The following is a 121,771-nucleotide window of genomic DNA, read 5'->3' as shown; positions in this document are numbered from 1 at the left end:
TCTGAATAGAAAAAGTCTTCATTGTCGGTTGATTCTAGGGTTTTGAAATACCAGGGATTCGGTTTCGGCAAACTTCCGATGATTGGAATCGGACGTTCGTGGATCCTAGAGTTTCGCCTCGAAACGATTGTGATATATGGAAAAAGAGAAGTTCTAACATTTCTCTGAAGATTTTTGGAATTAACTTCCATCGTGCCTAAAAGTGAAAATTAGCTATATACTAGGGTTTCTGACCTAGGTTAAGCGTATAACGATCGTGCTATAACTTTTATCGATCATAATGCAATCCTTGAACTTTTCCTGAACTTTCTCCTTCATAAATCTGTTTCATTTAATAAACTTTTGTTCAGGTTTCCCTTCGCATTACATCAACCCTAATCGTGAATAAGAAGTTTATTCACTTAGTATAAGCTTAAAAACTTGGGCCTTACTTTACTACCCTCCAAAAAGAAAGTTTCGACCTCGAAACTTAAGGGTTAGTAAATAGTTCTGGATATTGTTCTTGAATCTTCTCCTTCAGCTACCATGTCGCATCACCAGTGACTTTGTTCCAAATGACCTTCACTAACTCGATCTCTTTCCCTCTCAACTGTTTTATCCTGGTGTCACCAATGCTAATTGGCGGTGTCTCGAAAGACAGATCATCCTTCAACTCAATGTCATCCAGCTCGATAACATGTGTCGGATCCGCAATATACTTCCTCAGTTTTGACACGTGGAATACATCATGAATGTTTGATAGAAATGGAGGTAGTGCAATCTGATAAGCGACTGGTCCAATTCGACGAGTGATCTGATACGGTCCAATAAACTTCGGCGTAAGCTTCTTTGACTTGATTGCTCGACCAACTCCCGTCGTCTGAGTGACTCTCAGAAATACATGATCTCCTTCTTCGAATTCCAGAGTTCTGCGCCTTTGATCTGCATAACTCTTCTGTCTACTCTGAGAAGTCTTCATCTTCTCTCTGATCTGCTTGATCTTCTCAGTTGTCTGTTGCAGAAGTTCCGGTCCTACCAACAGATTTTCTCCGTTTTGGTACCAACACAAAGATGTTCTACACTTGCGGCCATACAAAGCCTCATACGGTGCCATACCTATGCTCGTATGAAAACTGTTGTTGTATGTGAACTCAATCAATGGCAATAAGGTATCCCAACTGCCCTTGTTGTCTAACACGCAAGCTCGTAGCAAATCCTCCAACGACTGGATTGTTCTCTCAGTCTGTCCATCGGTCTGCGGATGATAAGCAGAACTTAGTCTCAGCCTCGTTCCCAAAGCTTCCTGAAGAGCTCCCCAAAAATGTGATGTAAACTTCGGGTCTCGATCGGATACAATACTTGTCGGCACTCCGTGAAGTCGTACAACCTCGGATATGTAAATCTCTGACAGTTTCTCCACGTTGTACGTAGTCCTCACAGGTACGAAATGAGCCGACTTTGTCAGTCGATCCACAATTACCCAAATAGAATCGTATCCCTTCTGAGTTCTTGGCAAAGCCACGACGAAATCCATCGATATGCTATCCCATTTCCATTCTGGCACATCCAAGCTTTGTAGCATACCTGAAGACTTCTGATGCTCCACCTTTGCCTTCTGACATGTCAAACATGCAGCTACATACTCCGCCACTTGTCTTTTCATTCCTGGCCACCAAAAATTCATCTTCAAGTCTTGGTACATCTTTTTCATTCCCGGATGAATGCTTAACTTGCTCTTGTGACCCTCATCCATAATCAATCTTCTCAGTTCAGGGTTGTTAGGTACACAAACCCTATTCTTGCACCGTAGGATATTGTCACTTCCTACCTTGAATTCTGGGTCTTTACCTTGACTTACCAAATTCCTTTTCCCGAGCAGAAACTCATCTTGTAACTGTTGCTCTCGGATTTCTTCCATCAATCCATTGGTAATCCTGATCATTCCAAACTTCAGCTCTCCTTCGGATAATCTCACATTCAAGCTCAAATCTCGGAATTGTTCCAGCAATTGCAACTCCTTCACCATCATCGACGAGATATGCACCTTCCTGCTCAAGGCATCAGCAACAACATTCGCCTTTCCAGGATGATATTGCAGGGTGAACTCGTAATCTTTAAGAAATTCCATCCAGCGTCTTTGTCTCATGTTCAGCTCCTTCTGCTCAAACAAGTACTTCAAGCTCTTATGATCACTGAATATGGTGAAATTGCATCCATATAAGTGATGTCTCCAAATCTTCAGCGCAAATACGATGGCAGCTAGTTCCAAGTCATGAGTTGGATAATTCTTTTCATGCACCTTCAGTTGTCTTGAAGCATAAGCAACCACCTTCCGATGTTGCATCAGCACACATCCCAAACCTTGATGCGAAGCATCACAGTATACCTCATAAGGTTCCTCCGGTTGTGGTAAGACGAGTACAGGTGACGTCGTCAACCGTTCCTTCATCGTCTGAAAGCTAGTTTCGCACGCTTCAGTCCATGCAAAAGGTTGGTCCTTCCTCGTCAGTTGAGTCAAAGGTCCAACAATCTTCGCGAAATTCTCGATGAAACGGCGGTAATATCCCGCCAAACCGACGAAACTCCTGATCTCAGTCACTGTCTTGGGCCGTTCCCATGACAATACGGTCTCTACCTTGGCTGGGTCCACAGCTATTCCCTCCTTAGAGATCACATGGCCTAAGAATTTTACCTCTTCGAGCCAAAATTCGCACTTAGAAGGATTGGCGTACAACTCCTTCTCTCTCAGCACTTGTAAAACTTGACGCAATTGCTCCTCATGGTCTTCAGCATTCTTTGAGTAGATTAGAATATCGTCGATAAACACCACGACGAATCGATCCAAGAATGTATGGAAAGTCATATTCATGTAAGCCATGAATATTGCCGGTGCATTTGTCACCCCAAATGGCATCACTAAGTACTCATAGTGTCCATAACGGGTTCTGAATGCCGTCTTCTGGATATCCTCGGTCTTGACTCTGATTTGATGATAACTCGACTTCAGGTCGATCTTCGAGAATATGGCAGCTCCTCGCAGTTGATCCATCAAATCATCTATTCTAAGCAACGGATACCTATTCTTGACGGTTACTTTGTTCAGTTGTCGGTAGTCGACACATAATCTTGATTTTCCGTCCTTCTTCTTCACTAGTAAGACTGGCGCTCCCCAAGGTGAAACACTTGGTCGAATAAATCCCTTCGACAAAAGATCTTCCAGTTAGGACTTCAATTCCACTAGCTCCGCAGGTGCCATACGATATGGTGCAATCGAAATCGGCCCTGTTCCCGGTACGATGTCAATAGAAAACTCAATGTCGCGTACAGGCGGCAATCCAGGTACATCGCCAGGAAAAACATCCGTGAATTCCTTCACCACTGGTATACTGTCAACTTCCGGGTTCCCTTTGCTCTCCAAGCTCAGCAAAACAGAATACTCCTGAGATCCCCCGTTCAAAGCGACGTTGATGTGATTGGCGGATAGATACTCGGAAAGATCCGAATCAGGAAATACCACTCTCTTTCGGTTGCAGTCCAAAAGACAATGATAGCGGGACAACCAATCCATTCCTAGGATAACATCTAGGTTCTTAAGAGTTAGGCATACTAGGTTAGCATGGTACTAGGATAACATCCTATGCTTAGTCAAAGAAACAGTTAGTACTCATCACAAGATAGCATCTAGCATACTATGCAATATGATTAAGCAATAACTTCAATCAATTCTAAGCAAAAAAATCGCTTGCAGACAATCAATTTTCACTCTTTGCAGAGTCACACAACCTAGCACAGAAGACCTATTTCCCAACAACTCCCGAAAGACTCGACCGTGCTCTGATACCACAATGTAACACCCCGATTTCGGTGGCGTCACTTTAGTAACCAAAAGTAAAACTTAATGCGGAAAAACGTGAATATTTTTTTTTGATAATAACTAAGACAAGACTGAATTAAATAAAACCCAAAAGCGAAAAGCAACAGAACTAATGTACAATATATAATACAGCCCCCGCTGTAAGTAACAACCTCGTCACGAGTAACCTCCAGTGACGGAAAGAAAAGTGTAGCGCCCGAAGGCAATATGTACAGACTGAAAGTAAAGGTGAAGTGTCCGCAACACCATCCCTCAAAACTGAGAATAAGCTGGCCCATCGGCCTGAAACAAGACCTCCTAAGTCCAACCAACTCTCTGTGATTCCTGTAAAGAAACCACACAAAAAGCTATAGGTGGGAAACTACACTGTCCCCAAAGAACACAAATGATGTTCAGAGCTAAGACTCTACTCCTACACTAATCCCATCTCGAGGAGCTCACACCAGCACTAAAACCTACATGCTAGCATGATCGTCGTCCGAATCTGAATTCAGAACGACCTAGTCTAAGTACACCATCCGTCCTCCTCTCGCTACCGCGATGCGCTCCTGTTCCAGCATCTCAACTCTAGTTCCCCCCGAAGGGTGAACCATCATGATCTAGTCCGCCGTGGACATCTGACAAAGGGCGTTTGTCCGCCAAAGCACATACAGAAGACGCGAGGGTCAACTCCAAAAAATTATGTAAATAATAACATCGATAGATACAGATAATAGAATAGCCACTTAGGCTTATAGCTAGGGATAACATCCTAGGGTTACATATTCCATAACGAACATAAATGACAATAAAAACACTTAACATGTTCCAAATAGGATTAACAAATAACAATCACATTCGACAACTAAGTCAGTATGCATGTTGCATGAAATGATATGCAGGTTAACCCAGTCAACCAATATGCAATCCGGAACGGATGGACATCAACGGAACAGCCCTAGCACCAGCCACGGTGGGACCATTTCGGCCCGCATGCCTCTTACTCCAACATCAGCGGTAGTCAGATCAGCCGTAACCCGTAGGTCTGCCATTTCGGTCTGCTACAAGAGACGTCTACAAACGCTCTTACACGGAAATCCGGGTCTTATGACCATTTTGGAATCCGACGAGGTCCAGAGTACGTCCTGTGTTAATACCCCATTAATGTTGCATGAATGCAGGATGATTAGTCAAACAACGTCTCCGAATCTCACTCGACACGTCGCCACGTGTTCTAGCTAAATTAAAGTCTCTAAAAGCTTACCCTAAGGTAAAGTCGATTCTGCGACAAAAGACACTTCTTTCCACAACACACATTCTCTCATGATGATCTCCAAATCATCCGACTCATCTCAATCCGGTGGTCACAACTGCTCAACGAGCAAGAGTATCAACATACTCGGGAACTATCAATTCCCCGGACTTATCCCCAGGATAGCCCAACAACATAGCTGCTCCAACAGCACAATAACAAACGCTGCTCCAACAGCACCACAACATCTACATACTCGAAGCCTCTCAACTTTCTCAACACTGGGATCCGACGACACTTCTCGTTTTCCAAAACTAAGATTTGACTTCCACGCCTTCCTTTCGAGTTTATTATCATTAATTAAAGATTTAGAGGTTGTTTAATGTCTTATGAGTTTTCTTTACAAAATACTATCCTTTTAGTCTTATCGCAATTCCTATAAGTTCTCGGGATCTCCAAATCCCCAAATGACTCCAGAGAATGTCTCGATCCATACACATCAGAACAAGGTCCGAATCTCATTCGTCCTATCAAACTTTCTTAGAACTCTCAAAATAAAATCGGCATGACCTGCCCGCTATTCTCACCATTCAGAATCTCAGATCTCATTGCATAAGTATAAATAACTCAGCACAACCAATCAACATGTCATATATCAATATATTAAGCAATAACCACATAGCACTTAGCATATAAGGCATGCACCACACATCCTAAATTACCCAATTAGCACTTAGCATGTAATTCACTCATCAAGAACATTCAGTAGATGCATCATCTACATTGTCAGCCGAAGCCTCAGAAAACATTTTCCAATCACACACAATCCAGTGCATAAACAGTAAACAATGTCGAAAGCATCGACCCTAAGTATTAACTAGAGATTCAGTGAGAAGCCCTCACCTGTAGGTTCTCCAGAGTTATCTCCTAAAGCTCCTTCACAATCAAAGCCTTGCTCCGCTGGAAATTTCTCAAAATCACCTTTAGAGCAAAACCACAGAAATACTATCAGAATCTATCGAAAACTAAGCTATCGATACTTACTAAGGTTACTCGAAGGAATTCTATACTCTAAGGTACGATAATCTAGCGCGAAAGACAAGTTTTCGGAAAAGGAAATTTTCCTCCTCCTCCCCCATAGGCTCGGCCACTTTAGGTAATTAGGAGACTCGATTTTTCTTCGATCAAACTTGGTTCCTATGCTATCATTAGCCGTAACTAAGGGTATTCTGAACTCGGAAAAATTATCGGATCAAAAACTGTCGCAGGGGTATTTTGGTCATGATTTTTAACTTAGGATTTTCAAAACTGAAATCCCAAAAATCAAATTGACAGGGACGTCACCAACGACGTTTATGACAACTAATCCTACTAGCACTAAGCTAAGGCGATAGTTTTCAGCCTAAAGGTTGAAGCTTTACTCCAAAAACTCCAAAAATGGGTATTTAAGGCTAAAATTGATTCCGGCGACATAACGGAAAATCTAACCCGGCAGAAGTGATCTTGGGCACATAAGGAAGAGGTTTAGAATCAGAAATGAAATATTCAGGATAGTTTTGCAAAAACCCATAAACTATCAGCTCAGAAAAGTCTACAAAAAAGCTATGGAAAAAGCGATCAGAGGTAAGGATTAGCGACTATACCTCGAAACCTTGAAGCAGCAACTGATTGATCGACGATCAAGCAAGGATTGAACAAAATCTCTTCCTCCTCCTTCTTCTTCTTGGCCGCGGGTTTGGGTGGGGAAAATGGTGGAAAATTTGTGTTTTTCTTCCTTTCTTGGCTATATATAGAGGTTGGCAAAACGCGGGAAAATGAAAGTTTCGCGAATCTGATTTTTCCGGCGTCATTCTCCATGAATTAATAGATATGATTTGGCAAAAGAATTCCAAAACTATAAAGAGGTCTCCTTGTATTTTTGGCCACTAATGCATAGTCGGTATAAAACTATTTTACCCGATAAGTTGCTTTTTGCATCGAATGTCGGAATAGAAAACTTCCTTCTGAAGAAAGATTGAAATCATCAAGAGAAATGGGTGTACGCGTGTAGAATCTTCATTTGAAGCTCTGAATAGAAAAAGTCTTCATTGTCGGTTGATTCTAGGATTTTGAAATACCAGGGATTCGGTTTCGGCAAACTTCCGATGATTGGAATCGGACGTTCGTGGATCCTAGAGTTTCGCCTCGAAACGATTGTGATATATGGAAAAAGAGAAGTTCTAACATTTCTCTGAAGATTTTTGGAATTAACTTCCATCGTGCCTAAAAGTGACAATTAGCTATATACTAGGGTTTCTGACCTAGGTTAAGCGTATAACGATCGTGCTATAACTTTTATCGATCATAATGCAATCCTTGAACTTTTCCTGAACTTTCTCCTTCATAAATCTGTTTCATTTAATAAACTTTTGTTCAGGTTTCCCTTCGCATTACATCAACCCTAATCGTGAATAAGAAGTTTATTCACTTAGTATAAGCTTAAAAACTTGGGCCTTACAGTTAACACCTGTGAAAAAGCCTCAAAACTTAACATACCAAACTTGCATTTTTTTTATAGAACAAAGCTTGCATTATAGGGAATACAAGGGGGGTAAGAGAAAAGCAAAAACAAGAAACAAGATAATTACATCAAAAGACAGAAAAAAAAAGAAGGCAAAAAAGAATTGTAAAAGCAGCCCCAACACAATGCCCAGCCAAGTCCCAGAATTGTAAAATCAGCCCCAAACTTGTAGTACATAAACAAGAACAAATTGTTAACCACCTCATCAAACGCCCTCCGTACAAATTAAATAGAAGATCAGAGCAACCAGCATCGACCTTAACCCCTTTGTCCATCAACGATAGAAGGTGGTGAAGTGCAGAGTAGCAGGTGGCGGAGATGCAATTTGGTCGAGAACATCGTTGTGGTTCGTGAGCGGTGTGGCGAGCTTGGCGATGAAGGCGAAGTTCTCACGTTCTCTCTCTCTCTCTCTCTCTCTCTCTGGCGGAGGATCGGATCTGGATCTAGGATCCGCTCGTTGTCCTCAACAGAGAATCGGAGTCGCTCTCGACGGGACCAGGACCAGGAACGAAGGCATCAACAAACATAAGAGGGCAACCATTAGTATCAGCACCGCACAGAGAGAGAGAAGAGAAGTGTAACCTGGAAGCCAGAAGATGGAGAAGAAGAGGGGACTAGAGATTGTTAATTTACATCTATACCCTTTAATCATTCACTTAATCCTACCCATTCAATTAAAGTATATTCCTAGATGCTTAAATCCAATGGCATGCAAGTGTGGATCACCGGTGGACCAAAAACAAAAGTGCCCACCCTAGTGGGCACCTCAAAAGTAATCGAAAATAAGTCTTTGAGTATGACGAAGTAGGTCAAAATTTTTGATGGAAAAATGAAAGTATCATAAAAATGGCTTAAGATCTTTTGAGTTTTTTAATTTTTTTATGAAAGCAGCTTAAAGTCTTTTGTTGAAATTGAAAAAAAAAAGATTTGGCTTATATAATGCGAGAGAGTCACTTATTTTCCTCATTTTAAAGGGTTAAGTCATCTACTTTAAAAGTTTTTTTTATCCGCAAATCAAGAAAAACAAAGGAAAGTACAAAAGCTAAAAAAAGAAAATAAACAGAGAAATAGAACAGGCAGGGAGGGTAATACACTTCCACCTCCCACAATCCTCACAACAATAGAGAAGGGACCAGCCTATCTAGGGCCGGTCCCGACATTTTGGAGGCCCTGAGCAAATAATAAAATGGACTCCTAATAAGTTTTTTTAAAGAACATTATCTATTTAAATTGTAAATAGCATCAACAAATTCAAAAATATGTTACACGTATTTAAGAAATTTAGCAGATAATTCGTCGCTACTTTTGTGACGAAAGTTTCCGTCACTAATTCCGTTATATAAATGTTTAAAATATAAAATTTTAAAAACATCATACAAAATGTAGCAAGTCAAATTCGAACTTGGGCACTAAGGGAGGAGAGGTTATAACTAGCCTTAATGTTGCCAACAGTACTGACATCTCTTACTTTAATAATTTAGCGTTTTTTTATTATAAACGTTTCATGAAATTTTTTATTTTGGGGCCCCTTCTTTTTGGAGGCCCTGGGCTGTGGGCCTGCTTGCACAGGCTCAGGGCCGGCCCAGAGCCTATCTAATTCAAAAACTACAATAACGCAAGCCAAGGTGCTGGAGGCAACATGACCCCGTGACCAATTTGCACCAACATGTGGTAAACCAGTGCTTTCTTCCACTAACATGGTGTTCTCCTTTTTTTTTTCTACTTTAAAAGTTAATAAAACAACTCAATAATAGTCGAATCGAAAAATAGAGTGACTACAAAATCATGTGGTAAGGGTTGAGAAGTTTATAACTTTGACTACAAGAATTCTTGCCAATTTCTGATGGAGTCTTGGTCATCATAAAATGGAAGGATTACCAATGTCTTAGTCATCAGTAGTTCTATGACGACCCTCAGAACATTTTTCTATTTATAAAAAATAAAGTAAGGGTTGGCGCTAAAGTAGTGAGAAATTTAAGAAATTCAACCGTATTTGAGAATAAATTTAATATATCTAACTAAACTAAATAATTTTCTCAAAGAGAAAAAACTAAATAGTTAATTCTTATATCAAGAAAGGAGGGAGTACTAAAAATACTAAACTTTACCCATCGATCATGATCATCGTATACCTTTTATGAATGTTTAATTTCTTAGAATGAAGCAACACTAGTTAACCAAGCAAATAGCATACGGCTAGCCGCTAGGTGAGCCATTTGATGTGGATAATGATTCATAGTTTACCAAATAGCGTAACACCTCATGACAGATTTTTTTTTTTTCCAATTACATATAAATATATCAATTTATCACTTTTCTCTCCTTTCTACATAACTCACATATACGACACATAACATATAATTTTTTATTAAAAGAAAAGAAAGGTAAAAGCAGAATAGTAGTAAGTAGTAGTTTTTTCTCCAATAGATACTACTAGTAGTTAGAACTTAGAACCAGCACGAAACAACTCTGAACCAAACCATGAAATTGCAAACCAAACCATGTCCCCACCTGTGTTGTATTGTAGCACATTATTATATTCATATCAAATACCTTTTGCTTTGACATTGCTTTCGTATTCTTTTGACGAGCAAACAAATCCCAAAGAACCTTTTCCTTCCTCTAGAACAAAAACGATAGCAATCGAATATTCATTCATTTTCATCCAATTTGGCCAATCCTTCATATAAATACAACACGTAAACCACCACGACTCAACTCAATTCAACAACCTACTTTCTCTCTCTTCAACAATAATGGCGCCACAAGTTGATTTAGAAACGCTGGTTTCAGCCTGCGCCGGCGGCTCCACCGACCGGAAAATCGCCTGCGAGCCTCTCACCGACGAACCTGAGCCGCCTCATCATATAGACTCGCCGCCAGCATCGTTCTGGCTCTCCGGCGATGCGGAGTACGACTGGTGGGACCGCAACGCCGTCGTCTACGAGCGGAACGAATCCACCAGGGGAAACTCCTCCATCACTTCAACGAATCCTGGATCCAACTCCAACTCTCAGCGATTCTCTAAGAATTTGAAGCATCATCCTAAAGCCGCCATCATCGGCCTTCCTAAATCTCAGAAAGCTTCCTTCAACGACGTCAGAAACCGCCGCAACCACCACCACCCGTGTAACGCGAGGCTGTTCCCGAAGCGGAGCGCGTCGGTTAGAAGCAAATCCGACACCGTCGTGATTGAGCCTCTGTCACCAAAAGTCTCCTGCATAGGGAGAGTTAGGTCCAAGCGTGATCGGAATCGCCGGTTGAGGACACGTCAGCGATCGATCTCCTCCACCACATCCGTCTCCGCCGCCGCAGCAACAACCTTCGTGAGGCAAAAATCGAACCGGAGCCAGAAAAAGAAATCCGGTTTTTTCGCGAGCGTTTGTGCTATTTTCCGGTCTGGTGGGAGAGGGAAACCGGTTCAGAAACCTGAACCATGTTCCGGGGATTCGTTAACGAAGAAGAAGAGGAGCAATAGCAGGAAAGCGCGGGGTGGAAGCACGGTGAGCCGGACCGACACGTCGTTTGAGGAGTCGGTTAGGACTGAACCGGCCGGTTTGGGTTCTATGAACCGGTTCGCGTCTGGGAGGCGGTCTGAGTCGTGGGGAGTAGGTGAATGTGAAATCCAGTTGTCTCATTAGAATTCGGTGGCTGCGACGAGTGGGCCCTACTGATAGGTAATTTGGTGGGGCCAGTATTTTGAATAGTCGTTGGAGTGGTGACGTGGCGCGTTGAATAACGGTTTGTAACTATTCCTCACTAGTGTTAGGTAGAAGATACATGTAGCTTTGGTTTCAGTGTGCGTGATTGAATTTTGTGCTTCTGGTTTGGCGTTAACGACGTCGTTTGTATATATGATTTGCTTACCTTTCGTAAGTGCAGCTGGTAATTTTTTATCAGCACTTTTTCAATAATGAATCACACATTTCACACTAGTGTTTTTTTTTTTTTGCAAATATTTCAATTTTTTATTTTAAATACTACTATTGATGTTTAGTAAATTACATGGATTTCTCACTGGTAATGTCTATGTCTTTTAATATGTCTTTTTTTAAAAAAAAAAAACTAACATGCTATATGTCATCCAATAAATAAAAATTATGATATGTAATCTTATGTTTTCATGCCCTTTTAAATGTTTAGTTTTAAAAAGTGACGCATATTAGTTCATTAGTTTAAAAATAAAAAATGCCGTACAATATATGTGATATTGTCTGGTTATGTCAATGATATGAACTGCTTACCAAACAGGGTACATTTAAATTATTAATACGTAAGAATTTTATGACAAGGAGTTTAATTGTAATCAATTCGCCAAACACATCTGAATTTGAAACTTTTCAATTTTTCATCATGTGATATATGTAATAGTATTTTTGGTTAGAGGAAAATTAACGACAACAAAAAGCTAACTAATAGCATTTTAGAACAGTGATGCATAAACAAATAAGGGCGGGTTCCTCCACACTTGAACTGGCGATCCATTCCTGCAGGCTTCCCTTGCTAGACAATCTGTCGTGTTATTCCTAGTTCTATCAATCTGAACCAGTTGGGCACCCTGAAACTTAGTCATTAGCTCACGCACACGCTTAATAGCTTCTCAATCTCAGAAATTCGCAACATCCCTCCCTGATTGAATGGCAATCACAACTTGAGCACAATCTGTCAAGCATTCGAATGACCTGTATCCATTATCCATTGCGTGTAGAAGGCCAAGTTCCATCGCCAAGAGCTCAGCCAAGAAAGCGCTGCCATGGTCAAAACTCCGTAAAATCGTCGTTAACCAACGACCAGTGTGTTCTCTAATCACAGCTGCACACTCCATGCGACCTGTCCGGGGATCCCAGCTGCCATCCACAGTAAGAAGAACCACCATTTGTGTGCCACTATCCACTACGGAAACGCTAGCAGCAGGCTGGTGCAACCGTTGCTGTAAGGAATGACGCCAAAGTGACTCATCCCTAAGCACACACTTCAACACCTGGTTTAGAGACATTATATTCATTTTTTTATAAATTTTTAAATAGTCTCAAATGATGCCAGTTGGAACATTATCATTCATAATAATGCATGCTGCATGAAAAAAAATGCACAATTCAAATTGCATCAAACTTCAGATCATTATGAAAGATGAATTCTTATTTTACTTGCCTTTGCCTAGTCTCAAAAGTATTATGCAGAGTATGCATGGGTTCACCATCGACAAAACGATTATAAAAAAAAATTGCAAATAATGTCAACTCGCAGGTAGAAAGTACAAGATTAGTTTAGGAGGTAATTGCAGTTCAAAATATCTTCCCTTTTCTCAATCTGAACCAAGTAGTCAAATTTTACAAATATAAATATTAATGTTTGGAAAATCTGTACTACACAGATCTGTAATTTGAATTGCATATTTTAAAACCTTAACTTTTGACTTGTAGTATATGTAGTGTACTCAGTTCTTGCTATATATATACAAAATACCAAAGCAAACATAGCCTAGCTAGCTACAGTTTCTTTCAAAGATCAACATATTGACGTGTAATGTGTAGCGTGTGTAGGAGAGAATATTAGATTATCCACGCTACTAATTATTAATTCGGGTATAAGTAAATCAATGGCGTCTAAAATTCCACTTTAATTTAGTCTCTGGATTGATATTAAATCACGAGACTCCGGAAAGTTGCGCTAAGAAGTTGACCTCAAAGCTTACGTACCACCAATTCCATGTCGTGGGTTGAATGTTTTACATGTTGGAATGACACATCATGAAATGGATATATCATATATCAATACATGAGGGTTAGGCAGGCGGCTAAACATGCTGAGGTCGGTGCCATCATGCATCGATAAGACTATGCGTCATCCACCTATCAACTTTCAACGATTACATTTTAATTTATAATAGTTTAGAAATATACAAATAAACCAGTGTTTATACTTTTAGAACTTATTATATTTCCGGATTAATTCTCTTGCTACATGCGTAAAACAAAAATAATTGATAGACATAACCACCATGGTGACACTCAACAAAAAGAAAGTTTTTTTATTGCATGGTAAATTTGTAGTGCGTAATAGACGTTAATAAGTGTTTGTTCACAATTTATTTTTACTTCTACTCCCTCCGGTTCTATTTATAAGCATGAAAGAGAAGAAAAATCTTGGTCCTTTTTATAAAAACCAAATGAAAGTTTGAGCTATATTAATTAATTTTTTCCAATGATGCCCTTATTAATTCTAACTTGTAAAATGTGTCTCATTAATTATTCTCTTTCTTTTCCACTTTCCAACACTAATAACAAAGGGTAATTTTGGAAGTTCATTTTAATTTAAGACAAATTTAATGCATTTTATCTAGTTTAACTACATTTCTTAAACTATGTGAATTTTTTTTTGTTGGTTATAAATAGGACCGGAGGGAGTATCTAAGAGATCAAGTAAAGAAAAAAAGAAAAATAAAATGAGAGATAGGATTTATGATGTGATAGAAAAGAAAGAAACATAGATAAAAAAGAACAAGTGAAAATGAGATTCTTAGAAGTGTGAATAAATTAAAATTCAATATAAACTTTAGTTTCATGCTATTTGTATCCCATTTTTGAAATTGTTAGATGATATATAATGCACTGATGGGGTTCTATTACAGACTAGAGGAAAGAAGGGGACTATCAGAAGCAGGTATGCAGGATAGAAGGGAGATATGATGGAGGACTTCAACTCCTTTATCTATGCCATGGAATTGTCAGATATTCCTATATTGGGTCGTCGCTTCACTTGGTTCCGACCGAATGGTCAAGCTCTGAGTAGGTTGGACAGGTTCTTGGTGACTACAGAGTGGGTGTTGTCCTAGCTAGATTGTGCTCAATTTGTGCCTGAGAGGGAGCTATCAGATCAGTGCCCACTCATCATGAAGTGCTCGGCCCAAGATTGGGCCCCAAGCCTTTTGGAACTTTGAACTGCTGGCATAAATACCCTAGGTTTGCGTGCTTTGTTGAGAAAGAATGGGGTGAGCTCCATGTTCTTGGGTTGGGTCGGGTGCCTTTGCCCTCAAAGAGAAGCTAATAAAGCGCTTGAAAGCTAGGTTGAAGGAGTGGAATATGGATGTTTTCGATGACGTTAACAAGAGTGGAAAGGAGCTATTTGAGGAGATCGTAAGCCTGGACAAGAAGAATGAAGAGAATGGTCTTTATGTGGAGGAGCTAGCCAAGGTCAAGGATATTCTTACTGAATATTGGAGGGTGGCCCGAAATAAAGAGTCATTGTTGTGTCAAAAATCTAGATTCAAATGGATAAAGGAGGGTGACCAAAATACCCGCTTCTTTCATTCTTGTGTCAATTGGCGAAGGCGCACAAACAATCTAATTGGGTTGGAGGTCAACGGAAGATGGGAGACAAGTCCAACTGAGAACAAGAGTATAGTGAAAGCTTTCTTTGAAACTAGGTTTAAAGAAGAGGAGCGGTGCCGACCAAATATTGATGGCATCCCTTTCAAAACTCTATATGTGGCTGATAATGCTCTATTATGTGAAGGATCTTCAAGAGATAAAGGATGCGGTTTGGGACTGCGCGGGGGACGAGATCTCGGGTGTAACGCCCCGATTTCTAGAGCGTCACACAATAATCCAAACGTCACAATTTTCGTAAAGAATTTTCGTCGATTCAATTATTAATCTTTAATTAATGACAAAGGTTCATTTTGCGAAAAACTCTTAAACATTAAATTTTAATAAACCGTACGCGCGTTTAATTTGAAACGTCTAAATACAAAGAATCGAATAACATAAATAATACTTGCATTTAATTAAAGAAACAGTACTCACACCCATGTGTGAAAATTATCAAACCGAGTACAAAAGTGGTTGATCTATTACATCTGAAATAAAATAACAAAGCCATAATGATAGTACGTGTAACCAAAACTGAAATGAAAGAAGTTCAATGCGAATACTCTCAGACCCCCCAAGTGAAAATGCTCTCAGGCTTTATCTTCACTATCCACTAGATAGATCACGTCTTCAAAGGAACCCCCGAGCTTACGACACTTCACTGGAAGAGACTCAAGTGACAGAACCTCAAAATCACCCAATACACAACAAGCCTCATCCTCGCCCCACCAAGTCGGCACTTCAGGCACACGCCCACTCAAACCTGGTTTATCATCGACCTTTGGAACCTCTGCTTGGGTTCACGTCGGAGCTATGATCTTCACAATATGTTGCTGTGACTCGACTGCTGCTTCCTCTGATGGGTCAACCTCTGCTGAAGACACTCGTGAGCCTTCGTCCTTGGGAAAGCAGAACCATGGAGGTGCGTACAGCATCGTGATCACTCCACCCACCATACGTTGCCATTCCACGATGTCTCCATGTAAGCCTCAAGCTGTAAGCTTCGCATCGCCGACATAGATACGTCGAACTCCGGATGTGTCGGCCATCCAAGCCCGATCTTCCTTCTCATTGTACAAGGTCAGCTCCCAAGAATGGGTCACCGTCGATGTCTTCGTCAAAACCATCTACCCCCCCCCCAATAAAAAACAACACAAAACAGACAAGCAAGGATCAGGTTACAAACCAAACATAAATATATAGCAATTCTCAACACATAAAATCTATTTGTTTTAATAGGATTCTAATATAACAGTTAGTCACCTAAGCTTTCGGTTAGACTAACGATCCTCACCATTCACACAACCACCACAACACCTTGGCCAATCTCGATCATTCGTAGATGAACAATCACAAGGGAACACACAGTACAACCCAAGTCACATGGGGACACACAGTACAACCCATAATCTCAAGGAGACCGCAGTCAACCTCATCACGTGGGGACACACAGTACAACCCACAAACACCCTCGCGTGCAAGTAACCGTTTGTCTCTAACGGCACCATCGTTCTCATGGCCCATAGTCACAACTAGACCTATGTACCATTTAGTTCTCATTTTACTTGCAAGCAATTAAGTTCTCAATTCTCTTTGTTCAAGGCTCTAATTAGTCAACCTAGAGTCTTAACAAATTCAACGTCGAATAAAGAAGTATCAACGACATAAACATACACAACACCAGTGGGAATTACAGTTGGATGAGCGACCCTTGTAACAATATCTCAGTTATGCAATATACATGTTACATCAATATTCATAATCACATTCACATGCCTTTCAACATATATTTCATGGCAATTTCATCAAGCAAGACGTTAAGCGAACTTGTGCATGAAACGAAAGAAAGAAACGCACAGAAACCCCAAATATAGAGTTCGGCCGAACCCACTAAAGGGCTCTAGGGTTTGCAATTCTTTTTCCTTTCTTTTGTTTCATCATCACAAGCCTAAGTCCAGCCACCAATAGCAAATAAATTCACCAAAAATACAGATCTGAACATCCACCAATTTTCATGTCAAAACATATGAAAAACAAGCCAAATTTAGCAACAAACATAGGATGGATACATATGATCATAGAGCCATATGAGATACATCAAATAAGGATTACTAAACATGGTTTTCATGGCAAAAAGGTACAGCAACAAACACATCCACAAACCTCATGCAAAAACATGAAAGAACATAACTTTTCCCAAGGATTTTCATGGCAAAAACCCTAAGCAACTACCTTTTTCCTAAACCAGCCCTTACCTTGGGTAATTGGGATGAAAAAGATGATGAAAAGATAAGGTTTTTGATGAAAAATGACTCCAAGAAGCTGCTGTCCAAGTCCCTCTTCTTTCTTTCCCACTCGATCACTCACTCTCTCTCGATATCTCTCTCGCTCTCTCTCGCTTTCTCTCTTTCTCTCTCGGTTTCTCTCTTCCTGTTCTATCCTAAGGTAAGCTTTCGTGAGAAGAGGAATAAAAAGCAAACCCTAGCAGAGCACTAAAGTAGTCAAGATGTAATAAAAAGGGTATATTCTCATTAATTGTCAAAAAGATCTTAGTACAAGGTGATGACCTTCCCTTTTATAGAGGGTATGGTCATGATATGGACTTTTCCTACATTTGGGCCTGACAACTAGGGCCCAAATCCCTATGCACAAAAGACAAATCCAAAAGAATCTTCCAGCTGGCTTGTGGGTCCGCTTAAAGGGGAGGGCGAGAATCCTTGGTGTTCCACCAGTTCCCGCCATGTCTTCCTTCGTCCGGCTGATTGCTTGTTTTGGGCGGGCATGGAGGTCTTTATCCCCCGCCTGGTCCACATGCCCCCAAGACATGAGGCTCAGGTAGGTTGAGTCGAAATGTCTTCAATATGCTATTTTGTCGCCTGCCTTCACTACTCATTGAGTGATTTTTGGTGAAGTTATTTGTGAATGTTAGTTGTTCTACACTGCCCCTTTCACGCTTGTTATTATATCGCCATTCTCCGTACTCGTTGATATGCCGCCACTTTTATGTTTTGTTGTTACGCCGCCACTTTTCATGTTTATAGAGATATGTCGACATTGTCTTAACCGTCAATCACGTCTTTTCCACTGACACACGCAATCCTTGTTTTCCGGGATTCGTCATCATTTACCATGAATGCAGTTTCCATTTGGGTGTCTCGAGGAGTTATGCCTTTTCACTTCGCACCTTTTTTAAAAAAAATTTAAATTTCAAATCCCACGACTCTTCGCTATCTATCCCACTCATTCTCTCTCCTCTTTTTCCCCTATAAAACCTCTTTTAACCTTTCACTTTTTTACTTTCTAAAACTTTCTCTTTTTTACTTTATGAAACTCTCTCATTTTCTCTTCTTTGAACTCCGGCGAATCTTTGCTTACTCCGGCCGTCGTCATTGCGCGGTGTTCTCCTTTAGCCGACGTTTTCCTTACCCGATCTCTCATCTCTTCTTCCGGTGAGTTCTTTACATCCTTTTTTCTCATTTTGTTTTCTTTCTCTTTCTTGAATAGTGTTAGCGTTTCTTCCTTAGAACTTTCGTCACCTTCAACGGAGGGGAAAAATTATGCCCCCTCTATTATTGAAATCCAATCCTCGCCTTCCATTCACGAGGATTCCGGACCAGCCGGTTCTGTTGATTCTGTCCTTTCTTCCAATGGGGATTTATCTTCGCCCGAATGGCGTACAAACGTACATTTGGTTGAAGATAAATGTCTGTGGCGTTCCATCTGGGGTAGTATTGGGTGCATTAATTCGCTTCGGATATCTGCCCAAGGGTTTACAAAGGTAAATCCCGCCACTTCTCATAACAAAGACGTTCAGCTAAATGTTCTTCCATGCGGCGAGGATGATTGTGTTGTTTTACGCAAAGAATCATCAGATGAATCGCCCGACTTCTTCTTCGTTTATGGTTACTTTTTCACTGATTTGAACATTAAACTTCCTTTTTCGCCTTTCATATGTCATGTTCTATCCTTTCTGAATGTGGTGCCTTGCCAACTCCAGCCCAACGTCTGGGGTTTTATCCGTTGCTTCGAAATTCTATGTGACTATTTGAGCTTCACGCCCACCTACCCTTTGTGTTTTCTTTTCTATAAGTCTATTACTAAGAAACCTACTTCCGTGAAGTGGGTCCCTCTTCTAGCCCGTAAGAAAATGAGCCGGTTTACTGCTCTTAAGAGCCATTACAAAGTGTGGCTGAAAAAATACTTTAAAGTTGTTGAGTCGCCTGAAGTAAAGAATTTGTTCCGGGATTCCAACAATTCTCCTCTCTTCCCCTTTTACTGGACGAAAAATCCTCGCCGAAAAATCTCTGTTTCATATGACGCCTTAGATGATTCTGAGCGAGGGGTCGCCGATTTTAGCCTCCAGAGGTAAACCGGTAGAGAAAAAGAAGGGGCATGATAATGTCCCGCCATCCTGGGGAGATCCAAATGTGATGATTAACCGCCCACCAACTCCATTTGGTCATGCTGGCTCTAGTTCAGCCATCGGAGGCGAGGCTCTCCCTTCCTTGCTAAGCTTGTCCGATCCTCACTTCTACGGTTTGGACTTTATGAATCGAACCTTTGACAACAGGCTTCACAAAGACATTTCTGGTCAAGGTCCCCCCAACATTGCTTCCATGGCCATTCACCATGCCCTTTCTGCCGCCAGTACCGTGGCGGGTATGGCTCACTATGTGAAGGATTTGCATGCGGCTAAGAATCGTCTTGAGAAGAAGGCGGCTGACTGGAAGGCTGCGTATGAGCGAGCAAAGGTCGATGCTGAAACCGCCAACAAACATCTGAAGTCTTCCGAGGAAAAATGTGCTAAGTTAACTGAAGACTTGGCGACTTCTGACTTACTCCTTCAAAAGACTAAATCTTTAAAGGAAGCCATTAATGTCAAACACACTGCTGCTCAGGCTAAGTGCCGGAAGATGGAAGAGAAGTATGAACGCCTGAATGCCTCCATTCTAGGGCGTGCATCCATTCAATTTGCTCAAGGCTTTCTCAAGGCTAAAGAGCAAATCAGTGTTGTTGAACCAGGCTTTGACCTTTCCCGTATCGGGTTTTTGAAGGAGATTAAGGATGGGCAGGTAGTCGGCGATAATGATGTTGATATTGACCTCCTTCCTCAATTCAACTCTGAAAGTGAATCTGAGGAAGAAAATGGCGAAGATGGTCAGGGCGAGGACAAGAATGGGGATGAAGGGGAGAAGGACCCAAAAGCTGCCGCAAGCCAAGACAACAACGCCAACAATGAAAACCTGGCTTGATTTCATTTGTTGTTTTATTTTGTTTGAGTCGAGCTTTGTTTTGGGCTTCACCCTTTTGTTTGTTGTTGCTTAAAACATGTATGGGCTACACCCTTTTCTATCTTTAATGAAGTTCTTTTTAGTTTAACTATGTTGTTACCTTGAAGTTGTTATTTACTGAATTTTATTAACGTTTAGGTTTATATACCTTAGCCGATTTTTCGACGAGGCTTGGTTTCTAGTGGCCACTAGAATTGCCAAGGCTTTTGATACTTGATGGCGATACTTTCTTATTCCGAAAGGATTATTCGCGGTATTTTATACCCTGATACGACTTACGCCGCTTAAATTCTTAGTATAAATAAAAAAAATAGACAATCTCTTGAAATGATCTTTTCATTACTTTCCATACATGAGAGTTATTGTCCCTTCATTCTTTACATATGCCGCCTCATTAAAAACCTTTCCAAAGAAAGGGAAAAAGAGTGCGGCTTCATTCATTTTTGTTGTTCCTCTTAACTAAAGTACTGCTTCAAATGTGAGGCGTTCCATGTTCGTGGAATCTTTTGACCATTAAGTTGTTCCAATTTATAAGCTCCACCTCCAACATCACCAATTATCCTGTAAGGCCCGCCCCAATTGGGCGAAAGTTTGTTATGCTTGTCGGGTATAGTCTTCTTTCGAAGCACTAAGTCTCCTACCCTCATAGTTCTTGGGACCACTTTTGTTGCGAACTTCCTTGCAACCTTCACCTTTCCCGCCTCATTCCTTAAGTGTGCCTCCCGTTGTTCCTCAGGCAGCATGATTAGATTCGCTATCAAATTCTCCCCATTGTCGTCCTCATTAAACCGGGTTACTCGCCAACTTTGGTTTTCAACTTCCACCGGGAGCATGGCATCAGTTCCATAAGTTAGACGATATGGGGTTTCCTTCGTGCTTGTCTGTTCAGTTGTGTTATATGCCCATAGGACGCCTGAGAGCTCCTCCGCCCAAAGACCTTTTGCCTCATTCAATTTTTTCTTTAAGCCCTTCAAAATAACTTTGTTGGCTGATTCTGCATGTCCGTTAGTCTGTGGATGTTCTACTGATGCAAATCGCATTTCAATTCCCATATCCGCACAAAATTCTCTGGTGACATTGTTTGTGGATTGAGTCCCATTGTCCATTACCAAAGCCATGGGGACCCCAAACCTGCACACAATTCGTCACCATAGGAAGTTCCTGACTTTGGCGGCTGTAATAATCGCCACTGCTTCCGCTTCTATCCATTTAGTGAAATAATCAACCGCCACAATGATATACTTCATTTGCGCCTTTGCTACTGGGAATGGTCCTAAAATGTCAGTCCCCCATGTAAGATCAAGTTTTGATCTAGTAGTACAACTCTATGTTTTGATGATTACAAGTTAACCTTTTGATATGAACAATTGTGGTACTCTAACGTGTTTTTCTGAGTGTGTTATTTACAGGCTCTGACCTCTATTTCATCTCACACAAATCAGAAGCACTGTGCTTAAAGAGTGACCCAAGCATCACTTTCGCATTCTCCATGTTCAGTCTGAACAGTGGAAAAGCTTCAGAAGATCTTAAGTAAATCAAGCTCTGATAAGGACTCAGCTCACTTGAAGCTCTGATGATCCAGAAGATCTGACAACCAAGAGACTCTGAAGGCTCAGAAGCTCTGATGGTGAAGAAGACTTTGACGATCCAGACTCTGAAGAGTGAAGACTCTGAAGTCCAGAAGCAACTGGCTCTGAAGACCATGTACTGATCCTCTGAAGTGAAGATCAGAAGGTACAACGGTCAGAGGATCCAAGCTTCCCTCTGACTCTGATCAATCAGCTTCACAAGTTCCAACACGAAGCGCTCCTCTGATCAGAAGTCTACGATGTTAAGGTCAAGTCACTATCCAAAGTACAAAAGCAAAGTGTACTATCCTGACGACCTACCTAACATCCTCAGCCACAGCAGAAGCTGGAATTTCCAGAACTGCCCTCCAACGGTAGCATTTCCATGCAACGTTCAACCCTAATCCTTGGAGTATAAATAGAGGCTGAAGATTGAAAGAAGCGGAAAGAAGCATTCACACACGCGCAAGAAATATTCAAATCCTTCTAAGCTTTCTTTCATCTTGAATTTCATTGTGTTTACTATAAGCTTTTTAGAAGCACTTTCTTTGTAAACAAGAACTTCATATACAGTTGTATAGTTTGCCTTTAGGAGATCAAGGTTGATCGGATCCTAGAGAAGACTAAGAGAGTGAATCTTAGTGTGAGCTAAGTCAGTGTATTGTTAGTCACTTGTAGATTTCAAGTGCAGTTGTAACACATACCTGATTAGTGGATTGCCTTCATTCTAAGAAGGAAGAAATCACCTTAACGGGTGGACTGGATTAGCTTGAGTGATTTATCAAGTGAACCAGGATAAAATCCTTGTGTGCTTTTCTATCTCTTATCTTTAGCACATAGTTTGTTTCGAAGGATTTGCCAAAATCTTTAAGGTGGAAGTTTTATCTTGAAAACGTTATTCAAACCCCCCCCTTTCTACCGTTTTTCATACCTTCACCCCACATAGCAAATGGCCAAGGTGCCATCATGGTTGTTAACTCTTCAGGCGGGGCTTTATGTAAGTCAGAAAAAAAACTTGACACTTTTCACACTTCTTGACGTATTCCAGGCAGTCTTTCTTCATCGTCGGCCAGTAAAATCCTGCCCTCAATACCTTTACTGCCAATGATCGCCCACCTATGTGACTGGAGCATACTCCTTCGTGAACTTCCGCCATGATACCCAGGGCATCTCTTATGTCAACACATTTGAGCATAGGAGACATAATTCCCCGTCGATATAGCTCACCGTCTACCAGCGTGTAAAAACTAGCCTCCCTACGCTTTTCTTTTGTGTTCAGATCATCATCCTTCGGAGGATTTTTGAGGAAAGTCTTGATTGATTCCATCCACGAAGGCTCGCCTCGATCACTAACTTTACTGCTTTTAACTTAACTTCCACCAAGTCAATACTGGGGCGAGGAAGGGTTTCCTGGATGACTGTTTGATAATTGCCCAATCGCCCCGTACTGGCCAATTTTTCTAGCACGTCAGCCCTTTCATTTTGACTTCTTGGAACATGTTCTATCCTGATCTTCTCTATCTCCATCATTAATCTATGTACCATTTCCAGGTATTTAGAAAGTTGTGGATCTTACACTTGATACTCGCCTTTTACCTGCTTAACAACCAGCTGCGAGTCGCCTTTGATGAACAATTTCTGAACGCCTAATTCAATGGCGAGCCTTAATCCGGCGATTAGTGCCTCGTATTTTGATTGATTGTTGCTCGCCTTAAACTCGAATTTCAAAGATTGCTCGATGACCATCTTATCCGGGCTTTCAATAGTTATTCCTTCCCCACTTCCTGTATCGTTGGAGGATCCATCAACAGACATGACCCACTCTCCCTGAGTTTTCTCGCCTTCTGTGGGTGTTAATTCCGCCACAAAGTCAATCAAGCTTTGGATTGTAACTTGTCCCCTTGGCTCATACTGTATATCATATTCAGACAACTCGACTGACCAGCTGACCAATCGCCCTGACAGATCGGGTTTCTGAAGTACCTGTCTTAGGGGAACATCAGTTTTAACTCTGATTAGGAAACTTTGGAAGTATGGCCTAAGGCGTCTCGATTTTTTGGTATCGCAATTCAGCACCTTGCAGAGTATGACTCACACAATATATAACCTTCTGTTTTTTCCCTTCTTCCTGAAGCAACACCGTACTGACCGCCCTATCCGTGACTGCCAAGTAGAGCGTCAAAGGAACGTCTAGCGTGGGCTTGGATAGTACCGGTAACGTTGCTAATGATTCTTTCAATTTAGTAAAAGCTTGTTCACATGCCTCGGTCCATTGAAACTTCGAGTTCTTTTTCAAACAAGTGAAGAACGGAGCTGCTTTGTCGCCCGCCATTGGCAAGAAACGTGCTAAGGCAGCCATGCGTCCTGTTAATCGTTGTACTTCCTTGACATTTGTTGGGCTTTTCATTTCCAAGATCGCCTTGCCTTTATCAGGATTTACTTCTATCCTCCTTGATGTTATCATGAATCCCAAAAACTTTCCCCCTTGAATCCCAAATGAACATTTCTCGGGATTTAACTTCATTCAATATTTTCTTAGTTGAGCAAATGCTTCCTTAAGATCATCGCCGTGGTCACTGGACTTGGCGGACTTAACAATCATATCATCCACATATACTTCCATGTTCCTTCCAACTTGTCTTGAAATTTTTTTATCCATGAGGCGTTGGTATGTAGCTCCCGCATTTTTCAAACCAAAAGGTATAGTTTTGTAACAATAATTCGCCTGATTAGTCATGAATGTTGTACTTTCCTCGTCCGAGGGATGCATCATAATTTGATTATACCCAGAGTATGCATCCATGAGACTTAAAAGTTCATTTCCGGAAGCCCCATCCACCAATTTATCAACATTGGGAAGAGGATATGAATCTTTGGGACACACTTTGTTCAGACTTGTGTAATCCGTGCACATTCTCCACTTCCCACTGGCTTTCTTGACCATCTCTACGTTGGCGAGCCAGGTTGGGTACTGCACCTCGCGAATGAATTGGGCCTTGATTAACTTTTCAGTTTCTACTTGCACCGCCTTGTTCTTTTCATCACTCATCCTTCGCCTTGGCTGGATGACTGGCGTCGCCCCTGGCCTTATGGCCAGTTTATGAGTGATCACATTGGGGTCAATCCCTGGTACATCATTAATTGTCCATGCAAAGAGATCCAAATTATCGCCCAAAAGGGTGATCAACCTGTCCTCCTGTTCTTTTGTTAAACTGTTGCCAATCTTCAAAATCTTATCCTTGATTTGCGCTGATTTAGTTTCTTCCAAAGGTTGTGGGCGGAAATCATCAGCATCATCCCTTGGGTCTAAACTAAACCCTTATTGTGGAAAAATTTCCGTGATACGGTGGCTTTCCTTGGCGGCTTTTCGCCCATAGAGCGCCACACTTCTTAGGTAACATTCTCTCGCCGCATTCTGATCCACGCGAAGGACCCCGATCTTCCCATTGCAGGCTGGGTATTTGATAGTTAAATGAGCGGTTGAAATTACAGCGCATAACTTGTTAAAAGTGTCCCACCCCAAAAGTACGTTGTAATTAGCTCTACACGCCAATACTAGATACTTCACTTGAAATTTCTTGACGAACTCTCCTTCACCAAAGGCTGTTGGTATTTCCACGTATCCCCGCACATTGACGTGATGCCCTGTAAATCCCACCAGGGTTCCTTTATATGGTTTCAAATCTGACTCCTTTAACCCCAGGCGATCAAAGACATCTTCATGAATGATGTCCACCGAAGATCCCTGATCTAAAAACACTTTTTTTGTCATGTAGTTGTTAACCCTGATTGTTACAACAATCGGGTCGTTGTCATGAGGAATTACATGTGCAAAATCCTGAGGGGTGAATATAATTGGAGAGTGATTCAACCAACATTCGCCCTCGTATGCTTCGTGCACGGAATGTACTGCCGCCACATAACGCTTTCTGGCCTTGCTAGAAATCGTGCCCCCTCCAAATCCCCCTGCAATGGATGAGCATTCCCCAACAGGGTCGCCCAATTCCTCTACTATCTCCTTTCCTTTTCCTTTGTCCCCTTGAGTTACCTTAGTGGCCTCCGGTGTTGCTGCCTCTTTAACAAAATTTGCCAGATGGCCAGCCTTGATTAGCCGATCAATCTCCCGCCGCAAGTTCCAACAATTATCTGTGGTGTGCCCCAACGTTTTGTGGTACTCACACCATCTGTTTGTATCCACATTAGTTGGTGGTCGCCGAGGCGGCGGCGGATATTGCACAACATTTGTCTGTCCAAATGCTTTCAATATGGTGCTTAGGGGGGCATTCAGTTTAGTAAGTGGAACTGGAGTTGGCGAGGCACCATGTTGACCAGCCGAGGCTGTAGTGGTACCTTGGGGATTTCTATGCCATGTATTTTGGAATCCGGGTTTGGAGTTTTGATATGGACCAGGCCTTGGTATACGTGGAGTTTGAGCTATCCTTGTTTCCTTTCCAGCCTTGGGTTTTTCCTGCGAAACTCCCCCGGGCTGGGCGTGTTTTCGCCCCTCCTCCCTTTCTTGCTTTTTCTGATCGTCTTGCTCAATTAAGATGAATTCCTGAACGCGAGCGCGAAGATCCATCATGTCCCTCGCTGGTTGTCTTGTTAAATCTCGATTCAAATCTCTCGCCCTAAGGCCATTTTTGAAAGACGCCAGGCATACATCCGGGTTGTCCTCCTCCAGTTGAACAACCATCTTACTGAAGCGCGCCATGTAGGTCTTTAGCTTCTCTCCTGGCTGTTGATGTATGCTGATAAAGTCAAACATAGTTGCTTTTGTAGTTTTGTTGGCGGAGAATTGAGTTAAGAATTTAGTAGACAAATCCGTAAAATTGTCAATGGAGAAGGGCGGTTGTCTAATGAACCACTGCATCGCCATTCCCTTGAATGTTGAAGGCAACAATCTGCACTTCACCTCGTCCGTCACCCCACCAATAACCATTTTGGTGTTAAAGTACCTCAAATGTTCCATGGGATCAGAATCGCCAGAAAAGGCGTCTAATGTCATTGTTTGCAAAAGCTTTGGTATGTCCACCTTTGTGATGGCTGGAACAAAAGGTTGAAATTCGACGACATCCTCAGCCTCAAGACGTTGTCCCTGCTTAAAATCTTGCCTCTGAGTTAAATATTCCACCTGGGCTTGTAACTGCTCGTTCTGGTTTTGTACCTTTTGCAAGGTATCCAACATTTGCTTCAAATCCGCGGGTGTGATACCCGTTATCACTTCTTGTGTTTTCCTCGGAGCGCTGTTTTTAAGGTCTTCTAAGTTTACGTACTCAGGCGGCGCTGATCGTCGCCTGACACCTGGATCTGATTTGGCTATCAGATCTGAGGGCTTTCCCGGAGCTAAGTTTACCAGCGACGCTGGTGACTGCGCCACCGAGTGAACACCTTCCGAGGAAGCCTCCTACTCTTGCTCTAGAAGTACTGCACGATTGTTGTCTCGACCGCCGCCGCGTCCACCCTGACGACCACCACCTCTCCGGCGATGATCACGGCGGCCCACGCCGCACGAACGGGTTTCCATGAATCGTAACTCTCACCCTCTACGTCACTGGTAGATCTAGGTTAGAGCCACAGACGGCGCCAATGTTATGTCCTAAGGTAAGCTTACGTGAGAAGAGGAATAAAAAGCAAACCCTAGCAGAGCACTAAAGTAGTCAAGATGTAATAAAAAGGGTATATTCTCATTAATTGTCAAAAAGTTCTTAGTACAAGGTGATGACCTTCCCTTTTATAGAGGGTATGGTCATGATATGGACTTTTCCTACATTTGGGCCTGACAACTAGGGCCCAAATCCCTATGCACATAAGACAAATCCAAAAGAATCTTCCAGCTGGCTTGCGGGTCCGCTTAAAGGGGAGGGCGAGAATCCTTGGTGTTCCACCAGTTCCCGCCATGTCTTCCTTCGTCCGGCTGATTGCTTGTTTTGGGAGGGCATGGAGGTCTTTATCCCCCGCCCGGTCCACTTCCTTTCTCCCTTCTTTCTTCTCTTTTATTTTCTTTTGAAGTTTACGTGAAAGAGTAGTGTATGGGACCTTCTAATTCAGCTTGAAAAAAAAAAACAAGGTTTTCCCCCCTTTTCCACACACAAAACCGGCGGCTCCACCCTCACATGGGCTAGGGTTTTGTTTTTTTTTTTCTCTTTTCTCCTTCAAGCCCAAACCCAACCAATTAAAATCATTAATCACTAATTAAAAGAGTGTAAACAAGTCAAGATAACCCCTCCCATCACCAATGTGGTCGGCGGCCCCACGACACTCTTAGGCCCAATTAGGTTTTTCTCACACATTTCTTAATCCCACTACTCTAATTTAATTAAATAATTAATTAAATAATTAATCATTCAACTAAATCATTAAAATTTCACAAATTGATTCAAATCAATATTTATCGCACAATTCACAATAATCCACAAAATTCACTTCATTCACTAGAGTCAAGTAGAGATATATTCTCCAATTACATAAGGTCATCCTAATAATATTAGGGTCTTACACCGGGTCCGAACGGGTACAAATTCCTCTTCATCAAGGAGTTTTGGCACCTCTTGGAGGCTGATGTACATCGTGTTTTAACTGATTTTGACTCTCATGGGATATGGTCGCGAGGGAGCAATAGCTCTTTCATTGCCTTAATACCGAAGATGGAGTCTCCTCAAGGGTTGAACGACTATAAGCCAATCTCTCTAGTTGGGTGCATTTACAAGATCGTAGCAAAAATTCTAGCGAACCAGTTGAAGAAAGTCCTTCCTAGCTTGATTGGAGAGGAACAATCAGCGTTCCTTGAAGGTAGAAGTATGCTTGATAGCATTTTGGTAGTAAATAAACTTGTTCATGATGCAAAGAATAAAGACAAGGAAACTATGGTATTCAAGGTAGATTTTGAGAAAGCCTACGATTCGGAAGGAAATTAACGCTCAAAGTCTATACTGCGATGTTTTGAGCTTGTGTCAGGACTTAAGGTGAACTTTCACAAGAGTAAGCTCGGTAGAGTGGCTTTGGATAGAGCTTCCACTCTCAGACTAGCTGATATCTTAAACTGTAGAACCATGAAGTTCCCTTTCACTTACCTTGGCCTGCAGGTGGGAGGAAACCCTAGGAAGCTCTCTTTTTGGGATTCAATGGTGAATAAGCTGAAGGGTAGATTGACTCGTTGGCGTAAAAAATCAATCTCCTTTGGTGGCCGCATAACTTTGATTTTGAGTGTCTTGTCCTCGATTCCGCTCTCCTACTTGTCCTTCTTTAGAATGCCCTAGAGAGTCATCAAAGTCTGCAACAAAATTATGAGAGCTTTCTTGTGGGGTGGAAATGAGGGTCATAACAAGTTGGCTTGGGTATGATGGGAAGAGGTTTGCAAGACGAAGAACCTTGGAGGGTTGGGACTCAAAGACTGGGGCCTCTTTAAAGGAGAGTTACTCGGTAAATGGAAATGACGCTTGCTAGTGGAGGAAGAAAGCCTTTGGGGAAAGGTTTTTAAAGCTAAGTATGATATACTGGAGTTTGGGGAGCAACCGGAGGTGGAAGGAAGAATGCCTAATTGGTGGAAAGACTTCCTGCGTACTTGTTTCCAAAACCAAGTAAATGAGTGGTTTGATCAAGGTGCACAAAGGGTTATAGGAAATGGTAGGAGCATAAACTTTTGGCAGCACATTTGGCTTGGCACTAAGAGTTTCCAAAACAAGTTTAGCAGGCTGTACAACCCGTCCCTTCAAAGTGAAATATTTCAGAAATGGATAATTGGATTGGGGGTGCTTGGCATTGGAATCGAAGGTGGCGAAGACCACTGTTTGGTGAAGAGAACAATGCGGCAGAAAGCTTGTTTGGTCTCCCGAATGAAGTGAATTTAGTGGAAGGAAGGCAGGAAAAATGGCGCTGGATTCCGGAAAGCGCCTTACACAGTGAAATCGGCGTATTCGTTCTTGCAAGAAACTTGGATGGAAGATTCAATTCAAGAATTTGATCTGCTGTGGCAAAGTGTGGCGCCCTTAAATGTTATTGCTTTCGGTTGGCGTGTATTGGAAGGGCGCTCCAAACGAGGCAAAATCTACACAGGAGAGGGATTATTCAAGAGAGAAACTCAATAGCATGTCCTTTTGTTCAAATGCAAAGGAGTCTTTGGAACATTTATTATTTACTTGCTCTTTCTCTTCCCAAATCTGGAACCAGTGTTATAGAGGGCTGAGATTCTTGACTATGCTTCTGGAAGATGATCGAATGCACTTCTTGCAACATGGATCTGAACTGAGAGAGAAACAACAGAGGAGAGGGGCACTGTCAATGTGGTTAAAAGTTACTTGGTTCATTTGGAAACAACAAAACCAAATAGTATTAACGAGGGACATTTGGATGTTGTGCAAGTGTTTGATTTGGTCCAAGTGCGTGCCAGGAGCTAGTTAAATGAAAAAATTAAGGAATTTCGCTGTTATGTCAATGATTGGATTGCAGAACCGAGAATTTATCTGGACTACCTATAATTCCTAATTGCGGCTTCACTTCTGGTTCAGTGCAGAGTTTCCTTACCCAGGGTGGTGTTAAGGCTTTGCGTGTAATCCTTGTGCTTGCCTCCCAACTCTCTTGGCTGTGTTTTGGACCTGCACTTTTGTGTCTACATAGGACAGGGGTCGTTCTCTTTCTTAGTAGCAGAGCTTAGTTAAATTTGGTGTTCCTTTTGGGTTGTTGTTAAGTGTATAGCTATGCCCTTTTCCTGGGGTCTGCTTCTCCCTTTGGGGCAACCTCTCTTGTGTTTTTTTTCTTCCTTTTGTATTTAGTTGGAGTACCTATAGTACTCCCTTATATATTTCATTGGCTTACTAAAGAAAAAACACAATTCACACCATTAATAGGAAAAATTCCTATCAAGATGAATTAGCTATGAACTACTAAGAGAAAACTAAGAAATCTCGTGAAGAAATAAAACTTGGAACTCCAACTCAATTTTTTGGGTGCTAGTCTTTCTCGTTCGTCAAACTTAAAATTTATAATTGCCTCTTAGAGTAAGGAAAACCATACAATTGACATCATCTCCTATAAATATTATAAAATAAAAATATAACCCAAATTAAAAGAAAATTTAATAAAAGAGAAATTGTTGGTCCAATAGCCCAAAAGTGCAATAGAAGTAAAGCTTCTATGAGACAAGTAAAAAACTACATCAACCTTTAAAATTCAGTGAAGTTAAATGAAAAATTCTTATTTAATTTATATTATTTTAGAGATAGAATATCATTTTGAATATGAGTGATGCTTCCGAGGGTGTAACACAAGAATTGTTCGAAATGATATTTCAACCAATCACGTCCTCTTTATGAGAATCAATATTGAGTAATTAATAAATAAATTTAAACGAACACTCATAGTGGGAAGTCACGTTCATTCTTAACTTTCATATTCGTACTAATAAGTATTACTCTTTGAATATTTCTAGTACATCTTAAAATTGGTGGAGGATATGTCTCATTCGTTCCTTAGCTGTTTCTACAAAACTATATATTTTCCCAATGGCGATATATATTGTGGGTGTAAAGTGTGGTTATAGACCATGCTATATGTGGTTTAGTATTCTGAAAGCGGTTTGGATGTTTGAGAAAAAAAAAGGACTTGGAATATTGGTGATGAGACTCATGTCTAAATTTAGGATGTTAATTAATTGGCTCCTTCGAAGGCCTTCCTTTGGCTTGTCAACGAGATGTGGCTAAGGAGGCCGAGCTGCGGATGGTTTCTCTTCTTATTTGTCGTATCATACATGATTGGACTAAACACTTGGTTGATGATTTCGTTCATCTTATGGTTGCTCATAGTAATCATGCAATTCTTTTGCCTAACTTTCGACAATATGATGTTTATGTTTTTGTTTAGCCTCTTATTATGGATGGTAGTTACACCGCACAATCACATTATAATTTTTTATGGAGGTGGAGGCAAGATTCCGCCTCTTCATTATTGGAGACGTCGACCCCAGCAAAGGTTAATTTGGAAGAAGATTTGGAAATCTCCTTCGCTTTGTAGATACAATGAGCTTGTGTGGAGGATTGTGTTGGGCATAGATGATTCGTACCCTCTATGCGGTTGCGAAGCAAAAGCTTGATTATGCTTTCCTGCGATGCATTCATGTTAAGATGCTTTGGTTTGGATCTTCTCTTAGATTACATTTTAGGTCTGATTCTGTGACTTGTTTTACTGATTTTCCGCTACATTTCATTATGGATTCAAATAATGATGTGCTTGCATTATTACTGACTTTGTTATACTGTATATGGGAGCATGAAGATAATGTTGTCTTGAAGGATTTACAACCTGACTTGACGAGGGATATCAAGCGCTCTTCACTCTTGCTTGCTCCTCCTGATTTGTGTTATGTTTTGCTAATGGATGGTGGCCTCTTAGCATCAACTTGTGCTTGCATTAAAGTTAATCTTGATGCATTTGTTAGTGAGCCTTCAGCTGCAGGTTTTGGCTTCATTTTCGTGATCATGAGGGTGAGTTTCTTGCTGCAACTATTGTTTCCCCTATCAAGGTGTTGGCCCCTTTGATAGTATACACTCTTTTTTTGGTGGGCTCTTTCTCTAGCTATGGATCTTTGCTTTATTTCAGTTTGCTATGAGAGGAACCGCCTACAACTCTTTGAGATTTGAAGGAAGGCCAATTCTAACTCGTCGTTTGTTTACACTTTAGTTAATCATTGTCGTTTGCTTGCTTGTAATTTTGATTTTATTGAACTCTCTTTCGTTCGTAAAAGTGAAAATAATGTAGCAGATTTAGAGTCAGATATCAGGAATTCAAGGCATTGAAAAATTTATAGCATGATTATTCATTGGTGGACTTTTTAGTTTGAGTTGACTTGTTTGAAAGGTGGGTGAAGTGTATATTTTAACTAAGAATGAGGTTGAGTGTAATTTTAACACACTTTCAGGGAGGGAAATATATTTTACCCTAATAATAATGAAACAAGAAATAATGTCACTTCACTGATTTTGTTCTGCACTAGGTCCAACGGGCGGATTCAAGCGGGTTCGGGTCAATATTGTCAGTTTCGAACGGTTGAAACCATCATACAAGCAGGACCGCCACCATCCATCAGTATGAGCGTGTTTTCTAGGTTTAGTCTTTACGAGTTAAGGGTGTACCGTGTTGGTTAAACAATATCTGATGAAAGAAAAAGATGAGTACGCCTTAATACAACAGAGAAATGAGAAGAGAAGGAAGAAGACATGATTTTTTATTAAAATTTCACTATGCAGTACAATAGAAGAGCAATAAAGCTAGAACAACCTTAATACAACATATTGAAGACAAATTTTTATAAAAAAAAGAAGAGAAACCCTTGGTGGTCTTGCTGGATCTGCTGACAGTGATGAGGAGGCATCATGATCCGAGAGATCGACGTTAAGGAAGAGCGGTAGCTGTTGTACTCGGTACATGACTTTCATGTTCAAGATTCATATCTCTCTATAACCCTCGTTTTTCTCTTCTTCTTATCTCGCCATTATAGTTGTGAATGGAGAGATGGAGCTTTCATAAAGAGTATTTCGTGGATGGGAAGGCTAGAAGGAGAGGGGAAGAAAGAAGAGAAGAGGGTGAGAAGTGAGAACAGTGAGAACAGACAAAAGAGGGAGGAGAAGCGGCGACGGAGACTAGGGTTTGATGAGTGGCAACTAGGTTTGTCTATGAGTGGGGAAAGAGAAGAGAATCGAAGAAGATGAAGGTGTGAGTGAGAGAGAGAGCGTGTGATGATGAGTGAGTGATGGCTAGGGTTTGGAATGAGCTAGTGAGTGTGTAAACTTTAAAGAGAAGGTTGGGCTAGGATTGTTTTATTTTTTATTTAACCATATATCCCTTAGATAAAAGTTGTTATGGGCTTGGCTAGCATTTTTTAACTCTACTTCGATCGGTTCATAGCCCAAATTGAAACTGATCAAACCAAACTATACAACAAACTAGTTTTTAACCCGTCTTACCCGCCAACTGATCCGCCCAACCTAATTTCAAATAAAAAATCTCGATTTTTTCGTGTTTGGTTCGGTCCGGTCCACCTGCACCTACTGCTTCCCCCATCAAGTTGTTGTCCCCTTTGATAGCGGAGACTTTGTTTTCGGTGCGCTCTTTCCTGGCTATGTATCGTTGCTTTATTTCAGTTTGCTTTGAGACAAACTGCCTAAAGCTCTTTGAGATTTGAAGGAAGGCCAATTCCAAGTCGTCGTATGTCTACACTTTAGTTAATCATTGTCGTTTGCTTACTTGTAATTATGATTTTATTGAACTCTTTTTCGTTTGTATAAGCGACAATAATGTTACAGATTTTAGAGTAAGATATTAGGAATTCAAGGCATTGTAAAATTTATGACATGATTATTCATTGGTGGACTTTTTAATTTGAGTTCACTTAGAAAGGTGAGGTGAAATATATATTTTAGCTAAGAATGAGGCTGAATGTAGTTTTAAGTTTTAACAGACCTTAAGAGAAGGAAACATATTTTACCTTAATCTATATACTTTAGAAAAGAGGAAGGTTGTGAGCCCTACCTCCATGATTTGGCACTTCAAGAATGACTCTCACTCACCCCCCTCTTTGCATGACAAGTGTCACATTCTAATTGTTTTGGACCAAAATAGTAGAAGTCCATTTTAATTTCAGTTTTTTTATTGAGGCTCATTATTCAAAGTCATTTGAATGATGATTTTGTTTTTATTGTTTTACAACCCTAATTAATTGTTAACATAAAAGTTGTATACATATACCATTATACCATTGATTATCATTTTTCAAAAAAATTCGAATTTTTAGCAGGCATGAAAAAGGTAATTTAGTAAGGTGAAAACATTCTCAAATTCAACGTTTAGGCTGCATAAACTTTTTTGTTTGAGTATGAATCTTCAAACTATTTTTAAAACGGATATTCACAGCCTTGAATTTGAGATTCAGCACCTGCACCGAATGAAGAATTAATGGTGTTAATTCTGTTAAGGAAAAGAAGTCAAGAATTAAAAGGGTGTTAATTCTGCTGAGCAAGTCACAGGTTAATTTCTTTCAAGCATTCACACCATGTTAATGTTGCTTTACAAGTCAAACCTTAAAAACTTAATTTTGAGAACCATATTAATGACCCGTTCTTGAAAGAAATACGCACAGTTTTTTCTTTGGTGTGAAAATAAAGAAATTAATTCTTGAAAGAAATTAATATGATTTGCAATAAAAGTCAAACCTTAAGTACTGTAATGACACCATGTTAATCTTAATTCCTATTTTCCTTTAATTACTCATCAGAATGAGTAATTCACGTGTAACGCATGATATTTGGTAGATAATAATTGATTTCAATAGTGAAAATTGACCTGGAAAAAAAAATTTACCTCCTTACAAACAGATTCCTATTACCGTCCAACCTTTTTTTTTTCTTTCCTTTTTTAACATTCATTGATCAGTAACCCTAATTCTCAAATTCCTATATAAATCATCTCATGCTATTCTTTAACTTCACCATCCCTTCCCACCAACTATTAGCTTTGGAATATACTTTGTTCTAATGGCTATCGACGATCTCGCCATCATCGATGCCTCAAAGGAGAACTGGTATGTTAATGTTGCAAATGTGAACTAGTTGTGGCTTAGTCCGAGCTTCTATGGCTCCAAGCTTCCATTTTCCATGGACATGATTCTTATGGATGACAAGGTAAATCACTTTTGCACATAATAATCATGTATTACATTCTTTTTTTAAAACTATAAATCTCAAATTTCCTCATTTTATTGAATTTCAGGGTTGTAAGATTCATGCTACGGTTAGGAAGACTCTTATATACCGATTTCAATCTTTGCTGAGTGAAGGACGTGTATATCAGATTTTGTTTTTTGGTGTTGGTGAAAGCGGTCGTGATTTCCGTCCAACCTCGCACCCATTCAAGATCAACTTTGATATTCATACATTTGTGCGCTTGGTTCCCAACAAGGCCATCAACTTAAGCCCTTACAATTTTGTGCCAATATCTGATATAATGTTTAAGGACCTTTATACGTCTTTTCTTATAGGTATATACTCTTTTTTAGTCTTTTGATTTTTAAATTACTATTCTGGGTTTTGGATTAATGTTTCTATGATTTTGCAGATGTGATTGGAATTCTCACTGGTGCAAGTGCTGAAACTGAGTTTGAGAAAGATGGAACAAAGCAGAAAAGAATTACTGTTGAACTTGACCAAGATGGGTCACACACAATGTTCAATGCTTATTCATATTTTTTCCATCTTTGATTATTATGAGTAAGGTTTTATAATTTCTCAATTTTCTTAATAGGGTTCGGGTTGAATGCGCCTTTTTTGGAAAGTATGTTGCTGAAGTCGTTGGTTATTCTCTTTATTGTTGACAGCATAAAAAATATAACAAGCAGTTTATTGATCATCTAATTTGAAGGTGTATTGACGTTTCTATAAGGTTAGTTTAACACTTTTAAATTATACACAGTTTATATTTGTATTGGTACTGGTAATTTTTTTTTTCCTTTCTAGGTTCTATAGCTCAAATATGCTTGATTGACAACAAGCTCGGTTATGAAGTCTTTATCATTAATCATGAACTACAATTTCAAATAAGGGTTCATGTTGCTGTCATTGTTATGTTTATCTTATTTCAATTTTAATGTAATGCATTACTTAAAAACTTGGTTTTTATTACTATTCAAGTGTTGACAATGTGAGGTATCTACAAACTCATCAAATTAATATATTTACTGTGGTTCATTCATCTACATGTTTGTAATATATGTTCGGTTCCATATCTTTTATACTTACTGAAAAGAGTCTAAACTAAGTTAAAACACATTACTACTGATTCATCTTTACAATAAATTTAATCGCCGTGCAACGCACGGGTAAAGAACACTAGTAATGATGAAACAAGAAATAATGGCTATTGTAATCTAGCGACACTGATTCTGTTGCGCACCATGAACATGATTAATGGCATCCAAAAGCATAAAATTGAGTGCAGTAATTCTGGTGGTGAGTATTTCTTGGGGCAACAAATTCTAGAGGTGAGTTGAACCCATTATTCTGATCTAAAAGCAAAGTACTCTTATTGTTGTACCTGGGCTTTTGCCCTTTATTCTACTAGGCCTTCAGCCTTACTTCGACCCAAAAAAACAAAGTGCTCTCTAACTTCAATCTTAGAACAAGCAGAGTAGGACACTATATCTATTATTGACAAAAAAAAAAGGACACTATCTTCTTCAATACGAAGCGAGTAATCATCGTGAGAAAATTTGTTGATGATGTTTGGTTGGGGTTGCTCAAATCCCCTGCCTATGGTTGTAATGGTCATACATCTCAATTTTGCGGCCATTCAGTGGCTGAAGAGGCCTTGCGTTATGAATGTATTCTTGGCTCAATGGTGCCTTTAGGAGCTCCAATTGTTTCTTTGAGAGTGTCCTTACCTGCATCACAATGTTTGATTAATTACAATTGTTTCCAAAATCAATACAAATTGTCCCTAGAAAACCTACAAGTATACACATTCGGAAAATGTTTGGTGTACAGCTAATGAATGCACACATTCTTTCAAAAACAAAAATGAATGCAAACATTTAATGTGTGAAAGAAATAGCAGAGAGATTAATAATGAATATGATATTAATAATATATATTGTGATTAATAACGAAGGCAGGAATTTGAGACTAGAAAACCAACATCAAATAGGGCGCAGAGATCAAAGAATATGTCATGCATACAATAATTTTTACGGCTTATATACGTAATATATGTATTACAAGTTAGAAAACAAAAATTGAAAAGTTTGGATGCCCTCATGTTTGTAACATTAACATTTCCCCCTTCCTCTGCCACTAGTTGCGATGTGACAAAAAATTAAAGATGAAAAAAAAAAGTGTATGTGAGGTGTCTGTAAGTAATGTTTATCAGATGGAGAGATGTGGTAAGTTAATTACCTTGCCAAGAATGTTCCAAATAACACCCTCTTTGCATGGAGGAGTGGTAAGAGAGCCAACATATCTGTAATACCTGCTGTGTGTCCTTGCATTTATCTCCTCAAAATCAAAAGTGCCGATAGGAATTTGGGCATCCTTATTGCCTGCACGGTTTTCTTTGGCTAGCGCAACAAACTTGTCTTCCATCTATACTCAAGAACTATATTTTAGCACTTTGTACCATCAATAATTTAATTTGAATCCAATGGACTTAATTAGAACACAATTAAGTGAATGTGAGAGTTCAACTCTACCTGGGAGATGATAGGATCGGGATCACCCAAGTTGTAGAGAACTGCCACAACTGCTATGCCATTGTTATCAGGGGTCAAGTGAACTAGATGGAGCTCAGCCTCATGTCTGTATGGTCAGAAGTTTTTTGCGTTAAAGATTAATAATAGTGGTAAAAGCCAAGTACAATCTTGTAAAAGCTCAGCCTTAATGAAGCCTTTTTTTATGTGAGCTTATCTATAAAAAAATCTATAAAATCCATTTTTTTTTATATCGGAAATATAAATTGCATTCTCCAGGAATTGATCCCTGGACCTTCTCCTCCCCAACTCATATGTCCCCAACTCTTATCACTTGAGCTCATGGGCGGACCCATGTGTAGGCTATGTGTGGCTTTAGCCACACCAGATTTTGAGTTTTTTTTTTAAATATTGTATATAGCGGCGGTTTGGCATCCGCTACTAAAAGTTTTGTGTTAATGTATGGAAACGGTCGAAGCGCCGCCATAGCTTAATAAGTAAAAAACCAAAATTCACGCTTAACATCAAATTAGAACGCGGTTTTTATTTCTTTCTTCCATTGCTGCTTTCGGCATTCATCAACTTTTAAAACCTTTTTCCCCAAAAATTGAAAACCCACCAATCTTCACCTTCCTAAATTTCTAATCGCATGGATAACCCTGATCACCGCACCAATCAACCATAATTCAAGAGGAAATTCAATTGATTCATTGTCTCTCAGGTAAATAAACTTTGTAATTCACCTTACTATGCTACACAAAATTCATGTTGGATGATCTTTTCCTATTTCTATTTTTTTTTTAATTTTCAATTTTCAAAGAAGTTTTTTGGTTTATGAACTTGTTGCACACGTTGAGTTGGATCTACTTTTTCGGTGAGAATTTTTGCTTGTCAACTTAGCAGATCTGAGTTCTTTGATGGAACCATGTTGGGTTTGGAGCTACCTCCGTTTGTTTTTGCTGATGGGTTTTCCTGTTTTGATTGTAGATTCGTGCCCGCAAATTTTGGAATGTTAAATCAGCAGCATTGTAATGTTTTCTCCTAAAAAAGCAAAATTTGTCCTTTTTAGTGCACAAATTAGTCTTAACTTTTCATGGTTGAATAAACTTTTGTGCTTTTCATGTGAGATTATAGCTACTTCTTGCTTGCTACCTAATATAATTTCTACTTTGTATTTTAGCCTAAAATTTCTTTTATATTTAGCCACACCAATATATAATGTCTGGATCCGCCCCTGCTTGAGCTATCATTTGAGGACATAAAATGTATGTATGTATCTTAATTTAAAAATATCTTAATCTTAATCCACAAAAATTAAAGATAGACACACTTCTATATAAAATGTATGGGTAAAGTTTTGAATTAAATATTTTCTTGTTCTTTTAATAATTTTATGCAATAGACAAATCAATTCAAAATACTAATATAACTTTAAATTAATATCTATATTTTGTAATTATAACTTTTCATAACATTTTATTTTTATATCTAAAATATGATAGTAAAATTGGATAATATTTATAGTTTAATTTCTATGCACTGACAGTATAAAGATTTTAAGAATGTGAGAAAATTTATATTTTTATTTAATTTCATTAATTGACGCGACATATCCTCACAACCTGATTGGTAGACAGTGTAAAAAAACATTACACTATTATTGCATCATCCTTTTTCTCTAATATATATAGATAAGTATACTTGGTATATAACCAAGAAGACAATTCAAAATAATTTAATTTAAAAAATGATAAAATATAATATAGTTATAAGTATAAAAATTAAACATGAAAATAAAATTAAACAGAAGGTTCTATGATAACTCAAGTGATAAGAGCTAGGAGACATATGAATTGAGTAGGGAAGGTTCAGGGATCCATCCCTAGAGAGTGCAATTTATATTTCTGATGTAAAAAAAATAATTAAACAGGAGGTTGGTCGCGGTTGAAAAAAGTTCCACAAACTTTCGAGTTTATTAAAGGCATAAAGTAATTTAATTATCTAAGTGAATATGAATTAATTATATTGGTTTTGATTTGAATGAGTGAATTTATTGGATCAATCTGAATTGTTACACACCCCTAGGTAGGAAGTGGTGAAAAAAAAAAGCAGGGTAATAAAAAATATGTGTATAATGTAATAGGAAAATAAATTAAAAAGTAAAAGTGGGTGAAAAATGCGAGAATGTCAGCATTTAAAAATGCGTAACAATTAGAGATCGGGTGTGCCAGCGTGATAGGTGAGTCGCAAAAAATTTTAGCCAAAAAAAGCAAGTGACCGATTGAATGAAGCTAGGATTGGTTGAGAATATGAATTTGAACAAAATTGGGTGCAAGGTACACAGGCCTCAGGTCCACAAAGGAGACATTTTTCATGGATTCTAGAAGGTATGCACGTGCACAAAATCATCCAGTAGTTCATTCCTTGAAAATCAGGAAAGCGGTTAAAGTTTGAAAAACTAGCCGAAGCAGAAAGCTTGGGTTAACCAAAAGCTTCTAGGCTGATCAAAGAGAATAACTTCCAACATCCCCACGAATATAATTATTGTCGGAAACACGGGTAGTGGCGGGAGTTATTAGCCAGTGTAATTTAGCCAAATTTGTCTCTATTAATAGAGGAATGATCCTTTGCAAAAGACACAAGTCATCAATTAATCAAAACTACAAATTTTCCGCATTTATTTTTTCCTTTACATTTTAATGCCTTTACTTTTTAGCCTTTATTTCAATCATTTACCTTTCAAACACTTTATTTATTCAACTTTATGCCCTTTATTTTCAATTCATTTGAATCTTTCTTTATTCATTTTCGTCTGGCCTTAGTTTAATTTATCATACAAATTCTTCAATAGCGATCTCTAAGACCTTTTTGTAGTATCTTAGGCACCTACATTGAGGAACAAAATTTATTCCTTAAATAATCACTTAATTAAAAAATCTCTACGTTGGTTTTTCAGCTAGCTTAAACGGTTACCTAATTGTTAAAAAAGTATTTATGAACCAACAGAGATAAAATGCGTGTGAAAAATGTAGTAGTAGCTTTCAATAGTCAGTTCAGTATACACATGATGTATTACGCAGCAATCAGCCAATAGCAACCAAACATATTGCCCCACTATCTGAGCCGAACTCTGGCTATTGGAGTATAGCTATAGGCTCTTTTCCAGAAGGAATTTCTAATCATTTTGGAATAAACAGCTTTTCCATATGAGAAATGATCTCCAACCAATTATGATGGAGAGATAAAATGGTAAAATATAGAAGTGATGTGTAAAATATCTTTCACTTTTATTTGTTGTTAAGCCATTTCAAGAAACATTACTCTTCATTTACAGAATTAAACAAACAGAGATTTCCAAAATTATTTGTAAGAGGAGAAGAGGTGGTATATATAGGGACTAGGGAGCAAGCAAGAGAAGAGATTGAACTTACACACGACCATGTGCCCGGTGTTCTGCTGGAGAATGCCAGTGCAATTGTTTCAAAGAATAATTTTTTCCATTTATATTAATATCTCCCACCACTTGTCCTTGAAAATGCACCTGTAAAAGAAAAACTCCATCACTTTATGACTAATTTATTGAAGTCCGTTTGATTTACCGTTAGAAAATATGTAAATTGAAAAGTAAACAATTTCGATATGATTTGGCAAGTGATCGAATAACAAACCCCAATGTTGAACTTGTTGTTAACAAGCGTGGCGTTTGTAGAAAGGTAGTCTCTGTCTAAGGATTCCAACTCCATGTTCATAACAATATCAGGATATGCAATATCAACAGGACTCTGAGCTTTCCCATTTGAGCATGCTGCGAAATCTGGACTTAAGGTTCCCCATTTCTCAGGTCCATTTGAACCAGTATAACTAAAATTGGCAGAATCTAGTGCAAGAAAAAAAAAACAATTAATTCAGTCATGTATGTGACAACTTAATTAACAAGTAACCATACATCAAATTTTACCATAATAATAACAGCTTTCAGAATGAGAAAACAGTCATATGCAATTTGAACTCAAAGAAAAATGAAATCTTACAGTCATATGCAGAAGTGCATAGAGAGAAAATTGCTATGGACAGGGTTGAGATGTAAATCCGGAGAGCCATGGTGGATAGCTAGCTGTGTATGCCTTGATCTGTGGGACTTTGTTTTATGCCTAAGCTTTTTATATATAACATATGTGATGTGATGTTGTGATACTTTGCTGTTGTGTGGTGCACAATATTTTTTTCATTGTTAACAACACAACTTTCTTAAGAGATATTTTCTAGGGAACCTCTCAAGATTTAACTAAGATGTTTTAAAGAGGAATTCTTAAGATTCCTTCTCCATAGTATTTTAAAGATTTTGAATTATTTATATTTCAAAAGGAACAATGTTCTGTTCTCAATGTTCCCAGATACTTGCAAGACTCTTAATTATTTTAATTTTCAAGAGCAATTCTTAAGGCTTCCTTCTTAATGTTCAAAGATATATATATCTAAATTTTACACTATGTTTTGTTCTAGTTGGCACAAACAACAATTCAACCTAGCGAGCTTACCAGCTTACCATCATTTTAGTTGACCCGACCGTCCCGACGGGATCACAATCAAGTGAACACCATGTTAGTAAGCCCGAACAACCAAGACAAAATCTTGACCACATGGCTAAAATAGAGTTAATGACTCAAGACCACTAAATGGCTAACAGCTTGAAAGCCAATACATATATAGCAACCTAATCGAAGTAATACATGTCGAACCACAAGGATAGTTGTTCATCAATTGCTTCTAAGAGTTTTGTGTTCAGAATGTGAAAAAGAAAGCAATATAAGTTTGAGGGTTTGTTGTGTGAATAACACACTTGTGATGAAGAGCAAGAATTATAATTCAGATAAAGAAGTACCCTGGACAAAGCTCCACTTAGTCCAATTATGGTTCTCAAATCAAATTCTTATATGAAGTTCAGAATCCTTATCCATGATGTTATAGCCTCTACCTCTACTTGTTAATTCCTTAATCAAGTAAAAAATTCAATTTCATTTGTCAAACCTAATTCCTTAGTGCCTAGTCAATTCAATTGAAGAATGAAGTTTATAAGTTCAGGCCAACACAATAAGTTTCTACCCTTATTCCTAAGTGATAGCAAACAAACCAATCTAATCCCAAGTCCAGGTTTGTTTTTCTTTAATTTGATTTTGCTTTAATTTTGTGTTTCTCTGAAAAAAAAAAAACATTTTCTTTTTAGGTAGTTAATGCATCGAGTCTTTTGCATGTTTTGCTTTTTACCTTCGAGTTAGTAGCACCGATTCAATGAAGCAATGGTAAAAAAATTTTCAAACAGCAAAACTCAAGACTCAATCAACAAAACAAAACTATCCCCGGCAACGGCGCCAAAAACTTGATAGCGATTCCGCAAGTGTACGGATTGATCGAAGTAATACAAAAGATTGTCGAACCACAAGGATAGTTGTTCATCAATTGCTTCTAAGAGTTTTGTGTTCAGAATGTGAAAAAGAAAGCAATATAAGTTTGAGGGTTTGTTGTGTGAATAACACACTTGTGATGAAGAGCAAGAATTATAATTCAGATAAAGAAGTACCCTGGACAAAGCTCCACTTAGTCCAATTATGGTTCTCAAATCAAATTCTTATATGAAGTTCAGAATCCTTATCCATGATGTTATAGCCTCTACCTCTACTTGTTAATTCCTTAATCAAGTAAATCATTCAATTTCATTTGCCAAACCTAATGCCTTAGTGCCTAGTCAATTCAATTGAAGAATGAAGTTTATAAGTTCAGGCCAACACAATAAGTTTCTACCCTTATTCCTAAGTGATAGCAAACAAATCAATCTCATCCCAAGTCCCTTAATCCTCACCAACTTCCATTGTGCAAGAAGAAAGCAAAACACTTGTGTGCACTCAAGAGAATATTGATTCAGAGAAAAGATACATGGAAAAGAAACTTTATTCATATATGAAAATAAGAAGTTTAAACCATAATCAGAACTAAGGTTCACTTCACCCAAAGTACAAAGAGAAACTAGCCAAGCATGGCTAGGGAATTCATAATGCAAACTAAATGAACAAAAACCTGAAAGAAGAGGGCCAAGAAGCCTCCCACAAGCTCCAAGGAACTAAAACTCTAAGTTTTGTTCAAAAAAGTACAAGATCCCTAAAAGAAATAACAAAATCCCTATTTATAGAGTTTCCAGCGGTAATCCACGCATGTGTGGGGTCTCCACCACGCACATGCGTGGGCAAGACGCTCAAAATCGCACAATTCGCAGCATCAGATTTTGCCACCACGCATGTGCGGGGTCTCCACCACGCACATGCGTGGCCAATCTGTCAATTGTCAGCTTTTAAGTCTGTTTACCACGCATGTGCGTGGCCATAACGGCGCACATGCGTGGTCTTCACGTTCCAGCCCCTTCCTCATACAGAACCACCACGCATGTGTGGGGTCTCCACCACGCACATGCGTGGTCTTCACCAGTTTTTTCAGCAGCTTTGTAACTCCCTTTCCCACAATTATCATTGCTCATTACTTTTCCTTCAACCATCATCATTAGCCATCAAGAGTCTATCAAACCTGAAAAGCATCTCAAGAACTCTATGAGAACAACCATGTAACTCCGGAATATATCTCATGAATGAATATTTCATCAATCCCCCATTCAATCCAGCAAACAAAAACCCCCAAAAGCTCATCAACACTCATAATCTCACAAAGTTTCAGTTTAAGTCTGACCAAAAGAATTAACCCCAAACTAAAACTAATAGAAACTAATAAAAAGATTAAGTAAATAGATTAAAAAAAACTAAACTAATGCAAATGAATTTATGAACTAAAAAGGGACTTAACTTGACTAATAACTCAATAAAGGACTAAAAAGGTAAAAGAAAGAAACAAGAAGGACTCGACAAAGATAGAATAAACATCGGGTCATCAGCAACCTAAAAAAGGTTAAACATTCTCTTTACTACTCACTCGAATCTCTCTAAATATAGTTTTGGTTAACTCTATAAGTTAACCATTGTCTTCTCATCTCCATTGTTAATTTGGGCATCATGTATTTTCCATGTTGTGGACTCTCTCTATTCACAGTGCACCAAGACATACAAAATCAGAGAATCACTGTGCTCAGATTCTGGAAGAACAATTGGCGCCATCTATGTGAAAGCTTGTAAACCAATTCCATATATCATGGATGGAACAAGACACAAACAACATGCTCATCAAGATTCACTCCAAAATAGCATCCCCTGGGAATGCCTTAATTAGAATATGCTGAAGCCTTCTCCTCAGGGCAACTTGAAAATCATGTTCCAATACTTGATGAATTCGTCAAACGCATAGAGAAGAGGATTCAAATATTCACAACGTTGAGAAATTTGTTTGCCAGGAGTGAAACAAGAATAACAAGAAACAAAAAGAAGTTGAATGTAGCTATGTAATAATGAACCACAACTTACAATGAGAGGATATCAACTACAAGAAAGTTGATTAGTCTTGGTCAAGAGCCGACACTTAATAGCCAAGAGTTGACGCTACAGCCGATTTAACGTTGACGTCGAGACACTCATGCTAGATGGCCTGAACTAACTAATAGCATTGGTCGTATGATTAACGCTTACTCTTTGTTGTCAATTTAGATTCTGAGGGGGGAGATTTCCCCATGTATGGTTAATCACACTCTATTGGTTCTTATTCCAAAAATTAAGAAAGCTGAGCATGCTGCGCAATTTAGACCAATAAGTTTGTGTAATGTCATCTTTAAGATTGTCACTAAGACAATAGCCAATAGAATCAAACAGATTTTGCTTGATTTAATTTGTGAAAGCCAGAGTGCTTTTGTTCCTGGGCGATTGATAACTGATAATGCACTGATTGCATATGAATGTTTCCATTTTATGAAGAAGAGAATTACTGGCCGCAATGGCACTATGGCGCTTAAATTGGAAATGTCCAAAGCGTATGACCGAATTGAATGGTCTTTTCTTGAATCAGTGTTACAAAAGATGGGTTTCCCGGTGTGTTGGGTTAATCTCATTATGAGTTGTGTGACAACGGTGTCTTTCTCTATTTTATTGAATGGTAACCCTCAGCCGAGCTTTGCTCCTCAGAGAGGGCTTAGACAAGGTGACCCGTTGTCTCCATATTTATTTATCCTTTGTGGCGAGGTATTTTCTGCCATGTTAGAAAAGTCTTTGGCATCTGGTGACATAAGTGGTATTAAAATTAGTCGGCATGCGCCTGTTATATCTCACTTGCTTTTTGCAGACGATAGTGTGCTGTTTGCACGAGCGACAATGGAAGAGGCCCAATGTTTGAAGAACATTCTGGGCGCCTTTGAGCAGGCTTCAGGTCAGAGGATCAATTTTGACAAGTCCAAGCTTTCCGTGAGCCGAAATGTGCATGATACTCGTTTTAATGAGCTTAAAGAGCTGTTGGAAGTAAATGCGGTTGAAAGCTATGACAAGTACTTGGGTCTTCCGACTATCATTGGTAAGTCTAAGACTCAAGTATTTAATTTTGTCAAAGATCGAGTCTGGAAAAAGCTTAAAGGCTGGAAGGAAAAGTTCTTATCGAGGGCAGGCCGGGAGGTTCTTATTAAATATGTGGTTCAGGCCATACCTTCCTATGTCATGTCTTGTTTTATTTTACCCGATGGTTTATGTGCAGATATTGATCATATGATCTCTAAATTTTATTGGGGTAGAGATCCAACTCGCCGGAGTATGCATTGGACAAAGTGGGAGAACCTATGTAAGAGCAAAAAGGAAGGTGATCTAGGCTTCAGAGACTTTAAGGCATTTAACTTGGCCCTTGTGGGAAAGAACTGGTGGCGTATCTATACTCGTCCTGAGAGCTTATTGGCTCGTGTTTTTAAAGTTGTGTACTTTAACAGTTGCACTATGAGGGAGGCAAAGAAGGGGTATCGCCCCAGCTATGCATGGACTAGCATTTTGAAGACTAGTTGGATTTTTTAGCGAGGAGGTATGTGGAAAATTGGAGATGGTACCCAAGTTAACATTTGTTCTGATAATTGGGTGCCCGGAGGAGGGCCTTTGATTTATAGCCAGGGTTTGTTTGATGAGCTAAGCCTCTCAAAGGTGTCTATGCTCATTAACCATGATGGTCATTGTTGGAGGAGAGATTTGATTGAACTTGTATTCAATCCAAGCACAGAAGCTAGCATTCTCTCTATTCCCTTGAGTATGCATGGAGGCAGTGACGTGTTACACTGGCCGGGTACTAGCGATGGTCAATACACATCCAAGGAAGGCTACGGTTTTTTGAGGAAGTTGCTGGCCCGAGATGAAGCTTCTTCATCCACCACAGTTATTCTAGCTCCAAAGTTTTGGAAAAAATTCTGGGCTTCCCGTGCTTTACCTCGCTGCAAGGAGACTTGTTGGAGAGCTATATCGGGTTATTTGTCGTTGAAGGAGCGGTTATTCAGACGTCGCGTTGATGTGGATCCTAGCTGCAGCTTTTGTGCAGCGGAGTTGGAAGATGAGGACCATTTATTTCTGCATTGTCCAGCAGCGAAGCAGGTCTGGTTCGCGTCCCAGCTAGCTGTTCGGGTGGACCTTTTCTCGTCCTTCAAGGAGTTCTGGCTAGCAGCGGTGGAGCTTGATGATGATGATGCGATAGCCACGATTCAGTCCACGGTTTATGCACTATGGGAGGCACGAAACAACATCTGTTTCAAGCAGCGTGAGTTTGTGGTGGCAGGGGTTCTTCGACGTGTGAGCAGCTCGATGGAAGAGGCTATTGTGCATGACCGTGATCGAGGGCCTATGGCAGCCTTGCCCGCGAGGTGGCAGAAACCAGCACCAGGTACCATTAAATGCAACTTTGATGCTTCTTTTCATGATCGGGGTCCTTCTGGTTTGGGGATGGTGGCTCGGAACAGTAATGGGGAGGTAATGGCTGCGGCTTGCTCTTTTCCTATCACTACCCCCTCCCTCCTCTTGGCTGAGGCGATGAGCATGAGATGGACTATGCAATTGGCAATTGATTTAGGATTCCGCCGGGTGTGCTTCGAAACGGACTGTCTACAACTCTTCAACCATTGGCGAGCAAGTCAGGAAGGGCGTTCATATCTGAGTTCGATTATCCATGATTGTCGTTTATTACTTTCTGCTTTTGATTCTGTTAGTGTTTCTTTTGTTAGACGCACGGGCAACACCGTTGCAGATTTTCTAGCTAGGAATGCTGAAACCTATGCTAATTTAGTATGGGTGGAGGAGGTGCTTGTAGCCGCTTTTCATTTGGTTTTTTCTGATGTAATGACTCAATTGCCGGTTGGCGCTTAATAGTATTTCAGATTAATTTTTAAAAAAAATTAGCCAACTTTAAGCCGACGCAACTCACTTAACATTTTGACTGACACAAGTTTATACAAATTAACATCAGTCGTCACATAGGTCAACTCTAAATAACGTCAATTTGGCCAACATTATGTACGATGTAGTAAATCTATAAGAAGAGATCTTCCACGAGCGAAACATATATGCATGGTAATAAAATACTTTGGATTACCATCTAATGTTTTTCACCTTATTAAGATACTCTAATGTAATTTATTTTATATTTTCCTTTATGCAAAAGGCCTAATCTGAAGTCTTTCAAGTTGTCAGAGTCCATGTCTTAGAGCCGAAGTGATTAAAAAACATGAATGATCAAATTGGTCTCTAAAATCGTTTGGACGTCGGCAAGTTTCTCCCTAATTTGAGAAAATATTTCCACAGCACTTGATTTTGTAAAATGTCGGTCAAGTTAGACCATGTAATCAGATAAAACATCGGTCAAGTTAATAACATTTTACGCAATTAGAAAGCATGGAGAGAGATTTTCTTCTTCTATGGACAAACTCGCTAGCATCCAACATTTTCAGATATAAATATGACCATTCACATGATCAAAAATTTGAAATGGTAAAAGTGTCCACTTTGGGTGACACAGATTGAAGTAAGAGGAACATGGATAGGGGTGCACAAAAGCAGTGCAAGAGGCTAGGAAAGAGGGGGACCTTGTGTTTGTGTTAGAACTTATGAAGACAAATGATAATAGGAAAATAATGCATACCCCCCTCCCCATTTCTACTTAATTACACTTGAGAGAAAAATGAATAGAAGATGATGCTGATAACATACTTTTTCTATTTCTTATGATACACTTTCATCAAGTATTGTTGTACTCTTATTTTTTATAATTTGAACTCTTGATATTATATAGAAGAAAATTCAACCACACCACTGCAAGTTTATGAAATACTACTAACAATTTATCATCATTTAAGAGATAGAAAGAAAAACACCTATATAATATTTTTGAGTAAAAAAGCTTAATTAGTACAGCTAGCTACCAATACACCTATTCTCGCCGACTTTCAATATAGAGCTGCTAAATGTTTGTGTCATCAATTCAGATTCAATTTGTTTTATATCCACAATGTACATAGTAAAATTTCCTTGACAGATAAGCAACTCACCACTTTAATGTTTTTTTTCTTCACAAAATTACACAAGAACCACGACAAGAAAAATAACACCCAATTGAGAACTATACCAGCAAAAATAATCATCAAACACTTTTTTATTGTGATTGTAAAGTTTTGTAATTCGGATAAATTTGTAGTGAACCCATTAAATTATGTGCGTCTCACTCCTTATTTGGGGATTCTATTATTCTTTTATGCAATGGCATCACATGGATTTACCTAATTAAAAATGTGTATTAGAAAGTTTATTACCACTTTCAGTATCGACTAATATAATGCTTTCACTCGCAGACAAACGTTTTTTTTAATTAATACTGGACAATTATATTTTGATTGAGATAACGAAGATCTTGTTGCTAGTTTGACAGCAATGCTCTTAGATGGCACCACTCACATGGATTTTTCATTTTGTCGAACACGTACATGGATTTTAAGACTGCAAATTTTAGGATAGATCATCTTAAAAATTAGTTCATGCATCATGCATGAGTCATATATTTTTTACTAATATTTAGTAGGCTCCTTACGTGATAATAATTTGTAGAAAAATTAATTCAATTTATGAACCAATTTTTTCTTAGTTCACTCCGTTCTTTCTTCAACAATTTATCTCTCGATATATATAACTAATAAATTTCTAAGAAGATCATCTTCAATTTTGTTGCAAAGCCGAAGTCTTAACAACTTTCATTGCATAAAAAGATCGTTCTGTAGATCCTGTTGAAACAAGGAATGTCAAAACAAGATGTAACAATATATCAACAAGTGGAAATATTGTTGTTTTTCCAGTTTCAACTAACTTCTGGTAAAACTCAGATAAAATGAAATTTTTTCCTAAATTAAGATCTCGAAAAACATCTGAATGATAATGTCTTAGTTGGAATGACAAATTTCTCTTTTCTAGCTCGGAAAAATCATCTGCATAAAACTTCTCAACAAACTTACAGATTTTCTCATCTGATTTAAATTTTTCCTTAGGATTTAAAGCTGAACTAAGTATGAAAAGTTTCAATGCCACTACATTAAATCTTTTATTTAATTCATATAGTTGCAAATCAATTGCACAATAAAATACATATATCCTATAATGATGTTTGATATCTCCATCTTATTTCTTATTACGACCATTACTCATAAAATAAGAGGTTTTCATGTCAGGAACTTCAACTTGATGAGCATCACAAAATGTTATAACATCTTCTATATAAAAATACCTATAGTCGATGAACATTTCGAAATTCTTGGAGGGGCGGTGGCCCCTGTCTGCCCCTACCTAGATACGCCCCTATGATAAGAATTATCTTAAATTCACTATCACATAAAGTGAGGGACAAAGCTAGAAATTCCAGTTGTCACCCGAAGAGCCCCACTGTTCCTTATATATTCCCAAAGAAAAGACTCCTCGTTTTGCCACAGCCACACATGGTGTGTTTGTTGAATCCAAGTCATGCGGAAGCCATCAAAGTCCATCCTGCCTATTGAATCCAATCCACTCGACATGTATCATTCATTCATGATGAATACCAAATTTACAATCTAATGCGCTATACATACATTACTAGGTCATTTTAGAGTTAAAAAAAAATAGTCGGATAATCTGCCGCAAAGTAGCGTCGACCAAACCCGCTTCACAAACCATAAAGGATGAAGTTGCGTTGTTTTATGAACTGGCATTGGCTTGTTCTGACGCCAATAGAAGATTCAACTCCCACAGATTAAACATAGCGTTGAGGGGCCAATGCTTTTTGAAATAAAAAGTTAGTGTTGGATATGCCTACGCTAAATATAAGTGATCGAATAGGGTCAGCACAACCTTGAGATATTCAGAAGTAACTAGCACAAGAAAGGGGATGAATTGTGTCATATCCAGGGCCGGTCCTGACATTTTGGAGGCACTGGGCAAATAATAAAAATGGACCCTTAATAATTTTTTTAAGGAACATTATCTATTTAAATTATTTAGTAAAGTAGGGTAGTTTTTTGAGAAAAGGCAACGGACGTGTGCTCCAGTCAAAAAACCGTGGCCAAAAATCTAAAAAGGCAACGGTTTCTAAGCTGTTGCATAAAAACTTTAGGCCACACTTTAGGAAGCAACTCAAGACAAAGCTGGAGAGTGGAGCTATAAGGTGCATCTTCTTCGGTTATGATCAGCAGAAGAAAAGGCAACAGTTTCAAAGCTGTTGCATAAAAACTTTAGGCCACACTTTAGAAACCGTAGCCTTTGAGAATTTTTTTTTGAGGCCCCTTCATTTTGGAGGCCCTGGGCTGTGGGCCTGCTTGCACAGGCCCAGGGCCGGCCCTGGTCATATCCAAAATGTTGGTTTTCCAAACGATTGACAATTTCATCTAGTTCTTCAATATCGTTTGGTGCAGCAGATAATCAAGCAAAGTAATAAACAGTTGACACACAAGATTTTTATCCTAGTTCACCCCAGAACGATAGGGCTACATCCAGTCCTTGGTTATACCAAAATTTTACTAATTAATCAAGTATAAAGGATATTCTCCAGAACATCTCCCAACAAGTATTCTCGAGGACTTCTCCAAAAAAGGATTCTCCTGGACTTCTCCCAACAAGTATTCTTCGGGACTTCTCCCAACAAGTATTCGCATAACTTCTCCTTACAAGTATTCTAAGGACTTCTCCTTACAGGATTATACAAAACTTCTCAAGATCGTTTGCTTCTACTGAAATCTCTTCTTTACAAGAGTGATAGTTGAGAAGTTTAAGCTCATGAACTATATAGTATTAAAGATGAGATTTGACTCTAAGAATATACTTTATGTTCTAATACATGAGAGAGCAGGATAAAGGGATTTGACTCTTGGACACGGTTCTCTCCATGTCGAAGCAAACGATGTTGAAAACATAAAAGAATTGTTCAAGCATGAGAACTTGAATGCCATGTCTCCACCATTTGTAAGGAAAAGCAGACTTTTTATCTTAACCCGAAAATGATTTTAAAATTGTTTATCTCGAATTGCTTTTATAAGCATCTCGAGTTAATTTCTCCTCGATACATGCTTCATAAATTCTTGCATTACTTTATCATCTTGCCATTGTATCCACATTATATGTCAAGCTAAGAGATTCATTTTTTGGCCGACCCAAATGACTACTAAGCCTATCATCACCATAGTCAGCCCACAGGTTTCACGACCAAGTGAGCGTCGTATTGGTCAGCCAGGACGACTAAAATGAAGCCTTAACGCATTTAAGTAACTAAAAAAGGAAAGGTAAAGCTAATTGATTCAAAGACCACTCAAGAAAAGTTGTTATCTCATGAACTACTTAACTACTTATAATGACTAAACCAAGGTTAAACACCTTCATCATTGGTCATATCAAACTCTAAATACAGGTTTTGATCATTTCATAACTTAAACATTATTCATTTGCTACATACTATTTTTTTTTGTCTTTGAGATATTCTCTCTGACCTTAAGCTAACTTGAGCGTCAGAGTGTCTTTCAAAGACACCTCTCCCAATGTAGATTCACACTATTCTGCCGTACTCTTCGACTTTATCACCCCAAGCACTGTCATCCACAATTTCTGGAGGCACTTTGGCTGTGAATCATCTCATGAACAATAGTTCAAATGATCACTTACTAGCAATTGTACAATCTCAATATCACATTGACTTATAGACTCTTTCAAGAGCTCATGACCAATCAATGTGGGAATAAACTTTTAAAACATAATTTAATTAAAACATGCAATATCAATAAAATAGACAAGGATGATTTAAAAAGATATTTTGTACCCTTTCATAACTTCAGGAATAACCCCTTTTTGAAAGATTTTAAAATTTAACATGGTTTCCTGAGCGCTGCTCTATTTTTTTTCTTTTTCTTTTACATGGTAAAATTTTGACATCACGGAGTAACTAACATCTACAAAATTAATATGATCAGGTGTTGTAATGGGTTTTATTCATTCACACGCGGACTGGGCGGGCTAGTACAAGCCCATAGACCCGCCCAGTAAGAGTAATACCCTTGAAGTAAGGCATGGGTCCCGGCATGCAGATGTGGGCCTGAGTTTATTTTGTCTTGTTCATCATATTAATGATATATGTATTTGTCTTATTTTATATTGGGATTTGGGTTTTGCATGTAAGGTCCAAATCTATAAATATTCTAGATAAGGATCACTCCCACTATAAAAGGGGGTGTTCTCACCTTGTACTAGGTACCTTTTTGATCATTAATGAGATAATTTCCTTATTCTTACATCATTTATATTCTCTTAGCTCTGTTAGGGTTTATTAAGGGTACTAGTTATCCATTGTTAGTCCTTAGACCCGAACAACACTAATATATATTTCTATCTCATTTTCATCACACACTTAATTTTTTTATTTATTTCTCTCTTCTTTTTCTATTACATTACTTATCATAACTCTTATTTATTTCTCATTTCTTCCTTAATCATTCTCGATCAATGTGAGATTCGAGTGAGTTTTCTCTGTTGTGTAGATAGACTCTGAATGGCAATGTAATTAAATAGTTTTAATTTATTAATCGACTAATATAATAACTGTAGAAATAATAAGCTAGACATCCCATGCGATATATTACCAGTCTATAAGTAGGGATAACAACGGAATCTCAACCCGTGGGGCACGCTCGAGCCCGATTTTACGGGTAAAACCCGATATGATTGAGTTTGGGTTTGAGTTTGGTATTAGTGAAACTCACACTTAAACCCGAACAATATATATGAAATTGCAAAACTACTCTTACATATCATGTTAACAACTTAATTTGTTAACAATTTGATCATATTTGAACATCAAGGTATCATATTTTTTGGCAAAAAAGATATAAAAGGTTTTTTCACAACAAAATAATACAAGTTGCATTTTGTTTTGCAAAAAAACGTTTATACATCAAATTAGGTTAGGACGTGAATTTGAGGCTACAACGGGTTTGGGTAAACCCGAAACCCAACGAGTGTGGGTTTGAGTTTAATATGAGAGTTTGAGTTTGGGATAGGCAAGACCCGGCCTGACTCGATGTCATCCCTATCTATAAGTATACCATATGGATTCTGCAAGTTTTATCACATAAATTTTTAACACTGTCATATAATTTCTCCACATGTGTCCGAATAAGTTTGTCAAGGAAAAAAAGGGAAACGAATCATGAGAGGAAAATGTAGGCTAAAGAAAATATATGTTTAGATAAATTTTTATTCTTTCATAATTAATTTTAGCACTCAGAAGTTACTTACAAGGATTTTTTGTTGTATAAAGCCATATAGGATAAGATATGATAAAAAACTCAATACTATATAACATTTGGTCATACACTCACACTGTATAACCTATCATATTGTTTTAAGTTAATATAATCATATATTTTGTAAAATATTGCATAATGATAGATAATATAATAATGAGGATTGTGTGAGTAGGTGGTGGTGATGGGTAATGGTGGCGACGACGCTGCAACGATAGTGGTGGCAGTGACAGTGGCAGTAGAGGTGACAATGGTGATACTGAGTGGTGGCAACGGTGGAGGTAGGTGGTTGTGGCGGTCTAATAGTGGTGGATTGTGGCAGTAGTTAGTTGTAGTGGTGGTGACAATAGCAATGGAGAGTGGTGGAGGCTGCAGTGGCTGTGGCGGTTCGAGTGGTGGTGGTGGCGGCGGTCGCGGCATGGCGATTGCAATGGTGGCAATGACAGTGACAATGATGGAGGGTGGTGGTGGAGGCGGAGGGGATTAAATATTTTCAAGTAGCTTATACGTCACATTCTTATCATGTCTTATCCATCATTTATAGAGTGGATTGAATAATCCATCATTTTACTGTGTATATATAAGAGTGGATTGATAGATAAAATTATACAATACAACGTTAAAACCAAATAATGCATATATCTACAATGTATTGTATAAGCTTATATTATCATGCATAATACAACGTAACAAACTTCAACCAATCAAATGTATTTGTTTTCATATGTTGTGATGTTCCTGTATATCTCTGTATTATTCTTCTGCCTGTCTTTCGTTTTTTCTTTCCCTTTGCCCCTTTTGGGCTCTCTCTCTCTCTTGTATTGTTTCTGGATGGATGGCACTGTTGGTGCCGTTTCATTTCTTTTTATTTATATATACATATAGCTTATCCAAAAATAAATATGTTGTGATATTGTTTTGTAACACTAAGCATTTTAGATAATAAATAGTCTGACATTAGAATAAAAAAAATTAAAACGTCTGACAAACTTGCAAATCTGGCAAAAATGAAAGTGTTGTCATTTGAAATCTTATGACAAAAAATAAACCCTTAAATTTTAACTTTAACATCAATTAGGAAGAACTTTCAAACATCTAACAGAATTCTGTGTAGATGTCCGGATGTATTCAAATGTTGTATTTGTCCCCTCAAAGTTTTAGTAATCACATGACAATGGCTAATTAGTATGAAACATGAGCTAGAAACGCAAGAATAAAGTACGTGGCAACAAAATATTTGTATTGGGTGAAAAATAAAACGGAGAGCATGGTGATAGTTGATTTTCAATTCTTGCAATTCCTGTTGTACTAACTAGCATTTTTCTTTTTTGATATGTTATTCAATTATTCGTTTTAAATTTAATGTATATAATATTTTCCTTGTTACACATTTTTTTTTTCTGATTTTGTCCCTAGATTCTGATCATACCTTCCCCACTTACATCACAAGAGATATAAACTCTCCACTAAAAAAAGATGAGTTTGTATGTCACCATCGCACCAAATCTAAGTTCAAAGTGAACAGTGTTCTGATGATAAACGTGAGGTTTTAAATAAATGAACATTTTGAAATGCGTTTATAATACTTTAACAAATAAAAAATAGTTTATAATTTGGTTTCCGCTTTTGGTTTGGTCTTTCTAAATACTTTTTTAGCCTAAAGCACAAATGAACCTCCCCCAGCTGGAGACATGAAGGGAAACAGACCCATACTTGATGAGTGTGTGGACACAGGCCTTGTGTCAGATATTGGAATCACGGTCCCCACCTTTACCTTCATACATGCACCTATCTTATGTTGTTACTTGTTACACATTATATTCAATTGTGGCTCCCCTCTACTAGGAGGACAAAAATATTTCTTATCATGTTTTAAAAGTTAAAACTTTATGGGCAATTACAATAATTGGTTGAACCAAACACACCTTTAGAATAATTGGTTAACAACATAGTATATGCTCTTACAAGAGTAACAATACACAATGAAAGGCTAAGAGATAGAGATAGTCTCAATTGCTATGGTCCTATGCATTTTCTTAGTGGGCATGTTTTCTCTTTTTTTCTTAGCCCCTTTTATTTCCCTATTTGAGTCTTCCTAGCTTCAGCCCAATCTCTCATTCATTTTGTCTTATAGCAATGTTATCCCTTTCTTCTTTTAGGCATATGAGACCCTCCTTCTACCGACAATCCAAGAAATCAATGCTTCACTTCGCTCTTATTTCCTATATTTACAAGATATGTTTCCACACTATTATCGCATGTGATCCTCATTCCTTGCAATGGTGAGTTATCTAAGAGTGTTGCACTGTTTGGTGAGTCCTAAAGTGTAAACTAGCCAGACTTAGTTGAACGAACCTTTGTCCAGTACTTCCGTTATAGGTATGCTTTCTTTAGGGGCTTCAAGCCGACCGGCTAAGAGAGTACAATATCAAATTTCAAATCCTTTATCTGCATTTAGTCTAGAGTTCAACATTTGTTGCATTAATTATGCTGATAAAAGTAATTGAATCTAAACATTAGGCAATGAACTCTTAAACGAAAAGGTATGCTGAAAATATTAGGTAAAATCATTCATGTATCTTCATCTAACGTTAAAGTTATTATAATAATTGGTTAATGACAATTTCGTTATCAGTATACTTAAAACTTAATATCATGTACACTTTTGTAACATAAAAGTAAAAACTATACTTCTAATCCAATTTAGAAGTTAATAAATTTAACTAAAATCATTGAGGGCAAAAATAAGTATAAGTCAACAATGGAAATAGCAAAAATCACATGAGGATCCCTCCTCTAATAAATAATAATTCACTCATAGCAAACTATCATAATATATTATGCAACTTGCGGAGGATGATCATCTTCAAAGGCATTATACTTATACTTAAAGGCCTTGTAGGACAATAATGAAGAACGAAATAGAATCCTACTTTACAACCTACAGTTTAACCTCCTCAAACAATTGCTTAGTGTTGAGGTATGTGATTCAATTATTTTATATTTATTGTATAGTAACAAATTAACTTACCTCAATGTTAGAAATCATTTTGAATTTTACAATATGCCATGCCATGAAGGTCGAGACTGGGTTAAAACCCCTTAGAAGCTTCATAACATCACTCACTGAAGAGCATAAATTGTTCTGAGATACTCTATTATGTCTGCACTCTCAAACATTTCTATCCCCGTGTTTGGATCCTCCAAAAAGGGTGCCTGTGAACCATAACCATAAACGTTGACATCATATGCACTAATCAAACACCATCTCATTAAGCTTGTAACAAGTGTGTGTTTGGAAAGGCTTGAAAGAATCACTACATGAATAAATCAGTACCTGGAAATGTCCAGTTCTCTGATATAGTATATGTCGTTTTGAGCTACCCCTAGCACAACTAAAATGAAATATTAAATGTAAGTAACAAGAAAAAACACAACTTAAGTATGCATTATAAATTTATAATGCACCAATCAAGACTAAGACAAGGAGTGAACTTCAACAGAAAAGTGATATATAAAGAAAAAACTATTTACAGGGATATACAGAAAGAAAAAAACAATAAACTTTACCGGAATATTCAGCTGTATACTGCATTAACCTTCACTTTTGGATGACAGAATATTCAGTGGTTATAGTTACCAGATTTTTTTTGTCAAAAAGGGGATTTCTGGCTTCCTTTAAAAAATTTAGTTAAAAATATTATTTTAATCTGACCCGACCAACCGACCTGAACCAACCAAGTCAGTTTCAGGATGGTTCAGTTCGAGTTCCTTGTTAAAAAATTGAGCAACCCGAACCAACCTAATCCCCAATTTTATTGGTTTGGATTTTAAAACACCTCAAACTTGAACCAACCTGGCCGGTTAGACCCCTAGTTATAGTCATAAACCATTCATTTTTTTCTATTGGTCATCAAATCTAACAGCTGGCAGCTCAGAAAATATGGATTGTACCTGTAAAGGATGTGCGGAAGCTCCAATTCGACTAGTACTTCACGTACAAGTTTGCAGAAAGGAGACCCCTGATGGAAGAAAACATTTCAAATTAAAAATTCTCTAGCCGCTGATAATGGTTACATTATTATCATGCATGCCAATTTATAATTTAGAGATAGCAGTCCTGAGTTCATTAAACATTAGGATGCATGGTTTGCATGTTATCCACCAACCTCATATGCCCATAACTTAAGAGGCTGTGGAGGTAACTTTGCTGGAGTATAAGTTGTCCCCTGGAAACAGAAATTTGAATACTTATTAGTGAAATCTCAATGACAACCAAAAATGAAATTCATATATATTACTTTCGCATTTTGCTAGTAATTCCTTCACTAATTGTGAAGAAAGGATTATTTCTCAATAAAAAATGGGTGTTTGAATAAATAACTTAATTAAGCACTGATTCATAAGCTAATTTGATTATTTGAGAAACTTACTGAAATAAACTAAAAAAATGTTACAGATAAGCATAAGCTCTTATTTATAAGCTAATCTGAGCAGCTTATAAAAATAAGCTCAAAACATCTTATAGGTATCTCATAAGCTATTTACAGAAGTTCTTCCAAATACTTGTATAAGTGCTTACAGCTTATGCTACAAAGCAAGCTCAAACAAGTTCTTCTGAACTGGGCCATAGTTAAACACCCCACTTGAGAAAGGTGATATTACCTTTGTAATACGACTAAGCATTGCAAGACCACAAGTCAGATTCTGCAGAAAAAAATATAGCGTTTAAATACTAACATCAATGATACAATTCAAGTTTCTGGAGGTGGTGTCAGTTTCTAACCGTTAAAAATCCAAGTGACAAAGTAAAAGGCACACTTCCATCACCTGCAGAATAGCTAATGATTAGTAAACACTCAACAATAGGATATTTTTTGGGTAAAGCATGCAAAATTAGTATTAGCCTAGAACCTTGCAGTAAAACTAATGATCTTAAAAGTTAAGGTGCTTAATCATGTATATGCTGCAATGTCAGTAGATGGTTTCAGAGGTATGTAAAATAAGGACTTGTCTATAGCTTTTATTTTTTAATGCTTGAGTAAATTATATTGCTCTTGAAGGAAGATACTTAGTTTTCATCATATTTGAAAAATTGCACCCCCAATTTTAAAGATTGAAAATGCAATGAGAAAGACTATGAAACATAAGAATGAAAAAGAAAAGGGTACATAAGAAACAAACCATATTTGCCAACCAAATACCGAATTATATCATCTGATTCATACATTGAAACGCCAGTGTTTGGGTCAACCTGTAACCAAGAAAATCAGAAAGTTGTTCTTACTCAGAGACACTAAGCGATTAACATGAGGCGTGAAAAGGCAAGTGATGATAGATAAATAGATAACTAGTAAAATAATTGCAAGGCAAAGCTTTCAGAAGCAACTTCATAAAAGAGGAAAATTATACTGCACCTTTAGACGGTTCTTTTGGTGCTGTTTTATTTGAGCCAGTACACAATGTCAAAAGATTTGTATATGAATAGAACAAAAATACAAGTTTATAGAGGAATAATTCCACATTCTATCTCTCTCAGATATAACTATTTGAATGCAGATTCTTTTCTTTCCAGGAGTATCTGATAGCAGCATCTCATTATAGGCTACACTTTTCTTTAAAACTCAAACCTTTTTAGCCAATTAGCAAGAGTTGATGTTATAAGATGCCAGAAGGATTCATGAACTGCAGAATAGTTTTTGCAAGAATTTCACTGTAGTAGTTTAGGATACTTCCCATAATTTTCAAAATGTCCCAAAAATCGTAATAAAAGACTACCAATTTTGTTTCGCTGGTAGTTTTTAAGGACTCAATCATACCATGTAAGGGAACTGCTGTTTACCACCCATCTCAAGAACCTTCGCACGGAAATTTGGTCCGTTTCTTGGACAAGGATAGAAAAGAACGTCAAGGTCCAAAATAGCAACAATTTCTCTAACCTGTGTAAAGACAAAATATTAGTCCCCAAAATATAAAAAAAGAATGGCTGCTAATATAATAACAGAAGAATGACAACAGTAGACAATCAATGATGGAGATTTTGAAGGTCTAACTTTGTTATTAAGCCTAATATTCTCCCCAATATATAAAAGGAAAGGAAACAGCAGTTAATCCTGATACTGGATAGCAGGATTAGAGTTTATCCTGGCCTGTTCTGGTGAAAAGTCATGTCTGATATTCTAACTCAAATTCCTAAAATAAAAAGATTAGCATAATGGAAGTTGACTTGCATACTTTAAGAGTTTATTCCTGTCATGGTAAAAATCCATTTTGGTAACTTACATTTCGCACGTGAACATAGATATGAAACACAAATTCTTGAAAAATATATGCTGGCAGAAAGTATCTAGAAAAAAAATTAAATGCATACCTTTCGACAAAATGGACAGCTGCACACGATCCATGACAGCACATATGTAAAAAAACAAAACATCATACCAAATTAGGTTATTCCATAATCCTTAGAGTGGCATGTAAAATTCCAATGATTAATGTAAAGGTACAAAGCAAATTTAAAAGCTAGTTATCCATCTTTGCTTTGGAAGAAGAAGGATTCAAGAAGTATTTAGTCAAGGAATTTTAAAATATTGACACAGAATTATTGATTACCTCTCAAACTCATATATCTCAATAGGCTTCTCAGGGCGAGGGCCTACCTTTGATGTTTCTTTTACCATAGAGCCTGAAAACCATATTCCTTATGTCAATTGTCAACAGGAGAAAAAGGAACTAGATGATTAATTAAAATATAAATAAACAAAAAACATGACTTGTTGAGCGTATTTGTTATGAGATAAGTATTTTCAGAACATCACAGAAAATATAGGAATGTTCAACTGGAAAACTGCAAATACTCTATCACACAACATACACATACTATATATATAAGGCAGTTCAAGAGATCTTTCTTTGGAAGCCTTTCATGCACAGACAACAAGTATTTTTGTAGAAATTTTCCATGGAAAAATCTACCAAAAGACAAAATAGTAAGCCACATTGTTACTAATATAATATAAATCATTTATGTCACCCAATATCTTGAACTTTCAAGATAACTAGTTCATGACATGTTATCAGAGTCTCTGTAGATGGACCTACGCATCGTCGACGCATGAACCAATTGGGCCAGTAACGAAGGTTGCGCTATGGTTTCCCAACAGATTAAGGGCAATGGGCTCTTGCATAAGGGGGCGTGTGATAAGAACCAGCCAAAAAGAAGAACAGATCTGCTATTATTCAAGAATATCAAATGAACTATAACGGTTGCTAAGTGATTCAAGAGTCCCAGCACCTGTCCCTACTTCCTAATTACTAAATGATCCCAAAGATGATCATCGTCCTAAACTCTCTTATTTATAATATTCCATCCCGGACAACTAACTAACTCTCTCAACTTACTAGCGAATTAGGGGACCTATAAAACCATTCATGTGTCTTCACCCAACAACTTAAGCATTTAAGATAGTTGGTTCATGACACAAATAATTTATAATCATTGAAAGTTTGGCATACAACTTTCTATGTTTCCACCTTCTAAGTCACAGTTGCAAGTCAACCAGATATCTATGAGTATTTGAGAATTGGAAAAATAAATCTAGCATGCAACCATGAGCATTAAACATAATAGACAGTAGATGCTACCATTAACTTCCAAAGCGTATTCATTCGGTGGAATTTCATCCTTAGAAACAAATGAAAAAGAGTACCTGGCATTGCACAACAAAAGCACAAAAAATTAGAATCTGGTCTGCCAGTCTCTTCAAGATTTTCAACTATTACATGGTCCTTTTAGGAAAACCTCAACACAACTAAAAAAGAATATGCACATAATGGAAAGCATATGAAATATAACATCTAATAATCATCTTTAATGGGAAGCCAATCCAAACTAAGTCTCTCACAGTATCATGATCCTTCTAGCAAAAAAGTCATAATATCAGGCCAGATCCCTCTTTTTTTTCGTCTAGGACTACAGATATCTTTCACGGAAAATATTCATTTGCGAGTTGGGAATATTCATTGATCTCTAGTCTACATATGCCTCAAGTAGTACATGAATCAACCATATTGAAACAGCAATAACATCAAATATTAAATATGTAAACATTAAGCCAATAATACCACCAGTCTACCTAGATACTTCAACTCACAACCTCTGCTCAATCTAACCAGGACAAAATGTCAAAAACATATTATCAGTAAACATGCTCTCATTTTGTACCCCAAAACTTAAAACGACAAGGAATTCAATCTGATACATGTAAAAGAATATAAACAACTGAAGAAAGAGTCAACCTTTGAGTTTCTGATCTCAAAGACCACAAAAGCGTTAGAATTTAGGTATGTTGGTGGTAAAAACTGAAGGAAAAAAATACCAACATACAAACCAATATGGAGAGAGGAGAATTTGGTTGTTACCCAGAAACGAAAACTCCAGTAGCAAAGCGAAAGACCAAGGGAAGTACAGCTTTAAACACCTCACCGGTTTGGCCAGAGCTTACTGTAAAGGGTTTGGGCTCAGGGGCCTTGAAATCGACGGGAGCAGCAAATGACACTGATGATGATGAAGATGAAGATGAAGATGAAGATGAAGATGAAGCATCTGAAATTGGTTCTTGTTGGGTGGAAGTGGAAGAGGTTTCTGACATGGCTCTAATGCACACTTTGCTTCTGGGTAATCTTCTTCTGGGCAATGAAATTGGTCTGTGAACTGAGAAATGGGAGAGACTCAGAGTTCCTCCTGCTGCCATAGCCATGATGAGTTTGGAAGATGGAGAGGTTCTTCCAACCTTGCAGCACTGTTATTGGGAGTTTGAACTTTGAACTGGTTGGTGTGTGTGAATTGGTGTTCTGGTTTTGTTTTGGAAAATGTCAAATGCTTTGATGGTAATGTGTTGGCCAATTGTATTGTATAGAGTGACAGGTACTTCACTATTGGTGATTTGGTACTGCATCTGAGTTGGCTGAATACCAAACACTCAAATTGAATAATATCAAATTTGAAGGGTCCATAAAAGATTAACCAAAGTACATAATGTGATATTTGATATTTCTTCCCCATTTGTCTTTAGCCTCATGTGACCAACGTGTTCCAGATTACATAGGTAGCGTTTGGTGACAGAACGGAACAGGATAAAAAAGAACGAAACATGACAGAATAGGATGGAACAGGACAATAATGTAATTAGAAGCAGTGTAATTAAACTCGATTCAGTGACTCACTCGGTTGATATACCGGTTCAATGGGTCAATGGTTCAACCGCTGAGTCACTAGTTCAGCTTGTTAAACCGAAAATACATATATCAAATAATATATAACTAGTACACATACATATTATACTTATTGTGATAATGGTTGACATAAATTCTTTCTTTTGCAGGTCATGTGTTCGAATTCAAAGGGCACAAATTCCTCTTGTTTTTTTCACCTGTGAAAGTTTTAATTTTTATATTGGGCAGCTTTTATAACGTATTGGGCAGCAGCTTAAGCCCATTTAAGACCAAAATATTTATTAAAATTAATAGTTTAATTTTAGGCTTTGCAAAGTAAAGCCCAAATAACTCAAACTCTAATATATCATTTTCCTCATATTTCATTTTGGAGTTACACCTGCATCCCTCTTTTATCCTCTACCCACCATTTCTTTTTTCATTTTTCTTGTACCGGCGACTAGATCTATCATCTATGTTGTGAGACTAGTGAGATACCACACGGCTGAGAGACTGGAATCTTGGGCTATTTCAAATTTTCAATCATCTGCATTTCTTCTCCATTCATCCATTAATCCACCCCATTGCATGTTCAGAACCTTATCTTTGATTCTTTTCTAGATGAGTGAAGCTCATCTCTTTCTTTGAAATGGCAAAACTCAGCCGGTTCAAGCTACCGATTTTTCACGAAACCGACCGGTTCGTTGCAATTCATACCGATTCTCGCCAGGTTGAATGCATGGCCGATCCAATATTTGACTCGAATAACTTACCCATCTGTTTTTCGGTCGGACTGACCCAACCGGTTGGTCCGAGCTGAATCTAATAACACTAATTAGAAGTATGTAAAGACATTTTATACATTTATTGGGAGAAATCTACCCATTTAACGTTATCTTAGAGTCTTAGAAGAACCTCTTATGGGATACCCGTTGTTGGGATACCTTGGGGAAAAAAACTCTTATGCATGAGTGATATGAAATTTATGTATTAGTGACTTAAGTACTAGTGACGACTAGTGACGATTACAAATTTCGTCATAAAATACTCATAGTGACGATATTTTAAGCTTTTAATGACGAAAATGCTTATCACTGAAAGCATTATTTCTTGTAGTGAGATTAATAAGTTAGAATAACTTCGTAAGTAAACTTTTGATGGAAAAGTTGAATTTGGTTTTTCCAAAAACAAACGTGTTAAAAGAATTGTAAAATCTTGTGGGGCAGTTAACCCCAACATGCTGTGAATGGATCCGTCCTTGCCTACATCAACCCTTAAATTCTGAATACTCCAACTAGAACCACGCAAGGGGAATTGATTCTTACTTGTCCTTAAACTAATAATGAAGGAGATACAATCAAGAGGGGCTACCATAAAGCTAAAAAGGAAGTGAAACATACTAGACCAAACATTAACACTCTCAGTTCTTCCACAACAATACCTAAAAGAATTTGGAACACCATTTGGGGTTTACCTATATCACAGAAGATAAAACGCTTTCTCTGAAAAGTGAGTCACATGTTATCCCTGTTCGAGAGAACCTTTCGAGGAAAAGAATCACTTTGAGCCCGGCCCACTGTGTCCACTGAGCCTAAAACTATTGAACATGCCTTACTACTATAGTTGTTTATCTTTAACGTCGGTGGGAATTAATAGTGATGTTTTGGGTTAGATTGGCAATGGGGATGGGGGAGGATCAGCGGTATATATTGGATCAGATTTGATTTTCAAAACCGAACCAATCCAATTAAAAAACACTGCAAATATATAGAATTTCATTTATACATATACTAGTCTATTAGTGTATATGAATATATAGTGATATATGAATATCGCATGTGCTGTGCCAGCTGGTATGCCAGCTGGATAACAGTTTGTTAGAGTAGTCAGTTAGTTAGTTGCTGAGCTGTCATTCTGTTATGAGTCAGTTATGATTCAGTTGAGTCTAGAAAGCTTGCTTAGTAAGCTACTCTCTTCTCTATATAAGGAGAACACCTCTATGTACTGTTTACCAATTATCAATCAAAGTCATTCAGTTTTTCCCTTTTCTCTGTTGTTTCTGTTAACATAGTCATACTTATATTTCTGATCATATACATGTACTGATGTACTTATCAATGCTATATTCAGTTAAAAAAATGTTATATTAATGCAATAAATTTTTTATCATTGTATTTGTAATATATTACATATTTTTAAGATTTATATATTACTACCTTAAATGAAAATCTTAAACAAAAACTGAACAATATCTAATCCAATCCAAACTGTTATATATTAGATCCCATCAAATTTGAATTTATAGATAAATTCATTGGATGATAAACTAATGAAACTTGTGAGATTGGATCGGATGACTTTTTTCTTTCAATTCAATGTAATTCATGAACACCTATACTACAAATGCTTATGTATAGAGTGCAATTGTAGTGGAGCACCGTAGCAAGTGTAAATATATCGGGACTGCAACTTGAATTCATTCATTCAGCGCACAGAAAAGCAAATAATGGAAAAGAAAAAAGAATTAAACAAAACTTGGACTTAAATATAATGGTGCGAATTTTGTATGGTCTTAAGTTTCTCGCAACAAATTCTTCTTCCTTCCACATGGTTAAGGAATTGAATTTTTAACTAAATGCTTAAAAACTGAGCAAATCTAGACTTGTTGGTGAAATAGTGTGATTTTGTATACTCGTTTTTTTAAGGAATTTTGTATACTCAATTAGAGTTCCAGATTTAAATCTTCAGAATACCATAATTTTATGATGCATCAAGTATCAACAGCTTCTAAAATTAAGATTCACATGGCGGATATGCAATATATTCATAGTAAAAATCACAGAAATAAATAATATTATTACAAAAATCACAGAAATAAATAAAATTCAACACCTATATTTCCATTCTTCTTCCCTCTTGAACAAGAGCTTGTCGTGCCATGAGGAGTTTGGTTGGAACTAAAGGAGCATCAAACACTGCACAATCTATCCAATCCTTCAAGAGCTTCTCATGTCCCCAAATATCAGGAATCCAAACCCTCCCAGCCACTTCAACTCTATGCCTCTTCAACCTCTCACGTCCACTACTGCACTCTGTAGTTGCCTCAACATCACTGAAATGGGTTTTTAAGGCAGATGCATCATCTTTTTCTTGTCGTTCTTTCTCTGTGGTGGTGTTGTCTTTGGGTTGGTGCAGTTCCAATGGTTGATGAGGAATCTGATCAGCAGAGGATTGGTGGTGAGCCATTGATGATGGGGGTTTCTTTTCTTTCATGCAGATGAGAGGTGGAGCATGTAGAAGAGTGATCAAGTTGTATTGTTGTTGTTTCTGTGTGCTGTGGATTGCTTCTCTGTCACAATCTTTTCTGTGGAAAGCAAGATTTGGTGTGTGGTATTCTGTGGGTGAATACGGCAGAGGAAATGGGTGGGAAATTAGTTCACACGTCACCCACAAAAAAGTTTCTTCCTTTTTTTTTTCTTTTTTTTTCCCAACCTTCATATATTCTCACTAACTATCACTTTCATTTCGTTTCATTTATTTTTCTTTCTTCACTTCCTATTTCTCTCTAAAGTGAGGTGGATGAAGTGTGAATAATGCATTTGCTTAATTTTTTAGAGTATTAGATTCATTTACACTAAAAATTCTCTTCTATCATATTTTCGGTCACCTTCTCTCTATATTTCTCTTTTATTCTTATTTATCATCTAACATATATGTCATTTTTCTCTTATTTCTTTATTACCTTATCGGTGCTTGTTATGGTAGCTTAAACCAGATCAAGGTATGGTACCTAAAATGATGTGTATCAATAATAGACATGTTCTAATTGAATCACAAAAATGATGCGTACAAATAAAAAAACATGCTCTAAATTTTAAATGTTAATATTCTTATTATTATTTGTAAAGTTTTTTTTTTATAAGCACATTATTTGCAAAGTAATCCTCCAGACAGTTCACAACCCTTTTTCTCCCCTGTATTGCCAAAAATCTGTTTCAAAACAAAGGTGTTGGGTACAATCATTCACGGTCACGATCTCCAGATGTCGTCCTCTCTATCATCAATAAACCTTGACGGTTAAAACTCTATTATTTCACATGATAATAATCTACTAAATCACTTAATGCGGGTATCATACCCAAAATAATTTTTAGGTACCACAGAATTCACCTTATCTTATTAGGTATAGTTGTGTTTGAAGTGTCAACCAAACAAATTTTTTTAGGTATGGTGAGTGGCAAAGTTACATGGCTTGTGTCAGGTTGGATATCTTTGTATCGGAAAAATGATTTGTTTACATTCATTTTGTATGTGTATCTCTCCCTTCGATTGATATAAAAACTAGTTGAATACCCGGGCATTGCACGAGTGACTTTATTATTAAATTTGTGTACCATTATTATTATTATTATTATTATTATTATTATTATTATTATTATTATTATCGTATTATCCTTGATCTTCTTGTCATTACTATCGTATATGAATTTTTTTTCTTAATTTTCTAAAAACAATTATAATTGCCAAAATATTTTTTAAGAACTTTGTAATTGCACAAATATAGAAATATTTGTTAGAAATATATATATATATATATATATAAAATTCTGTGCTGTCATTTCCTTGATCTTCTTGTCATTACTATCGTATATGAATTTTTTTTCTTAGTTTTCTAAAAAAAATTATAATTGCCCAAATATTTTTTAAGAACTTTGTAATTGCACAAATATAGAAATATTTGTTAGAAATATATATATATATATATATTTAAAGTATTTTTTATACTATGAAAAAATATTTTTAATGGATCTTTAATACTTTGTTTATGGATTTCATATATTATTATTTTCTAAAAACAAATAAGAGATGTTAATGTTAATTGAGAAAAAAAATTTTGGATTTAAAAGAGGATCATGTTTTATCGTTCGCTGACCACGTTAAATTTCGTAGATGTCGAGCAGGGGTTTGATTTGCTTGCTGTTTTGCTGTGTATATTTATAGCTCTTTTTTGGGAGTTGCTCCATAAGATGTTGCTGGTTTGGTTTGGTTTGTTTATTTTTTGGTCTTTGATTTTTCTTGTCTTGTTGATGTTTGGCTGATATTTTTCGGGGTTGATTTTACTTTTTACTTGATTTTAAAACTATTTTTTTAGAGTAAAGTAAAACTTTCTTAATCATAAAGTGATATTAGATTGTTTGTGACATTAGGAAATTAATCAGGAGACCCTCTTTAACTCATGTATGGACATAGTTATACAAAGCTAACTTCGTTATGTAGTTTTTCACAACATTAGCGAACAACTTCACATGAACCAAACTGCAGGCAAGCAAAAACTTGACTAAGGTCCCTATAATCCTTCACAGTTACGGCAAGTGGGAGCGTGATGCCCCTCGTGATTTCCACCTGTCATGTAACAAAAGAATATGTATTTCATAAACCAGAGATGTAAACCCAATTGGATGACAAATATGGATATCCCATCTCAAGAACAGGCTCTCGACTAGCATAGAATCCAGCGTAAGGCCAAATGGGGAGCATGTTGAAGACATGATCTGACTTTAATCAACCCTTACAATTAGGCTGAAACCAACAAAGTTCATGATAGATTTTGTTCAATATTAACACTTGAATCTAAATTTTTATATTAGTTGTAGAACTGAATTAAGTAATCTCAAAAATCATGGATTGGTTAAAAATAATAATTTTTTTGAAAAATAATTCATTTTATTTTACACAAATATTATTTTTGAATAATATTTTGTTATTTGTGTGGCTTATTGGGTTTTCGTTTCTTTGTACCTCTTTCGTTGATTAGTAAATAATTTCTCTTTTGCTCTAAAAAAATTGTTTAATTTCAAAAATAAAATATTCCCTTTTGAAAAATTTTCAAAAGAAAGAAAGAAGAGTGAAAATTTATTAGATTTGTGGAATATTATTCCCTGTTCCGATCCCAGTCATATGAAGACATTAAAATTTTTGTGGAATATGATCTTAAATTGAATTAAATTCATTTGAAATCAAAGTATGATTTTTCAATTCTAATATAATGCAACTTGTATCAGTTTCATTTCCCCTATATTTTGGCAAAGCATTAGAATGGATTAAATTATGTTTTACAATTAGGAATTTCATTTGATATACATTTTTTATAAAAGTTAAATTATTAAGGAAAGGGATTGAAGTAAAATTAATAATCAAATTGGAGAAGAAGAAATTTGAAAAAAATATAACTATATCATTTACTAAAAAATTAATAAAAAGATTTAATTTTATAAAATAAAATCGCTGAAATTTTCTATTTTAAAATATTATCGAATTTGATTTTTTTAAATATTTAATATATAAGTAAAAGATTACAAAGTAAAATTAAGATTCAAAATTGATAAAAAAAATAGCAATCTTTAATTAAGAACGAATTTGAATTTGAAATTCAATCTTTTGATAGAGAAGTATGAACTAAATGTATTTTTTATTCACGAAATATGTTAAAAAAGTTAATGGAATAAGTGAATGTGTTTTAAAAGATATTCATGGTTTCATTAAAAAAATCGTTGGGTTAATATTAGGTTACAATTTTTCAAAAACTACATAGTGGTTAAAAATATTAATTTGTTGATAAATTACAAAATAGTTAGAGTAAAAATGACATAAAATATGTGCATGATTTCATAATAAATATATTATTATTTGATTAATAAGAAAATATTATTGCACAAATTCCATGAGTCTTCCATATCATCACTAATTTCGTCTTTTTTGCTCTTGAAATTTGCATCGATCTGTTGGAGCTAGCACATGAAATTTTCCAAACCCTAAAAGGTGAAGAAAAAAGGAAAATATTATTATCAGTCCACTCCCGAAGGATATTTTTACATGACAACAACCTGAAAGAATATTATAACTGGTAAAACTAAAATTAAAAAACACGATGGTGAACAGCTCTGCTAGGGTTCCATTGTCCCTAGCAGACACAGGGGCGGCGGCGGGTTCTTCTAAGGCTGGTGGCGCGGCGGCTGGCGATGGGAAAGGCAAGGACGACGACGAGGTAGGTGAGCTTGAGGAGGAGCTAGACCAAGACGTCAAAGCTGCTCCGGTGTGCAACGCAGAGCCCGACGCGTCTGGATCTGGTAAGGTGGGTTTGCTGCCTGGCGGTGTTACGGGGCACCTCGGTGCTCCAGCGGATGGCGGGTCACTCCCCCTTGCAGGTTCTGACGCTGTAGGGGCTTCTTCTGGCGTGGTTGGGCGTGCTGGCTCTGTTCTTGGAGCGGAAGGTGATGGTGATCAAGAGGGTGAGGTTCTCGGCGGCAGATTGGCGAGCTGTGACGGCGGAGCAACTCAGAGGCAGGAAGAAGGGGTTTTTCAGGGATCGGTCTTCACTCTCTTTGTTGATGGAATCTCCGACTCTGTGGATTATCACCAAATCCGAGGGCTCTTCACTCAATTTGGAAGGGTGCTCAACGTTTTCGTTCAGAGGCAAAGGAAGCTTAGGAGATTTTTCCGGTTTGGGTTTGTGAGGTTTACCTCGATGGAAGTTGCGACTCAAGCGATTACCTTTCTCAATGGTTTCCGTTTGGGTGGGTCAACTCTGTCGGTGGCGGTGGCGAAATTTTCGCGGGTTGCTGCTGCTGGTTTGGGTGAGGATGAGAAGAGAGTTCAGGGAGCGACAGTGCTCGATGGGATCTCTAAGACTACCAGGGAAGCCAAGGATTGCAGAACTTTCTCTGAGGATGAAGTCAACATGCTTGTTGGGCTACCTAGGGATGGCTCACCGTCTTGTTGCTTCCATCCCATTGTGCTCTTCCCTGAAATTTCTTCTTGCAGGGTTGATGATGTTCTGGAGCTTGAAGAGGGTATGACGCTGTCTTGCGGCGATACAAGCCATGAAGATTTGAGAGCCTCAAGCCGTATCTGTGTTGATTCTTCTGATATGGGGGTTTCCCACGGTTCTGGTTGCTTTCCTTTGGCCCAGGATCAAGTGAAATTTCCTAAGCCCAGGGGAAGACCTAGGAAAGCTAAGAAAGGAGAAATCAAGAAGAAGGAGAAGATGCAGCTGAAGAATTGGACAAGCGGGACTACGAGAGCAGAAGATGCGGCTGAAGTTACAAAACCGATAGGGAAGGAGCTTATGGTGTTGCCGGCAGAGCGGTCAGAGCCTTACGACATCTTGACTAGGACGCGGAGCGCAATCTTGATGGGTAAGCGCCTAGGTATGACGTTCGATTGCACGGATGGTGTTGCTGAGTACCAGATTGCAGCTCAGATCCGTGCGCGCGCGTTAGCCTTCTTAGGTCTGTACATGGAGAGCTTTAGGGAGTTGGTTTTGGTTTTTTGGGGGTCTTGAGGGCTTTTTGGATGTCCCTGGCTTTTTAGGCTTTTTGGTTGGTCTTGGTTGCTTTTGCAGGTTTGGTTGGTGCTTTGGGCGGGTGGGGTTGTTGTGGGCTTGACTATTTTTTGATCTCTTTTGAGGAGGTTGTATATCCTTGACATTTCCTTATCAATCAATTTATATTTTGCTTTTTCGAAAAAAATAAGTGGTAAAACTCTATATATATATTTTTTTTAACTTAAAACTCTATATATAATACTGAGTAGTTAACACAATTATATTTAGAGAGATTCGAAATCCAATTATCTGCATAAACTGGAATACGCCCACGTCATTGTAACTGCAAGCTTGATGGTATTGAAAGAGAGTTTTGATATAAATATATGAATAAGGAAAAAATGGATGCGAATAAATAAAATTGATTATATTGTGTGTTTTATTTTTTTAACATTGAAAAAATAAATTGCACCGCTTAGAAATTAATTCCTAAAAATTCTTGGACCTCCCTCATCCAACTCATATGTACTCTTATGTGTTTTATTTAATTGATAAAAGAAATGTGCGATTAGTAGTTAAAAAACTTGCAAAAATGCTGGAAATACAAATGAGAAATTAATCTGAGAAAAAAAGAAAGAGTGTAGGGGGCAAAAAGACTAGATTTAGCAATGTTTGGAAATTCTGTAGTTCAACCAGAGTTAATTTTGTGCGAAGTAGTTGGAGAAAAGTTATGTTTAGTAATTTTTATGGATAGAATTAGTTTTGAATTAATTGAAAGCAAAGGCAAACACATTTTGAGAAGGGAGTGGAAGGGGATGACTTTGATTCCTTATCTGCAACCGTATATATGATTCTTGGTATCCATTTCAATCAATGAGCGTTGTGGATTTGATTTTTAGTAGGGTCTCTTATAGAGTTAAATATATTTTAGTCCTTGACTTATATATCATATTCTAAAAGGGTCTCTGGTAAAAAAAATCTATAATTTTTAATACCTGGAAAAATTTGTTAGATTAAAAATAGTATTTATGACGTCATAAATTCTTTTTGAAATATTTTTTACTCAATCACCAGCCCATGTGGCAATCGTAATGATGTAAGTGTTCATGTGTAGTTCTCATATCAATTTTAGTCATTCAAATTTCTCTATCATCATGTTTAATCCTTCTCCATTTTGAGGAGAGATGGATGTTCGAGAGAAGATGGAGGAGGAGAGGAGTGAGAGATTTGGGGGAGAGGAAAGAGAATGTTTGAGTGTGGTAGTTCGCTGGATAAATGATTGGAGAAGGGGTGATGGGTCGGAAGAGGAAGAGGAAGAAGAGGGGAAAATGAAGAAGGACTAAAATTGATGATACAGAATTTTAAAGGACTAAATCTGATGTGAAAATTACACGCGAACACTTATATCTGACTAGGATAGTCATATGGTGGCTGGGAACAAAATTTCAAAATTGATTTATGACCCTTATAAAAGGCTTTCAGTTTGTGTTCCCTTTTTTCAGAACTGTTTTAGATTTATGACTCCTTGAATTCCACATCTCACCGTGGGTCCCGCGGTTACCTTGATTCCCTTACTTCGTAATTTCTTGCAAGTTGACTCCACGATGATCCCTAGGATTTGCGCCCTTAAACTTATGGCTTTTTCTTTTTCTTATTCACAGTCATCCATTCTCCAAACAACTCCACATCAATCACCTCCACTGGTTTCTCTGTCAGTTTCGGTGCCCTCATATTTGCCTCTTTATCATTATTGTGAAAATTCCTCATAGTCGTGTCATTAACTTTCATTAATTCATTTGAGGTAATAGCGGCGACTGTTACGGGTATGGACCCTCACCTGTGTGAGTTGTAGTCTTTGCCGCTATCTGTGACTCCTCTGTTCGGCTTTGATTGGACACCTTCGCCGACAAAAATGGAGCTGAAGTGAGTTTTTACTGAATTTCAAAACCGTTTTAGCCTGTTTTTTAAAACCACAAAATATAGTTTTGTGATTATGGTTTTTAGTTTCAATAACATGTAACTTCATCACCATCACGTTGCTGCCTACCACCACCATCATCATAACGACCACAAGGTAACATCCCCCTCCCCCTCCACCACCACCGCCACCACAACCACCTCAACTACCACCACTGCGTTAGTACCACAACCACTACCACCTCCACTAGCGTCACCACCCACTGTTACCACCCACCACCGTCACCACCACCACCACCATCCTCCACACCGCCACCACCTCAACTTGCATACACCAATAGTCCCACCGTCGCCACCACCACCTCCTCCTCCATCGCCACCACTGCCACCACCACTTCCACCTCCGTAACCAATGCAGATCCATTGCAAAAACTACCTCCATCACCGCCAAAATCACCACGTCACTGCCACCACCATCATTGTCACGACCACCAACACTACTAGAAAAAGTACTTTTAACATCGGTTATTTCTGACTTTCCACATCGGTTTGCATCCGATGTAAAAAAAGGTGATCTGGTATGTCCTCAACTTTTCACATCGGTTATACAACCAATGTGGTAAGTACTTTTTTACATCAGTTATTTGGTATAACCGATGTGAAATATACACATTTTACATCGGGTGAGACATAAACACCGTTGTGAAAAATAGACATTTTACAACGGTTTTCTTTGAAACCGATGTTAAAAAGCAAATGAAAAAGGAAAAAAAACATTTTACAGCGGTTTATATGCACAACCGCTGTAAAATGTACACATTTCACATCAGTTATTTTGCCAACCGATGTGAAATATAGACATTTCACATCGGTTCTCTTGCCAACCGATGTGAATTCTTTTTTTTTTTGCACCTTCTTAAATTGGCTACAAATTCTTTCCTAGTCATGTGCTTCATCTCTTCAGGCTCATTTTCATAAGTGCATTGAGTATTTAAGAAGCAGTAGATACATAAAGTAATCACAGTTACTATGTTTTTTTTTACAACAAAAGAGATCTTTATTTCATCATAATCAAAGGTTACTGGGAACAATCCCTCCCAGTTGGGACAGAACACAACAACAAAACTAGAGAAATCTGAAACAAAACAGCTAGAACAACAAGAAGATGGAAAGAAACTAAACAAACGGAAACATACAAACAATATAGCCAAAGATAAAACTAAAACTAAGACTAGAAGAAAATCTAAAAACAAGAAGATAGAAGGAAGCATCTACAATCTGCACAAAGTAATGCATCATACCACATGGCAATTTTAAGTGCAGAAACAACATCGTACGTATTTCTCATGCTTCCAAAAAAGACCAGATAATGATTCCTTGGAGACTCAATCCTCTTAATCCAGTAAATTCTAGAAACATGCTGCTTCTATCTGCAATTATGCAGCAAAAATATACCAATCACGATGTATTCCTCACATAATTAACAGCAAGTTGTAATTATGGGATTTTTCCATAGCCATAGAAACACATCACAGTTACTATCTTATGGTTCAAGCTACATAAATTAAATACATAGGAAACATTTGACTTTTCTAAATAATTTAATTTTCCCTGCTTTTTGTTCCTTCTATTTTGTACTGTTACAACTTACAAGTCTGAACTGGAAGCATAGGTAAGACATTTTCCAAACAAGAGAACTGTGCAAGTTCCAGAAACCTTACAGGGAAATATATGTGAGTTGTTGGACCCTAATACTTGAGTGCAACTAAGTCATAAACCCTTGCTGATAACGAGAACACCTGCATTCAAGTAAACTGGACAATGACCTTAGAGTTCTACAAGACCAAACACCTAATTCCAACAGATTCATACCAAAAATCACAGGTTTCATTAGAAAAACACTGACTTACACCAAGTGGAATAGTCTCAAGTTTCAAATATTCAAATTTGATCTAAATTTATAATTCTAATCAAATGGCATATATGGCTAAATTATGTTGTGTCATGGGTCTCATGTTTTGATAAAAAAATGGTATAATAGTCTCAAGAGCACATAAGAACCTGGAGTTTTGACACATTGCATTAGCATAGATGTTACCTTGAAATTACATAAGACAAATATCTCACTTGCTTTCGATTCCAATCATATTGGTGCGAAGCAATGCCAGGCGCAAACTGAAGCAACACATAACCCTCCCTAGATATTTTGAATGCCCTTGACTGCTGAATGGAGACATTAAAACACTAAACCGATGGACAAAATAAATAAATGAAAGTAGATAAAGACCCCTACTAAGAACTGCGGCATGAGTACTCCTCTCTAACCATCACGTATTCATTGCATTTATCATATACAGTACAGTAGGAGTGATGTTTAAAATTGAATCATAAAAAAAAATTATAACGGTCATCCAGTGTCAATAGATACACTTCTAGCTGCAATAGTACTGATAACATAATTTCTATACAAAGAATGCTAAAATTCATGTATCAACTCTCAATTACAAGTGTCTTTGTGAGCATGATTACGAGAAAAAGCTTGAGCATCTCTCAGGCTTCCTATAATCTCCACATCAATGGGTTCTCCAAAGGTTTCTTTTTAGGGTTAAGCGTCATATTGGTCCCTGTCTTTGTGTCGCCGTCTAAACCAGGTCCCTCCCCGGAAAATTTATTGATCTGGGTCCTCGTTTCTGAAATGTTTTTGGGGCAGATCCTCGCCGGAGGGCGGAGCTCCGGCGAGTGCATGTGTGGCATGCTGACTAGCTTTAATGAAGTGATGTGGAATTAAAAAATAAATAAAAATTCAAAAATAAATTACACCTCAGGTTTTTAAACATAATTAACATAATCCTAATTAAACCCTAACTTGATTAACCAAAACTAATTCCCCCCCCCCAAACTTAACCCAATTCACCTCACTTAACCCAAATTCCCAATTCCCAAATCAATCTGAAGATTCACACCAAAGAACCCTAATTTTCCTTCTTCCTCTAACGTTCTTCATCGACTTCTCCGTCGCTGGCCGTGTTCGCCGGTTGTCTTCGCCGGTCGTTCTTGCCACTCGTTGAAGCGTCTATTGCTGGTGCTTGTTCGAAGTAAGTTTTGTTATTCCTCTACTCTTCAATCTCTTTTTGTTTTGATCTTGTTCTGTCCTTGTTCTTCGATAGTGTTCTTCGATAGTTGTTTGGGGTTTTGGTTTTGGGTTTTGGTTTTGGTTTTGAGTTTGGGTTTGGATTTGAGTTTTAGGTTTGGGTTTCGGTTTGGGTTTGGGTTTTGGGTATCGTGGTTGCTATATTTGCAGGGTTATGTGGTTGCTAAATTTGGGTTTCATGATTTCTATATTAACATGCTTCAGTTTTTGTTTATGTGGTTGATAAATTTGGTATTTCGCAGGATGGTGTTTACTTTGATTGTGCGACATGGTGGTTGGTTTGGAAGTGCTCCTTACTGGCATTACTTTGGTGGTGGCAGAACTAAGTTCCATGATCTTGACGAGGATAATTGGTCGTTCTCTAAGACTGTGGAAATTGTCAAAGGACTTGGCTACAAGGAGTTTGATTTACTGTGGTTTACTGCTGAGGATGCTGCCAGACATGTTTCCAGGAATTACAAAACAGATATGGATGCTGTGGAGTTGGCTAAGTATGCAGCTGGAAATGATTGGGGTGAAGTTTACATATTTGTGGACAATCTATCCTCAGACCTCCCCCCTGTGCATGCACCAAAGTCCTTATTTGAAGACCCTCCCACTCTACATACTGCAGTAAAAGAAAAGAAGATAGATGCTATGAAGAAAGTTAAACTGGAGAAACTGAAGGTGAGAAAGTCACATCGGTTGCAAGCAATGATGAGACAGGCAAAAACTCAGGGCCCTCCTGAAGTTGTAGTTTTATCTGATGATGACCAATTTGATAATGAAATTGAAATGCTGGAAAAAGAAGATGACTGGTTGGAAGCTGATCTCCCTGAAACTACTGAATATGTTCTCCCTGAGCCAACTATTCTCCCTGAATCTGTTGTGGTGCCTGAAGTTATTACTCCTGATGTTGTGGTGCATGAAGTTGTTACTCATGATGTTCTGGTGCATGAAGTCGTTACCCCTGATGTTGTGGTGCCTGAAATTATTGTTCCTGAAGTAGTAGATGGGGTGAATGGTGAATTGGTTGTTGATGGTAACCAGGAAGACCAAAATGAGGACTCTGATGTTTCTGTAGAAGTTGATAGGCTCTATGACAGTGATGAAGAAAAGGATTTAGAAAATGGGGAGGTTACAAACCCAGGATTTGCTGAGGCTGAGACCCTACTGAATGAGCACATTGCCCAAATGCTTCAACAAACTGGTGGTAATGGGGATATTGGTGATAGGGGAAATGTTTCAGATTTAGATGGAGGCTATGTGAGTGAGGACCTTGAGAGTGTCCCCACTGATAGTGATCATGAAGACATTCCTAGGAGAAGGTTTGAAAGATTCAGAAAGGATGACATGGGCCCGGATTTCAAATTCAGACTGGGTATGGACTTCATATCACTTACACAATTCAAAGATGCCCTCACTGACTACTATGTGAACAATAACAGAGAATTTAAATTCCTGAAGAATGACAGTAAGAGATGTAGGGTGGGATGCAGGAGTGATGGCTGTCCATTTCTGATGTTATGCAGTCAGGTTGGAAACAAACAGACTTATAGAATCAAAACTCTAAAGGGATAGCACACATGTGCTAGGGTTTTTGATAATAAGTCTGCCAGTGTTAGATGGGTGAAGAAACAATTGTTGAACAAAATTAGGACTGTAAACAAAATTAGCACAAATGAGATTGTTGATGACTTCAGGGTAAATCTTGGGACTGGAATTACTAGATACAGAGCTTGGAAAGGTAAGCAGTTGGCAACTGAGGAGGTTGATGGAGCTACTGAGATGCAGTATACTTTGCTATGGAGATTCAGCAATGAGTTGAGAAGAAGGGATGCAGGTAACACATGCAAGATGAACTTTGTAACACCAAGAGATAGCTTGCATCCTAGGTTTAGTAGATTTTATATGTGCTTGGAAGGGTGTAAGAGAGGGTTTCTAAGGGGATGTAGGCCATTCATTGGCTTGGATGGATGCCATCTGAAAACTAAACATGGAAGGATCCTTTTGTCAGCTGTTGCTCGTGATGCAAATGAGGAATACTTCCCTCTTGCATTTGCTGTGGTTGAATCTGAAAACAAGGATAGTTGGAGGTGGTTTATGGAGTTGTTGATGAGCGACATTAACCCTACAAGGTCAAGAAGATGAGTCTTTATCTCAGACCAACAAAAGGTAAATGTATATATTCTCATGTTCTTTCTCTTACAATTAAAACATAGCTTTAATGGTGATAATCTAATTGACTGTCTTGTGTTATGTCATCATGGCAGGGTTTGATGGAAGTCTTCAAAGAAGAGTTGCTGCAAGGTTCTGATCACAGGCTGTGTGTGAGGCATTTGTATGCAAATTTAAAGACCAAGTTTGGTGGTGGAGTTCTTTTAAGGGACTTAATGATGGCAGCAGCAAAAGCTACACATGAAGAAGCATGGAGGGAGAAAATGCAGCTCATTAAGGAGAAGAATATGCTTGCCTATGAATGGTTGATGGAGAAACCAACATCTTCCTAGTGCAGGCATGCATTTAGCATTTATCCAAAGTGTGATGTCATAATGAACAATCTCTCGGAGTCATTCAATGCAGCTATTATTTTGGCTAGAGACAAACCTATTCTCACCATGATGGAGTGGATTAGGACATATGTAATGGGGAGGTTTCCAAAACAAATGGAGAAGATGAACAAGTGGACTGGTCAGATTATGCCCAAGCCACTCAAAAGAATTTCATTTGAGGTGGGAAAGAGCAAGAATTGGTTTCCTAAGCAAGTGGGAGAAATGAAGTTTGAAGTTCGCCATGCTTTTACTTTGGAGAGACATGTTGTAAACTTGAGGGATAGGACATGCTGTTGCAGGTTCTGGGAGATCAATGGCTTTCCTTGCAGGCATGCAGTATGTGGAATTAACTTCAAGGGCTATGATCCAAAGAGCTATGTTGATGACTGTTATAAGAGAGGTGCTTTCAGGGCTACTTATGAACATGAAATAACTGCCATACCTGGCCCTAACCAATGGGTTGTGACACCAAATGACCCTGAGTGCATTCTGCCACCACTGTTTAAAAGAGGTGCAGGGAGACCCAAAAAATTGAGAAGGAGGGACCCATATGATGACCCTAATCCAAACAAATTGAAGAGAGGAGGTGCTTTTGTGAGGTGTAGCAGGTGCAACCAGTATGGACACAATAGGAAAGGCTGCAAGAACCCAGTTGAAGAAGACATAAATGAAGCAGAGATTGATGCACAGTTTAATGCAGCACTGGATCAATATATGGAGGCTGATACACAACAGGTCACTGCAGCAACTGCAACTCCAGTTGATGAAGTCCTGGATTCTCAAGCTGTTGATGGAACAGAGCAACCAACATCTGGACAGAATAAAGCAAAGGTATTAACACTAAACCCTATTACATATTGTTAGTTTAAAATGTTGTAGTTGCAGCTTTTAATATGTTGCATCTTGTTTATTGAAACAGAAAAAAGGGGTTAGGAAATGCAGTTTGTGCAAACAATATGGTCACTATAGGACAAGCTGTAAGAAATACCCCAAGGAAACCCAAAATGAAACTTCTCTTCCTGGTGTTGTGATAAGGGAACCAATTACTGCTAGTGTTCATGTCCCTCAGAATACTGGAAAGCAGGTATTTCCTTCACCTATGAAAACCATGAAGTTTAAGACTGCAATTCTCAAATCTGTTGTTTAAGTTTCTCTTACATATCTTTCAGAAAGAAAAGGTACCTGAAATTCCCAGATCTGTTGATGATACCTGCATTAAAAGAAAATACATAGATGCACTGATTGATGAGAATGGAGGTGCAAGCACTTCATGTTCTGTTGTTGAAAATCCTCAAGTTGGCATCTCAGATCCAGTTCATGTGGCAGATGCAGGACATAACATGGAGATAATAGAGGAGCAAGCTGGAGAGCATATCCCAACACAGTGTAGTGTTGTGCTTGACAACACCCTTGGAGGTTCAAGTTGACTAATCATCGGATGAAGGGATAACTTTAATGGAGTTGGAATCTTTTTTTTTTTTCAAAAGCACCAAATGACAACATGGCCACTAGGGTCAATTTTTTTTGTAATATTTAGGGAGTGGGGATTTGTGGACCACAGTACTATGCCCACTTGCTTTTGTTATTATAAGTGCTTTTATGTTGTTTTGTATGATGTCTTACTATGGTCCAGTATGTTGTCTTACTATGGTCCAAACAACAAGTTGATGTTTAAGTCATCCTTATGTATTCATGTTGAAGTTATGTTGAAGTTTAACTTCATGGTTTAAGTTCATATTGATGTTTCAGTTCATGTTTAAGTCCTTATGCTATTTTTTCTTTCATGTTAAATGTGTATGGTAAAGGAAGCAGGAATGAGACATAAATGAGACACAACAACTATTCTTGCATTTCATTAACTTCAATTCATGCTACACCAACCCAAGATTCAAAGCAAAGCCACTACTTCAATTCAAGGCCAGAAATACAAACAACCTTCCAAACACTAACTCAAACAAGTTGAACAATTCCCTAACACAAAACAACTACCCAAAACAGAATACAATTCAAACCCTTGAAAAATTTCAACCCTTAAAACTCTTGTAATACATAAACACCAGAACTGAGACTATCCAAGAAATCAGAGCAATCAAACGTGCAACATTCTTCTGAAATGTCTCACATTCAAGCTTCTTCTTCAACTTCTTCATCTTCTTCTTCAAATCAGGTTCAGGGACCACAGAGTTGGATGAATTGCCACTCTCAAAATTGGCAGAATCAGCCTCTACATGCCTGGGCTGTCTTTCTTCAACAGGATCATCAATCCAAAAAAAGAAATCACATGTGCCTGGTAACTGCAGCAACCAAGCTAGGTGTTAGGAAAGTGATTAAAAATTGAATTTCAATTTAAAAATCTCAAAAATCTGGGTTCATTCGAGTACCAAACTTACATGCCAATTTCTGCATCTCAGAAATCTCCTACTTGGGTTGATTGGAGTACCAGCAGTGTAAAGGATGAGAGGAAGGCCACATTCACATTTTTCCCTTGAACCTGCAGACCGTGACCCTTGCCTAGAACGAGAGGACGAAGCAGTAGAACCATTCAAATCAGAACCATCCATGCTATGACCTGCAGTGAAGATGTCGAACCAAAACGAGAAGAAGAGCAACCAGATGAGGAAGAACGACCAGAGGAAGAAGAATCACTAGAGGAAGAAGAGGAACGATGAAGAACAGAGAGAGGATAAAAGGAGAAGAAGAACCCTAAATCTTCAGATTGATTTGGGAATTGGGAATTTGGGTTAAGTGAGGTGAATTGGGTTAAGTTTGGGGGGGGGGATTAGTTTTGGTTAATCAAGTTAGGGTTTAATTAGGATTATGTTAATTATTTTTAAAAACCTGAGGTGTAATTTATTTTTGAATTTTTATTTATTTTTTAATTCCACATCACTTCATTAAAGCTAGTCTGCATGCCACACATGCACTCGCCGGAGCTCCGCCCTCCGGCCAGGATCTGCCCCAAAAACATTTCAGAAACGATGACCCAGATCAATAAATTTTCCGGGGAGGGACCTGGTTCAGACGGCGACACAAAGACAGGGACCAATATGACGCTTTTAAGCCAGCGGGTGAGTATATCACATAAACACTTGAGCATCTTTCAGGCTTCCTAACAGGCAAGCACAACATACACATTGCTCTTCTTAACTTTATCAACAAGTATCAAGTACTATATAGAACCAAATATACAGATACATGTCTCAGAAAAGCATAGGGATGCCTTTACACAAGCCTACCCTTCCAGCAACAAATCCAGAATTTGTTCAGATCATACACATGTTTTCCAGCTAAAAGAAACTAGCCATGATTCTTAGCAGTTCTAGAAATAACTCTCACACACAACTCTCTTCGAATAACCACCACTTTTATCTCTCTTCAAAAAATCATTCTCTAAAAAACCTTTCCATGCAAACAAAAAAACCTATTTCCAGAACATCTTAGTCAGTTAACTAGCTAGGAAAAAAGAAAGGAATTCAAAGTGAGCAGTTAAACAAACAAGCAAATTAGAAATTAAGATCACTGAAAATGAATATTACTATCCATCATATATTACAATCTTTACGGAAATCATCAATGAACTTAAAGGGTGATAGAAAAGTACCTTCTTTATTAATGCAGTCCCCTTCTCACTAACATAAATACCATCAAGAAACTTCCTGATATCCTTGTTCTTAACATGGCATTTCTGTAACAAAAACAACAAAATAACCAAAATTAAAATCCAAGCAAGACAAAAATTAGACAACAACAAAGTCAGGCATTAGCATGTATCCATAGAATGAAAAAAAATTGTACCTGATTGATAAGGGCACATGACCTAGAAACAAGCTCAATGTCATTTCCATCGAAAACCAACTCATCCTTCACCTTCTCAGATCGCACAATGGAAACTCCATCGAGCATATCCACTTTCCTCACCTAATCACACAATGACAAAATCCATAGTTCAATTAATCAACAAGAAAAATCAGACTTGAATTACCCAACTAAACGAACAAACGAATGCAAAATTAAATGACTTGAAAAAAAGCACATTATTGACACAAATGCATAGTTCAAAGTTAATAAAAAATAAAAAATTATCAGCACTTAACCAGTTAAACAAACAAGCAAATGAGAAACTAAGATGACTGAAAATGAACATTGTTATCTGACCCATATACCAATCTTAACGGAAATCATCAAAGGAGTTGAACATAGGGTTTAGGGTGAACGAAAAGTAGAAAGCTATGGATCTTGATGCCCTTGTTGTGATTAGTGATGCTAGCATTGATGGGAAAATGGGCATAGACGAGCCTCATCTTGTGGGTACCGAACCAGGCCTCGATCTTGAGCTTCTTCTTGCCGTTCTCGTCTGTGATGAGTTGGAAATCGCCGCGAGGGCCTTCACGTCGTCGGGGATGTCCATGGTCAGATTTGACAAACCTCTGAAATTGTTGAGCGAGGGAGAGGCGGTCGACGGCGGAGAGGAGGAAGAAGAGGGTTTTGGATTAGGGCAGCAACCCTCTGAATCTGAATCAGAACTCGTTCGCGTCATCGTTGTTGGTGTGGCCAACTATCGCGGGCCACTCGGGCGGATTAGGCGAGGATTAGAGGAGGAGCTAGGGAAGGCGAGGGCGACGCCGATGGAGAGCTTCAGAGAATCGGTGGTCTAAGAGAATTGGTGTTTAGGTCCTGAAAGCAAATTAGGGAGTCAGTGTTTGTTTGTATATTTCTGATATCTTGAAAGACTTTTCCCAACGGTTATAAAACCACTGATGTTAAATATATTTCATCAAAATTTCAAAAATGCCACCGTGTTTAGATTTTACATCGGTTATTGTTTTCACCGTTGTAAAAAAGTCTTTACTAATTATTTTTCACATCAGACATATTTGCAACTGATGTGAAAACTATCATAAAAGTTCACTATAATTTCAATATTGCCACCGTGTTATTTTTCACATCAGGTATTTCATCCACCGTTATGAAAACCCTTATGTGAAAAGTCATTTTTCTAGTAGTGCAAGTAACATCTTCCCTCCACCACCACAACCTGCACCTCCACCGTCACCACCACCGCTACAGGCGTTGGCACCACCACCCTCACTATGACCTCCAATGGCATCACTACCCCCACCACAACCATTTTTGCCACCTCCACCATCACTACCATCCTCCACCCCCAAAATCTCCACTGTCATCGTCACTAGTTAACATCGAAACTCTACCACCACTGTGGCCTAACTCCTCCATTATAATTTCATCGCTATCTTTCATTGTCGTAAATTCACAAAATTGATAATTGTTGTGATTATTGTGGACTTACAAAGTTGTCAAATTTTTTAAAATTGAAAATTTCAAAAAACAAAACTGAAAACTAGTTTTGGATTTTAAAAATTTCAAAACATAAAATTAAAAACCACTCCGAACGAGGCCTAAATATTTTAAAGTGCGTTTGCTTCATCTTAGTTTAAAAAATAATAATTTTTTCAGCTTATTTATAAAATTTTAAGATGTTTGTTTCAGTTTTTTTTAAAAAAGATGAAATAAAATTATTTGATAAACTATTTTTATTAGCATATAAAGAAAATATATTACGGTAGATGAGAGGTAAGATAAAAATAGAAGTGATTTTAATTGGTGTGACCAAACACAAAACAACTTATGTTTTTTTATATCTCCAAGAGTTAATCTATTTTGTAGACATTTAAAAGTAATTATTTTAATCTAAAATAAATGCACTATTAATTTCTTTGTTGAATATACATATGTTTTTGTTAGGTTTGTAAGTATCTATTGTGCTACCTGTTCTTAGTTTCGATGATAACAAGAGACAACGTTATAAAGACTAATGATCTATTGTATTCAAATTTCTAATAGATATAGTACATAGATCAAGCAACAAAAAGGGAGAAACTCAACAACAACACAAGTCTTGAAGAACATTGAAAGATGGTTGCAACAAGCTCAAATATCCATCCAATATGCACAAAACCCTAATGTTTGTCAATTGCGCACAAAGTTGCAAGCACCTATTAAAAAGATAAAGAAGCAAGAATTATATGCTAACAAAGCTACATCATTTTCAGTAGTAATCTTAAGTATGGTACACTACATTGAAGATGTGGTACACGAAATGTCTAGTATGCTGAAAGAATAACATTTTGAAGACATAGTTCACTATAAGCACAATATACTACATTAGTACACAAAATGTCAAGTATGATAAAAGAATAATCTCTTGAAGACAGAGGCGTATCTTGGTGGGGGCAGGCAGGGGTCATCGCCCCCCCCCCAAGAATTTTGAAATGTTCATTGACTATAGGTATTTTTATATAGAAGATGTTATAACATTTTGTGATACTCATCAAGTTGAAGTTCCTGACATGAAAACCCCTTATTTTATGGGTAATGATCTTCATAAGAAACAAGATGGAGATATATGGAACATTATTATATGATATATGTATTTTATTCTGCAATTGATTTGCAACTATATGAATTAAATAGAAGATTTAATGTAGAGGTTGTGGAACTTCTCATACTTAGTTCAGCTTTATATCCTAAGGAAAATTTTAAATCATTTGGCAATGAGAAAATTTGTAAGCTTGTTGAGAAGTTTTATGCAGATGATTTTTCCGAGCTAGAAAAGAGAAATTTGTCGTTCCAACTAAGACATTATCATTCAAAAAGATAAAGACATTAACAATATTTCCACTTGTTGTTAGATTGTTCCGTCTTGTTTTGATATTCTCTCTTTCAACAGCATCTACAGAGCAATCTTTTTATGCAATGAAAGTTGATAAGACTTCGGCTTTGCAACAAAATTGAAGATGATCTTCTCAGAAATTTATTAGTTGTATAGATCGAGAGAGAAATTGCTGAAAAATGTATATTCATACAATAATAGGTAAATTTAGTACTATAAAACAACGAAGAGTTGTATTTAAATAATCTTTTATAATTTAAAGTTGGCTTAAATACTCTGGAAGTCCCTGAAATTGTTCCCCGTATGAAAATAAGTCCTTGGAAATTTTTTTTCCGATTCCGAATCCCTGGAAATTTATTTTTAATCAGAATAGGTCCCTACTCGTGTTACCAGCTTAGGTGGCTCAATTTTTGCTGAGTCATTGATTTCACGTGGCTTTTAATTTTTTTTTAAATACACATGGATTAAAAAAATAAAATTAAACATTTAAATTTAAAATTAAACCCTTAATCTAATTAACCTAAATCCCTAATTAGGTTTAAAATTTAAAATTAAACATTTAAAATTAAAATTATACCCTTAGATTTAGGAATTTAGGGTTAATTAGGTTAATAAGATTTTAATTTTAAACTTAAATGTTTAATTTTATTTTTTTAATCCATGTGTATTTAAAAAAATATAAAAGTCACGTGGGATATTTGACTCAGCAAAAATTAAGCCACATAAGCTGGAAAGACGAGTAGGGACCTATTCTGATTAAAAAATTCAGGGACTTATTTTCGTACGGAGAACAATTTCAGGGACCTCCAGAGTATTTAAACCGTTAAAGTTTATATAATATTCAATGAAAATTTTTTTAATCTTATATTTTGCCCCCGACAAGAAAATCCTGGATACGCCCCTGCTTAAAGACATAGTCCATTGGAAGAATGGTACACCATATGAGAAAAAAGGTTAAATGTAAGGTGAAGACTTCTTTAGTATATAAAAATTAATAAAAAAACATATTTTCTTCATATACACGCTCTACAGTAAAAGAGAAGCAATCCATCACGTCAGAAGTCTTGTCTGCATAGCATTTTTCACCAAAGAAAAACTGATACAAATCTTCTAGGCTACTTTTCACATCATCTTATTGGTAGTGCTTCTTGTTATAAGTTGTCAAATTTCAAATGATTAAATGCACAACAAGGAGACGTTAACATGAGTGAAGAAAATAATCGTTGGATAAAAAAAGAGAAGTTGGAATGGAACCGTTGAAGAGGCTCTTTCTCATGCAAGTCATCTGTAAAATAATGAAGAGCATGTATAAAAGAAACTTCTTGAAGACTAGAGAGATACAACTTCAATGAAATGAAAGAACATTGAGAACCTTGAGCTTAAGTTTTCTACATCCTTCTTTACAGGTGAATTAGAGTAGAAGAAAACCCTTCTTTCAAAGTAAGGATAAGTCCTTGAGAAAACTTGTAAGAAGAAGCCCCTAAGAATAATTGATAAGGAGATGTCCATGAGAATACTTGTGAAGGAAAAGTCCATAATACTTGGTTGATTAGTGGAAATCATTGGTGGATACCAAGGACTAGACATAGCATGTTGGGTGAACCACAAATTTTTATATTCTTTCTCTTTTCAATTGGTTACTATGTATCTTTAATCCGCTGTTACTAACTAAGGGAAATATATAAAAGAATTAAATTTGTTTTTCAAATAGATTTAAAGACAAAATTCAACATCCTTTCTTGTGTCCTTGTTTATTTTTATATTTATATAGAACTTTCTTTATTCTTTTTTTGACCCTCCAAAGTTTTTCATATTTTCTATCGTGATTCTTATTTCACCCTCCCCCTCCAAATATTTTCTTAGATTCTTAATTCGGCCTTTTAATTATCATGAAGCTTCATTGCTTCTGAAATACAAAATTTGAAGTAAATAAACGAATGATTAAATTTATCGTTATTTTGAATTTTAAGAATTAATGATATCTTATCTTAATAAGGTACGAAGTCAATCAAATATTTTTTTATCTAAAAAATATTTTTATTTTTTATATTTAATTTATATTTATATGATAAATTAAAAGAGATAAAAACTTGATCAAAGAAGAGATATAATTTTGAGAAAGGAAAAATTATCATATTTTGCAATTAAATATTTAGATATAATTTCGAGAAAGAAAAAATCATCATATTTTAAAATGGAATATTTTATAAGAATATAAGTTATTGTACTGAATTGTAAAATAGAGTACTACTTATTTAGGGGACGTATCAAGTGAGAACAATGTTTATTGTGAGAGATAAGAGTATCAAATCGTGATCATTAAATCATAAATGAGTGGTTGAGATTTAATGTCATTAAATGGTCATGTGACTTTTTTAAAAAGTCTTGTGAATTTATGTTTTAATCTTGACCATTCATGTTAGATTTAATAGTCACGATTTGATGCTCTCATCTCTCACAATAAACATTGCTCTCACTTGATACGCCCCGTACTTATTTAATCATAAAACTAATAGTACCATTTCTTTAAATTTTATTTTTCTCATCCTACACTAACTTTTCAATTAAAATATCATCTAACTCATTCTCAGTTTAATTTATGAATTCTAAATCTTTACATTTCTAGCCCACAATGAAAAACTATTTCTATTTTTCCTTTTTAATTATTTATACAAAATAATATTTTAACTAGCTTAAGTGGGTCGAATTGAAATAATCATTAAGTTTTTAAAAGAATTTGATTTACTGAAAATAGATTTTTCTTATTTGACTTTTTATTTTCATGATAGTATCTGAATGTTGCCTGGTGTGGAGTTTATTTGGAGGAGTACTGTGTTTTTAATTTGGTACTGGATTTGGTTATGTAATGGTATTGGCTTTATCTATGGCACGAGATTGATTTCTCATGTGGGTGCATGATGCATATTGGACTGGTTTATTGAGTCTGTGACTGATCATAGGTGTATGGATTATTGTTTCTTTTCAATATCAATTGTGCAGATAGGAAATCATGGACGTGTGGCACATGCTTGGAGTGTGTTAACATTTATCTTGGAAGTAAGTGGAAGAATACATTGCAAATGTTATTTGAAGGAGATATATTGAGGGAAGCTGCAATTTCAAGTGGTAGCTGAATATGTATTCTCATTTCATATGTACTGGGTTGGTTTTGACTTTAGTCATTTTATTTAGTATCTTGTCTTGTACTTCTAAGGGTTTGTAATGGGGATTTTTGGCCTCTTTGAGATTTGGGTACTCTTTTTCCTTCATTAGGGTTTTTCCATGGGGTTTTCCCAAGTAAGGTTTTGATGAGGCTCAATCTCAAAGTTCATAATGTGGCCAGGGTGAGGGTTGTGTGTTTTGCTTTTGGATGTGGGTTAAAACTTGATTTCTTCAAAAAAAAAAAATCCAAAACCATTATTTTACAAAAATCTTGATAGTTCATATTTACAAAGTGATTAAATAACATTTGTTTGTTCTACATTACCTAGGTTTTTACTAGGTTGCAATGTGTCCATAACCAAGAGAATTTTGACCAAACTGATTAAGGGTGTAATTTTACAATGGATTCTTATTGATTTAAAGTACAAGAATTTAAGTAAAGAACTTTTAGCATTTGATAAGAGAATTTGAAAGACAACTTATTATTATTATTTATTCAAATTCACTCACAAAAAAGGGGCCATTCTATTGAACACAACATAAAAATCACATAAAGTACTAATGTAAAACATTAGGCCAATCGATTTCTCGACCAACTCATCGATTTTCAATCTCGTTCTGTTTTTTCAATCTCGTTCTGTTTTTTCACGACCAACTCATTGATTTCTTTCACTTCTTCAACAGTTACGTTGTCTGGAAAGTTTTGTTCCTTCGTATATTTGAACATTTTTATGGTCAACTCCTTCTCACGGTTCTCCTTACGCAGCTTTTTTAGATGGTCCTTAGCTTTGGCAATTCTCTGCATGATAAAGCTCTCTTGGTTTACATTCTTGCTCTCATCTATCACAGATGCATTCTGATACCTGTCAATCAATTGCTTGGCTACTTCTGGGTTTGGCCAAACTTCAGCTTGAGTATCAAAAGGATTTGAAATTATAGCACATGCAGGAATCCCACAAAGAATGGTGAGTTCACTCGCCTTTTTTATGATACCCTTCTTCCTTTTCTTGAAGGTTGCTTTTCTTGCCGTGTCATCAGAGATATAGGCAAGTTTCACCTTCTTCCTAGTCATGGCTACAATCGAAAATAAAGTACTACGGAGTTTAAATTTTTAATGCATTGTTTGTCTTGGACAGTTTGGGTTTTATAGGAGATTGAACTCATACCTTTAAGAAATTTTTTAGGAAAATATGATTACAATGTTTGATTATTCTGATAAGATTTGAAGACCACGTGTCATAATTTATCACACATTAATGCATTATCATAAAAAAATGAAAATTTTAGACATGAATGATTTTAAGATAAGAAAAACAATAAAGAGTTTGAAGGAGTGATTGGGTTGTGGTTTTACAGATACCAATAATTGTAGATATATTTTATTCTCAATATCTTACTTATATGCTAAAAACATTATTACATATTTTAAAATATTAGAGTTAATTTACTAATATATTAAAAATAAAGGAAAAACATAATTTATCATGTATAATGAATTTCCCAAAGAAAATATGTAAAAGATGAAAATACTATTTTGTGGTGATAAAATAAGTAATGTTTTTTTTGTAACAGATAAAATAAGTAATGTATTAAAAGGACTTGAATGAGTTGTTGACATACAATATTTTATCTAATTTTAATTTTAATTATATTTTACTTTTAGTATCTCACTAATATGCTAATAACATAAATTATTATAATGGATCATATACACATTAAATGAGTTTTTAACTTTTAATTTTTTGTGAATTTTATTACACAATGATCTTGTTAATTAAGAGTGATATTATTAATTATTTGATAATTCACTTTCAAAAAACAATTATTTGATAATATATTTATTAAAAAATATTAAAAATTAATTAATTTGAATAACTAAATGTTAATTTAAATATATTTTACAATAAGAAAATTATTAATTACTAAAGTCAAACAAAAAATATTAAAATTAATTTGTGATAACCAATCAATCAATATTAATATCAATCAATCATCTATAAATAAATAAATATATATATATATATATATATATATATATATACTACTCATTCTAATATATTAAGCAATAAAATGTTTCATTTGTCATAAATATATTAAATAATAAAATAAGAAACTGTAAAATATTGTAGTCTCAAATGTTATTCAACTACCTACATTAAATAATACCATTTATAAAATTAAAAATTGACTTGAATTTTAGATTAGTGAAAATATATTAAAAATTACAATTTTATTTTTGTTGGAAAAAAAATATGAATAAAATTATATTTATTAATAAATCACTTAGATAAAATAATTTAATTTTTTTTCTATAAGGTATTTACTACTAACAATAATGTGTGTGTATTATTTGAAAAAAAATTCTTTAATTTTTCTAATCTATTATATATTATTAAAAAGGACTTCAGAAAAACATTTACAATCAAAGTTGAATAAACTTAAATTTATTAAATAATATTTTACACTGTTAAAGATATGATTTATCATAATTTTAAGAGTTAAAATTACTTTATTGTTATTGGTCTTGAAATGTATAAACCTATTTGGGAAACTGTGACTGACTCTCCCAACATATTTTTTTTTCCGGTAAAAAGTATAAAAAAAATGTTATTACAGCTTATTTCGTGATATTAAAAACTTACATATTGTTAAGTTCAAACGCCTTCTTCGTCTACCCAATTTTGAATAATAACAATTTTCAAGAGTTCTCCAGAAGTCTATTAATGATATCCTTGTTGTTTACTTTTGATGAGCTATATAAATGTGATTTACTTGTTTTGTCTTGGAACGTAATATGAATTGAACTTCAGGATAAAACATGCACAATCGAATAACTAAGAACTTATGATCTACTCGTTTAGTATGGAATTCCACATGCATTGGAACTCGGAAAAAACAAGTACAGTCTAAGTAATTAGTCATTTGCTCTAATCAGATGGTTCGATTGCAAAGAAGAAAGTTATATCTGCAAAGACCGTCTACATGAGGAAAAGACGAAGATGACAAGGAAGATCAAGAAGAAAGTTGAAGATTGTTTTGTCAGAAGGAACTATTACAACAAGAGATACGATTCTTCAACATGAAGATTATGAGAAAAGCTGAAAAAAAGACAAGACAATATACATCAAATAGTTGATTAAAAGAAGAGATGTCAGCAAAAGATCATAAGACTTCCAAAAGAAGAGCAGGATCGTCTCATGGAGAAAGAATGGCCGTCTGCAAAAGAAAGATAAGGACAACTTGCACAGGAGAACGAAGAGTCCAACTTGGACTGGCCAACCAGAAGAAACGATATTCTGAGAAAGCAAACATCGATCATGTCAATATGAAAAAGATCTCTGATTACATAGAAGAGAGAGAGGTCAAAGTTCTAAGCTTCAAGCAACCATCAATTACGCACAATGACCAAGGGAAATTTTCATAATATTCAGATCTAAAGTTTTCTCTTATCTCTATAGGAATGGGATGAAGTCCATCATCTATGTCGACTGTTCCTTAACCAGACATCATCAAATCATCCATCTCGTAAGGAAGAAGCTTCAATTCACTTTTCCTACAACCATCGTCCATATCAGAAAGGCAAACATCCATTGAAAGGTGAAGAGACGACGCTAGTAACTGTATTCAAGCTACCGCTTAAATCGAATATGCATCATCGTCTGAATGAAGAAAGTCCACAAGGAAGCGTATCGAAGAAGTCTCGGCATTTGCAGCAGCACGTGATCTGACACGGTGCAATAACCAAGGTTGAAGATACAACGCTCCATCTATCAAAGAGTCTTTGGTCATCTCAACGGAAAGTACTCGACCTATGCTAAACAAAGTTGAACTTCCAAGCCATTAGGTGTAACATCCCGATTTGTGGGTGTCACTTAGTAACTCAAAATTTAAAATAAAGCGAAAAAGCAGGTATTTTTTTTTTCTTTTTTCTTTTTAAAACAAAAGACTTTCCAAAGTAAAGACACAACCCAAATGCGATAAACATAACTAATGTACAATATATTTACAGCCCCCGCTGTAATCAAAGTCACGTCATGAGTAACCTCCAGTGATAGAAAGTAACAGAAAGTAAGCCCGCAAGAAAATATGTACAAAACCAAAGTCAGAGTGATAAGTTTATAAATACAGTCCTCCAAGTGAGTAAGTCAGCCCAAAATGGCATCCTCGAGACGTCCTACGTCCGAAAAACTCCCTTAATCCTCATGGACGAGAACCACACAAAAAGCTTATAGTCGGGGACCTACCCTACCCCAAAATAAGAAAATGACAAATCAGAGCTACGAAACGACACCTACTCTAACCACCCGAGGAAGCGAGTCTATCAACACTCCTCCTCCCCCTCCTCACTAGCATAGTCGTCATCAGTGTCAAAATCCAGGACGATCACCCCTCTGTCCACATCCAGTACCTCCCTCTTCACTGCCCGTATCACTGACCTAGAAACCTCATTCTCCACATCCACCACGTCGGTGAGCACATCCTCCTCCATCACGTGGACCAAAGGTTCCACGCGATAACCACTGAAGGAAGTAGATGCCCCGAAGTGGGTGGTAGAAGCGGTGACAGGCTCCTCCTTTGGCTCAACATGCCTAGAAGAAGACGCGGCGTTCGAATGGTCAACATCGGCAGGAGAACTCGGTCCAGATGATGCTCCATTAGCAGCCTCATCCTCAGAAGGATCCTCATCGTCAGAAGACGGTGGTGGTGGTGCTCCAGTACCAGGTCCACAATTCACAGTAGGCGACAGGTTAAAGCTCACAGAGTAGCGTCGCAACACTCCTTTAGTCAAGTTCCCAAGATCATCTATCATGTCCTCCATAACTCTCCCTATATAGATTGCCCGGTGACTGGCGAGGTCAGTCAACATGCGGCGGGGCTAGTCCTATCTAGCATCTCATACCTGGTCCCTCCCGAAGGGTGAACCATCGTAAACCAGTCAGCCATCGACATCTGGCAGCAGGCCGACCGCCCAAACACAAGCATACACACAAAGCCAAGGCGCGAAGGTCAACTCATAGAATAATATATATATATTAAAAACGACAAGTAAAGTATACGGGAATAGATACTTAGGTTCAATAGGCTTATCATAGCATGTAAGTATCATATCCTCAAATTGCAATAACAATAGATATTTATTGACAACTCAACAAGTTATCAAATAATATAACGATGTTCACTAACATCAAATCATCAAGTCATCAATGCATTATGACATGCAATGTCATGCTGCAAGAAATGCTCCGGATAGGCTGGGCAGCATTGAGTCAGTCCTAACACTGGCCTAGTGTTTAACCATTTCCGCTCGGGCGTCTCTTACAACCAAACAAATGTAGTGAGATCAGCCATAACCCGCAGGTCTGCCATTTCCGTCTGCTACTAAGAAACACACTCGGTGTTCTTATGTGAATACCCGATCTTATGATCATTTTTTGATTCACCGAGGTCCGACATCCCATCGCATTTAACCTCAATATGTATGCATGATGCAATATGGTTAGTCAAACAACGTATCGACCTCACCCGACAACGTGTTCTAGCTAATATGTTGTCTGTAAAAATATCCTAAGGTAAATGTCGATTATGTGACAAAAATGTATCCAAACAACAAAATAGTGCAAACACCCTTGCTGACTACTCGAGTCATCTGACTCATCCATCGGATGGTCAAAACTGCTCAGCGAGCAATAGAGTACCAATGTACTTAGAAACTTATTAGTTTCCCCGGCTTATCCCCTAGATAGCCAAACAACAAACTACTCACCGAGCAAAAGAGTATCAACGTACTTAGAAACTTATTAGTTTCCCCGGCTTATCCTTTAGATAGTTAAACAACAAAACTGCTCATCGAGCAAAGATTAGTGTTCCTTCAGAGATTGTTATCATTATTTATAGTGTTCGGATGTTGTTTAGTGTATTATGAATTTCTTTTGTAAAATAGTTTCCATTTATTTTTGTCTCTAACTCTATAAGTTTTAAAGATTCCATCATCCAAAGTAACTCCCTGAGAAGATCTCGATACACTAAAACGATAAGGACCCAAACATTGGTTCGTCCAATCAAACATTCTCCCAAAATCTCGTCACTAGTGTGGCATAACTACCCGTTTCCCCACACTCTGACGTTCAACAGATATATGTATAATTGCACAATATAGTTAGTACTATCCAACAAAACATGAGCACATATATCAACACATCTTATGATTAACAACTTAGCACGTATAGCATGTGAATCAATTATCAACAACCATAACAATAATCAAGAAACAACACCAATGTCGGCCGAAGCCCCAGAAAACGGAGACACACATCTCTATTGATTAACAACGGCTGAAGCCTCATAAAACATTTTCCAGATCAACTTAATCAATCATAAGCATAAACAAATAGCAAGTTGAATTTATCGAAGCCTAAGTCATTATCTAGTAAGTAAGTTACACTCATCTCCGGGTCGTCCAGTTTGACACGGCAAGGTTCCTTCACTCACTTCTCCTACAGCTCCCAAGGTTTCCACAGTCGAACCTTTTGAGCAAACATAGCAGAATTCAATCAAAACAAGTCAATACTAACCTAAAAATATTTACTAACGTCATACGAAGCATTATAAGCTCCAGAGTCCAGAGTACGATAACCTAACACGAGAAGACGGGTTTCGCGAAAAAGATAAATTTTCCTCCCCTTAATGGTGCTCTCAGCCGTGACACTAAATTTAGTGTTCCGGTGTTTTTTCTTCGATCAAACTTGATTCCTAGGTTATCATAGGTCGTATCTAGGGTGAACTAAAGCTCGGAAAAGTTATCGGGTCGAAAACTAAAATAGGGATAATTTGGTCAAGGTTTTAAGCTCAAAAATTCAAATTTGGAATTTTGAGAAATAAAATTGATGAGTTTGTTAACAACGACGTTTATAGAAACTAATCCTACTGACGCTAAGCTAAGTCGAGAGTTTTTGATTCAAAAAGCAAACCCTCAGCGGAAAAATGAGTTTTTGGACAGTTTTCAATCTCTATGATGATCCGGCGAGAATCGGCGGACATCGGCGGAGTAATTATGACGTATGAATGGTAGAGATGAAGTTTTGAAAGATAAATCATGTTATTTGGACAGTTTTACAATAAAACTCAAAACTTTGAGCATAGAAAGAGATGTAGAAAAACGACAGAATTGACGATCAAAGGTAAGAAGTAACGTAAGTACCTCGATGTCAACACGTAGCAACTGACAACACGATGATCGGTCAAGAATCGGTGGAAAACTTCCTCTCCCTCCTTCCTTCCTTGCTCGCGGGTTGGTGTTGATATTCTTTTGATTTTTGGCTATTTATAGGAAAGAGAAAACGCGGGAAAATGAATATTTCGCGATTCCGATTTTTCCTGTACATTCCTCTGTGAATTCTAAGTGAGTTTCTGGCGACAGAATTCCAGCACTCAAAACAGGTTTCTTGGATTTGAAGTAAACGATCCAATAACGGTATGAATTGATTTAACCCGAAAAAATATTTTTTGCAGCTGACGTCGGATGAAGAAACTTCCTTCTGAAGAAAGGTTGCGGTCGTCGAAGGAAATAAGATTACGCGGATGGAAACTTTGTTAGAAGTTAAGTCTTTGAGAAGATAGAATTTAATTTCGTCGAACTTCCGAGAAATGAAACCTATCGTGCGTACAGTCTAGAGTGTCGTATCGAAATACTAGTCATGGAAAGGATAAAGAGAAATACTTATATTTCTCTGATGATTTTGAATTTCGCTTATACATTGCGTTAAGAGCGGACTAGCCTTTTACTAACGCTCTCGCCCTAAGGCGGAAGTGAAAAAGGCTTGTGATATAACTTAAAACGATTATAGCACTATTCTTAGACATTCCTAAACTTTCTCCTTCATTAAGTCATCCAATCTAGTGAACACTTGTTCAGGTTCCCTTCACGATACATCGAAACCTAAGCGTGAATTGGAAATTAATTATTTAATTCTATAACTAAAAACCAGGGTCTTACATTAGGTCTGCATCAAGTTGTACCAAATCAACACGTTTTACTGACTTTAGCACAATTCGATGCAACGGTCATAATTTATGTGAAGAGCATCCAACTGCTATATCTCTACTCATAGAAGATCAGGAGCTATAAATATGAAGACTGAAGACTTCACATGTTGGCTTTTGCAAATCCAAACATATGACTTTTAGAATTTTGAATTGGGATTCAAGCAGAACATCCTAACCCAGTTCGGGATTTCCAAACGCGCTATCAAGATCATATTCTTGTTGTCTGAAGGAAAGTCTAGAGACTCAAGCTCAAAAGAAGACATCTTCAACAACCTCTGCAACAAGGAGAAACACACTTAGGAGATAGATCTTTTATTTTCTTTGTTGTTGTAAAAGAACATAAAGTAATTCTATAATACTTTATAGTTCTTAGTGCTTCATATCACTACTACCCCTCTTATTAAGAAGAGATTATAAAGTAGGAGAAATGGTCTTTAAAAAGATCATTTAGTAGAAGTCCTTTATACTTGTAGGGAGGAATATCGTCTAATAATCGAGGAGGAGGAGTCCTTAGAATACTCGTGACCCTGAAGAGGCGTTAAGAATACTCAATTGCTGAAGAGGCAGGTGGCCAAAGAATACTCAACTGCCTTGAGAGGCAGGGACAAAGAGTACTGTAAGACAAGGATTTGGTCAGGTGGTACAACTCTATGTTTTGATGATAACAAGTTTATATTTGTGTATGAACAACTATGGTACTCTAACGTTTGTCTTTTAAGTGTCTGAAAAACAGGTTCTGATTCTGATCCAAAGACATATTCATCGGAAGTTAAAGACCAAAGAGTGACCAGTGAATCGCTTCTGCAATCACTACATTCTTCTGAACGGTAGTATATGCTTCAGATGTTCTGAAGATTAAAGCTCTGATGTGGGATCTGAAGATTCAAGTTCTGAAGATTCTGAAGACCAGAAGTTATGAACGAACGATCCAAAAGCTGAAGACTTGAAGACTCTGAAGTCCAAGATAAAGATGGCTCTCAATACCAAAGTGCTTCTGATTCTGAAGACCAGAAGTTCTGAGTGAACGATCCAGAAACAGAAGTTATGAAGGTCAGAGTATCCAAGCTTCCTCGTGACTCTGATCAATTTTCTTTAGAGGTTCTCGAAGCGTCTCCAAAGATCAGAGTTCAACTAGGATAAGACAAATGTCATTATCAATAGTACAAAAGCAGTGTACTATTCTGCCGCCTTACTTAACGAGGTTCAGCCACAACAGGTTTTGGAATTTCCATAATTTCCCTCCAACAGTTAGATTCTCTCAACGAATACAACACCAAAACCTTGGAGTATTTAAAGGCTAAAGAGAGAAGAAATCGGCTAAGAAACTATTATGCAATCCAAGTGAAACTGACCAGCGAATACCTTAGCAATATTTCTTCATTGTTCTTATTATGTTTACTCCTGCTTCTTATTGTGTTTACCTTAGCAACTCATTGTAAACCCAAACCTTCTACAAATCTGTTTGTATTCCCTTGAGAGACCGGTTAGGTCATATTTCTTGATAAGACTAAGACTTGTGTGTCTTAGTGTTGCTAGTTCTTAGATTTGATAGACACTGAGCAAGGTGTGCTAGAGCTGTTGTAACAATATTTGAATAGTGGATCACCTTCATTCTACGAAGGAATAAATCACCTTAACGGGTGGACTGGATTAGCTTGAAGGATTCATCGGGTGAACCAGGATAAAACACATGTGTGCTTTTCTCATCTCTTTATCTCTTGCACTTTGTGTTCTTGAAACCGAGAATATTTGGTAAAATCTTAGAGGGAAAGTTTTTAAACGTAAAACCCAATTCAAACCCCCCCCCCCTCATTTCTAGTGTTTTTCATACCTTCAAGTACTTGTATGCCTGGAGAGACATGGACAAGAATACTCGTTATGCCTAGAGAGGCATGTACAATAATACTTGTTGGGAGGAGTCATGTCTAATACTCAATGCCTGGAGAGGTAGTGCTGAAAGAATACTCGCTAATGTTTGGAGAAGCTATAATACTCAATGCATGGACAAGCAGTTGCTAAATAATACTCTTGCCTGAGGAGGCAAACTGAAGAATACTTGTAAGGAGGAGTCTTTGGAACTCACCCTTAGTGAAATCTCGGTCAACGCCGAGGACTGGATGTAACCCTATCGTTATGGGGGTGATCCAGTATAAAAGTTTGTGTGTCATTGTCTCTTTCATTTACTCTTGCTTATTCGTTGCGCCAAACGATTAAGTTCATCGTATATCATCAACTATCATTTGGATCTTAAAGTTTTTCAAGGGCACAATTCAAACCCCCCTTTCTTGTGCATTTCTTGATCATCACTTATTAATTTTAAAATAATTTAATTATTTTTCTTATTATTAAATAAAAATATTATTGAATTGTTAATTTTTTTTAAAGTTGTTAAAATTACTTCTATACTAATTATTAAACTCTAATACAATTTGTATTAAAATGTCTGAACACAATTATTTTTATACCGTTATATTTTATAATTAAAAGTATTTTAATATTTATTTAAACTAAAATAATTTAAAAATAAAAAATAAACCCGTACAACACCCCAAGTATTATATCTAGTAACATATGAATGAATACCACGCACACATTGAATGATATTTTTTTTTTTGGAAAATGGCTATTACATATTCATACAACATTTTCTTTTTCTTTTTTCGAAAGCAAAATATATAAATATATATAAAAATGATTGAATTGGCAAGAATACACAACCCTTCTCAAAAGGGGAAAAACCATCCAAAAGTCACCCAAAGAGAATCTAAAAGTAAAGCAACACAGAGAAAACACCTACCCAAAAACAGAGAAAGCCAGAGGGCTTCCAAGTCAAAAGAGCACTTACTATCTCTTATCTCCCGCGTGCAGAAATCTGGGTTGCAATCTGATTAAGGGCAAACGCATGTGAACAATCATACACCATGCCCAAATATTTTCCCATCGACAGAACACTCCACGCCCTAGTCATCACGCCCATGGGCTCCGAAATAAATACAACTATTTGTTTTAGCGATCCTCATACGATACATATAATTTAAATTATAATATATTGTATGCACATTAAGTGATTTTGAAAAAGGTTAGTAAATTCTACATGAATATTTATATTTATTTAAGGGCTGTCTAAATGATCATAGACAAAATTTGAGTTAAATCACCATAGTTCTAGATAGACTAGTGGCATTTAAGATAACTTATAAAATATGAGAGGTTTGGGTTTTGTTTGGGCGGAGAGGGGCCTTGGATCTTGTGGTGTTTGATTGATTTTGAGGTTGTATTAGAGGACTTGTATCTTGCCATTACTATCTGCCAATATATCCCTTTTGCTTTCTAAAAAGTTATAAAATATGAAATTTCTAACTCACTTATCTTAAATAGCATTGGTCTAAGACTACAATGATTTAATCCTAACTTCATATAGGGTAATTTAGACAACTTTGTTATTTAAATATATATACCATCGTAGATAAGTAGACAAATTTATGTGCATATGCATGAGAAAGATTTTCTTATATGAGAATGGAAGAAATAAATCATGACAATTAGATCTTGATCGTTCATGATTAGGTGTAACTGCCACAATTTATTATTTCCGTTTACACATAAGAAGATATTTCTCATACGACACATACCATACATACACGCACATTTTTGCATGCATTTTATTTAGCGCAACTGTGACGTTTCACTAAACATTATACTAGATGACTTGAAAGCATAAGCACTTTATCCTCAAGCGTCTGCCAAGAGCAAATTATTCTTAACTACCTACACTTTATCTCCTCTCAGTTCAGTTAAATTGATCCTTCAACAAGAGTGAATCAACCACCTAACATAGAGCCCTGGATTTGGCACCCCAGGGCTTAGAAATGCCACCCCACTTAAGTGTGGGAAAATACCATAATGTCCCTGCGTGTTTATTTTCGGAACAACAATATCCGTAGGCCTTCGGATTCAGGTATTCCTAAATGATTCGGAAGGAACAGTTCCGAATACTGTTAGTATTAAAACAAAACACGGTCAATCCCATTTCATTCCGAAACCTTACATTCCGAAACCCTTCTTGGTCTCTCATCGGGAGGCCGTGCGACCTCATCTTCCTGAGCGTGTGATGCGGCAGTTTGAGTACGTGCAGCCTATCCCGCGACACCCATCTGTTGTGATGGGCATGAGTTCTGCTGCGGAGGTCGTTGATGCAGCATACCAGGATTATGAGCCACACTTGATTCCAGAGGGGGTCCCTAGTATAGTGGATGGAGCGGCAGTAGATGATTACCTGGACTGGTACACCGGTGTATCTCACCGGTTCATCATCCCGGATGAGAGTAGGGCCGATCTCAGTGCTGTGGTAAGTGTGAACTTAATTTTCTTTATGCATTTGTGGTTTTGTGTATGCGGTTTACTAACATGTATATTGATTTATTTTCAGGCTTCTTTGCGTCGGGTCGTTGATTTGCTAGAGCAGGGACTTGAGGTCGACGACGGTCCCCCTAGAGATACACGCTCCCGCACTTTATTAGAGAAGTGCCTCACTGTCATCAGAGACTTGAGCAGGACCCAGGGCGTCACTTTCGTTGGTGTACGAGGAGGCAGAGGTCGAGGCAGAGGAGGAGGCGGAGGTGGAGGTGGAGATAGAGGAGGTGGCAGAGGCGGAGGCAGAGGTCGTAGGGGTAGGGTGGGTCGTAGGGGCAGGGGGCAGTGACATTATTATTATGTGTACTTTTATCGCACTATTAGTTTATACACGCTTTATTATCGGTCTGTACTTTTATCGCATTATTAGTTTGGATTTCACATTATCACGCTTTACCTGATTTGATTACATTTTTATCTCTTTTTAAATCAGGTAAAATAACAAACAAAATCCAATGGGAAGTGAAATAACGCACATAATCCAATTGAAGCAAAATAACGTACATAATTCAAGGGACGCAACATAGCCTACATAATCCAGGTCAAGGATTTTTTAAAGTTGCAAATAATTCAAAATTAGCCAAATAACATTAATCAATCTTCTGTAATGTCGGTGAATGTTTCTGATGGAGGTCCACAGTCACTGGAGAATACCTGTGAAAATTCACATAAACGAAAATTGAGATGTGTAAAAATCCACAGTCACTTTTATTTTAACTATATATGTGTAAAAAAGATTTCCATACCTTAACTATGTTGGGCAATGTTATGTTCAGGTAACAATTAGATTTTCTAGGAGAAAACACAGCTACCTAAAAGCAAAAAAGGAAGAAATAATGTTCAACTTGTCTAAAGAAGTAGAAACAATAGTCAAGTCGGTTAGAAATAATAAACCTTCTGGATAAGCATAACAGATCCAACATTTATGTCCTTCGCGAATTCGCTTTCAGTGAAAACCTTGTGATGGACACTAGCACCGACAGTGCCCGTAGGATCCTGAAACTCAAACTCATATGGCATTGACAGAGGACATTTAAATACCATGACATTGATGAAAAAGAACGCGGAAGATGGAAATACCTTCAGGGTAACTGACACATCGCCGAATCCGTTTGGCGTGCATGATTTGATAACTGCGACGATGAGATCGACCCTTTCTAGATGGTGAGTGATGGAACCCAGAGGAGTTGCAGATCCGCCTAATTGCAGGGCTGAAAGCCAGGCATTGGAGTGAAAATCGGGATCAGTGTCGTGACCGTCTTCGACGACGCGCCTAACAAATTGTTGGGTTGGAATGAGGTGTCCGTCGGTGGTGGAGCTGCGTTGAATCATGGCGGCCTGGACAACACCAGCAGGGCCGGGAATGAGAGGACGAGAACTTGCAGAAGAGTTGCCTCGGAGTTTGCAAGGGCGGATGAAGGTGGGCAAATCTTGTTCCATTTTGATTTTGAAGGTTTCGTTGAAAGAATGAAAGGAGAGGATGAATACAAGAAAGCTTAAATCAAGCAAATTTATAGATGAAGGAGTAATGGGGTTGGTTGTTGTTGGTGGTTGATAGTAATTAGGTTGGCTGTGGTTGGATGAGAGTAATGAGGTTGGTTGTGGTTGGTTGTGGATAGTGATGGAGAGACTTAAAATTAAAATGAGAAAAAAAATTAACGTTCGGATCCCCAGATTCCGAAGTTGTTCGGATCCTATAAATCCGAACTGTCTCGGAAACCTTAATGTCGAAGATTGTTTAAACTTGGGGGTGCCAAATTTAAGTATATGACACGGAAATGGAAAGGAGTCGTCCGAAACATTTCGGACTCCGTAGTTCCGAACTATAGTTTTCGGACTAGAGCCTTCCGAATGGTGAAAACAAATGGGGTGGCATTTTACCTGACTCTAATAATACGGACATTAGCCTTCCGAAGTACTTCGGAAACCCAAGTTCCGAAATCTGCCTAACCAGTTAAAATGCCAGTACCAGAAACAATGCAGGCAGAATCACAAATTCTCATAACCAGCTACATTGCAGGGCAGAAACAGATAAAATGCACATGAGAAACAGTTTAATACTACATCATAATACTTTGAACTTCTAATTAGTGGTACATATGTCATTGCTACAAATTAACAAACATCAATCCTAGTCTCAATCTTCTCCAAGGTCTATAAAGACATTCTCTTGAGGACCACCCGTAGGATCAATCCAAGCATTCAATTCTGCCGTAAATGTAGCCAAACGCGCCGCATACGGGAAGATCCATTGGTCGGTGGGTTCTTTGGCCAAAAACGGCCATTGGGGAGCTATTGTTGGCATAGGATGTCCCGGCTTAAGCTTGAGCTACATTTGAGAGTATAGCAATAAAGTATACTAATTTAACGTGACAAGCGAGTGTAAGGTACTTAACAAAAGTTATACCTGAACAAAGTGGTTGGTGACGTGACCAACTGCTATAACGGGATGTACTTCCGGTGGGGCGCCTCCTCTCAATGGCAGATAAGTGTAACAACCTTTTAGTGAAATGGAGATGAAGACAACTTGAAACCTCGTAGCAATGAGGTACCCCATCTCCGGTAGAGACATCCACTTGTCTTCAGTTGCAATTGTACCAATCGGAAGGATGAGACGATTTTGTAGAGACTGAACCCTCTCATAACCAAATATGTTGCTATAGTAAGCGGTATTCTCTGAGAGTTCTACAAGCAACTCTTCCCTAATCAAAGGCCAACCGTCTTGACCTATGTCGGGTCTGAACAATGCAGCAACTGATCTATAACCACAATTACCATCTGCAATAACATCTATGACTTTTTCTATATATTGATGGAAGAAAGATGGCAAATCATCCAAGTATATGCTGGTGGAGGACTGCTTGCTCTTCTTAGACTTCTTGTTTCGAGGACAAGAGACTTTGTTAGGTGTTGGCTTGAGGCTATTGTTAACATGTTCCCAATAACAAGGATCACGCTGTAAGGATGGTTTTTGTTGACTAGGTGGTTTACTCTCCATAGCCTTGGACGAGCGCTTGGGCTTTATCTTCACTTGAGGAGGACACAGTGAACTACTAGAAGGACAATAGAGCTCCTTTACCTTCCTCCTTAGCATACTTTGGCCCGCAACATCCAAAGTGTTGAAATAAGTGGTCAAGCCATCAATCTCTGACTTGAGGTCTCCTTGGTTTGAGGCTTGACTCCTAATGGGTACATGGTCCCAACCAAGTATCTTCCAGAAAGTATGGATTGCCTCATACGGAATTCTATCATAACTATGAAGTGCACACGCACAAGGAAGCCCATGGGTAACTTGGAATGCGCATCCACAACCATCACGCATCACTCTGTTTTGTTCATCTTCCATGAGTTGCATGGCCTTTCTAGACACAAATCCCCTGATATTTGTATACATGGGCGACTTGAAACGATGTTCTACAAGGTTGATACTGCGCTCAAATGATGCCTTGATTTCATTGTGTCGTACAGTGGTCAACCTATCCATTGCATCCCACGAGGCGCACAAGTCACCTCTGCCGTCTTTCAGCATCCTCTTCAAGGTTGAGTGTGCACTTTCAGCCCTGCATACAAAAGATCATACTCTATCAATTTCTGGTAATAAAGCAAGATATGAAATGAAAGATCACAAAAGATCACAACCAATAAAGTGTGCATTGTACCTGTTACTCGTTGTAGTTCCAAAATGCAACACAGAATTGGTCCACGCACTCACAAATTTCTCCTTGTGCTTTAACCATGTAGTAGAAATGTAGGATATGAAATCTGGGAAGTCCTTACACATGACACACATTTCCTTCCATTCCTCATCAAATTGTTCCACTGTTTCAGCATATATCAGGCATTTCCAGTTCTTCATCACTGAAAGGGCAAAATCATCCGTGCCAATCAACACTTTGCACTTTGCCTCCACATTCTTGTTTATGTGGAACCGGCATAATAAATTGGTACAATTGCGAAGACATTGCTTAACAGCACTCAGTAAAGCCAAATCTTTGTCAGTCACAATCACTTGAGGTAATCTGGCATCATCGGCAATAAGAGACTTCATGCACTCCAAGGCCCAAACATAGTCAATTGTGTGCTCCCTAACTATATAGCAAAATGCTATGGAGAAAGTCAACCCCGTAGAAGTGAGACCAACCATTTCAAGCAAGGGGATCTGATATCTGTTTGTCTTGTACGTGCAATCCATGATGACCACATGAGGGAATGTGTTGAAGAGTCTGACCGCATCAGGATGAGCCCAAAAGAGATCCCTAATCTCACTTGAATCAGCTTGTTGCCTTTCAAAGTGAACATACTTGGCTTCTACCAACTTCTTCATCAAATGTTGCATTTCTGTCAATGGTCCCCTCTCCTCTTTTTTAAACCTTTTGTTGCAACTGTAAACTTGAGTGATTGTAGTCAAGTTACTTGGATTGTTTTCCTTCAATGCCGCTAGTAGTTGTCTCGGTGGAGTCCAAGTACTAGTCATGGTGCCCACAAGCCCCTTCTCTTCCTCTGTTAGTCGACCAACGTAGGGGTGGCCAACTAGTGATTTAGCTGGTTCATGGTTGTGTTTACCATCCATCACTTTCAGCCACCACATTCTATCACCCTTCGTAGGTCGTCCTTTGAGATTAAACTTACAATCAGTCTTTTGTGATGCGGTCTTTTTGTACTTGAATGTATTCGGGTCCTTGTATGGCCTGTAAATACCATGCTTCGCACACTTAATAGTAACAAATACCTTTCCTCCACTTATAGCATAGTCAGACCTTGCGATCACCAGCACATAACCATTCGCCTTTCCAACATTCTTAGCCCATTGTTCAAGCTCATCACGAGTATCAAATATCTGTTCAATGATAACATATTGCTCTAGAAATAAAACATCCTACCAACCATCACTAATTATTCAATGATCATCACATCATTTTCCAAATACATAGTAGTATGTTCCAACAATAATTATTCAATGAATACCTGGTCAGTTGTAAATAAATGTGTGGCGTCCACGCTTATACGAGGGGGCACCCACGGAATGATATTGCTAGGAGGCTCAACATTCCCAGAACCGCATGCGGCATCAACCAGTAAATCTTCTTCATATAGGTACGGTTCAGTCATTCAGCCTGCATGTAACAAACTGCAACTGGTTAACTATTTCGGACATTGTGATTCCGAACAGATTCGGATATAGACAATCCGAACTCGTTCGGATACAGACAATCCGTATCAAGCTCGACAGCATCAGAATACAAGCAAACAATGGTGGTGCAAAACGAACTTTAACTACAATGATAAGTAAAGCAGGATATGAAGGGGGAGAGAAATGAAACTTACCAGAAGGAACTTGGTAGCAAGGTGGAACTTGGAAGGAGATGGTGGTTGAGGGTGGAGCAAGTGGAACTTGGAAGGAGATGGTGGTGAGGGGGAGGAAAACAAACGTGGAGGAAGAAGAGGAAGAGTGGTGGTGGTGGAGTTTTTTGAATCTGATTGTAATGGGGGGGTGGTGATGGGGTTGGTGGTGGATGAGTAATGGTGATGGAGTTGGTGGTGGAGGAGTAATGGTGCTCAAAAGGTGGCAGTGTGCGACAGGTTTTCAGATTCAACGAATCCGAATTACTTCGGATAGTACGGTTCCGAATTATATCTGTCATTTAAGTGTCAGATTCAACAAGGTATTATTCGAAACTTTGGATTCCGAAGTGTTACGGATACCCTGTGTCCGAAAGGGTAGTTCTGGCATTTTTTAAAAAATCTGGGGTGGCATTTCTAAGTCCTGAGGTGCCAAATCCAGGGCTCCCTAACATAAGATTTGCTACCTCACAACAACATAAAGACAAAGAAGAAATATCAATCATAAAAGAAAACTAATCATGGCTAACATCTCAGATAAAATAAGAAAATATGAACTAATAAGGACCTTCTCCGCCTTTGGACTTCCTCCAAGTTCTTTTCCTTGTTCTTGTGCCTCCATCGCACTCTAAGTTCTTCTTCACAACAAGTCTAAGAATCAAGCTACTGAGTCCTCTAGAACTTAGGTCCTTCCCCTATATTTATAACTGCTCTAGACCCCATTTGTAAAGAAAAAAAGGGAAGTTCAATAAAAAACAATGAAGCGTTTCTCTGGATCTACTAGGGTTTCATCACTCATAGCCGCCTCTTCCAAGGGTTCAACAGGTCATGGCCATGGGGGTGCTCTCGTTGGTGGTGGGCTAAGAGAGGAAGATGATGGTGAAGAGGCCAAGACAGCTAAGGGAGTTACGAAGGGAGAGAAAGTGTCTGATGATGGCCGTTAGGAAGATTCTGGTGAGAGGAGCTATCCATCCTTATTCATTCATGGCATACTAGATGATTAGAGCTATCTTCAAATTAGGGTCTTGTTTGATCAACTCAGGAGGGTTTCACATCTGTCCATCCAAAGTAGAAGGAATCTAGGAAGAAGAGTTCATTTTGGTTTTGTTTGATTTGTTTCTGGATCTCAGACGAAGGAGGCTATTCGTCATCTTAACAACAATAGGGCTAACGTTGCTCCCTTATCAGTTTGGTGGCCAAATATCTCAAGCAACTTGCTCGGTGCCCTCTAGATTTTGTGTGTTCTAAGGACAGGGTCTGGAAGAGAAAAGAAATCTCCCTTGTTTCAGTCTCTCGTTCCTGGTGTGACTCTGTGCAAGGCTTTCCGAAAGGCGGCCTCTCGGACTTTTTCTCACTAGAGGAGGAATCAATGACAACTACTCTAAATTGGTGCTATGATTTGTTTGTTGGGTTTCCGTATGAGGTTCTCTTCCTTGAGATTTTAGTTTGCAAAACTAGGGAAAATGGGAAAAAGGAAGTTGAACAAGTGTTGATTGGGAAAGCTTTAGGATTTTATAACTCTGCATTTATTAAACATACTGGTAAAGGATTCATACTCATTGGAATTTCTGCAGGAACCAATTCTCCTCACATTGTGAGGTTGGATTATGTTATTGGGGAGGACATTCTGATCCATATTAATGGTGCTATTGGAGCTGTTCTGAATATGGATTTTTCATATGCCCCTTTAGTTTAAGGAGCCTTTCTTGGTTCATTGGACCTTTTTTTACGTCTGCTTGCTTCTGGCTTTGGCTCATATAAGGGTGGGATTTTCAGCAGGAGAAGGGATGTTTCATGGATTTTGTTGGGGGGATCCTTGCCTGATCTGTGTTTCGATGCATAGTCAAGTGGTTTTAGCTTCCCCTTCTTATCTACAGGGAGTTACATTGGCGCAATTTGCATGGATGAAGTCGTTGTGGATATTGCAAGTGTGTGTGGTTAAGGTGAAGCAACCAGTGTTGGCTCCATTTTTTAGTCTAAATGGATTGCAACAATTTTTTGCTTCTCTTGGTGCCTCCCTTGCCCTTGGTGGTTTGGATTTTGGTGGTTTTGGTGTTGAGGAAGACCTATGCCTTCTTAATAAGCAGATCTTAGTAGCTCGTGCCCTCAAATCTCATGGGCGAGGTTGTTCGGAAAAAGTCAAGAGAGGTCGCAAGCCCCGTTCAAAGCCCACTTCCACTTGTGAGGTTTTGGTTGCGGTTGGTGATGTGAGTTCTGCTTCTGATGTAACCTCACCCATAGTCTGTTCAGCTCCATTTAACTTTACGCGCACTAAGAAGGCTTGTCTTATCGGAAAGCTAGCTTGTGGGGTTGGTGTTCAACAGAAGTGATGAGGAGCCTACTCACAACCTTAAAAAGGAAATGAAGGAGTGGTGGCCGCCTTGAGCGCTGTGTTTTCTCTTGTTCTTACCATTGTTTTAGGTTAAGGTCTCAGGTTTAACCTTTTTGGTTCTGATTTTCGGCCTTTGCTTTTCTGGTTCAAGGGTGTTTCAGTTTTCTCATCAGAGGGTGGTTTGTGGGGTGGTTTTTCCTATGGTGGGTTGGGGATTTTCCTTTCTTGGTTTTGCGCATAGCTGACATGTATTTCTCTGCTTAGAGCCACAAACCCTGATACTCCTTTATCAATATATTTGGTTTTCTAAAAACTGACCTGACCTGTTCTAAACACTATTTCATGTTTTTAACACATCTGTGGCCGTGCTTAACATTAATACGACCGTGCTTAGTTAAATTACAGATAGCACATGGGTGCTAAAGTCCTACACGATTGTTCTTACTTGTTTGCACTTTTCTCTTTGCACGTACAGCTTATCGACGATTTAACCGCTCAGATTCAAGTTCAGATGTTGTGACTACTATATCAAAATTTCATCTCAATCAATGGTAAACAATTCTACAATAACTATTCTACGGAAAATGCTCATAATTGATAACTTGTGAAATTTACCAAGCGCTCATTCGTGTTTTCCTTCTATTTTCTACATTTTCCACATGTTACCTTCCTATTGCACATGTGATGTAGAGTAATGCAATATTTAGGCTAAAAATCATACTAAAATATATGAATTATAATGCAAAATAGATGCATATCAATACCTAGAGCAAACATTCTAGTAATAAATATATTGCATTTACCAGAGCATGGTCACTTCAATTGACCCAAATTCATTAAAATTAGCTTCTATCGTATAGAACGACTCTAGTTAGCATCAATCTGGCCATCACTATGTACGATGAAGAAAATCAACAAAACTTTGAGTTAGCCATGCCAAAGCAAACATTAACTGTCAAGGCAGTATTGATGATGAGTTACAACCATTTACTCACAGTGTACATGCCCCTAAATTGATTGATCTGCCATTCCTAGAAATCTCTCTTCTAATTCAAAATATGTCTCTTGTTATCTTGTGGTCTCTTGCTTCAACATCTTCCATAATTATGCATTCTAAGAATGTACTTGGTGCACCAACACAATATAAAACACAACTCTATCGAAGAAGTACGATGAAATACATATAATTTAATGGTTAAATCAAAGCATCACATAATAAGATGGGTCAAGTTTGGTTCGAATAGACACGCGAAGTGTTCTTTTTTATATCTCAGGGGTGGTTGATCATCATGAATTATGTTGGCCTCAAAGAATACACAGTGAAAAATTTATGCTCTACTCCAAAACTTCAGATATAGTTGGTATAGCAGAAATTTAATTAAGGCAATCTTTCTCAATGTGATTACAGAAAATAGTTTTTCACATAACCATATCATACAATTTACGGTTCGACCTTAAATCCTCAACTTCCATGGCAACTGAAATTATCGATTAATGCTACTGAGAAAATCAAATCAGATAACAGTACAATTTCTCATTCGGGTATTATGCTCTACACTTTAACGACAAAAATCCATAGTAATTGGCAAGTCATGAGGATACCTAATGACTATTGGTTTTGATGTAAACAATCAAAGATAGGAACAAAATGCAAAGAAACATAGAATAAACTACAAGCAATCCCTATCATTTGGAGAAGTCCATCACATATCAATAGGTAAAGAATAAGTACAAGCTCATTCTTCATTAAAAGGATGCTTCATTAAAAGCATGCTGGAGATGGTGGTTATTATAAAGAATAGAACATTTTATTCAATGTTGGAAAACAAAAGATGTTATTCATGTTATGAATCTTTATTTTAATGGTCATCATGAAATTCTTAATCAGTTTTCATGTTGGTCAATCATCCTCAAACTAATGGCCAAACCGAAGCAATCAATCGACTTGTTAGTGAAAACAATGAGCATTATTAATAAGGTAGTTACATCATTGTCAATGTCATAAATAACTAACACAATTATCTTTTTTACACAATAAATAACTACTTATCATTTGTAAAGAGCTAATTTATCCTTGATTAATCAAGAACTTACTCAAAATAAATTTCACACCTCTCCATCAAGCTGGTTTCTGCACTAGTCTTGAGTTTTCTCGTTGTCTGGTTCCTCCATTCTTGCTTTGGTTTCATGGAATCTCCTTCATGTAAGACACTCATGAAGATACTCAACAGCCAATTCCTATGTGTACTAGAATTCAAGAACTTCACTGGTTGCAGATGCAGATAATAATTTTCTCAAAAAGGGCAACTTAGAGTCCTTCTCAATGAACTTAGTTTCTTCTTGGTCTTCTGAGCGTTGGTTTGAACCATCCCATTCGTTTCCTCTAAATACTGCACCAGGTCATTAAAACATCAACATTTAAAAGTGCTTTTAAATTATTTGGTTTAAAAGAAAGGGGGAGGACAAAAACTATATGTAATTCATTGCTTCCTTTTTAACCTTTCTAAGTGTTTTGGGTTGTGGTCAAGGCTATGCTCTACCATTAAGCTATTTCGGTGATGGCGTCACAATTGCCTTGTGAGCTTCCATATTGTAAAAAATAATGAATAAACATCTGTATGTGGCCTAAATCGTGATTTTGGAAACCTCCAAAATCCTAACGTCCTCACGCGTCACAGTTGCCTAGTCATCTTCCAAATTTTGCAGAAACTAATGAATAAACATCTGTATGTGGTCGATATCGCAATTTCAGAAAGCTCCAAAATCCTAACGTCACGGCCCAAATCGCGGCCTAAATCACAGCCGAGATCACGGCAGTAGACCTTGATTTAAAACCATTATGGAAATGGAAAGAAAATCCTCTAATAATTGAATTAAGATCCTATGTCCTCAAATGATGTTTTATTTCATATCCCACCGATGAGATTGTGTCATGTTAATTAAGAACCACCTATGTAAGGTTATAAATGTCATATGACATAATTTCATTGGTTGAAACGAGAAATGAGACACCATTTAGAGATGAAGGATCTGAATCTCTAGTAATCAAGATCTTCTAAATTTTAAAGAAAATTGGTGTTCTTAATTAAATCAGAGTAGTAGTTACCTGTTGCTTTCTTCTCCTCTCAAGCTCGGCCTGAAGAATAGAAGCATGATGTCCAAGTCAGAAATTGCAATAAAAAGTTTTTCAATATAGCACAACAAATAAAACATAATAAAAAGATTTCAATATTGTTCAATGAAAGTATCATTCTGTGTTAATACCAGAGCTAGTTTCAGCTGTGCATTCTCTTCTTTTAATTGATTCAATTCTGCTTCCAATTCAATTGTGTATGCCTACCAAGACAAAAATAGAAAAGATCATTTCACCAAAGGAAAACACATAGAACAATATAATTGCTTGAAATTAAAAGCTCAAATGAAATAAATGAGGTACCTGTTTTCTTGCTCTTGATCTGGCTGCTGATTCTCTGTTCTTGATCATCCTCCTCTGCCTCCTCTCCACCACCTTCTCCACAGGACCATCCAAACCCCTTTTTCGTCCCCTCAACACACCCATCTCCATCCCAAATTGACCACCACTGTTCTCACCTCCACCCATCCCGTCTGGCGAAACTGGGCTCACCGGCGCGCCAATTCCCATATTACCCCCATACCCTCCACCACCTCCATTCATCACCTGCCCTCCATAACCAACCCCTGGCACCGAATACCCACCATCTCTTTTACTCTCCACAATTGCACCACCACTGCCACTGTGAGCCACAACTGGATAAGGTGGCGCAACCGCGACCGCAATTGCATTCCCTCCCCAACCGCCAGCACCAATCGCCATCGTGGGCCTAAATGAGGGCCCCACATTTGGGTACATTCCAAACTGCTGCTGCAGCAACTGGTGTTGTGAAGAAGGAACCTGGAGAGGCATTGCATTTGAATTTGCACCTTGTTCCCGAACTACCCCGGCCTTGACTAGAAAATCCTCCAGAGTCATCTCTCCAAAAGTAGGTTGGCGAGGGACAGACTCGGTATTCTGACCGTTGTTGTTGTTGTTGTTCTGCTGCTGAGATTGCTGCCCTTTGTGAATCTCAGACCAAACCTCATCCACTGTTTTCCTACAAAGAGGTGCAGGGATTGTTAAAGAACCATGTCGAGGGAGGCTTGGCTGCTTCCTTATGAAGCCTAATTTCTCCGTCGAGGTTTCGCTCAGAGACAAGTTGTTGTTGTTGTTGATGTTGTTGTTGTTTTGGTTAGGGTTGTTGTTGTTGGTGGCTTGGTTTTCTTCTGCGCTCCAAATGCTGTTGATGAACTCGTCCATGTTCATAGAGCCGAAATTCCTGCCCGGTTCGCAGAGTGTGTGCTGGAATTCATCGAGCGTGAGGGAGTAGATTGAGGACGATTGTCTTCCCAGCGATGAGAATGATGAATGGTTCTTGTTTGCTTCTTGCTGATTCGACACCCCGTCACCTCCTTGGGAGTTCATCTCGGAACCCGTCACCACCATTTTCTCTTTTACTTTGTCCTGCAACAGAAGCGTCCAATTTAAATATATTCTTGAGTCAGTTACGGGTAGAACTTTTACTTAACGCAATTGCATTTACAATGACTCAAACAAACACTTAAGAACTCTACTTAAGCTAAGGTTAAAATAATTTAAGAACATGGATGGTAAATATATTTTTCTCTTGTTTTTATTGTTACAAATAAAGGGAAATTTATCATTTTTCTCCATTCTGAGTTGTTTACCTGCCTAAGATTTTCGAGATGACAAACCATACACAAATTGGTTACAATAGTTTCATTTTTTTAATTTTTATTTGATTTCTTTCTTCTGTCTTTTTCGTGGGAGGAATCCGAGAATAGCAGGTACACGACTTCAATGCGTGAAAATAGAGGGCTGCTTCGAGACAACATAGTCAATTTGCTTCTGTCATGCACAAGAACTTCAGATATTATCCAACTATAAGCACTAGAAACCTGCATTAGAGACAATTGTTGAATTAGTACCTGTTTTGATACAAACGAAGAGAACTTATTTGAGATTATTAGATTTTATTTAGTGAGTAAGTAAATCCTAATAAGCTCATATCCAAACCGGCACTTAATGCAGTGTTATGAACCAAAACTGCACTGCATGTTGATGACCAACATCAACAATTAGTAATGGATCAGTTAGCTAAAACAAAAATAAGCCTTTGAAATAAGAGAATAAATTTTCTATATAATAGATTATGGGGGCTTTGTGCTTCCCTCAGGATCAGCAGCTCCTTTTTCCCCATCGTTTAGTAGCAACAAACCATATATATTTTCTAAAATTCTTTGTATTATTTAATATTATCCAAAACTGGATCAAGATAGATTTACATATGCGTAGGTCTCAATGATTTTTTGGTTCCACTGACGTGAAGTTCTTTCTCTACACTAAGTTCGACTAACAAAATTCAAACCCTTATCTGTATCTGCTAAGTTGAAACTGCACCACTACCATCAGTCTATAAATTGAAAGAAGTGCAGTGCACTTGGCAGTTGGTATGGACCTCCTTATCCATTAATATTGTGCCAAATATAGTAGAGGTACTGAGTTAGTCTTTGTCATGAAGATTATACTGTAATTTTCCTAAACTGAACTTTAAAGGAATTGCTACAAATTAACTTATAATAAACATATTGTATATAATATATATACACTAAATAATAGTAGTAAGAAATATTGGTTTGCAACGAAATTAAAACACAAACAAAGACTACCTGTATAGCACAACAACTCTTATCTGACACAAGAAGCGGAACAAGACTCTCAGTGGGAGCATACAACATCCTAACCACACTTCATTCGCAAACCCATAGTAGTAACAATATAGTTGTCTGGTGGTGCACCAATTTTTAACCTGGTGTAACATAGAATTGTGAAAATGGAATGCCCAAAACAAAATAGAAGAGTTTCTAATGTGGTATACAAAATTAGCTAATACAATCTCAACCAAAATAAAAAGGTAGTTACAACCAAATCCTCATGCTGGCACAATTTACATGAACATTATTCATAATGAAGAGAAATCCGACAAAATCAAACCAAAACAATTAGCTACCAGCTATGGCTGGCTGATAGTACTGACAATTAAGGCTGAAATATATACACACTTTGCCTTGTAAAAGTCTATATAATCTCATAAAATCCATGTTACACTAATCTGATAAAACCTTTGGTCTTGATCAAAGTGTCTCACAACTGAGACTAATCTCTCGCTCCACTATCAGCGCACTAAGCGCAGTAAGGAGTTTTTTCATTCACAAGAATTGAAATTCCAAGTTCCAACTATCAACCACTTGCTTAAAGGATAGAGCACTAAACCACTAAAACATGAATAACTATGATTGCATTACATCATAGCAAATTGCAATATATAAAGACTAGAGAGAAAAAAAAAACCTGAAATCTCTCTGTTCAGCTCAAATGCTAGTTACTAATGAAGCTACAATTTCCTTTTGTACCTCAGACAACAATTTTTAGAGACTAATTTGAGACTTCATATGAAGAAGAGCGTTTTTTCTTGAGAGTAGCAGTGACAACACTTACACACAGTGTCTATAACAGCAACCAAAAGCCCTGCAAGTGCAAGTGCAGAAATCAATCATAGTAAAGAAAATAAAAACACATTTTCAGAGAAAGCAAAAAATACCAACCTCTGAAACTTGGATATATACCTGATCCAGTAACCTAACCAATCAGGGAAGAAAATCCCTTTAAATGAATTTCTCTTATAATCAAACAATTGAAAGAATGTGAGTATAATGAGGAGGGAGGTCAATGTTGGCGTCAACGACGACATAGAGTTTGGTGAAGGAGACATTGGAATCCGACCTCGTATTTGTGTCGTGGGAAGGAGTCCTGTAAGAAGCAGTCGCACCAACTGAGAAATGTTTTTCTTTAGAGGATTCCACTTGGATGCGCAATCGTTTCCGAATGAGAAAAAGGAAAGGAAAGGAAAGGGTGAGAACGGCTTTTGTATTATGGTACTCCCGGCTTTTGTATTATGGTACTCCCTCCGTTCCTTGTTTTAGAAGAAATTTTTTTGTTCCTATTTAACTGTGGTTTTGATGTTTTAAGGTTCATTTTGTCAATTATATCCTTACTAGTAAGACCATTCACAATGAGGGTGTTGAGAGAGAGATTGAGTTTTGTTGAGATAGTGTAGTGGTTTGTTGAGTTTTGTTGAAGATGATGTCGATGAGAGATGTGTTGAGGGAGTTCAACATGTTGAACCTAAAAAGGGAGGGACACTTGGCATCATGCGATTCGCTGTTTTGATTTTTCTCATCTTAATCTTTTAAACTCAATTATTTCATTGCAAAAAAATTATTTTGGAAAAAAAATTTTAACCAAAATTCATGATTTCTTTTCCTCTATAAATAGAGACTTGGTTCGTTTGATTTGAACACCGAAAAAAAAACCAAGTTTTTCACTATCTTAATATTATTATCTTTCTATTAGCCTTTGTTTTGAAAAAATAAATTATTGTGTGCTTAGTTTGTTGTCTTGCATTTTAAGTTACGAAATAAAATAAATTATTGTCTATATTTTTAAAAAAAAACTGTTAAGTGTTTATTGTTTTAATTTAATTTAAATTGATTATTGTAATTTTATGTAATCATAAACAAAAATATAAAATTAAATAAAAATATGAAATAAAAAAGTAGTGGGGTCAGGTGTTGAATGAAAAACTATTGGAGTGGGTAAAAGTTGAATGAGTGTTGAATTAGAGAGAGAAAATGATGTGGAGTGTTGAGAAGAGGAAAAGTGGTGTTGAAGGTTGAAAACCATTGTAAATGATCTAAGATTAGAAGATGTTTTTTTTTTAAAATTGATTAGAAGATGTTTAGAGGGATGACAATGAGAAGCAATCGTCGAAGTAAAAATCTAATGTGACACGTCAGTAAAAATAATGAGTTGCACACTATTGCAAGGAGTATAAATGATGAGGTGGCGACGTTATATCGTGTGCTTCACAATTCTTATATTATTATAATAGAATAGATAGATAGATGAGTGAGTGCATGCAAAAGCTTAATTGTAAGGTATCTGATACCACGACAAACCACGAAAAGGATCTGTGTGATGAACATCACCTTGGTAGTTGTGATTCATGTATTTGTATTTCATTGCAAGTGCACTTAAATACAAGATTTCATAGTTCAGTAGAACTATGAAAAACAAAAGGGGGTAAGATTGTGAGTCTCAATTAGACCAGAAAAACAAACTAATTTTAAGCGTGTTTTCATAGTTTAGGCGAATATAAATGAAAAAATTGGTGTTGTGATCATGCAAGCAAACAAATATCAAGATAGAGATTAGACAAGGTGAAATGCCTCGAGATTGCAAAGTAATTGAGTCATCTAACGTGATTTCATATATGTTATCTTAAGAACCTATGTGTTCACTATACTTCTAATGTGCTAGATTAACCGTCAGGTTATGCCTACCACAATTGTCATGTAAGCGTGATTGCTTAAATAAGGATTAAAACAGAGAAGCTACATAATGGATATTTCACTAACCAATCATAGGATAATCAAAAGCATAAAATAACTAATCCTAATACTTACTCAATCCTGTTTACCTTTCCATAGGCTAATTCCTACACCAAGAGTAAACTTTCCTACTATTTGATGTCGTAAAGAATTAAGCATGCAAAGAGTAAACACAGTTATAACTTCATTGAAATAAAATATATAACATATTCGGGTTCAAATCATCCCCTATATTGAAACCTTGAAAGAGGAAGTTAAGCTACTCATAATACAATTAGAAATCATAAAATTCCTAGTTGATAAACATCTTACAAAAACAAAGAATAAGTCTTCAATGCTTCTGCCTCTCTGTACTTCTTCTTCTCTAGAGCTTTGTAGCGGCATTTCGATGATATGATGATGATGATGATGATGATCTCTGTCACATGCTATCCTTTTCCCAAGCCCTCTTTAAATACAAAATTATTAGGTTGATTTCGGGCTCTCTACTACGTAAGAAGGCACGGTCTTACCGCTCAGGAAGCATGGTCTTAGCTACTAGATCAGCATTTACGGGCTTTCATGAGGTTGACAAGGTCGTGAAACTTTATTTTAATGAGCACAGTCGTGTCTACCGGACACCAAGATCATGCTTCTTCTTCAGCATGTCAATCTTCACATTTTTGCTCCATTTTACCTGTTTTGCTTTATATTTTCGATTTTCCTATTTTCACCTGCATTTTACAAATAAATTATAAAACACATGAGTTCTGATTATAAAATACAAAATTCAGCCATAAAACTATGGCAAAAACAAGGAATAATTCTTTTCTTTTTCACGCGCATCAGCTTCGGGGTTGTGTCTACTAAGATACCATCCTCAGTAGCTTGGCCTAAATGGCAACCTTCACAAGCGACCCTGGCAAGTGGGTAGGTCAGACTAAAAGCATGTACATACAACATCCATGAACCAAAGGGATGTGTAACATTATGCTATTTAATGACTAATAAATTACGTAACATACCTCCAAAACACCTAAAAGTATAAAAGGTAATCTTAATTCGATAAAACAACCTAAGATAACAAAGAGCAATGCATCTTCACTCTAGCATTGATATTGGAAGCTATGTTATGGTCTTGTCATTAATCTTACCCCTGGAGTTTTGGAGAGAACATATGGCGCCCATCATGGTGGTATGGTAAAACTTACCTACCTCCACTCACCAAGAGCCCACGACCACGTGGTTGAACCTAGTTCACTATCCTGTTGGTTTGGTCCAAAGCTAGTTCTAGGGATTTTTCCAGTGAATTTTTGGAGCATTTTTCCACACAGAAGACTGAGAGAATGATTATGCATGGACTTTTTCACATGAGGATGAAAAATGAGGGAATCCCTCAAACAATATCTGGGTAGATTTACAAATGCATAAATCATTTGGTCAAGAAGGACCCTTCGACTACATGTTGCAAGTGGCCTACGATTAGGAGACTTCAATAAAAAGCCTTATTGAAGTTTGACAATCTCTATGGAAGAAATCCATGACAGAGCAATCATGCACGTTCATAAAAGAAGAAGGAGAAGCACAAAGATTTCCAAGAAGTCGCAAAACAAAGGAAAGGATCAGCCGAAAACGAAAGATGAAAGGAGAAAATGATGTGGAGCCAATGGCGAACATAGGACCATAGAATTTGCTAACCTGTTGAAAGTAGACAAGACAAGGAAAGGGTTCCCAAGCATAGAGAAGATCCCATTACCTCGATCACGAGCAAGGCCTAGATCTTTAAGGAAGCATTCAAGATGCGTTTGGTCAATCGAAACCCTTTGGACAAGCATAATTTAGGTTTTGATGTTTGGAAATGGTGCCTATATACCATCGAACCTCCAGTCATGACATAAGCCACTGCAAGACTCTTCAACGGGAGATTGAAAGGCTCATCAACAAGGTCCATTTAAAGCAATACATAGGAAGGAAACAAATTGAATGCTCAACCCAGGGAAGCAAAACCGGAAGGGAGGATAAATTTTAGGAGAAGAACCCAAGTGGTATGGACCCCGACGTGGATGAGGAAGGTGCCACCATTGCAGCAGGATTCATTGGAGAAGGAGGAGAAAGCAGCTCCGCACATGAAAAGTATGCTCAATCGGTTATTTCGATTAACATGGGGAGCTTTGTGTTTGACCATCCCCTATTATTTTCACTCTAAAGGAATTTGAGGGAATCTCTCAGCCCCATCACAAAGGATACCCCATGGCAGTAATCCTCAAAATAAACGGTTTCAATGTGAAATAGGGTGTTGATAGATCAAGGGGTCTCTATTGACATCATGTATTAGGAGGCCTTCTAGTTGCCTGAGGAGAAGTTGTAACCAGAAATGGGTCCTAGTGGGAGGAGGAAACCAAGGTCCACGACTACATTAAACTTTAGACAACCTTTAGAGTGGGAGATTTGGCCAAGGTGGTGCAAATAAAAAATTTGTGGTGAATGCGTCGTCTTCTTACAATATTTTCAGTACGAGAGATCCTTTGAGTTTATTTTGCACCATCATTTCCACCTTCCACCTCACCATGAAATATCCTTTAAAGAACGATGAGATAGGTGCTCTAAAAGAAAACCGAGAGTCAGCTTGGAAGGGTTACTAGGACAATTGAAGACACCAATAGAGAGATAATCCTTGAAGGGTAAGTCCGAACGTGGGCTTGTAGAGATGTCCCAATTCATGTTGATCCCCGAAGCTATTTCATGGTAGAGAAAAGGCCAAAACCCTAAAAGAAACTAAAGACCGTTCAGATTGGTCGATCAAACCACAAAGATCGGATCCAAACCACACGAGCCCACCAAGATGGAACTCATCTAGTTCATGAAGCAACACATTAATATCTTCTCGTGGAAGGCTAGTGATATCACAGAATCAACTCGAATCTCATTTGTCACAAGTTAAACCTCAACTCGGATGTCAAACCAACTAGGCAATGGAAGAGTAGTTTCGGAGAAAAGAAATGAAAGGAAATGATGGCAGGGACTAAAAGGTTGAAGAAGGCATAATTTGTGAAAGAAATAAAGTACCCCTCTCAGTTAGAAGACATAACCATGGTCAAAAAATCCAATGGGAAGTGGCGAATGTGTGTGAACTTTACCGATCTGAACAAAGTATATCCCAATGACTCATGTCCTTTTCAAAGCATTGAAAGGTTAGTGGGTGTGGCATCATGATTTAAATTACCTAGCTTTATAGACTCTTATTCAGACTACAACCATCTTTGTATGTACCCCTTGGATGAAAAGAAGACAATGTTTATGACTTACAGGGCCAATTATTA

The 121,771-nt window shown here is 37.5% G+C and overlaps 12 protein-coding genes across 15 annotated transcripts; 2 read left to right on the top strand and 10 right to left on the bottom strand.

The window, feature by feature from the left end:
* Positions 1 to 10,215: 10,215 nt before the first annotated feature.
* Positions 10,216 to 11,579, top strand: LOC130717179 (uncharacterized protein At1g76070). The gene has a single exon (XM_057567317.1). The coding sequence runs from the start codon at positions 10,401 to 10,403 to the stop codon at positions 11,283 to 11,285; it is 885 nt and encodes a 294-aa protein (XP_057423300.1). The 5' UTR covers positions 10,216 to 10,400; the 3' UTR covers positions 11,286 to 11,579.
* A 13,613-nt stretch (positions 11,580 to 25,192) lies between these two features.
* LOC130719181 (uncharacterized) lies at positions 25,193 to 26,584 on the bottom strand. Its single transcript, XM_057569818.1, has one exon. The coding sequence runs from the start codon at positions 26,582 to 26,584 to the stop codon at positions 25,193 to 25,195; it is 1,392 nt and encodes a 463-aa protein (XP_057425801.1).
* A 10,231-nt stretch (positions 26,585 to 36,815) lies between these two features.
* LOC130720713 (alpha carbonic anhydrase 1, chloroplastic) lies at positions 36,816 to 42,334 on the bottom strand. Its single transcript, XM_057571400.1, has 6 exons — positions 42,127 to 42,334; positions 41,764 to 41,972; positions 41,527 to 41,636; positions 38,099 to 38,204; positions 37,806 to 37,991; positions 36,816 to 37,294 (listed from the first exon to the last, which is right to left on the bottom strand). The coding sequence occupies exons 1-6, from the start codon at positions 42,194 to 42,196 to the stop codon at positions 37,151 to 37,153; spliced, it is 825 nt and encodes a 274-aa protein (XP_057427383.1). The 5' UTR covers positions 42,197 to 42,334; the 3' UTR covers positions 36,816 to 37,150.
* A 15,299-nt stretch (positions 42,335 to 57,633) lies between these two features.
* On the bottom strand, positions 57,634 to 63,729 carry LOC130717459 (uncharacterized). The gene is made up of 12 exons (XM_057567689.1): positions 63,252 to 63,729; positions 62,475 to 62,539; positions 61,443 to 61,515; positions 61,204 to 61,222; positions 60,653 to 60,772; positions 60,018 to 60,087; positions 59,620 to 59,663; positions 59,499 to 59,540; positions 59,003 to 59,062; positions 58,788 to 58,855; positions 58,171 to 58,228; positions 57,634 to 58,049 (listed from the first exon to the last, which is right to left on the bottom strand). The coding sequence occupies exons 1-12, from the start codon at positions 63,587 to 63,589 to the stop codon at positions 57,957 to 57,959; spliced, it is 1,050 nt and encodes a 349-aa protein (XP_057423672.1). The 5' UTR covers positions 63,590 to 63,729; the 3' UTR covers positions 57,634 to 57,956.
* Positions 63,730 to 66,771: 3,042 nt separating this feature from the next.
* Positions 66,772 to 67,509, bottom strand: LOC130718472 (protein BIC1). Its single transcript, XM_057569070.1, has one exon. The coding sequence runs from the start codon at positions 67,314 to 67,316 to the stop codon at positions 66,936 to 66,938; it is 381 nt and encodes a 126-aa protein (XP_057425053.1). The 5' UTR covers positions 67,317 to 67,509; the 3' UTR covers positions 66,772 to 66,935.
* A 14,480-nt stretch (positions 67,510 to 81,989) lies between these two features.
* Positions 81,990 to 82,526, bottom strand: LOC130719180 (uncharacterized). Its single transcript, XM_057569817.1, has 2 exons — positions 82,356 to 82,526; positions 81,990 to 82,259 (listed from the first exon to the last, which is right to left on the bottom strand). Exons 1-2 carry the CDS (start codon positions 82,524 to 82,526, stop codon positions 81,990 to 81,992), a joined length of 441 nt encoding a protein of 146 aa, XP_057425800.1.
* Positions 82,527 to 83,074: 548 nt separating this feature from the next.
* Positions 83,075 to 85,148, bottom strand: LOC130719179 (60S ribosomal protein L9-like). The gene is made up of 5 exons (XM_057569816.1): positions 85,001 to 85,148; positions 84,180 to 84,349; positions 83,761 to 83,883; positions 83,519 to 83,650; positions 83,075 to 83,134 (listed from the first exon to the last, which is right to left on the bottom strand). The coding sequence occupies exons 1-5, from the start codon at positions 85,146 to 85,148 to the stop codon at positions 83,075 to 83,077; spliced, it is 633 nt and encodes a 210-aa protein (XP_057425799.1).
* Positions 85,149 to 90,425: 5,277 nt separating this feature from the next.
* Positions 90,426 to 90,890, bottom strand: LOC130719178 (agamous-like MADS-box protein AGL80). The gene has a single exon (XM_057569815.1). It carries the CDS (start codon positions 90,888 to 90,890, stop codon positions 90,426 to 90,428), a length of 465 nt encoding a protein of 154 aa, XP_057425798.1.
* An 11,107-nt stretch (positions 90,891 to 101,997) lies between these two features.
* On the top strand, positions 101,998 to 102,656 carry LOC130721395 (glycine-rich protein 2-like). Its single transcript, XM_057572196.1, has 2 exons — positions 101,998 to 102,209; positions 102,291 to 102,656. The coding sequence occupies exons 1-2, from the start codon at positions 102,024 to 102,026 to the stop codon at positions 102,561 to 102,563; spliced, it is 459 nt and encodes a 152-aa protein (XP_057428179.1). The 5' UTR covers positions 101,998 to 102,023; the 3' UTR covers positions 102,564 to 102,656.
* Positions 102,657 to 102,738: 82 nt separating this feature from the next.
* On the bottom strand, positions 102,739 to 104,191 carry LOC130718594 (uncharacterized). 2 transcript variants are annotated; one of them, XM_057569207.1, is made up of 4 exons: positions 103,355 to 104,089; positions 103,169 to 103,270; positions 103,021 to 103,086; positions 102,739 to 102,928 (listed from the first exon to the last, which is right to left on the bottom strand). In XM_057569207.1, exons 1-4 carry the CDS (start codon positions 103,712 to 103,714, stop codon positions 102,869 to 102,871), a joined length of 588 nt encoding a protein of 195 aa, XP_057425190.1. In that variant the 5' UTR covers positions 103,715 to 104,089; the 3' UTR covers positions 102,739 to 102,868. The 2 variants fall into 2 exon arrangements, with proteins under 2 accessions (XP_057425190.1, XP_057425189.1); XM_057569206.1 differs by having other exon boundaries at positions 103,169 to 104,191.
* Positions 104,192 to 104,286: 95 nt separating this feature from the next.
* On the bottom strand, positions 104,287 to 107,985 carry LOC130718592 (protein FAR1-RELATED SEQUENCE 5-like). 2 transcript variants are annotated; one of them, XM_057569205.1, is made up of 5 exons: positions 107,600 to 107,985; positions 107,240 to 107,402; positions 105,934 to 107,111; positions 104,682 to 105,834; positions 104,287 to 104,603 (listed from the first exon to the last, which is right to left on the bottom strand). In XM_057569205.1, the coding sequence occupies exons 2-5, from the start codon at positions 107,381 to 107,383 to the stop codon at positions 104,412 to 104,414; spliced, it is 2,667 nt and encodes an 888-aa protein (XP_057425188.1). In that variant the 5' UTR covers positions 107,384 to 107,402; positions 107,600 to 107,985; the 3' UTR covers positions 104,287 to 104,411. The 2 variants fall into 2 exon arrangements, with proteins under 2 accessions (XP_057425188.1, XP_057425187.1); XM_057569204.1 differs by having other exon boundaries at positions 107,240 to 107,388.
* Positions 107,986 to 111,891: 3,906 nt separating this feature from the next.
* Positions 111,892 to 116,924, bottom strand: LOC130720642 (protein ABSCISIC ACID-INSENSITIVE 5-like). 2 transcript variants are annotated; one of them, XM_057571314.1, is made up of 8 exons: positions 116,628 to 116,924; positions 116,374 to 116,550; positions 115,692 to 115,831; positions 114,690 to 114,920; positions 113,383 to 114,465; positions 113,211 to 113,282; positions 113,053 to 113,082; positions 111,892 to 112,336 (listed from the first exon to the last, which is right to left on the bottom strand). In XM_057571314.1, the coding sequence occupies exons 4-8, from the start codon at positions 114,717 to 114,719 to the stop codon at positions 112,241 to 112,243; spliced, it is 1,311 nt and encodes a 436-aa protein (XP_057427297.1). In that variant the 5' UTR covers positions 114,720 to 114,920; positions 115,692 to 115,831; positions 116,374 to 116,550; positions 116,628 to 116,924; the 3' UTR covers positions 111,892 to 112,240. The 2 variants fall into 2 exon arrangements, with proteins under 2 accessions (XP_057427297.1, XP_057427296.1); XM_057571313.1 differs by having other exon boundaries at positions 116,649 to 116,924.
* Between the last annotated feature and the right edge of the window lie 4,847 nt (positions 116,925 to 121,771).

The sequence above is a fragment of the Lotus japonicus genome, chromosome 5, assembly GCF_012489685.1.
Source record: "Lotus japonicus ecotype B-129 chromosome 5, LjGifu_v1.2".
In the NCBI taxonomy this organism is placed as follows: domain Eukaryota; kingdom Viridiplantae; phylum Streptophyta; class Magnoliopsida; order Fabales; family Fabaceae; genus Lotus; species Lotus japonicus.
Note: the sequence above shows the minus strand (reverse complement) of the source record. Positions and strands in the feature narration are given on the sequence as shown.

Excerpts from the sequence above, each read along its gene's own strand:
- LOC130719180 (XM_057569817.1), bottom strand. The coding sequence starts at position 82,526 with ATGGATGGTTCTGATTTGAATGGTTCTACTGCTTCGTCCTCTCGTTCT. Across the intron at positions 82,260-82,355 it reads TGAGATGCAGAAATTGGCAT|TTACCAGGCACATGTGATTT; the intron begins GTAAGTTTGGTA and ends TGGTTGCTGCAG.
- LOC130720713 (XM_057571400.1), bottom strand. The coding sequence starts at position 42,196 with ATGGCTCTCCGGATTTACATCTCAACCCTGTCCATAGCAATTTTCTCT. Across the intron at positions 37,992-38,098 it reads CCGATCCTATCATCTCCCAG|ATGGAAGACAAGTTTGTTGC; the intron begins GTAGAGTTGAAC and ends TCTTGAGTATAG. Across the intron at positions 37,295-37,805 it reads TTTGGAACATTCTTGGCAAG|GTAAGGACACTCTCAAAGAA; the intron begins GTAATTAACTTA and ends ATTGTGATGCAG.
- LOC130717459 (XM_057567689.1), bottom strand. The coding sequence starts at position 63,589 with ATGGCTATGGCAGCAGGAGGAACTCTGAGTCTCTCCCATTTCTCAGTT. Across the intron at positions 62,540-63,251 it reads ACTGGAGTTTTCGTTTCTGG|GTACTCTTTTTCATTTGTTT; the intron begins GTAACAACCAAA and ends GTGCAATGCCAG. Across the intron at positions 59,063-59,498 it reads TGCTTAGTCGTATTACAAAG|GGGACAACTTATACTCCAGC; the intron begins GTAATATCACCT and ends TTCTGTTTCCAG.
- LOC130719178 (XM_057569815.1), bottom strand. The coding sequence starts at position 90,890 with ATGACTAGGAAGAAGGTGAAACTTGCCTATATCTCTGATGACACGGCA.
- LOC130718592 (XM_057569205.1), bottom strand. The coding sequence starts at position 107,383 with ATGACTGAACCGTACCTATATGAAGAAGATTTACTGGTTGATGCCGCA. Across the intron at positions 107,112-107,239 it reads ATTTATTTACAACTGACCAG|ATATTTGATACTCGTGATGA; the intron begins GTATTCATTGAA and ends ATCATTGAACAG. Across the intron at positions 105,835-105,933 it reads GGAACTACAACGAGTAACAG|GGCTGAAAGTGCACACTCAA; the intron begins GTACAATGCACA and ends TTTTGTATGCAG.
- LOC130720642 (XM_057571314.1), bottom strand. The coding sequence starts at position 114,719 with ATGGTTTGTCATCTCGAAAATCTTAGGCAG. Across the intron at positions 114,466-114,689 it reads ATCTCGAAAATCTTAGGCAG|GACAAAGTAAAAGAGAAAAT; the intron begins GTAAACAACTCA and ends CTTCTGTTGCAG. Across the intron at positions 113,283-113,382 it reads GATCAAGAGCAAGAAAACAG|GCATACACAATTGAATTGGA; the intron begins GTACCTCATTTA and ends TTGTCTTGGTAG.
- LOC130718594 (XM_057569206.1), bottom strand. The coding sequence starts at position 103,714 with ATGGAACAAGATTTGCCCACCTTCATCCGCCCTTGCAAACTCCGAGGC. Across the intron at positions 103,087-103,168 it reads CTGTTATGCTTATCCAGAAG|GTAGCTGTGTTTTCTCCTAG; the intron begins GTTTATTATTTC and ends TTTTGCTTTTAG. Across the intron at positions 102,929-103,020 it reads CATTGCCCAACATAGTTAAG|GTATTCTCCAGTGACTGTGG; the intron begins GTATGGAAATCT and ends GAATTTTCACAG.
- LOC130719179 (XM_057569816.1), bottom strand. The coding sequence starts at position 85,148 with ATGACAGTGGAGATTTTGGGGGTGGAGGATGGTAGTGATGGTGGAGGT. Across the intron at positions 84,350-85,000 it reads TGGTGACGGTGGAGGTGCAG|GCCCTCGCGGCGATTTCCAA; the intron begins GTTGTGGTGGTG and ends GACGACGTGAAG. Across the intron at positions 83,884-84,179 it reads TCCATAGCTTTCTACTTTTC|GTGAGGAAAGTGGATATGCT; the intron begins GTTCACCCTAAA and ends TTGTGTGATTAG.
- LOC130721395 (XM_057572196.1), top strand. The coding sequence starts at position 102,024 with ATGGGCATGAGTTCTGCTGCGGAGGTCGTTGATGCAGCATACCAGGAT. Across the intron at positions 102,210-102,290 it reads GGGCCGATCTCAGTGCTGTG|GCTTCTTTGCGTCGGGTCGT; the intron begins GTAAGTGTGAAC and ends ATTTATTTTCAG.
- LOC130717179 (XM_057567317.1), top strand. The coding sequence starts at position 10,401 with ATGGCGCCACAAGTTGATTTAGAAACGCTGGTTTCAGCCTGCGCCGGC.
- LOC130718472 (XM_057569070.1), bottom strand. The coding sequence starts at position 67,316 with ATGAAAGAAAAGAAACCCCCATCATCAATGGCTCACCACCAATCCTCT.
- LOC130719181 (XM_057569818.1), bottom strand. The coding sequence starts at position 26,584 with ATGGCGCGCTTCAGTAAGATGGTTGTTCAACTGGAGGAGGACAACCCG.